The following is a 144,179-nucleotide window of genomic DNA, read 5'->3' as shown; positions in this document are numbered from 1 at the left end:
ATATTCGCAACTACTTGCTATGCAAAAATCTTATGACTTGTCAAAGCAATTTGTGACAAAATTCTGGGATAACTGTTTTCATGAATCAGGGCCCATATTTAAAAAAAATACTGGTTTTGGCCAATCCTTTTGTCCTCAGGAAATACTGTATATAAACGGCTAGTAATGGTGTGTACCTTGTATACGGGCACCTTGTATAAACAGAGTTTTCATAAATGAAATTTTCCCTATAAGAACTGCTATAACTACTGTTTGTATTTAATGCATTTATTGTTTCACTGCATTAATATTAATTCTTACAACTTTCTAGGCCAGTAACAATGCAGTCATGTTCCAAACTTTCCTGCAGGAAGTGAATGTCCTTCTGGTATGATTTATGACCATTTACTCTTTTTGTTTAATCTATTATCAAGTGTTAATAGTCAAAATGAGATGACTTGACAACATTCATTAAAATACTTCATAAAGAGCTAGTAAGGTTTTAGTTTAATGATTGGACATCAAGTGAAAGTGTAAAAATGGTTATATACTAGAAAATCACAAAATATTAGAGCTTACTGAGACAATCAGGAATTCAGCCATATTCATTAAACCTTTTGAAGCTTCTCAGATGATTCTATCAGCATTCTCAATCTATAATTATGCCAAAATTTACAGAGAAGGTTACTTATAGGTTACATCTAATATGGTTGATCTCTCTGTTGTCACTTTTGCAGTGATTAGATGAGAACAATAGAAGTTTGCATGGGAGAATCTACTCTTTTGTGTTAACTATAACTTTTCACATCTACTAACCACTCATTCTCACCATAACTATTTAGTAATTTTTCCCCTAGTATATTATTGGACAAGTCAGTACACAATGTGCTTTTCCTTACTTGTCAAACATATCCCCAGATGTGTAGCGCAAAATGTTAAAACAACGTAAAAAAAAGTACATGTATCCAAATGATGCTTCAACAGATGCCTCCATCATAAATCTATTGGCCTTTCATTTCCAGTAGATTCCAAAGTTAAAAACTTAACTGTTTAATGCTCTTCTTTTTACTAGATGATTCTGATGGATGCTTCCAACTGATAACATCCATTGGCCATCTGACACTGATGGGCTCCAAAATTTAAAATACCTGTCTATTTCACATATACATTTTTTTTTACTGAGATTTTACTTAATTTGTATAATGGCAAGACTTGTATTACTTACACAATTTAAGAAGGGTTAATTGTGAACATGTCTGTAGTTCCCACAAGACTATTATTCCCCTTTTGTAAGTGGAAGACTTATATAATGCAAAAGTTAACTAGTCTAAAATTAAAATAGAAAATATAATGTGAGCAGAACATCAAAACGTATTTCGACATGAATTGAATACTAATAAATCTTCTTTCTTTTCAGGGCAAAGTTGGATGCACCATTGATAACATTCTTGGCACAAAAGTGGTAATGACTATTCATAAATATATTAATAGTAGCACAAGGAATAGAAACATACTAATATCAATCTTATATATAATGGTTTTAATCTGTAAATTATATTTTGCTTACTTTCTACAAACCGTATAAGGACAACTACAGCCTTCTGTTAACAAAAAGCATAGGAAAGCTATTCACCATATCAGCTTATCACAGCAAAGAGAGTGTTTACCTTCTATCCACCTGTTCTATCCTTTTAGGAGAGTTTGCAAGCATGACAACTAGATCTCCCCTCCCAGTTATAGGTTAATAGAAATGTCACAGGCCAGCCCCATGTAGGTGTAACATGGCATGGGGTGGTGCCTGCAGGCGAGACACTTGTCTTCAGCGCCCCGGCATGTTTCATGAAAGTGTGCATCTTGGCTGGCTATGTGGACTTGTGCTTTGTGGGTCTTAAGCCCGTGCACGTCGCTTATAGCCGGTGGTATAGGCTGGCCAGGACCAGATGTTCCACAGTTCAATGAGGAAGACAACCATTCAAAACTAAAGTCTTTACTGAACAGCAACTTAGTATAGGTTATGTACAAGAGATAGCGGGTACAAAGTCTTATGGACATTTCCTTTATACTATGAAGCATTTTCCACACCGTATCCTTCCTCTGTAATATACTCCAGGCCTTGTGAACCCCACTGTTTCTCTCTACTTCACTACAACCCAGCTTTAATGCTACAGTCCTGTTCAGCAAGTCTCCTTACTTGCTCAGAGGTTCCGCATCCTTTTGCTACACTACTGGCGCCCTGGAACTATCGCTCAGGAGGGGTCAGTGAAGCTAAAGGGGGTTACTGCAACGGGCTATTTGTTTGTGAAAATTTAGTATTTATTTTCATGATTAAAATAATATTAATAAAAATACTACAAGTAGCTAGTTCTTATGATATTGGTCATTCGTTATACTTTTCTATGGTTACAGACACCCACACTTCAAAATGCTGAACAGATTGGAGATCAAGTTGCCCAAACTCTGTTTTCCTTTGTGGTAAGACAATCTGCTATGCTATAACTATTTAATTGTATCTTTATCCACAGAACCGTAATCTTTAAGTAAAAAAATAAACAAACTAACCTATGACATATTTAGAAAACGATAATTATGCAGAAAGGCAGGTGAGATGGATCCTCAGACATGCCTACATTGGGTATTAAACTTGATGTATATATAATTTAGCTGCAATTATTTTGAATATTATTTATATTACTATTTTTGGCCCACTAATCCTTACTTTCCTTCGCTTTCATCTTTCATCTCTCCTTTCCTCTTACCTCCCCACCTGACCTCATCTACAGACCTGCTCCTCAACCTCAGATCGATACTAACAAAACATAAAACAATCCGGACACTCTCCTTCTCCCACCTGCGCTCCCTCTCTATGCTTCTCCTCACTGCTGGTGACATATCTCCCAATCCTGGACCCCCACAACGTGCACCTTCCACTAATTCCCCCACCTATCACATTAAACCAACTGCAAACTACCACAACCTCTCTTACGCAAAATCGGTCCCCCTAACGCCCACCCCCCTGTTCCCTCTATCTGGAGCACTCTGGAATGCCCACTCTGTCTGCAACAAGCTCCATTTTGTCCACAACCTGTTTACCTCTCATCATCTCTCCTTCCTGGGCATCACAGAGACATGGCTGACACCCTCCGACACTGCCTCCCCTGCTGCGCTGTGTTACGGTGGCTTGCACTTCACCCACACTCCTCGCCCTGGTAACAGACATGGTGGAGGGGTGGGTCTTCTCCTAACAACTGCACCTTTAGCCCTACTCCTCCTCTTCCCTCCCTTATTCTCCCTTCTTTTGAAGTCCACTCTGTCCGCATCTACTCTCCCTCCAACCTCCAAGTGGCTGTCATATACCGACCTGCAGGATGGGTTACTGCCGTTATTGACCAATTCTCCACCTGGCTTCTTTACTTTTTCTCTGCTGACATTCCTACAATCATCATGGGTGATTTTAACATCCCCACTGACACCTGCCAGTCAGCACACCACCGCAGAAACCTTGCACATCTAGACGCCCACACACTCTCTGACTCTGTTCAACCACTGACATCCATATCTTAACTTCATGACACAGACAGTGCCACTGCTTTATACAATGCCACTCTCGCACCAGCTATTGACTTGGTCGCCCCTCTTATGCATGGCAGAGCGTGACGAGTCAACAGGCAACCCTGGCACAAAAACCTCACTAAACAGCTTCCAAAAGCATCCAGGGTTGCGGAGAGGCATTGGAAGAAAACACATTCTCAAGATGACTTCACTGCATTCAAGCAAGCAAGACTCACATTCAAATCAGCACTCACCTCTGCTAAACAGGCCTACTTCACAGCCCTCATATCTTCCCTATCCTACAAAATCAAACAGCTATTCAATACTTTCAACTCTCCTCCACCCTCCACTGCCCCCTTCGACCTCCGTCATCTTTGCTGAGGAGTTTGCCACACACTTCAAAAACAAGATTGACCAAACACGGCAAGTCTTTACTGTCCGACCACCGCAACCCCTGTGTTTTCCACACCATTGCCCTACCCCTTTAACCTTCCTTCTCAAAATCACGGAAAGAGACCTTACTTGTTTCCTCTCCAAATTACACCTCACCACATGTGCACTTGACCCCATCACATCCCACCTCCTCCCCAACCTCACCTCCACACTCATCCCAACCCTAACCCATCATTATCTTCTGGTACCTTCCCTGCTGCCTTCAAAACATGCCACAATCATGCCCATCCTCAAAAAGCCATCCCTTGACCCAAAAGCCTTGTCTAGCTATAGCCCCATATCGCTGCTCCATTTGCCTCCAAACTCCTTGAGCAACACGTTCACGTTGAACTTTCCTCCCACTTTTCATCTAACTCTCTCTTCTACAACTGACAATCCGGCTTCTGCCCCCACCATTCCACAGAAACTGCCCTTACCAAAATCACCAATGACTTACAAATCCCTTCACTGGCTCCCATTTCCCCAGCGTATCCAGTTCAAACTACTAACACTGACATACAAAGCCATCCATAACCTCTCTCCTCCATACATCTCTGAACTCATCTCCCGATATATTCCCTCACGTAATCTCCGGTCCTCCCAAGACCTCCTTCTCGCCTCCACACTTATTCGTTCCTCACGCAATCACCTCCAAGATTTGTCCCGAATATCCCCCGTCCTATGGAATTCTGTGCTTAAACACGTCCGATTATCTGCCACACTTGGATCCTTAAGACGGAACCTGAAAACCCATCTCTTCAAACAAGCTTACAGCCTGCCATGACCTGCCATGACCTTGCTTGCTGCCAACTCCTCAACCTACTGTCTTCGTTCCCATTTCTGTAGAATGTAAACACGCAAGGGCAGGGTCCTCTTCCCTCCGTACCGTTCTATCATTGTTAGTTTGTTTACTGTAAGTGATATCTGTATTTGGTATGTAACCCCTTCTTATGTACAGCGCCATGGAATCAATGGCGCTATATAAATGAATAATAATAATAATTGTATTTGTAGTATTTCTTTAGTTCTAATATGGGTATATTATAACTAAAGATTAAAGTATTAGAAACAGATACAGAGGTGTAAGAATAAGTGATAAGTGGCATAAGTCGCATTCCCCTCTTTTATGCAATTGTGGCTTTTATAATATAACCATCTGAACTAGCCCTGTATAGAATTGATATATAGTTTGAGCGGTTCCAACAGTTTAATAGCTAAATACTTTGTTATTTGTAGGTCATTATACTATCCCCAATATTTGTTTTAATTAACTAAAATTTCATACATTTCCATTCTTATGCATTATTTCTTTATTCAAACTTAGGATGGACTAATCGCAAAAGTGACAAAAGTCCTGGTGAGTAGAACAGAACCACATCTGCTTCTTTGCTTACTTTTTCCATTTATATTGTATGTGCAGTATTATCCCAAGGTTACAAGTTTTTTAAAGGATTCGTTTGTTATTTAAACTAGTTAGCATGAACTGCAAAGCAAGAACCAAGCACCCATCCACATTGGATAGCTGTCGGCTGTTTGCCTGAAAGCTATCTTTTCTGATTACCCATTAATGGTAAATTCGACCAAACACTCATGTGTTCTCTATTAGAGAGCCACTGTCAGACACCTTTTAGCAAAGTAGAAGAAAAAAAAAGAGAGAACAAAAGGATTGACTGCTGAAATTCAGCAAACCAGACCCATCACTTCCCCGTACATCATCTGTCACATGAGTATAAAAGGCCTCCCTTTGGTCAACTTTAGTCTAACCTGTATGTGAGCCTTTAACCTAGCCATACACATGAGATGTATATCAGCCAAGCCTGGCAATTTAGGAGCGACCAGCTTTCCATCTTATGTTTATGGGGAAGACATCAGGGGAGACAATTTAAATTGCCCAATATGTTTATTCTAGGGGAGAAAATCCATGGCTTAAAGTACCTGTCAATGACATATTCACCTGTTCTTACTGAAGACCAATACATGAATGATGAACATGAATGTGGTTGGGGGTAGAGAGTCAAGAAACATAGCTGTTTTTCCAAAGGAGAACTAACTCACAGCTATCTAATGTCTGTAACCATCATTAAAGTTATTGGCTATGGATTCCTACAGGATGACTTCATAATATAAGCTATTCCACCCATCATTGCACATTTCATGTAATAGTCTTGTAGAAATGAAAAACACTCTTAAGGCCCAAAAAATATTACATGAAAGATGGCTAAAAATGCCATTTTGGTATCGACGAGTCAAACAATGTAATGTAATGAAAATAATAATCGGACAGTTGAAATTCAGCTGTTTGAGTTTTTGTTTTCTGGGGACATAAATTGCTGCCATTATATGTCTGGCAGAGGCTTTCTCCCTTATACATTTTAAAAACACATGAGCAAATGAGTAAAGCCCCCGTCTCACATAGCGAGATTGCTAGCGAGATCGCTGCTGTGTCACGGTTTTGGTGACGCAACAGCGACCTCACCAGCGATGTCGCTATGTGTGACACTTTGCAACGATCAGGCCCCTGCTGTGAGGTCGCTGATCGCTGCAAAGTGTCCTGTACCATTTTTTGGTCGTTGCTCTCCCGCTGGTCAGCACACATCACTGTGTGTGACCAGCGGGAGCAGCGATCAGGCTGGTAACTATGGTAAACATTGGGTTACTAGGGGCACACGCGCACTTAGTAACCCGCTGTTTATCATGGTTATGAGCCTGCTAAAGTGAGCGGTAACCTCCCGCTCACTGTAGCAGAGTGGTAACCATGATAAACATCGGGTTACTAGGAGCGCGTGTGCCCCTAGTAACCCGATGTTTACCATAGTTACCAGCCTGCTCCTACTTCAGCAGGCTCGCAACCAGGAGCAGGACATCGTGGAAAGATTCTTTCCACGATGTCGCTGCTCCCCTGATCGTTGGTGAGCCTGCCTGTTTGACAGCTCACCAGCGACCACATAACGACGCAGCAACGATCCCTGACAGGTCGCATCGTTGTCGGGATCGTTGCAGCGGCGCTAAGTGTGACGGGGCCTTTAGACAAACATTCGGTGTATGGGGGAGCTGGGAGAGAAAGCTGTATGGCCAACAGCTATCTTATGTGTTTGACCAGCTGGAAAAAAGACCTGCTCCTGTCCATAGGCTGTCAGGTACTGTAGCTGATCTCCATTAAAGTGAATGAATTTCAATACCAGACCAAGTCATTGAACAAAAAATACATTTATTTCATAATAAAAATATTAATAACTAACATTTTTGTACAAATCTCATTCTGTAAATCATAAAGTCATTAATTATGACAATTGTTATACTTTCTTTAGGATGATGTTCCTTTCTTGGGTGAGATTTTGGTAAGTTTCAACATCTTTTGTGTATAATGCCTGTGACAATCTACTGACAGGACCAGATTTGAGACAATGTCTAATAACCGTCCGATAGTTAAAGTGTTACTGTGTAGAATACAATATTTGACATTTAAAGGGATTATCCTATGAAAAACATTCATCGGTATGTATCATCTATTCCATAGTACTATTTATATACATATATGGTAATAATTAAGACAATCTGTGAATATATTCAATAGCTCTGTACATACTATGATATGAATGTCGCAGCACACATGACGTGGAAGTTCATTGGACAGTATCCTTGGTTTTATATAGACAAACAGGACACCTATTAACATTTTATTATTTTTTTATACTCTTAGCAAGACAAAAACCTTATTGGTGACATCCAAGATGTCTCATGTGGAGTCATGGTAAGTCTATTGTTAAATCAAGAAATATTATCTAAAGTCCTGTTGTGCAGAACCTAATGTGATTTTATTAAAAGAAACGTAGCTTATCCGGGTAAATTTTTTTCAGTATTTGTCACTGATTATAAATAATGATATATGACGTGTTTCTTACCCACCATCAGAGTCGAGTATTTAGATTAATGGAAGGTCAACAAATACAGAAGCACTTAGAGCTGCGAAAGTTTGATTATACTATATAAAGATCAAGACCGTAAAGCATATTGAATAACAAAGTACACCCCGTCTAGATAAAACTGTATTAAAGTACTCGGATTACTCATATATTACTAAACCCTTTTGATAGCTATATTTATTCCTTTAAAACGTTTAGGTTTTCCAAAAAGGTCATCCTAAATATTGGCATTGCCGAATTTATAAAAAAAAAGGTCACGTACGTGCTTAAAAAAAAGGATTTGCATTTTTCTAGAAATGGATCAATTCAGAACGTACAGTATATGGTGATGGTTCTGTTTCTTCAGATAAATTGAACCTTGTGCCTCATAGTCTAGAAAATCCTCAAAGTAATTTGGTTGATAATTGCAAGATACTAATTCAATGTTATTTCTTGTTGTCTGCATTAATAGGAAGTAGTGATGGCTGAATTGGACAAAGTACTGGTAAGACATTATATAACTTTTTTTTTTATACCTTTTCTCTGTCGCAAAAAGTACTAGAGCCATATCATGCAAGAGCTGTATCATATTGTGATACAATGACAGTTTAAGGCAATGGTGAAAAATGTATAGAGCACAACGTATCACAATAAATCCAGCATCTAGGAAAGCAAGGTTTTTATTTGTCACGGATAGCCAATTTAATTATACTAGCATTACTTAGGAGCTGACATCAAAGCATTCATTTTTCTATAATTCTGAGAATGACATTCCCTTACTGGACCTCTAGTCATTTTCACTTAAAGTGTTGCTTTGTGAACCCTTCATCATTTTTCATATTTCTGCATAAAAGTCTAAAACTAAATCAGATTTTCACACAGTCCTAAAAGTAGAGAAAGCTAACCAAATAAAATAAATGAGACAAAAATGTTAGACTTTGAAGATGAAAATGATTTAATATCTCATGTCTTTAAAAGGCAAACGTATGTGAACCTATTCTTTCAGTATCTGATATAGTTGATTCATATTATACATTAGCCTGTAGGAATATTAGACCATTTCTACCTACAAAAAAGATTAAATTCTAAGTTGGTGGGTTTTTTCCTCTTGATTTGCTCACTTCTAGTCCTTCCACAAAATTTCCATAAGATTAAGGTTAGAACTTTTGAAAAACAATTGAGTGGCACTCATAGTAAATTGGAGAATATTTTGAATATATTTATTTAAAGTGCAGGCAGTTCAAACAGTGAAGATGCTTCCTGCCATTGCAGTGAACACTACTCACCCACAACGTTAGCATACACGTTCTGTCTTGTGCAATCTGCAATACTGATGAAGGTCACATGACCAAAACGTCTTCACTTTTTGTATTCCCTGCACTTTAAATAAATATATTCAAAATATTCTCCAATTTACTACAAGTGTCAAGTTTTTTTCAATAGTTTACAAGGGATAGGATCCTACTTTTGCATCTCATATAGGAGTGTCGTGGTACTACTTTACTAAGATTAGAATTTTGACTTGGCTATTGCAAAACTTCTTTTTTCTTTAACCATTATTTTATAGAACAACTTGTGTGGTTTGGGTCATTGTCTTCTTGCATGGCCCACATTCTCTTTGAGATTCAGCTCATGGACAGATGTCCTGACATTTTACTTTATAATTTGCTGTAATTCAGAATTCTTTGCTCCATCAATTATGACAAGTTGTTCTAGCACAAATGCAGCAAAACAGGTCCAAATCTTTGTAGTACCGACACCATGCATCCCAGAGATTATAAGGTTTTTATGCTGTAAGGCAATGTCTTTCTTTCTTCAAATATTACATTTTTCATTTAAACAAAAAAAGCTCTATTTTGGTCTCATCCATCCATAAAACATTGATTCAACAGCCTTCTGCCTTGTCCAGATGCTCTTTAACATAATGCAGATGAGCAGCAATGTTCTTTTTAGAAAGCCATGGCTTTCCTCTTGCAATCCTTACATGTACAACATTGTTCTTCAGTGTCTTCCTGATCATGGACTCATGAAGATTAACATTAGATAATATGAAAGAGACCTTTGGTTGCTGCAAAAAAAACCTTGCTCTTTGAGTGCTGTTTGTTGGTCAACCACTTTTGGAGAGGGAAATAATGGTCTTGAATTTGCTCCATTTATACACAATCTGTCTGACTGTGGATTGATGGAGTCCAAACTCTTCTGAGATGGTTTTTGAACCCTTTCCAGCCTGATGAGCATTAACTACTCTTTTTCCGAGTCCTGGAAATATCCTTTATTTATGCCATGATACACTTCCACAAACATGTTGTGAAGATCAGACTTTAATAGATCCCTAATCTTTAAATAAAACAGGAAGCCCACTCACATCTGATTGTTATTAATTGATTGAGAACACCAGATTCTAATTTCACCTTGAAATTATCTGCTAATCCTAAAGGATCACTTTTCAGTCACAGACATGTGATATTGGATCATTTTCTTCATTTAAAAAATGACAAAGTAAAATATTTTTTAACTTATTTATTTTATTTGGTTCTCTTTATCTAATTTTAGGACTTTTGTGAAAATGTGAAGTAGTTTTAGATCAAATTTAGGCAGAAATATGTAAATTCTGAAGGGTTTCACAAACTTTCAAGCACCACTGTATGTTATACGTCATAATTCAGTTGATTTCCATTCACGCATTTTTTAGCAACTACAATAAATTGCAGGTACATGTCCTATCTATCTGCTGGTTCATTGTGTCTTAGTCTGATATTCATGTTAACCATTGAAATTGCTACTGTCTACTGAAGAATAAAAAGATATACAGTATAAACGTAACATGCTGGTGTTGTCCGACAAGCATATACCTTTACTATTCTAATAATCTATTTGTAAAATTATTATTTTTTACAGAAAGTCATTTCAAACATTGTAGCAAATCTACAGCAAAAACAATAAGTCCAACGTTTTGTCTTGGCTGCATCAAATCCAGTCATTTGTAAGTATTTTTTCCTTAGCAAAATTTATGTTTAGAAATACATTCCAGAGGCTGTTTCAAAAAGACTACCCCTTTCCATATAATCAATTAGATGACCCCCATCTATGTGTCAAAAGTAGGAAAAATATGCTCTGGAAGCTCCAGTTTGACCATGTATTACATTATCGTCATTTATTTGAATGTCTGCTTAACTACATTTCTCCTATAGCAGCGACTGCTAGAAAAAAATTGTATCAGGTAAAAACCTCTGGGAACAGAGAATAAGGGTGCCTTCACACATCAATGTGAATGTTGGTGTACTGCCCGATTTTCTTTTTTTTTTCTTTGGGACAGCACACGGACAGACTGAGTACGCCCTATTCTGATCTACAACATTGGATCAATTTAAGACATGTTCTGAGTGTTTTCTTAGATCCATGATTTTTATGGATGTGTAAATGGACAAGTGACACTTTATGGGTTTGAGTGCTGTTCAATAAAAATCGGACGGCACTCAGACATATACAGTATACAGTGAATGCACCCTAAAGGTGGCTCACAGTAATATACATATATTGCAAGTCAACTTTGAAAACAAACAAACCAAAAAAGACAATTCTAGACTCGGAAGTATAGCATCATTAGAGAAATAGCTCCTCTAGCTAATTGCAATAAAATAGTTTATAAAAGCTACACTCCCTCCCTGTATCAAGAAGATTATATTTCTATAGATAAAATTCTGATTGTATAAGAGAAGTAGAGCTGAATGCAATAGTCTTCACTAACAGGTGGATTACAAACAGTCCTTGTAGGTAGGTACTTGCCAGAATGTTCCACTGAAATTCAGTGCAAAACAGGACAGGGAGACAAACAAAGAATCTGTTCACATCTGTAACTCGGCTCCCATTTATTGCAGAAATCATGGCTTTTTACCAGAGTCACAGTATGATTATGTCTGATGGACTTACAATGAAGTCCTTCAATATTCCATCATTTTGTAGCAAAATAAGTCTAAAATTAGTGCCCACATTGTTCTAATAGGCAAGGGTCCCACTTAAGATCCCACACCTGTAGATATCCCAAAAAATATCAAATATATCATTATTATTGTTTACTAAGGATGAGCAAATCAGTTCAGGGTGAATCAAATTTGCTTTGAATTCCACAAAACAAATTAGGATTCACCAGGACTTGACTCTTTTGTGATTTGATTCACTTGAAGCAATGAAATGGCGGTCTTTTGGCCACCATTTTGCCTGATCATTTTTAGGGCTGGGAATCAAAAAATCTGAAAAAAAATAATTAACTCAATTAGCCATTCACCTGCCCTGGCAGCTATCTGCCCTGTCATCCATTGGCTTGCTTCCTCCTTCCAGCTTCAGTCAACTTTTCCATCTCCACTTTTTGGTACCTCCAATGCTGACTAGGACTTATGTGACATCATAACGTTGTGGGGCAATGCATGTCCTGATGTTGTGTGAAGCCTAATGAATGACAGAGATGATGAAGAGTGGAGAAGACTGGACAGAAGACTGGAACCAGATGGAGGAGGTAAGCCAATGGAGGCTAAATGATATAGTCCCATTAGCCCATGAGGATACAAAGTAGATTACGCATGTGCCGCAACCCTCGCGCCCAGTCTCTTAGTCATAAACAGATGGTAGGCACTATAAATATCGGCACATAGACGGGATTTAGATTACGCCCTCTTGGAAGAAGCACATAGGCGAAACGGTGTCATTGGGGACAAACAACCAACACCTATTTGCACAGCATGCCATTATAATTCTTGCAAGTATGCTTCAAAACCTTTCTGACATATAGGAAATGACAACAGCAGATATTTTACATCCATTACTATGGACAGACACTAGCTCTGATATACTCATATACCTGCACATAACAGCCTCTTTGGCCAACATATGATTGCACTTGCACCTTCTAATTATATATAGAATTGCACATTGATTGGTTGTTATTTATGCAGGATTTTGCACAATATCTTTATATATATAACCATTGTTTGCACTTTAATTGGTTTGTCATTGATGTATTATGCTGCACAGAAATCATAGGCATATATGATTGCTTATTAATATGTATGGCAGATGCACCTCATATATTAAGAATACGTGAAATATTATTCTGGTGCAAAGGGTAGTTGGTTGGTTTTGAAAAGTGTTAGCAATTTTATTATGCTTTTAATAATGATGAAATAAAATTATTATATTTTAAACTATTTTTTGATATCTTCCTATGAAAATCAGCCTGATAGTTGCTGGCTTTCTGTTTTGGTTATATAGTAGTTGGGAAGTAGTGATTGTAGTTTGACGTTTGAGTATACTAAATAAGTACAGACAACTCTGCTGTAACAACAATATGATAAGATTACAAGTGATTACTGTTCAAGGTTGTTCGTAAAATATTTGTGAAATTTACTTTTGTATTAATAAGAATCCATAATGGGAACTTTTCTTAATTTTTGCAGAAAAAGTCAAAACGAAATGCTGAGGAAATCATTTCACTTTCTCTACATGCTTTTAAATCAAAGACTCAACAACATTACGGCCCACTGAAATCCCCCATATACTTTCATTGATGTATTCTTCTACAATAAAGCTATTGTTTAGCAAAAAACCTTGTGTGATTTTCCTTTATTAACCTCTACAGTGACAGATTATGTTAAGAAAATATTATTTTATATATAAAATATGGTGAAAAGTTGTTCCATATAAAATCCCCTCAGAAGACAAAGGGGCACTACCTCCATCTGGAGAAAAACATTTAGGCAGGACTTCTTTATTATAAGAACTATAAATTTATAAAATAACCTACCTACTGAGATCGGACCACAATACACGGACTGGCCGCAGGTCTCCCGACCAGAGTGTGACAGCTTCATAGAAATATATGAAGATGTCATGCTTGGATCGTGAGACCCACGGCCAGTCCGTGCATTGCAGTTAGATCTCATAACAATATTTACAGATATCTGAATGCGCCCTTAATAGAAGGTCAAATGTGGAACAGTCAACAGCTTAAAAAAATGTTTAAATATTTTTTTTAGAACAAAATAACAGACACTTATGTAAAATTATAAGATTTTTGTTCTAAATATTTAGCCAGTATAATTGACACTCGAGGTCAAGAGCAGAGCCAGACTGGCTATTCTGGCAAAAGCAAGATTGGCCTGTCCCTGTAGTGGGCTACTCAATCTTCTGTCCCCTCCACTTTGCCGGCGGTCGTTGCATTGCTGTCTGCATTAGCTTGTGTGAATGATCACTCTGCCGTGCTGAAATCAGCAGGCTGAGGCAGCACAGTATGGCATAGCATGCTGCCCCCGTCCCTGCCTCCATATTACGTGACGGCAGTCAACCCACCTACCTCCTGTGTAGTGTGGTGGCAGGGTACGAAACCAAAGGCATTAGCAAGCAGTGATTAATGTAAGCACTTGGAGCATTTTCAGAAGGAAGCATCAGAGTTGTAATTTAAAATAAAGCATGTATCAGATGCAAGCATTACTAAGTTATAATTAAATAAGGCAATGTGTTCACTCCACTGTCATGCCACTAAATCAAAGGAAAAACACTCTCTATTCATGTGGTGAACTATAAATCCCAGCATGCCCTATGAGCTGCCAAAATTCAAGACACGCTGAGAGTTATAGTTCTCTCCAATTCAAAAGGATTACATAAATGGCACCTAAGGCATCTTAAAGAGGTTTTCCCCTCACCCATGACAGCACACCTTGAGAGAGGGATCCGCCCCACCAAGGACAGGAAACCGTCTGAAATAAAAGGGCGGTACCTCTCCCTCGCTTCAGTTGGTTTCCTGTCCTTGATGGGAACCTGTCTGGAAGATGCTTCATACTTACCTGGGCCTTTTCCAGTGTGAAAGAGTGGGCGCCGGCCTGTGCACCGGGTTTCAGGCTCCAGAAGCGCCATCCACTGTTCCCTGGAGCTGTGTCCGAGCATGCGCAGGTGGTGAGGAGGGCTCCGGCTCCCCGCAGACCACTGCGCTGTCCTCTCTCTGCTGCAGGCTCCTGGCTGGCCGCATGCCGGGAGTGGCGTCTTCCGGGTGTGACGCGCCTGACTTCACGACGCGGTGCACGCTGGGAGAGGAATGTCCGATGATGCCGGGGGGCGGCACACGGATCCATGATGGCAGCGCCCTGTAAGCGCTTGCCGACTGGCTTTTGGAACCTCGACCGGCGGGCGTCAGGAGGTGGGGGGGGACCTGAACCAGAGGAGGTTTCGGATGTGCCCTATTTTAGGTGGGGGGTTGTCCTGGTAAATGCTGCCTATACTAGTGCTTGTGGTATAGCAGCTATGGCAGACCAGGACAGCCAGGAGCAGCAGCAGCTGACCCCTCCACCTCAGCAACACCAGCGAAAGAAGCAGTCGGATGCCTCTCACATGGACAGCCGCTCCAGTAACCGTAGCGGCAGCAGGAGAAGTAAGGTGTCGGACGCTTCAGGGCCATCCAGAAGGGATTCATCTTATGTCCCGCCACAGCCTCCACATCCGGTACCCTTTTGTGACTTCAGAGGTGAGTGATCTTCGTGAATGTCACTTGATAGTAATGGAAAGTTATTATGTGCTTCATTCCTTAGGAACCTAAGAAGAGTAGCGCCAAACAGAAGCACAGGGTTTGCGCCTTATGCCAAGTCCCCCTTTCCATAGATTGGCAGAAACAGCTTTGTGCTAGCTGTATTAACCAAACCATAGTGGACGGCACCCCGGATTTTTATTCTAATTTGAGATCCATAATGCATACAGAGTTTCAAGATTCCCTAAAAGGCTTACTTAAGGGGAAAAAGAGATCCCATAAGGATATCTACTCCGATTATGATTCATCCTCCCAGTCGGAGGATCCATGCCTCAGTGAATCATCATCCTCCTCTTCATCAGACAGTGGTAGGCCCTGTTTCCCTATTGAGGGTATGGATATGGTGTGGCTTCAACAATTTGAAGACCAGCTCAAGGATTAAAAGATATCCAGAGATAAAATCCTCTCCAATCTACCTTTCCGCTTTCCTTGCTGACTCCTCAGCGGATTCGGTTAAACTCTCTGCCAGGTCTGCAAACTTATCTAACGCTGCCAGACGAGCCCTGTCGCTCAAGGGTTGCACAGGAGACCTGAAGTCTAAACATAAACTATGTTCCCTTTGTTGTGATGGTAAACTCTTGTTCGGCCAAAAACTGGATGAGCTTTTGGAGAAGGCTGGCGACAGGAAGAGAGGTTTCCCAGGGTTCACGGGGGACACAAAAAGGTCCTACTTTCAGAAGAAAAGGTTTAACCGGGGTCGCCCTACTGGAGAAAGGAAAAGATGAGAGCCCAGATCTAAAAAAAGACTCTGGTTACATGTTTGGGGGACCATCCTCCAGTACCAAAAAATATTCCCAATGACGCCAGGATAGAGGTCGGAGGAAGGCTTTCCCATTTTATCCCAGCTTGGGAAGCCATTACTTCAAATTCCTGGGTGTTGAGTATCATAAAGAATGGCCTAAAGATACGCTTCAGTCAAATCCTTCACCGAACCTTCATCATCACCCCCAGGAGGAAGTCCAGGGAGGAGCAGATAGCCCTAGATTCGGAGGTGCTAGATTTAGTCAACAAGCAGGTCCTTCACGAAGTTCTGTATTCACAAATGGGAAGGGGATTTTATTCCCCCCTTTTTGTGCTAAAAAAAAACCAAATGGGTCCTTAAGGACCATTATCAACCTCAAAAGTCTAAATCAGCTGATAGAGAACCAGACTTTCAAGATGGAATCAGTGAACTCGGCAGTAAAACTCCTACACCACAATTGTTTCATGGCAGTTATCGACCTAAAAGATGCCTATTATCACCTCCCAATCCATCCAGACTACCAGAAGTACTTAAGGGTAGCCCTATTCATCCAAGGGGAATTGAGGCATTTCCAATTTACTGCCCTACCTTTTGGACTCTCGATAGCATCGAGAGTGTTTACAAAAGTTATAGCGGAGGTGACAGCTTTTCTCCAAATCAAAAACGTGGTGATTGTTCCTATTTAGACGACTTAGTGGAAATAGGGAAATCGGAAGACCACTGTTTCTCTCAACATTTAGAGGTCAGGACAGCCTTACATCAGCTAGGATAGTTGACAAATGTTCAAAAATCAAAACTATCCCCCTCAAGGACTCAGATCTTTCTGGGCTTGACCCTAAATTCCCAACTTCAAGCCTGCTTCCCCCCGGAGGACAAGGTTTGCAAAATAATCAGCATGATCTCAAGGGCCGTAGAGTCTCCAGTGATGTCCCTGAGAGGAGCAATATCCCTACTGGGCTCCATGACGTCCTGTCTCCCAGCAGTCAAATGGGCCCAAGGTCATATGAGGATTCTTCAGTGGGAGGTCCTGTCAGCACAAAGATCCTTCAACGGACATTTAGAAACAAGACTATCTCTTTCCCTAGAGACGGTAGACTCCCTCTCATGGTGGACAAACAGGGAGAATCTGACCTCAGGCTTGCAGTGGTCCAGACCAGTCGACCATACAATTACAACAGATGCAAGTGGCTCCGGCTGGGGGGGTCATCTAGCAGATCTCTCAGTTCAGAGGCTCTGGTTACGTCACGAAATAGGGACATCATCAAACCTAAAAGAGCTTTTGGCAGTGGCGAAATCCATGATATGCTTCCTTCCCCACATACAGGGTCACCATGTCAAGATCAGGTCCGACAATCGGACGACAGTGGCTTATATAAATCACCAGGGAGGAACAAGATCACGCTCCCTGATGTTAGTGGCAAACAGAATCCTGCAACTAGCAGAACAGCATCTCCCATCCCTCAGTGCTCTTTACATCCGGGGGTAGAAAATTCAAAGGCAGATTTTCTCAGTCGCCACACTTTAACACAGAGAGATTATCCAACTATGGGGGTCACCGGACATAGATTTGTTCACCACCAGGGCAAACAGGAAGGTGGAGAGATTCTGTTCACTAGATCCGACAGAGAATCCCTATGCTGTAGATGCTCTCCAGATACTCTGGAAGTTCAGGAGGGCCTATGCTTTTCCACTGATAGTAATGATCCCGGCAGTAGTGAGGAAAATTCAGGAGGAGGGAGCAAGGATAATTCTGATAGCCCCCTTTTGGCCAAAAAGACCCTGGCTCTCCCTGCTTCGTCTAATGTCGGTCTCGGATCCCTGGGTTCTGCGGGACAGGTCGGACCTTCTCATCCAGGGTTCGATGTTCCATGCACAAGTCAAAGGTTTCCATCTGGCGGCTTGGAATTTGAGAGGATGTTACTGAGTAATAGGGGGTTTTCACCGGGCCTAGTTTCCACCCTATTGGGTAGTAGGAAGCCCATAACACTAAGATTTATAGCAGAATCTGGGGAAAATTCCTGGATTTCATAGACTCCCCATTGTTGAATAAACCTCCAATTAAAGATGTCCTAGAGTTTTTGCAGAAGGGACGTGACTTGGGGTTAGCTACGGGAACACTTAAAGTTCAGATGTCCGCCCTAGGGGCGCTCTATAATTGCAACCTGGCGGGGAACAGGTGGGTCTGTAGATTCATTAAATCCTGTTCCAGCGCTAAGACAGTTTGGGCTCTCAGAGTTCCTCCCTGGGACCTGAATTTGGTTTTAAACGCACTCTCTGGCAACCCATTTGAACCCCTGCAGGTTATCTCTCCAAAGTTCCTCACCCTCAAAACCATTCTCCTAGTGGCCCTAACATCGGCCCGTAGGGTGAGTGACCTGCAGGCCCTTTCTGTTGATCCCCCATTCACCCAAATTCATGATGACCGGGTAGTCCTACTTACAGATCCAGCATACCTTCCGAAAGTAGTTTACAGATTCCACTGTAATCAAGAGTAGAGATGAGCGTTGTTCTACTCGAACTGTTCGCCAATCTCAAATTCGAGCTGTTTTGGGCGGTGTTCGAGCCGGTCGGCGAACACGAACAATTTGAGAAAAATTCGGCTGTTCGAGGTTATGTTCGATAACTGTTCGTGCACCAAAATCATAACTGGATTTTTTCTCAGTAATGATGAAAATTAATGTTAATACGCAGTTTGAGTGTACAGCGGGGCGGGGGGAGGGGCAGGGGATGGATCTCTGCAGGAACAATGAAGATCTCCATTTTTTTTTCTCTTTCCCGCATTTGCAGTGGGGAGGTGCAATCTGTCAGCCTATCAGCAGCGCACACACGGAGCGAAGTGCTTTTTTTCACACAAGCAAGGGCATGTGTGATTGGCAGTGTATGTCACATGTCCTTGCCCTATAAGACCAAGCCATTTTCCCCGTCGCCACCATTTTCTCACTGCTGCAGCTGCGTGTTAGACGGCACCGCTGTTGCTGTGTGCGCTATACCTTGTTAATTTCAAGCCAATTTTCGCACAAATATACAGATAGCTTGGGAGTAGGGAATAGTTGTGATTGCAGTCCTTTTAAGGACTAGGTTACAGCATTTCCTACGACTTTTATCAGGCAGGTCTGTGCTCTTAAATAGATAGATTGTGGGAGTAAAGACTAATTGTAATTGGAGTCCTTTTCAGGACTAGGTTACATCAGTTCCTATCAGTTTTTGCCAGGCAGGTCTGTGCCAGTGCTGTGCAAGTTTTTTTCACAGCATTTGGCTGAATCTAGCAAAGCTAATCCTTTTTGGCCTATTGCAGAGTGTGTTAGTCAGTGGAGTAGCCTATCTGTGTTGCAAGATATACCACCTGTGTATAGAATACCAATTTTTTTACTGCACCTAGTGAAGTAAAATCTTTTGGGCATAGCATCATTCTATTAGTCCATCTATACTGACCTCCATCAGGTTGCAAACTGAATATAATTTTTTTCTGCATCTAGCTCTGAAAAAATATTTGGGCTTCTAGCAGTGTGTGGGACTTGGTCTATTAGTCCATCTATACTGACCTCCATCAGGTTGCAAATTAAAAATAATTTTTTTCTTCATTTAGCTCTGAAAAAATATTTGGGCTTCTAGCAGTGTGTGGGACTTGTTCTATTAGTCCTTCTATACTGACCTCCAGCAGGTTGCAAATTGAATATAATTTTTTTCTGCATCTAGCTCTGAAAAAATATTTGGGCTTCTAGCGGTGTGTGGGACTTGGTCTATTAGTCCATCTATACTGACCTCCATCAGGTTGCAAATTAAAAATAATTTTTTTCTGCATCTAACCCAGCCAATAGTTTTGGCCTAATACCACAGTTTGGCCACTCAGCTCTGCTCGGTTACCATCCATTGTTTTTTTGTGCAAAAGAGTTGTGAATTAGTTAACCACCAAAATGAGTGGAAAAAGGCCTGCTGCTGGTGGAAAGGGGAATAGGCGTGTTGGGAAGGGGAAAAAAGGTTGTGTCCGTGGGGTAGGTGCAGAAGAAAGACCATCTTCCAGCCAAACTAAAATGTCTACTTCTTTTAGCGGACAATGTGATAAGATCCCTTTCTTACGGCCACGCCAATCGCTACAAATTCCAGATGAGGCACAAAAACAGCAGGTGCTTCAACGGATATCAAGTGCTCCTTTAAGTGGGCTCTCCTCCACATCAACTTCAACATCACAAATACTCCAGTCCTCAAAGGTGTCACCCAAATCGCACTTGCTTCCTCACAGCTCCCAAATCTCCAGCTGCCCGTCTGAGTATGAGGTAGAACAGATGGTTGAGTCTGCAGAGCTGTTTACTCATACTATAGCCTGGGAATCAGAGGTCGACTCCAGCGCTTCTGTGAATTCAGACGAGGAAATGATCTGCACTGATGCCCAGAATCTTTATGAGTCGGATCCAGGACCAGACGCAGAAGGTTCTGACCATAATGTAGACCCTCATTCCCAAACTGTAACTCCTGTTGGTGGAGACAATGAGGAAGACGATGATAAGACTCAAATACCTGATTGGAGCGCCTTCCTGGACAGAGACGTAGTACTGGAAGCACGTCAACAACTGCATCCTCAAACACAACTCTGCCTCTCACCACAAGTCGTGGTGGCTCTTCAGGTCGCATGGGTGCTAAGCCTTGCATAGCCTGGGCATTTTTTCAGATCGATAAAGATGACCCAACTCGTGTTATCTGTAACATTTGTCAGCAAAAGCTAAGTAGAGGCCAAAAAATACATAGTTTGAGTACTTCATGCATGAACCGGCACATGGACATGAAGCATAAGTTGCAGTGGGAAGCTCAGTGTGCTACAATGCGGTCTAGCCGGCCGGGCCAACCACCGTCTGCCATATCTTGTGCATCCGCGGCCTCTTCATCCTCTGTGACTGGGGGGACAGCAGTCACACCTGTTTTGGGGCGCAGACCTGCCACCTCTTTACCCGCAACAGCCAGCGTGATTGGCAGGTCATCATTTTCTTTGGAGGTGGTAACACCAGCTGGTCTTGAGCGCTGTCCGACATCGATAGCACCACCTTTGGATCAAGGCAACCTAACATGTCTGCCTGCATCTTCCTCACAGACCGGCAGTTTGCCGGGGACACCCTTATCAACCCCGTCTAAGCACAATAGCCAGCCCTCGGTCCCTCAGATGTGGACAAGTAAAAGACCATTTCCTCCTAGCCATGAGAAAGCTAAGAGGTTGAATTTCACCATCTGCAAGCTCTTGGCTACAGAAATGCTGCCTTTCCGCCTGGTGGACACAGAGGATTTTCGAGACCTTATGTCCGTCGCAGTGCCCCAGTACCAGATGCCCAGTCGGCACTACTTCTCAAAGAAAGGTGTGCCTGCGCTCCACCAGCATGTCGCACACAACATCACAGCTTCTTTGAGAAACTCTGTGTGTGACAGGGTGCATTTCACCACAGACACTTGGACGAGTAGGCATGGACAGGGGCGTTACATGTCGCTGACTGGGCACTGGGTAACTATGGTGACAGCAGGACAAGGGGCTGCTGTCCAAGTCTTGCCGTCCCCACGAGTTGTGCGTCAATCCTCTTTATGTCATTTTTCCTCCACTGCTTCTGCCTCCTCAACCTCCTCTCGGTCTTCCACCTGCACCCAAAGCCTGTCTGGTCATGCCACAAGCTTTCTAACTGCGCAGAAGGGATCCTGCACACCTCCTTACTATGCTGGCAGTAGGGCTCAACGTCATCAGGCGGTTTTTACATTGAAATGTCTGGGAAATGTGAGTCACACAGCTGAGGAGTTGTGGTCAGCTCTGGAGAACCAATTTCATGAATGGTTGTCTCCACTGGACCTGAAACCAGGGAAGGCCGTGTGCGACAATGCTGCAAACCTGGGTGCGGCCCTTCGCCGGGGCAATGTCACACACGTGCCTTGTATGGCTCACGTGTTGAACCTGGTTGTCCAGCAATTTTTAGCCCACTATCCCAGACTAGATGGCCTTCTGCAGAGGGCACGGTCGCTGTGTGCTCACTTCCGCCGTTCGCATCCCGCAGCTCAGCGACTTACATCTCTACAGAAGTCGTTGGGCCTGCCACTTCACCGGCTAAAATGCGATGTGCCTACCCGGTGGAATTCAACTCTGCACATGTTGCAGCGACTGTGGCAGCACCGACAAGCCCTGGTGCAATACGTTCTGACGTATAGCCTGGGCCAACGAGATTCAGAGGTGGGGCAAATCACGCTGGAGGAGTGGTCTCAGATCAGGGACCTATGCACCCTTCTGCACAGTTTTGAAATGGCGACGAAGATGTTTAGTGCTGACGATGCCATTATCAGCATGACTATTCCGGTGATTTACATGCTGGAGCACATGTTAAACAGAATTCGGAGTCAGGTGGTGGCACAAGAGGAGGTGGAGGAAGTAGAGGAGGAGGAGTTGTATGCGGAAGGGCTAACATCTGCAAGGTCCAGACGGTCGGCAGCACCAAGGCGGCAGGCATGTGAGGGTGGGGGAGATGATTTTACCAGGGCGCATGGTAGCAGCCAAACTAGTGAGGAAGGTGCAGGAGCCCAGGAAGAAGTGGAGGACGAACTGATGGAAGACTCATCAGATGAGGGAGACCTTGATCACATTTCTGTTGTGCGAGGTTGGGGGGAGAGGACAGAGGAAGGAAGCATGATTGCTACCTCGCCACCAACACAACAGGGACTTGGTGCTCCTGGATGCGCAACACACATGAGTGCCTTCTTGCTGCACTACCTGCAACATGACCCTCGAATTGTGAGAATTAGAAATAATCCTGACTACTGGGTTGCCACACTGTTAGATCCCCGGTACAAAAGTAAATTTGCAGAAATTATTCCTGCCATAGAAAGGGATGCACGCATGCAGGAGTATCAGCAGAGACTGTTGCAGAATCTTACATGTGTTTTTCCACAAAATACCAGTGGTGCACGTAGTGAATCTCACAGTTCCAACTTGCCAACCGTGGGACCGTCAAGTGTTCAGCACTCAAACCGTAACAGAACCACAGTATCTGCTGGTAACATCAATTTTGCGGAATCATTTCACCACTTTTTTAGCCCATCCTTTGCAAGGCCACAGGAGACAAGAAGTCTGACACATAGTCAACGCCTAGAGACGATGGTACAGGAGTATCTCCAAGTAAACATTGAAGCCACGACTGTGTCACTGGACCCTTGCTCTTTTTGGGCTTCCAATCTGGATAAATGGCCGGAGCTAGCCACTTACGCCTTGGAGATCTTGTCATGCCCCGCAGCCAGCGTTCTGTCTGAACGTGTGTTCAGCGCTGCTGGTGGTGTGCTGACAGATAAGCGCACGCGGCTCTCCACTGATAATGTAGACAGACTCACGTTCATAAAGATGAACAAATCATGGATCCGAAACGACTTTTCTACCCCTGTGTCATCCTGGGGAGAGTAAAAGCTTGATGATTGGTTAAAATCACCCTACCAACCGTTTTAAGCTTTCAAATTACTAATCATGTTTATCTGTATCTTGACTGGAAAATAATTTGGGCTTTGTAGCAGTGTGCAGCACTGATCCTATTAGGCCATCTATAATAAGCTTCACCAGATTTAAAATTAAAAATAATTTTTAGCTGCATCTAGCCCAGAAAATAATTTTGGGGCTCCGAGATGCGCAAGACACATAAGTGCCTTCTTGCTGCACTACCTGCAGCATGACCCTCATATTGTCAGAATTCGAAGTAATCATGACTACTGGGTTGCCACACTCTTAGATCCCCCAAACTTTTCGATCAACCTTTTCATTTTAATAAAGACCAAAAAAATGGTCATTTTTGAAATTATAAGCATTAGCAGGTTGTTAGAAACTGAAATCAAACAGTTTTCAACTCAAAACTTTATTCTAGGTGATGTTACATTTTCACATAGGACCCCTTGTTCGAAAGGAGCTTCTGAACTCTCTCGTCCATTGAATTTGTCAGGTTTTGGATGGTTTCTGCTTCAATTGTTTTGCATGAGGACAGAATACCCTCCCAGAGCTGTTGCTTAGATGTGAACTGCCTCCCGCCATCATAGACACTCCTTTTAATGATGCTCCAAAGGTTCTGAATGGGGTAGAGGTCAGGGGAGCATGGGGGTCACACCATAAGTTTGTCCCCTTTTATGCCCATATCAGCCAGAGATGCAGATGTTTTATGTGCAGCATGAGATGGTGCATTATCATGCAGAAAAATGATCTTGCTGTGAAATACACGGTTCTTCTTCTTGAACCATGGCAGGAAGTGCTGTTTGAGAAAATCCACATACATTATGGAGTTCATCTTTAGCGCCTTCAGGGATCCTAAAGGGGCCGACAATCTCTCTCCCCATGATTCCAGCCCAAAACATTACTCCACCTCCTCCTTGTTGGCGCTGTAGCCGTGTTTGCGTGGGGTGTCCATCAACCAGCCATCCTCCACTCCATTCATCTGGACCATCGAGCGCTGCACGGCACTCATCCGTGAACAAAACAGTTTTGAAATCAGTCTTCATGTAATGTTTGGCCCACTGGAGCCGTTTCTGCTTGTGTGAAGTGGATAGAGGAGGTCGACAGGATGGCATATGCACAGCTGCAAACCTCTGAAGGACCCTGCATCTTGTTGTTCGGGGGACGTTGGAGGCACAAGCAGCTTCAAAAACTTGTCTGCTGCTATGACAAGGCTTTTTTGCCGCTGCTGTTTCAACCTGACGTAATTGCCTGTAGGAAAGAGTCCTCAATTTGCCCTTATCAGCACGCACACGTGTGTACTGTGAATCAGCTACATACTTCTTGATTGCCAAGACACTTCATCCTGATCATCGCACAATGTTGATTGTAGTCATGCCTTGACCTAAACACTCCACAATTTGTTGCTTCTCAGCAGCCGACACATCCTTTTTCTTTCCCATTTTGGCAGAAAATGTAGGCTGCTTAATAATGTGAGAGAGCCTTCTTAAGTAGTCTTGCCTTTCATTGGACACACCTGCCAAACTAATTAGCACAGGTGTCTGCAATTGCTTACAGTGATATAAAGAGCCCTGACACACATCACCATCAATGAGTTTAACTGACAAACAAACAAATTCTTCCCTTATCACTCCTAAACACTTTTTGCATAATAATTTGGAACGCGGTGTACATGTGCTTTTCCACAAAACACCAGTGGTTCACGTAGTGAATCTTACAGTTCTAACTTGCCAACCGTGGTCTGTATGGAATTGTTCAATAAAGGGCCCAAAATTAAGATAACATAGATGGGAGAGGTCTCTATGAATAGGAATTCCTAAGTATTTGATACCCTGTGAGGGCCAGGCAAAGGGAAAGTTGGACTGGATGGAATCCTATATGGATTTAGGGAGGGAGACATCGAGGGCCTCAGACTTCGCTGCATTGATTTTAAAATTTTACCATGTAACAAAGTGATCTATTTCAGCCATAACAGCAGGGATGGATATATGTGATTGAGTGATATATACTAGGACATCATCAGCAAATAGAGAGCACTTGTACTCGGTGCCTCCCACCTCAATCCACCTAATATTGGGGTTATGGCGAATTGATGAGAGCAGGTGCTCCGTCACTAGGATGTATAAGAGAGGGGACAGAGGACATCCCTGCCTTGTCCCATTGGTGATTGTGAAAGGTGATGAAAATGTTCTGACGCACCCCCTGGGCCTTGGGACACCCGGAGCCGGACCCTTTTTGGTGGATGCTGGTGGTTGTAGTCTTCGTGGCGGCGATCCGGTTCCGTGGCTCAGGGCGGTCAAACCAGTGGCGGAACTATTTATGTGGTTTTGATGTTTAAATGTCCGACTACGCCACCCGTGGATTGCGGTCAGAGTGAACCGCCGCTACAGGGCAGACCGCTAAGGCTGGTGTTGTGGGTGCAGCAGAGCGTAGCATAACTCCCCACGGGAGGAGTATAGCCTCAGGGCAGTGTATGCGGAGGATGGGGGTGATGGTGCAGGGCAGCAGCAGTAACGACACGGAGTCAGTGATGCAGTTCAGGGCCTTTACTCACAGTTCTTATTATCCAGACCACGTCTGCAGGTAACGGCTGCCCACGTCGTACTGTGCTCACCAGGTGAGGGGCTCAGACAACTCCCAGATAACTTTGGAGCGCTTCACAGGACCCCCTTTGTGTGTCCTTTGTCTGGCCTTTCTTACCAACACTTCTGTCCGGCTGCCTCGGGCCTCCTCTTGGTAAACTTGGCGCCAGTTTCCCTGACCCTATGTGGTGCCTTCCTAGCGGGTGGAGCAAGGGGCTGCGCCACATAAAATGTCAGAGCCTCCGGTTTCTAGCTGAGGGTCGTTTCCTGCCTCCACTAGTTCGGGGACCGGTCTCCCCCTTTGGCCTGACCCCTCCACGCAGGTGGATTCGGGCGTGCGGTGGCGACTCGCCCGTCCGCACCCCTGGGATCCCTTCATTCCTCGTTCCTGGAGCCTTCTCCGCTCCTCTTCCTTCCTTCTCCCTCTTCCAGGCCTGGGCCTCTGTTACTAGGCCCGCCTCCGGAGCAGAGCTCATGCAGAGCCCCTGCTCCCTGCCACTTCTGCTCAGACTTCTCTGCACTGAACTAAGATGGTGCCCACCTTTTATACTCCCTTCTCAATGCACCCAGGAACTGCTTCCTCCCTGCTCCTGCACTGCAGGGTTCCCCTTCCTCAGTGTTCCCTCCCCCCACTCCAGCCAGGGACAGGGACTGTCGTGCCCATCTCAGGGGCATATTGGTCGCCCTGCCCCACGGCAATGTGGTGTAATGCATGCAGGTGTCGGGTCCTGATCCACACTCCATCCTTATCTGAGAGTGAGATATCACACCTCTGGGTGAGGTGCAATACGTCTGTCTCGGTTGCTACAGTTCCATTTATCTTCAGCCTAGGTGACGTATTGTGATACAGGGCCGTGATTTTGGCTATAAAAGGGTCCCCTAGACCCCTACCCCAAGCTTTTTAAGAGAATCATATATGGCGTGCCAGGAGACTCTATGGAATGCTTTCTCAGCATCCAACTAGAGTATCTACTTACAAATTTTTAACTGCATCTAGCCCAGGAAATACTTTGTGCCTAGTAGCAGTGTCTGCTAGTCAGCGGATTATCCCGGCTGTTAAGCAAGCTACACCACCTGTAGTTTGGACACTTAATTTTTTCAAAGGAAATGCTTCGGGACCACGGGATACTTAGTGAAGAGCATCAGGAGGCACCCCAAGGCATAGGGGCTGGGACTGGCACTAGGATGCCTTGCGGTGGACAGCCGAGCTCGATCCTTATAAAAGCTTTTTAACTGCAGCAGCTTTAGTGGACGCTACTGGAGCTGGAATTACGCGGCTGCTGGCATGAGACTTGCCCTCCAATAGATCCTTGTAAATGGATTTAAAGTGTATTCATTCAAATTAGAGGGACAATTTAAATTAAAAAGCTTAGAGCTGCCTCCACCACAGGGGGGCTCTCTCGACCCACCAGCGGACAGGCACCAGTATTGGGAGAGGGGGGCTGGCTGTCAGGGTTCACCGCGGCTCTGGCACAAACCCGGCGACACGGAGGTGGCACGGGCAGGAGCGGACTGGCCGTCTCGGCTTCTCACTTTTTGGATTTTAGAAGGGCATGACATGCCTATATCTGTGTCTCCCCCTCCTTTTACTCCTCCACCTCTTTTCTTTTCGCATGACTATATGTACTTGTCACTTTTCCATGTGTTAGTTGTGTCTTCTGAGCAGTTTGTCAGCTTTTGGACACCTTTGAAGGTGTTTTCTATGTGTTTCTATGTGTTTTTGTTTGCCTGCCATTGGTTTTAACGGTGTTCGAAGGTGTTCGACGAACAGTTCGACGAACAGTTCGGCGAACACACGGGTGTTCGACGAACCGAACCGAACTCGAACACTACGGGGGTGGCTCAACACTAATCAAGAGATTGTGCTTCCCTCATTCTGCAGTAATTCAAAAAACCCCGGGGAGGTTACATTCTACAATCTGGATGTTAGAAGGGCTTTACTACAGTACATAGACATGACTAGTCAGTGGAGGAAGGACCACTCTTTGTTTCTGGCCTTTCAGGGGAGTAGGAAAGGTCACGGGGTGTCAAAGGGAACGATTTCTCGGTGGCTTAGGGAGGCTATTTGTCTAGCTTACATATCTACAGGAGTTCCGGCACCGGACGGTATTAAAGCTCATTCCACCAGAGCTGTAGCAACCTCCTGGGCAGAGAGAGCAGACATCTCAATTGACCAGATATGTAAAGCTGCTACTTGGTCTGCACCATCCACCTTCTACAAACACTATAGGTTGGATCTGTCCTCTTCTGACCTCAACTTTGGGAGAAGGGTACTTCTGGTGGTGGTCCCTCCCTAGGGTGCTCATAAATTCTCCAAAATTCTATCAAGGTGTGCTGCCATGGGTGAGGGGAAAACACCAAGCTTACTTACCGGTAGCCAGTTTTTCCTGAACCCATGACAGCACCCGTAGATTTGGGGTGATTATATATATTGTAGGTGTTGGTTATGTGTCTAATCTTTTCTGGAGGTCCTCTAAATGCACTGTAATCAACCAACTGAAGCGAGGGTGAGGTACCACCCTTTTATTTCAGACGGTTTCCGATCCTTGGTGGGGTGGATCCCTCTCTCAAGGTGTGTTGTCATGGGTTCAGGAAAAACCGGCTACTGGTAAGTAACCTTCGTGTTTTTCAGCGTAGCTTAGTTCCACATTGGGAGTTGAACAGTGTTGATAATATCAGGTCTAAAGATTCCTGAAGGGACAGATGACAAATTGGCAGCTACCATGCATGTGTCTTGGTATGTATGCTTGGTATGTATGTGTCTTGGTATGTATGTTTAGAAAGGAGGTCATCAGCACCACTTACTTCCAAATGTATAAGCAAATGGATAAGAGAAACCTTTTAACCTAAGATTCCACCAATCTTAGTTTTTTTACCACCAAGGTAAAAAAGTAAAAATAAAGTTTAAAAATAATGTAAAAATGTTAAAAAAAATCACAAAATAAAGAACAAAAAAATGAAAAAAATATACCAATAAATACATATTAATGTAAAAATAAAAATAAAAAAGTACACATATTTGGTGTCGCTGCATAACAACCCAATCTATAAAACTGTCTCACTAGTTAACCCCTTCAGTGAACACCTAAAGAAATTAAAAAAACTGTAAAAAAACGCTTTTTCACTATAAATCCAAACAAAAAGTGAAATAAAACGCGATCAAATAGTCAAATGTAAATAAAAATTGTATCTCTGAAAATGACATCTTGTCCCACAAAAAAACAAGCCACCATACAGCTCCATTGGCAGAGAAATAAAAGAAACTATAGCACTGAGAATATAGTGATGCAAAAACAATTCTTTCCTCTAAAAAACTGATGATGATTTACTGAGTAAAAGCGGTAAAACATAAAAAAGTACACATATTTGGTATTGCCACATCCAGAACAACCCAATCTATAAAACTGTCACACTAGTTAATCCGTTCAGAGAACCAGGTTAAAAAAATGCTTTTTTGTCATACTACCGAAAAGTATAATAAAACACAATCAAAAAGTTGAATGTAAATAAAAATGGGATTGATAAAAAAGTCATCTTGTCCCGCAAAAAAACAAGCGACCATACAGCTCTGAAAGCAGACAAATAAAAAAGTTATAGTTCTCGGAATATAGTGATGTAAAAACAATTATTGTTTTATAAAATTATTTTTATTGTGTAAAAGTGGCAAAACATAAAATGAAGACATAAATGAGGTATCGCTGTAATCGTACTGACCCAAAGAATAAAGCGGTCTTATCACTTTTACTTTGATCAAACGGTGAACAACATTTAAAAAAAAACCTTTATTGTTGGTTTTTCTTCTTTCTGTCTCCTAATAATTGAATTATAAAGTAATCAAAAAATGTTATTTACCCCGAAAATGATACGAATAAAAATTCTGACTCATCCTGAAATAAGCAACAAGATCTCACATGACTCTGTCAGCAGAAATATAGAAAAATTATAGCTCTCAAAATATGGTGATTCAAAGGTTTTTGAAAAAAAAATCTTTTAATGTGTGATAGTAGCCAAACATAAAGTCTGGTATCGTTGTAATCGCACCGACCCGAAGATTAAAGCCAACTAATCACATAAACCACACGAGAAAAAATAAATAAATAAATAAAACTAATTCTTGACCTGTTGTTGATTTGTTCATTCTTCTTCCCAAAGTAGCAGTAACGCTCAGCTCAAATTTATACTGCGCTGAGCGCTTGACCCAGGGTTTCTATGTAAATCTCTCTAAATACTTTTATGCCCAAAAATGACAAACAAATTCTATTAGTGATACCTTTATTGGCTAACCAGAAAAATTAAGTTTGCAAGCTTTTAGAGTACAGAGGCTCCATGTCTGAAAAAGGTTCTTCTGTGCAGTGAAAGCTTTCAAACATAACTTTATTGGCTAACCAGAAAAACTATCACTACTAAAATACTTTTGAAATTTTTGGGCATAAAAGTATTACATTGATTTTTCTGGCTAACATGGTATCACAATATAATTTTTTATTGCACATTGTGTAAATCTGTAAATGAAGTGATTCAGATGGAACTACTGGTGAAAGATTTCCTATAATGAGGCAGATGGAGACAACTGTGAACCACTGTCTGGCCTATGATCCGGCAGTGTCTGTCTTTTTAACCCTCCGTCACATACAATATCGGTTCTAACGAGTTCACATACAATGTGACTGTCAGGCGCAGGCTAGAAAAAATACCTATAATATCTAATGTTTGCAATTTCAGTGCTCTAAAAGTGATCAGTGACCTTCATAGGGATGTAATAAAAGAGACTACACATAATCAGGTGCAAAAAAAAACCATTTACTTAACATAAAACTAATAATTCTGAAATACAAACATTTCAAAACTCCCACCAAATAGTCCTCAGTTCGACTCTGTCAAAAAACTCTACAAAGAAAATTTATGGAAACAAATTTAATTTTAAGGTACCTTAAGTACTATTAAACACATATTCAATCAGAATTAGATCCTGAAGTTTCCCCAGAAAAATTACACTTGCAGAGCAAAGAGCAAGAATTACACATCATTTTTGCATGTGTCAGGCAGATTGCATTATGACATTTGTGACATTCATAATTAGAAAGCCTTCTGATTCCACTTTCCGTGGTGCAGGTGGTGCATCTCCTTCTTTTGGGAGGTGGTGCAGGTGGTGAATTTTCACTATCATCTTCTGGGCGGAATCTTTTGAGCTGAACTTGAAGGCGAGAGGGGATACCGATTGTTTTCATATTTCTCCTGCGTAGCTCCCCAAGCACTAGTTCATGGGCCAATTTTTTCAGATATAATCGTCTATGGAGTGGTTAAAGCTTGTTTTCAAGGTAAATGACTTGTGAATTTATACCACCCAAATTCAACATAGCAAAAAATATGACCATTGGCCAGCGTTTGGTGTTTCTGCTGACGTTGAAAGTTGAGCACATCTGATCAGCTGTATCAACACCCCCTTTGGTTGCATTATAAAATGTAATTATCTCCGGGTTTTTTTGTGCCTCAGTCCCAGGATCGATGGCATCATCATCATGAAGTGTTGATAGAAGATGTACAATTTTTTTTGCTTGTGGTACATAGGAAACCAAAACCTTTCCATTATGGAATGCAAACATACTGCTGTACTGTTGTCTCCCTTTCACACTTACAAACTGTGTAGGCAACTCTTTTTTATTTTTTCTTACAGTTCCGACAGATAATCAATCAGATCACAATTTGAAAACCAATTGTCAGCTGTTATATTGCGACCCGATCCAAATAAGGGCTCAGCCAGTCTTTTTACAACATCACTGGGTTCGTTGCTGACACAGTAAGGACCTTCTGGTTGTTTTCCTGCATAAACTTCCAGGTTGTAAATGTAGGTCTTACTGGCATCAACAAGGGCATACATTTTTATTCCATATTTGTTAGGCTTTGATGGAATATATTGACGAAAGGCACATCTACCACGAAAACCAGGGAGCATTTCGTCAATAGTGAGATTCTACCCAGGGCAATAGCTTTTTTTACAGTTTTCAACAAATTTTTGGAATATATCACAAATTGGAGCAAGTCGGTCATGTGTTTTACGTTCAGTTCGGGTAGTTCTGTTGTCAAACCGAAGGCAACGAATTAGAAGCTTGAATCTGTTTATGGACATAACAAGGCCAAATTTTTCAACTCCATCCCCATCTTTACTCCAAAGTTCCTCCAAACTTTGCTATTTGCCCTATAAGCTCCTGCAAGGTATAATAATCAAAAATAAGCACGCAGTTCTATTTCATCTGTGGCCTTGATGGTTCTGTTACAGATGAACTTGTCCTTTATAATGTCTATATATTGGTTGGTATATGTGACAATAGAGTCCAGAATGTCATCTGTGAATAAACTATTCCAGCATTCAACTGCAGTTTTTGTATTACTTGCAGTTCCTATAACTGCAGGAAGGTGAGTAATAATGTTTTGAGGTTCCCTACGTTTTTTCTGGAATGGCTTCTTGTTCCATTGGGTTTTTTTATCTTTTCCCATATAATAAGATTCTACATCTTCATCCTCATCACTGTCACCATCTTGCTCTGTTTCAGAATCCACTTCACATACGTCCACCTCATCATGAGAATCAATCTCACTTTCCTCTCCTAAATCCTCATTCAGTGTGGGGTCTGCATCATCTAACAGCATGTTTGTTACTTCCTCAACATCAAGGTTTTTTGATAAATTGTACATTTTCCTCTCCATTTCAGCAGATAATCTGAAGCAAGAGAAGGAATATGTGTTAGGGAACTACTGTATATGCCTGAGCAGCACACTTTCTTTTTTAATCTTCCTTATTTCTATGAAATATCCTCACACTTTGTGCTATACATTCATAAAACAAGCTAAATAAACAATTGTGATGAATAAAAACATAAAATACCAACCTTATTGAGTGTGACGTGTTCACATACAATGAGCCTGAGAGATTAGCGCAGTTATATCTGTCCTCCTGAAGCTCTGCAATCCAACTGTGGTATGAGGTTTCACAGAGCTGCTAGAGACAGGAGACTACCTGGAGGGAGGGGATTTCCTCACAATCTGGTGAGGAAGGAGAAATGAAAGTAAAAGAGATGTGCCTGTCAGGCCTATTGTATGTGACGGAGGGTTAAGTGGGCATGAAAATGCGGTCAGCCACAGTTTTTTGCACTTCTGCAGGGTAACTCTGCTGCCTCATTATAGTCATTGGATCTGTCGGGAGTCTCAAAGTCAGAGACTTAGATGGAAACCCCATGGTAAGTACTCAGCGAAGAGCGCAGGATAAATGTGATCACAAACATTATGTAAAATGTTCCCAATAAAAGCTTCAACTCAATCCACAAAAATAGCCTGCATTCAGGTCTGTCATCTGTATTGGAAATATAGGGGATTTCCACATTACTGGTAACACAAATGCTCTGGAAAGCACATTTAGCGTTCACATGTTTGTCAGTACTGTAGCGATGAAAGCCCGATTAATATATGGGGTGGGTGTCTCCAGAAGCATGAGCTGAGTGCAATATATGGGCACTGGAATGTACGTGCACTACAATGTAATGGGCACTACAATGGTAGATTTGCAATTTTCACTCAACAACATCTATTGCTGTTTGTTTCTGGAAAACACACATGAAATCAAAATCATCACTACACCTGTAGATAAATTCCCATAGGGGCCTAATTTCCAAAATGAGGGTACTTGAGGGGGATTCTGCTGTTCTGGTACTTAGGGGATCTGTATATGGAGTCCGCAAACTTTTATAGGAAATCTGTACTCCAAGAGTCAAATAGCACTCCTTCCCTCCCGAGTGTCGCAGTGTGGCTAAGCAATACTGTACAGACACATATAGGGTAGTGCTACGTTCAGCAGAAATTGGGTGACAAATTTTGGAGCCATTTTTACCAATTTCCCAGTGTGAAAATATAAAATCTGAGGCTAAAACTAAATTTTTGTGATAATAATGTAATTATATTTTCTTCACCGCCTAAAGGTATAAGGTTCTGTGACAAACCTGTGGTGTCAATATGATCACTGCACCCTTAGATGAATTAATTGAGGGGTGTAGCTTGTAAAATGGGGTCACATTTGTGATGGTTGTGCTGTTCTGGCACCTTAGGTGCTCTGCCAATGTGGTGTGGCACCCGCAAACCATAACAGCAAAATATGCACCATAATATGGTTCTCCTTCCCTTCTAAGCTTTGGACTGTGCCTCAAAAGTAGTTTTTGACCACATATGGGATATTGGCTTACACATAAGAAATTGGGCAACAAATTGTACCAATTGTTTTCTCCTGATTACCCTTATGAAATGAAAAATTTGGGGCTAAAGCAACATTTTTGGGGGAAAAAAATATATTTTTTTATTTTCACAGCTGAAAGTTATGAAATCCTTTAAGGCTTCTATAGGTTCAAGGTGCTCATCACACATCTACATTAGTTCCTTGAGAAGTGTATTTTCCAAAATGGGGTCCCTTGTGGGGGGATTTATATTGTTTAGGCTCATCAGAGGCTCTTCAATTGTAACATGACTCCCACAGAACATTCCATCAAAGTCTGCCTTTAAAAACGTTGCTCCTTCCTTTCAAAGCAAAACTAAAGAAACTTTTTTTTGTGGAAGAGATTTACCCTTGTGAAAATTAAAAATTTGGGACTAAACCAACATATTTTTGGGAAAAATGTTAATTTCAAATTCTGCGAAGCACCTGTGGGTTCAAGGTGCTCACCACACCTCTAGATAAATTCATTGAAGGTTGTAGTTTCCAAAATTCAGTCACTTGTGGGGGCGTTCTACTGTTTAGGCACATCAGGGGCTCTACAAACGCAACATGGTGTCCACTATCTATTCTAGCCAATTTTGCATGGCAAAAGTCAAATGGCGCCCCTTCCCTACCAAGCCCTGCCGTGTACTCAAACATTGGTTTTCCACCAAATATGGGGTACTAGGGTATACAACAAATTGCGTGGTCCAGTTTCTTCTTTAACCCTTGTGAAAATGAAAATTTTGAGGCTAAAGTAACATTTTGTGGGAAAAATGTGATTTATTTATTTTCACGGCTCAACATTATCAAATTCTGTGAAGCGCCTGTGAGTTCCTTGAAGATAATTTTTTTGTAGATAAATAAACTTTGTTGGAAAAAAATGAGAAATTGCTGATAAACTTTTAACCCTTCTAACTTCCTAACAAAAAAATGATGTTTCAAAAATTATACTGATGTAAAGTAGATATGTGGTAAATGTTATTTATTATCTATTTTGTGATACAACTCTCTAGTTTAAGAGCATAAAAATTAAAAGTTTGAAAATTGCGAAATTTTCAACATTTTCACTAAATTTCCGATATTTTCACAAATAAACGCAAAAAATATTGACCTAAGTTTACCACTAAAATAAAGTACAATGTGTCACAAAATAAAAATCTCAGAATCATTGGGATGCATTGAAGCATTCCAGATTTATTGCCACATAAAATGACACTGGTCAAAATTAGAAAACTTGGCCTGGTCATGAAGGTGAAAACAGGTTTTGGGCTGAAGGGGTTAACTTCGCAGAATCTTGTTTGTTTTTTCTGGGGAAAAGAGCATGGGCAGATGTGATGGTTGTGAAGCATTTTGGTTAAAGATTACCCTAAAAAATTATTTTTTTCTTTAAAGGGTGGAAGACATATTTATTTGTACTCTGCTGGAAAAAAAACATGGAGAACAAACATAAGCTAAAAACGGTTGCAGATAAAATCAGGGAGAAATAAAAGAAAGGTTTTATTGTCTGATGCTGGAAAATGTGCAAAAATATCCAATTTGTTCAGTCTTTATCAACCAGTCCAAATATTCCTGAGCCTAGTAACCTTAATACATTTACAGAGGAAACTGTCTCTGATACACACAGAGATAGCAAACTAGGGAAACTGATTCTGCAACAGTAACTCATCCATCAGAATAAGAAATCTCTTTGTAAGCGTTAGATTGGGGCATTGCCGGGTGAGTGTTGATATGACGGAATGTGATAAACCACATAAAAGTAGCAGTTCTTCATTTAGACCAGTGGTCTCCAACCTTTCTTACCTTAAGAACCACATTCAAGGCTGATAAATGGTCATGCGCCACATTCAGTGGGAACCTTAATACTTACACCAGTGATACCAAGAAACCCACAGTTCTGATATCATAGCCAAAGCTTTGTCGCAGAAAAGCACACTGAAACCTTTTGCCCCCTCTGTTATAGGCAGAATATTTACATCCAGGGGGTCCCACTTTACCCTCTTATGGCATTCACTACACTACTATACCAGTTTCAAGCACGTCTCTAACTGGCAGTATCATCCCATCTCCACTTTACTATACTTATCCTTTCCCCATCAGTATACACACATCAAGATCTACTCTTATGTGCAGGCCTTCTCAATAAGTCACCATCTGAAGACCTACTCTTCTTTTGTTTGCTAGACCTGGTGCTAATGCATTAAGCCATCAGACAGCTTCGAGCCACACAACATGTCCCCGCGAGCCACATGTGATTCCCAAGCCACTGGTTGGGGACCCCTATTGTAAACCAACTTTATAATCTCAGCCTACGTTCAGTTACTTTGTTTGGCCTAATACAAGTCAACTCGTCTTGTTTTTAGTTTTCACCCACATCAAAACATTAATGATCCAGAAATAAAGAAAAATGGATCAAACCATAACTAACTGACCAACTGTGGAGAATAAAAAGCTGTATTTTTCTCAGCATGCCTCACATTTTCAAAGGGTTTTTCAACAAATCTATATACTGAAGCAATGACAGACATGATACATAATCACCAAAGAATCGAAAAACATGAAACAAGTGTAATGCACAGAACCTTATTTTTTGAAGGTCAGCAGTTATTTACTGGTTTGCAATCAAATATCTGTACGCAGAGAACAAGTCAGGAAAATACATCAGATATTGAACATGTAATAGACATCGTAAAAGTAATAGGTAAACATACACTCAAATTTGAAGCTGCCTACACCTTACAAGACATTTCTATTGATCATGGCTATTTTTTGGAATTTGTTCTACTTCTCAGCAAGTATGATGTCTGTTTACAAGAGTATGTCACTGATTGCATAGAAAAAAGCAAATGTTGCATTAAAGAGGAAAGGGTAGAGGACCTTTGTTCTTCAAAGATATTGTCAACAGTAACTGAAAATCAAAGACAATCCACAATTTGTAAAAGTCGCTGGTGGTCTAAAGATTCTGCACTAAGAAACATATTTGCATCATTTGCAAAACCTGATTTCTGCTTTATACATTGATCAGTATTGTCAAATTAACAAAGATTAAAGAGAACCCAAGATTTCAACCAGAAGTGCACGAAATAGCTCAAGCATTTGTAGAATGTCTGCTTAAGTTTGGGACAGTGATTACAGCTCAAATATTTATGTGCATTTTTGAATTGACATCTTCATTGTCAAAATGTCTACAAACATGTGGATTGGATATCTGGACCGCTTATCCCGTGGTATCTGGAGCACAGAAGAATCTCAAAAATCTTTCAAAAAATTTGGATGTAGTGAAGAAAACTGCAGATGATTATATTAGGTGGGCAAATAAACTGCAAAACTTGAGGATTGTGAATCTTGAAGTACAGGTCAGTTTTCCTCAAAAATGGTTATTAAAGAGAAAAAAAAAGCATGACCGGTGAGTCTACTCAAGATGAAGTGATAAAAGATGCTGTTAATATCTATGAGATATAAGTAAAAAACATTACCTTTGATGTAATAATTGAAAGCATAATTCAATGTCTTCTCACCAGCGGAGCATTCTATGCTCACTATGCATGTCTGGACCCTAGAAATTTCCCTGACATCAGAGATAAAGGGTTTTAGGCACCAGAAGTGGAAAAATTGAGCAAACATTTGCTCAGTTTTGATGAAAGAGCCATAACTGAATTTGCAGTGTGAATTAAGCAATCTAGCATTACTCTAGGACAAGTTAAAAAGACCTGCACTCGAAGTATACACTGCCAGGGTGGCAAGAGAAACACAAGGTGAAGTCCATAGCACAAAATGTGGTTACGCAGTATTACATCTAATGCTAAGACAGCTGTCAGTCAGTGCGGTTAGGGCCACCGGTCACTGTACACTGAGCGGTGATTGAATCCGCACTGGCCCACCCCTATCAATGAAAGCACAAGGTGCAGGGAGGAATAAAGTTAATTTTCTCCTGGCAACGGTGCTCCTAGTGCGGAAACCAGGCAGCTTCAGAATGCTATTAAACTGCAGATTAACCCAATATCAAATAAGTAAATAGCATCCTCTAACAAATTAAAATGCAGCAGCTGCCAGCTGTACACTATAGCTGCCATTCTGCTGCATCAGCCACGATTGATGTTGGCATGGACCATGGACATTTAACTAATTAGATGCTGCTGTAAATAGTGACAAAGGCATCTAGATGGTTAATAGTGTGGGGACTCCCTTTAACTCCATCAGCACTCTGAGATTGTGATTGTGTTGCCCTTATGGTTGACATCAGAATTCAATACCATGTAATTTCCCTAGGGTCTGCCAGCTATATGGGCCTGTTCAGATGTTAGCAACATTTTAGTGGTAAAAATAAAATTTTTCATTCCTGTCATTCCACTTTGCTTAAATTCCGGAAAAGCACCTGAAGGGTTAATAATCTACCCGACAGTAGTTTTGAAAATGTTGAGGGGTACTGTTTTTAAAATGGTATCACTTTTGGTGGCTTTTCCAATATATGAGTCTCCCAAAGTCACTTCAAAACTGAATAGGTCCCTAAAAAAATAAGTTTTGTAAATTTCATTTACAAAAAAATGAAAAATTGCTGCTAAATTTTCAAACCTTCTAACATCCAAATAAAATAAAAGGACATTTTACAAATGGCACTGATGTAAAGGCAGACCTAAGGGAAATGGCATTAACTACCTGGAGATCACAATTCCAACCCGTTGCTCTTCATTACCGGAGGAGTAAGGACGAAGCTTGAAATACAATTTGCATGCCTCCTTAAATAGAAAAAACTTGTCCCTACCTCCTGAAAACCTGTCCAAGGCAACCTGTAACCGATGATGTTGCTGGTGTACCTCAACGCAGAGGTTATTCACCTCCAGAGACCACCTGTGCAGCCGCTCTGCAAGCTCTGCAAACTGAACCCATACCAAGTGAGAAAGGAAAAAAAAGGTGCACACCCAAAAACACGCAGAAAAAAAATGTCAGTTGTTTTTTTCTTTTTCAAATCGTGCTCGGCCAGCTATAATGTCATGCCAAGTATAGGAAAGAGTTAGTGCAATTCAAAGGGAAAGGGAGCCCAGGCACAAGGGAAAGGGGGAAGTGGAGACCTCCTAGTCTGGTCTAGTGTCACCCTGTCTCAACTATCGTCTCTATATTGCCTCTTCAGTAATCTCTGCACGCGTGCCTCACCCTGTCTTTCCCTGGCGTATGACTAAGGCTAGGGATGGGAGGAGATGAGCACTCCACTAAACTCTATAGACAACAAGTTTAGACAAACAGGGAGAGAAAGCTTAGCTTTAGATGATTCTAGACAAAAGCGAACTCCGTCTCAAGCTCCAGAGAGGATGAAGTACTGCTCTTGCTAAGCCTTCACAAGTAGAAATGAATATAGACGGCACCTCCCTCTCAGACACACCAGGTATATATACACCCAGGCCAGGTAGCTAAATACCAGAGGGAGGTAGCCGCTAGGTCCTAGAGAGAGCCTCTCATCTAAGAAGATGTCTGTAATGCCAAACGTAGAGATCTCCTACAACCAACTGCAGGGCGACTGTCTGTCACCTCTGATACACTCATGACAGGCGCTTTACATGTGAAAAAGGGGGTATACATAACAAAAACAATTACAACAATCTTAAACAAAAACGCGAAGGTGACTGGTACAGGAAGAATGATGACCCAGTCCGTGAGGGCTCACAATCTACAGGGGCTGGGTGAGGATACAGTAGGTCAAGGTAGAGCTGTTTGTGCTGCGGTATGGTGGAGCAGTGGTTACTGCAGGTTGTAGGCTTGTCGGAATAGGTAGTTCTTCAGGTTCCTTTTGAAGATTTCGACGGTAGGCGAGAGTCTGATATGTTGGGGTAGAGAGTTCCAGAGATGGGGGGATGCACGGGAGGAATCTAGTATGCGATTGTGGGAAGAGGAGATAAGAGGGAAGTAGAGAAGGAGATCTTGTGAGGATCGGAGGTTGCATGCAGGTAAGTACCAGGAGACTAGGTCACAGATGTAAAGAGGAGACAGGTTGTGGATGGCTTTGTATGCCAAGGTTAGGGTTTTGAACTGGAGTCTCTGGGCAATGGGGAGCCAGTGAAGGGATTGACAGAGAGGAGAGTCCAGGGAATAGCGGGGAGATAGGTGGATTAGTCGGGCAGCAGAATTTAGGATAGATTGGAGGGGTGCGAGAGTGTTAGAGGGGAGGCCACAGAGAAGGAGGTTACAGTAGTCGAGGCGGGAGATGATGAGGGCATGCACTTGTGTTTTTGCAGATTTCATGGTTGAAGAATGTGTGGATCCAGGAGATATTTTTGAGTTGGAGTCGGCAGGAAGTGAAAAGGGTTTGGCTATGTGGTTTGAAGGAGAGATTAGAGTCCAGGGTTATCCCGAGGCAGCAAACTTGCGGGACTGGGGAGAATGGACAGCTATTGACTTTGATAGATAGATCGGATGGGGAGGTTGAGTGACATAGTGGAGAAATGATGAATAGTGATGGGCGAGCACTAAAATGCTCGGGTGCTCGATGCTTGGGTCGAGCAAATTGGAATGCTCGGATGTTCGACCTGAGCAACGAGTCCAATGTAAGTCTATGGGAAACTCAAGCATTTTTCAGGTGGCTCCCCCCGGCAGTCTGCAGAGGGCCTAAAAATTGCCTAAATCAATGGGAACAGTGCTCAAATGACATGGGAACAGCATGGGGAAGACCCCTGGAAGCATTTCTGACTCCCAGGTCACTGATGTCAACAAAGTTGTCAGAGATATTACGCCAATTTTACAGACTCACAATAAAACATACAAAAACGAAACCAAAATGGACTTTCCTGGGAAATATGTTAAGGAACATCCTTTCCAGAGAAATGACTTGATTATAAGGCAAAATAAATAACCAAACACAAAAATGCTCCTTCACACCTTGGGCTATGTTCACACATAGCTTTTTTGATGTGTTTTTGCACTTTTGCATTGCTTTCAACTGTGACAAATGCATTCACTGTGAAATGTCATTTTAACATTCTACAACCTTATGGGGCCATGTGGTGTGTGAGACCTGATCAGACACATCCTATTTCATTTATGAAGGAGGGACTCTGAAAGTCACAAAGCCTATTTTTAAAGGGCCATCAGGCGGCCTTTACAATTCTTAAAGGGCCAGAAGTCGGCCCTGGCTATTCTTAGAGAGCCCTCTATGCTTTGTTGTTCCCATTACTAAAGAGTGGGTCTCCTATACTGTTATTGCGTATGCAGTGAGTGGCAGGTCTGCCCAAAATTTGGATGCACCCCAATACCCCTTTGAAAATTTGGACGCACCACAATACCCCTTTGAAGAGACTTAGAGGAGGGCCTGCTGAAAACAATTTTCCCATTATTAGGAAGTGGGTCTCCCATACTGTTTGCCTATGCAGTGAATGCAAGGGCTGCCAAAAATTTGGACCTACTCCAATGCCCCTTGGAAAAGACGTAGAGGAGTGCCTCCTGAAAAAAAAAGTTCCCATTATTAGGAAGTGGGTCTCCCATTGTATTTGCCTATGCAGTGAATGTAAGGGTTGCCAAAAATTTGGAGGCACTCCAATGCTCCTTGGAAGATACATGGAGGTCAGAGGGCCGCTGAAAACAATGGTACCACTATTTGAAAGTGGGTCTCCCATTGTGTTTGCCTATGCAGTGAATGCAAGGGTTGCCAAAAATTTGGAGGCACTCCAATGCCCCTTGGAAGAGACATAGAGGGCCTCATGAAAAAATGTTCCCATTATTAGGAAGTGGGTCTCCTATAGTGTAGGCCTATGCAGTGAATGCAAGGGCTGCCAAAAATTTGGAGGCACTCCAATGCCCCTTGGAAGAGACGTAGAGGGCCTCATGCAAAAATGTAACAATTATTAGGAAGTGGGTCTCCCATAGTGTTGGCTTATGCAGTGAATGCAAGGGCTGAAAAAAAATTGGGAGGCACGCCAATGCCCCTTGGAAGAGACGTAGAGGGCCTCATGAAAAAATGTTCCCATTATTAGGAAGTGGGTCTCCCATAGTGTTGGCCTTTGCAGTGAATGCAAGGGCTGCCAAAAATTGGGAGGCACTCCAATACACCTTGAAAGAGACATAGAGGGCTTCATGAAAAAATGTTCCCATTATTAACAAGTGGGTCTCCCATAGTGTTGGACTATGCAGTGAATGCAAGGGCTGCCAAAAATTGGGAAGAACTCCAATGCACCTTGGAAAAGACGTGCAGGAGGGCCTCATAAAAAAATGTTCCCATTAAAAAGGAGTGGTTTTCCTATACTTGCAATGCCCATGCATGAAGTGTATGGGCTGACAAACATTTACCCCTGGGGGGTATACATGACGATACTGTATAAAAAATTTTTACGGGCATCATAAACACCCTTTAAAAATTATGTGGGTGTTGCATCACGGACCATGGTCACCCTGATGATATGGTGGTGGAGGATGATGATGAGGAGAAGGAGGAGGACAAGAGCAAATAGCCAAAATCAGGAAGCGTATACCAATGTGTGGATGTGAAAAGGTGCATGGGAATACACCTTCCAAAAAAAAACACTGGATTTGAGTTTATGTTACGCTGTTATCTTTCGGTGGTATTGAGAAGTCTGGCCCAATCCAGCCCTTGTTCATTTTTATAAGAGTCAGCCTGTCAGCATTTTCAGTTGACAGGCAGATGCGCTTATTAGTTATAATTGCATCAGCGGCAGTAAAAACCGGCTCTGATAAAACGTTAGCGGCAGGGCAGACCAGGACCTCCAAGGCGTAGAGAGCCAGTTCATTCCACGTATCCAGCTTGGATACCAAATAATTAAAAGGCACAGAGGAATCACGGAGGATGTTGGTATGGTCGGCAAGGTACTCCCTCAGCATCTTCCCAAACTTTGCAATCCTTGTGAGAGTACCCCGCACCTCAGGGCCTGTGCGATGGGAGGGACTGAGAAAACTCTCCCAGAACTGGATTGGAGTTGTGTCTCTCTCGTCTGTACTTCTTGGTTATCCAAGGATCTGTGAACTCTTCGGCCAGCATTTTCAGATAGGAATTGTTTTAATAGTTCCTCAACAAGGGCCTTCTGGTACTGCCTCATTTTTGTAGACCTGTCCGCCTCAGGTATAAGAGATATAAAGTTCTCCTTGCAGAATGGGTCTAGAAGTGTCACCAACCAGTAATGACTGTCACCCAAAATTTTGAGAACGCGAGGGTCAGGGGAAAGGCAGGGTAACATAAACTCAGCCATGCGTGCCAGACTGCTGCGTTTCAGAAGACAGAGAAGTGGGATGGTGATGCTAATTATAGCGTCATCACCGCTCACCATCTTGATGGAATCCTCAAAGTTTTGGAGGATGGTATAGATGTCTGACATCCATGTCCACTCCTGAGGTCTTATGTGTGGAGTCTGAACTGAATACCGATGGCCTTGTTGATGCTGGCAGTCAACAATTGCCCTCTTCTGCTCACAAATCCTTCCCAACATCTGCAGTGTAGAGTTCCAATGCGTGGGGACATCAAACACCAGTCTGTGAGTCGGAAGCTGCAAACGCTGCTGAAGCTCGGCAAGGGCGGCGGAAGCTGTAGCTGACTTTCTAAAATGGGCACACAGGAGGTGTACTTTGACAAGCAGATTCGGTAGCTCAGGTAGATTTTGAGAAACAACTGAACCATAAGGTTAAGCACATAGGCCAGGCATGGTATATGTGTGAGCTTGCATCGCCTCAGAGACGCCACCAGGTTCGGATGTGTTCGGTCACAAGGTCTGACTGGGTCCTGGCTTCCACTATGTTAACCCAGTGTACTGTCAGCGATACCAAAAGCACTTATCCACGTGTCTGTGGTTAGGTGGACTTTCCCAGTAACTGCATTGTTGAGGGCATGGCTAATGTTGTGGGACACGTGCTTGTGTAATATGGGGACGGCACACCGGGAGAAATAGTGGCGGCTGGGGACCGAGTACCAAGAGATGGCCGCCATCAGGTTGCAGAAAGCTTCCGTCTCCACGAGCCTAAAAGGCAACATTTAGAGCGCAATCAGTCTCAAAATGTGGGAATTTAGTAGTGTGGCCTGTGGACCGTTGGCTGCGTATTTGCGCTTGCGTTCCAAGGACTGGGGTATGGACAACTGAGCGCTGTGCTGGGACAAGGTTGTGCTTGCTGAAGGTGCTAGTTGAGAGTGCAATGACAGGTGCAGGGCAGGAGGCATCTTTGCATGCACTATGGACAGGGGATTGGCTTGCACACACAACAGGGGAAGAAGCAGTGGTGTCACCCACAGACACTGTTCCTGGACCCTGGGGTTCGGTTCACAAAGTCGGGTGCTTTGTTGCCATGTGCCTGATCATGCTGGTGGTGGTCAGGCTGGTAGTTTTGCTACCCCTGCTAATGCTGGCCTGGCAGGTGGTGCAAATGACCTTTTTGGGGTTATCGGCAGAGTCTTTAAAAAACAACCAGACTTGGGAAGAGCTAACAGTTGTACTGGCAACTTCCATCGTGTTGGTGTTACGGGGAACGGCTACAAGCCTTCTGTCTGCGGCCACCACACTGATTCTTCCTGCCTGTTGGGGTGCTCTGTCTCCCTCCCCCTGTGTGCTGTTGTCCTCGCTCTGCATGTTCTCCTGCCAGGTTGGGTCAGTTACTATATCATCCACCACCTCGTCTTCCACTTCCGCACCCTGGTCCACCTCCTGACTTTCTGGCAATTCTGTCTCATCATCGTCCACCTCTTGTGACACTTTCCCACCGTCGCCTTCGTATGACTGTGGCTGCTCAAATATTTTGGCATCGCTGCATGCGATCTCCTCTTGCCCCGCTTCAAGTGGACCAGGCAAGAGGCCCGAATCTAGAAATGGAAAAGTGAACAGCTCTTCGGAGTGTCCAAGTGTGTTATCAGTTGTCTCTGGGCACTCGGCATGGTGGGAGGAAGGAGGATCAGGGTGAGGAATATGCGGTCCAGACTCACGGCTACTGAGACTTGACCGTATGTAAGACAGGGTGGTGGTGGTGGTTAAGTGACTGGAAGCATTATCTGCTATCCAACAAATAACCTTTTCACACTTCTCTGTGTTCAATAGTGGTGTTTTGCGGTCCCCTATTAATTGGGAAAGGAAGGTCAAGCGAGAAGATATTGGTGTTTGTTGGCACAATTTCATCTTGCCCTCGGCCTCTGCATGCACCATCACCGTTATGTCCAGTTCCCCGTCCCTTGCCACGTGACTTGCCCATTTTAAATGGAGGACAATATCTTTCTCACTCACTACAAATGGCTGAATTTGGAAAGAACTTATATGTGATCAGTGTGACGGACAAACCACAGTTTGAAATAGCTGGCCTGTAGGTAAATATTTTTAACAGCAACCTCGTGTCAATAAGTTCGCTAACACACTGAAACAAAATTTTAATAGAGGCCAGAAATGGCAGAATTTAGAGAGAATTTATATGTGATCTGTGTGACGGACAAACCACAGTTTTAAATAGCTGGCCTGTAGGTTACTATTTTTAACAGCGATCTTGTGTCAATAAGTTCGCTGACACACTGCAACAAAATTTCAATGGAAGCCAGAAATGGCAAAATTTTCAGCGCAATTATATGTGAACCGTGTGATAGACAAACCACAGTTTTAAATAGATGGATTTTTAGGCTGTAATATGGAAAGGACATGGCTGTATTCTGCAGTGCCAACAAGCAAATGGAGCAGAAAAACGGTGTTCTCTGGATTGCTTTTTAAGCAAATAATCAGGATTAAGATAAAAAAATATATATTCCTGGCGCCTGATACCTGGGGCTATTTCTACAAATGTAATATCTGTAAAATCACCAGCAGACAGAACTGATAGACCCTCTTGCTATTTGCACTGCAGTCTGCTTTATACTCTGCAAGCCTGCCTAGCACTGATATCTCTGCAGCTTGATTAGTACTCAAAAGGACTGTTAGTTGACATGGATATGTGTAGAGAATTTTGTGGAATACCTACACTAACTAATAAGCAACCAAATCTCTCACTAGCTCAGCAGCACCTCTCCCTACAATGCCTGATTGCAGAGTAGACTGACGAGCATGGTGGCATCAGGTCTGATATAGACCTGATGACGCTGTGCAGCCAGCCAATCACTCTAATGCCATAACCAACATGGCTGTGGCATTACAATGTGTGGCAGACAATCCCAAACATGCAGGGAGGGGACCCAAGCATCCGCCCGAGCATCTCGGAAGTACTCGGTGAGCTCTGAGCATCTTGAGTACTGAGATGCTCAGGCGAGTACCGAGTACTTGCGATTATGCTCGCACATCACTATTGGACACACATTGTGGGAGTCTGGTTAGTAGAGAGGTGATTTCAGGTCCAGAGAGGTAGACCTGTGTGTCATCAGCATAGAGGTGATACAGGAAGCCGTGAGACTCTATGAGCTGTCCCAGACCGAAGGTGTAAATGGAGAAGAGCAGGTACCCTAGGACTGAACCTTGGGAGACACTGAGAGATAGGGGGCGTGATACGGAGGTTGTGTGTAAGTGGGAGACACTGAATGTCCTGTCTGTTAGGTATGAGGAGATCCAAGATAGGGCCAAGTCTGTGATGCCGAGAGATGAGAGAGTCTGTAGTAAGAGGAAATGGTCTACTGTGTCGAAGGTAGCTGACAGGTCCAGGACGAGGACATCATAGTGCCGTTTGGATTTGGCGGTTAGTAGGTCAGTGGTGACTTTAGTCAGGGAAGTTGCAGTAGAATGGTGCAGTCGGAAGCCAGATTGTAAGCAGTCCAAGAGGGAGCAGGAGGAGAGGTGGGAGGACAGTTCAAAATGGACATGTTGTTCCATTAGTTTTGAGGTATAGGGGAGAAGTGATATGGGGCGATAGCTAAATACAGAGGATGCATCAACGGAGGGCTTTTTGAGGATGGGTATGATCATGGCATGTTTAAAGCATGAGGAGAAGACACCAGTTGTTAGTGACAGGTTGAGAAGGTGGGTTAGGGTTGGGAAGAAGACTGTGGTAAGGTTGGGGATGAGGTGGGACGGAATTGAGTCAAGTTCACAGGTGGTGAGGTGTGACTTGGAGAGTAAAAAGAAAAGTTAATCTTCCGTAATGGTGGAGAATCTGGTTTTGGAGGAGGATTGAGTAGATGAGAAGGGGCTGTGGGGACTTTAGGCAAAAGGTTTGTCTGATAGTGTCAATCTTCTGTTTGAAGAATGAGGCAAAGTTTTTGGCTGAGATGAGAGGAGAGGGAGAAGGTGCTGGGGGACAGAAGAGAGAAATGAAAGTGTTGAATAGCTGTTTAGGGTTGTGAGACAGGGAGGATATGGGAGATAATAAGTATGTTTGTTTTGCTGCAGTGAGTGTGAACTTGAAGGTAGTGAGGGACTGTTTGAATGCGATGAAATGCTCATTGGAGTTGGACCTTTTCCATCTCCGCTCAGCAACTCTGGATGCACGCCTCAGTTATTTAGTCAGGCTGGTGTGCCAGGGGTTCGTTGATTCTGCAAGCTTTGGCATGTGTGATGGAGCAACCGAATTGAGAGCTGCAGCTGTTGTGGTGTTATATAAAGCGGCAGTAACATTTGCATCATGTAAGGAACTAATGTCCGTAAGAGGGATAAGGGATTCAGAGAGTGAGTGTAGGTCAAGGTGTTTAGGATTTCTGCGAGGTTGTGCAAGTTTGTGGAGTGGGGATTGTGGACCTGGAGAGGAGAGGGAAGAGAATTTAAGAAGGTTGTGGTCAGAAAGAGGGAGAGGGAGTTATAGAGGTTAGATAGGGAACAGAGGCGGGTGAAGATGAGGTCCAGAATGTGGCCATCTTTGTGAGTGGCTGCAGAAGACCATTGAGCAAGGCCGAAGGAGAAAGTGAGGGATAGAAGCTTAGCGACTGCTGAGAGGGAAGTCTCAATGGGGATGTTGAAGTCGCCGATGATGATAGTGGGGATGTCAGCAGAAAGGAAGTGAAATAGCCAGGTGGTGAAGTGGTCGAAGAAGGTGGTGGCTGGCCTGGGGGGTGGTAGATGACAGCCAGTTTTAGGTTGGAGGTGGAGTAGATGAGCACACAGTGCACCTCAAAAAATGGGAGTGTAACGGAGGGTGGCAGTGGGATTTGGGAGAAGGAGCAGTTATCGGACAGGAAAAAACCTAGTCCTCCACCATGCTTGCCGCTGGGGCGGATGTGGGAAAGGTCGATCCACCGTTTGAAAGTACAGCTAAAGCGGTTGTGTCAGAAAGGGTGAGCCAGGTTTCGGTGATGCCGAGGAAGGAAATTTTGTTAGTAATGAAAATATCATAGATATTGGAAAGTTTGTTGTAGATGGAGCGAGCGTTCCATAGAGCTCCTGTTAGTGGGACTGGGAAAGCGGGGGCTGGGTGGATGGGTATAAGGTTAGAAGGGTTGCGTGAGTTTGAGAAGGTTAGATTGTGGATTGGAGGTGGAAGTGACTTAAGGGATGTGGTGAGGATCTATACCCATCCAATCACATGCATCATGTTGCAGAATGGATATGTATGTCCTGGGTTTAATGACCTCCATTGCACTTATATCAACTTTTTCATCATTCTTCTATATTATTAATCCAATTAAAACTACTTAGAATATATTGGTGTAAACATGTGTGCAATATGATTCAATATTGAAGAATAAGATTGTAGATTAAAAATAATTTTATTTTTGTACATGATTTTGATTAATTTGTATATATCCTTATTCTTTCATTCTAATATATACAAATGTATGCTATTTTGATCAATAGGATCCCTAAAATGATAAAAGTGAATATTGAAATAAATCCTATAGAGCAGTGATATCAAACTCAAATACATAGATGGCCAAAATTAAACACTTGGACAAAGTCATGGGCCAACCTTCATATTTATTAAAAAAAATGTCTACAATTGAGGAAGTTTTTACTTATCAGATGTAATGATGAACTTTTCCATATGAAAACAAGCTTGAAGGGGTTGTCCCACAAACAAAGTACGTTTTAATTAAAAGATCTTAAGAGTCAGATCACAGGACCGAACCATTCGGTATTTCCTCGTGAGCAGGGGAGTACATATAAATCATGTCGCCCCATAGCAGAAGTTGTAATTGTGACCCACCCCTTCCAAAAATAAGAAAAAACCTAATTTTCAGTGGGGTCACAGAAGGGCATATCTCACATCTTTGCAGCTCTTACAAATGCAAATTGCCTCTTCAGAGAAAAAGAAGACTTGAACTCTATAGCGCCACCTATTGGAAGCAGCTATCCTACAAGTCACAATCAATTTAATGAGTCGTGCAATATGACTTAGGATAATAGCTAGTGATGAGCGAGCACTAAAATGCTCGGGTACTCGTTGCTCGGGTCAAGCAAATTGGAAAACTCGGGTGCTCGACCCGAGTAACAAGCCCAATGTAAGTCTATGGGAAACTCGAGCATTTTTCAGGCGGCTCCCCCTGACGGTCTGCAGAGGGCCTAAAAATTGCCAAAATCGACGGGAACAGTGCTCAAATGACATGGGAAGATCATGGGGAAGACCCCTGGAAGCATCTCTGACTCCCAGATCACTGCTGTCAGCAAAGTGGTCAGAGTATTACACCACTTTTACGGACTCACAATAAAACATACAAAAACGAAACCAAAATGGATTTTTCTGGGAAATATGTTAAGGAACATCCTTTCCAGGATAATGACTTGTATATAAGGCAAAATAAATGACCAAAAACAAAAATACTCCTCCACACCTTGGGCTATGTTCACACGTAGTGTTTTTGATGCGTTTTTGCACTTTTGAATTGCTTTCAACCAAGGCAAATGCATTCACCAGGAAATGTCATTTTAACATTTTACTGGCTATTTGCTGTGCGACACATGCATACAGTGCTGAAAGACATGGGAACAGCATGGGGAAGACCTATGGAAGCATCTCTGACTCCCAGGTCACTGCCTAAAAGTGTGCCCATCATAAGTGATCCTTGGCGAATGCGAAGATGCCTCCCGCTATGCACCTGTCGTTGCAGACTTGAGACAATCACAGTCCACGTCCTTGTCCCAATGCAGCGTTCAGTTGTCCTTACCCTATTCCTTGGAATGCAAGTGCAAGTATGCAGGCAGCCACCCACCCACAGGCTGCAATACTATACTGCCAAATTTTTGACAGCTGCTTGCACTTAAAATGTGGCCTTTTAGGCTCGTGGATGTGGAAGCTTTTCACAACCTCATGCCAGTGGTGGCCGGGTGTAAATACTCGGTCCCCAGCCGCCACTATATTTCCCGGTATCACCTCCGCCTTCCACAAGCACGGGACCTACAACATTACCTGTGCCCTCCCCAGTGCACTTACTGGGAAGGACCGCCTAACCACAAACACGTGGACAGGTGAATGTGGCCTAGGGACGGTACGGAGCCAGTCCACAACTTTTTTTGCTAAGAGTTGCATTTAGCTCGGTGAAAGGACTGGCATAGAGAGAAACCGTATGTACCCTGCGCGTCATTTCTCCCAGGAAGTCCTGCAATTGAGCTTGTTGCAGAAGCAATGGCAGCCCGTCCAACATCAACTCGCACTTGTCGGTGGTGCTTTGACACACACACATTTCTTTGCGCATTTAATTTCTTGAATACAGAGTTGGACAATGGCCTGATCTGTAAGGTGTTTTGAGAAATAACATGCATAAGCATGGCCGATCCACATTAAAAAAGCAGCCATAGAGTGTCCGGGAACGTTCCCCCACACTTTTATTAGCCAGGGCTGCTTTTGGGCAGGGTTGGACGGGCCCACGAGAGAAAGGGAGACTCCTCCGGTGGGCCCTGGCTTCTCCTTCAGGAGAGTTCATAGTGCCGAGGTGAGGCCATGATGGTGATAGAGGCCACCATCTGCTTAGTTTTCTGTTACTTGGAATGCAAGTGCAAGTATGCAGCCAGCCAGTATTCAGCTCGGTGAAAGGACTGGCATAGAGGGAAACCTTATCTACCCTGCGTGTCAATTCTCCCAGGAAGTCCTCTAAAGCTGCTTGCACTTGAGATGTGGCCTGAACATTACTGCTGGTACTTTTCTGTGGGAATTTGCTTGCCTCCTACCAGTCTGGAATATTTCCAGCAAACTATGGTACGACGCCATGGTATTAGCACTGCCCCCAGTACCAGTAGCGAAGCCATCCTCAATTTCTTTCTCAGGAATTTTTTTTGGTAGACTGAGTGGCTGCCCAAATACATTAGTTTCTAACAAGGGAGCTGAAGATAGAGTGGCAGTAGGTGCAAGTTTCTCTAGCCTCTTAGATATTAGAGGGTGAACGGCAGTACATTGGATCAGTGGTTAGCACTGAGTCCTTGCAGCGCTGGTATCCTGGGTTCAAATCCCAGCAAGGACAACATCTGCAAGGACTTTGTATGTTCTCCCCGTGTTTGCGTGTGTTTCCTCCTCAGTAAAAAAAGCAGCTATAGAGTGTCCGGGAACTTTCCCACACATTCTTCTTAACCAGGCCTGCTTCTCGGCAGGGTTGGACAGTCCCAGCAGAGAATCCTCTGGTGTGCCTTGGCTTCTACCTCTGGAGAGTTCATGATAGCGCTAACTTTGCAGCAACTATGGGGCTCTTGAGCGGGTGAGAAAGGATAGCCCTCAGAATCAAATCCTCTGGTGGGCACAATGTTTTTCAATCTGAAACAGCTTCTCAGTGGGAGTTGTATTTCACCACAGCCATATTCTTTAGCTCGGTGAAAGGACTGGCATAGAGGGAAACCGTATCTACCCTGGCTGTCATTTCTCCGTCACAGGTTCCGCCCATTGTCACACACGACCATGCCTGGCAGTATGTTCAGCAGTGTGAGACATAGATCAGGCTGCTGTGTTACAGCTTTCAACAACTCTGCAGTGCTAGGCGGTTTGTCAATTAAGCATTAAGCATGTTATCTTCAGCACAGCCTGTTGCCGCTTGGCCAAGGCAGTACTGCAGGGCTGTCAGCTTGTGACTGATGTGGTCATTTCAGAGATGGAGGAGGAGGTGCATGAGCTGAACAATGTGATTACATTGAGGTTAAATTGGTGACGCTGTTTTTTATACTAAAGAAAGATCCTATTGTTTTGTTTTTTTTACATTATTTTTTAAAAAGACAAATGCATTTGTAGCGCCCCGAGGGCTCGGTCGCTACAGAGGTATTGCACCTCTGCCAGAGGTGTGATATCTCACTCCCGGGTAAGGATGGAGTATGGACCAGGGCTCAGGTAGCTGCATACATCACACACACCCCATTTCTGGGGGACAGTTCAACGGTGCTCCCATTAGACACCAATGCAGGCACGACAGACCATGTCCCTGGCTGGAGTGGGGAGGGGGGAGGAAAACCCGGTGATGTAGGAGCAGGAGGGGACGGTTCCTGAGCGTAGGTAGGAGCTTATTGGTTGCTGGTCACCTGAGCTCACACACTAGGGGAAAGTATAAAAGGTGGGCACCATCTTAGATCTGGGTCGAGTCGAGTACAGTCAGTGGGAGGAGAAGACAGGGAGCGGAGGCTCACCATCACCCCCACCATCCACTACATTGCCCTGAGGCTACACTCCTCCCGTGGGAAGTTATACTAACTCAGCTGCACACACCATCAGCCTCAGGGGACTGCCTTGCAGTGGCGGTTCATAATAGCCGCAATCCACGGGTGGCGTAGTCGGACATTATCTACAGCACATAGCAGACTACCACTGGTCTGACCACCCTGAGCCATGGGACCAGGTTGCCACTACTACCCCCATCGTCTCCCTGTTGCCCGGCTCCGAGTGCCCCACGGCCCAGGGGGTGAGTCACCGGGAAATGTAATTTTAACATTTTACAACCATATCTGGCAATGTGGTGTGTGACAAATCATCAGACACATCCTTTTTTATTTATGATGGAGGGACTCTGAAAGTCATAAAGCCTATTTTTATAGGGACATCAGATGGCCCTTACTATTCTTAAAAGGCCAGCAGTCGGCCCTAGCTATTGTTAGAGAGCCATCAGCTTTGTGGTTCCCATTATTAACAAGTGGGTCTCCTATACTGTTATTGCATATCCAGTGACTGCAAGAGCTGCCAAATATTTGGATGCAACTCAATACCCCTTTGAAGAGACATAGAGGAGGGTCTCAGTAAAAAAAATGTTCCCATTATAAAGGAGCGGGTCTCCTATAGTAGTAATGCCCATGCTGTGACTGCAAGGGCTGCCAAAATTTGGGAAAAACCCCACTAAGAATTTAAAGACACATAGAGCAGGGCCACAGTAACAAGGTATGACATGTTCCCATTAGAAAGGAGAGGGTCTGCTATACAGTTACAGGGTATGCAGTGAGTCCAACGGCTGACTAATTTTAGGAAAAACCCCACTAAGAATATATATAGACACATGGAGCAGGGCCACAGTAACAAGGTACGACATGTTCCCATTAGAAAGGAGAGGGTCTGCTATACAGTTATAGGGTATGCAGTGAGTCCATCGGCTGACCAATTTTAGGAAAAACCCCACTAAGAATTTAAAGACACATGGAGAAGGGCCACAGTAACAAGGTACGACATGTTCCCATTAGAAAGGAGAGGGTCTGCTATACAGTTGTAGGGTATGCAGTGAGTCCAACGGCTGACCAATCTTAGGAAAAACCCCACTAAGAGTTTAAAGACACAAGGAGAAGGGCCAAAGTAACAAGGTACGACATGTTCCCATTAGAAAGGAGAGGGTCTGCTATACAGTTGTAGGGTATGCAGTGAGTCCAATGGCTGACCAATCTTAGGAAAAACCCCACTAAGAATTTAAAAACACACGGAGCAGGGCCACAGTAACGACAAATTCCCATTAGAAAGGAGAGAGTCTCCCATAGTGTTGGCCTATGCAGTGAATGCAAGGGCTGCCAAAGATTTGGAGGCACTTCAGTGCCCCTTGGAAGAGACGTGGAGGAAGGCCTCATAAAAAAATGTTCCCATTAGAAAGGAGTGGGCCTCCTATACTTGTAATGCCCATGCTCTAAGTGTATGGGCTAACAAACGTTTACCCCTGGGGGGTATACATGAACATACTGTATAAAAAAAAAAATTTACGGGCATCATAAACACCCTTTAAAAAAATTATGTGGGTGTTGCATCACGGACCACGGTCACCCTGGTGATATGGTGGTGGAGGATGAGGAGAAGGAGGAGGACAAGAGCAAACTGACAAAATCAGGAAGCGAATACCCGTGTGGGTGTTAAAAGGTGAATGGAAAGACACCTCCCAAAAAAAGACACTGGATTTGAGTTTATGTTACACTGCTATCATTCGGTGGTGTTGAGAAGTCTGGCCCAATCCAGCCCTTGTTCATTTTTATAAGAGTCAGCCTGTCAGCATTTTCAGTTGACAGGCGGATGTGCTTATCAGTTATAATTCCACCAGCGGCACTAAAAACTCGCTCTGATAAAACGCTGGCAGCAGGGCAGGCAAAGACCTCCAAGGCATAAAGAGCCAGTTCATTCCACGAATCAAGCTTGGATACCCAATAATTCTAAGGCATAGAGGAATCACGGAGGACGTTGGTATGGTCGGCAAGGTACTCCCACATAATCTTCCCAAACTTTGCACTCCTTGAGAGAGTACCACATGCCTCAGGGCCTGTGCGATGGGAGGGGCTTTGAAAACTCTCCCAGAACTTTGACAGTGTTCCCCTGCCTCTGCTGGATTGGTGTTGTGTCTCTCTCGCCTGTACTCCTTGGTTGTCCAACGAAGTGTGCCCTCTGCCGCCAGCGTTTTCAGATGAGAATTTTTTTAATAGTTCCACAACAAGGGCCTTCTGGTACTGCCCCATTTTTGTAGACCTGTCCGCCTCAGGAATAAGAGATATAAAGTTCTCCTTGTAGTGTGGGTCTAGAAGTGTCACCAACCAGTAATGACTGTCACCCAAAATTTTGAGAACGCGAGGGTCATGGGAAAGGCAGCGTAACACAAACTCAGCCATGCATGCCAGACTACTAACAGGCAAGACTTCCGTGTCCTCACCAAGAGGATGACTGACCATGTTCTCCTCCTCCTCCTGTCATCACCGCTCACCATCTTGGTGGAGTCCTCAAAGTTTTGGAGGATGGTACATATGTCTGACATCCATGTCCACTCCTGAGGTCTTATGTGTGGAGTCTGAACTTAATACCGATGGCTGTGTTGATGCTGGTACTCAACAACTGCCCTCTTCTGCTCACGAATCTTTCCCAACATCTGCAGTGTAGAGTTCCAATGTGTGGGGACATCACACACCAGTCTGTGAGCTGAAAGCGGCAAACGCTGCTGAAACACTGCAAGGGCGGCGGAAACTGTAGCTGACTTTCTAAAATGAGCATACAGGCTGCGTACTTTAACAAGCAGATCCGGCAGCTCTGGGTAGGATTTGAGAAACCGCTGAACCACAAGGTTAAGCACATGGGCCAGGCATGGTACGTGTGTGAGCTCGCCTCGCCTCAGAGCCGCCACCAGGTTCTGGCCATTGTCACACACGACCATGCATGACTGTAGGTTCAGTGGTGTGAGCCACAGATCTGCCTGCTGTCCACAACTCTTCAGCATTGTGTGGTTTTTCACGTAAGCATATTAGCTTCAGTACAGCCTGTTGCCGCTTGGCCGAGGCAGTGCAGCAATGCTTCCAGCTTGTGACTGATGTGGTCATTTCGGAGATGGAGGCTGAAGAGGAGGAGGAGGCTGAGGAGGATGAGGTGCAGGAGCTGTAGACCATGGGGGCAACCCTGATTGACCTAGGGCCCGCAGTGCTTGGCGTTGGGAGGACATGTTCCGTCCCATGGTCCGACTAGGTCCCGGCTTCCACTATGTTAACCCAGTGTGCCATCAGCGAGATGTACCGTCCCTGCCCACAAGCACTTTTACACGTCTCCGTGGTTAGGTGGACTTTACCGGTAACTGCGTTGTGGAGAGCACAGCTAATGTTTTGGGACAAGTGCTTGTGTAATGCGGGAACGGCACACCGGGAGGAATAGTGGCGGCTGGGGACCGAGTACCGAGGGACGGCCGCCGCCATCAGGTTGCGGAATGCTTCCGTCTCCACGAGCTTAAAAGGCAACATTTCGAGCCCAAGCAGTCGAGAATTTAGTAGTGTGGCCTGTGGGGTGTTGGCTGCATATTTGCGCTTGCGTTCCAAGGACTGGGGTATGGACAACTGAACGCTGCGCTGGGACAAGGACGTGCTTCCTGATGCTGCTACTTAAGAGTGTGCAGGGCAGGAGGCGTCTTCGCATGCACCATGGACAGGGGATTGGCTTGCATGCACAACAGCGGAAGAAGCAATGGTGCCACCTGCAGACACTGTTCCTGGACCCTGGGGTTCAGCCCACAAAGTCGGGTGGTTTGCTGTCATGTGCCTGATCATGCTGGTGGTGGTCAGGCTGGTCGTCTTGCCACCCCTGCTGATGCTGGCCTGGCAGGTGGTGCAAATGGCCTTTTTGGGGTTATCAGCAGAGTCTTTAAAAAACAACCAGACTCGGGAAGACCTAACAGTTGTACTGGCAACTTCCATCGTGTTGGTGTTACGGGGAACGGTTGCCTACCTTCTGTCTGCGGCGACCAAACTGCTTCTTCCTGCCTGTTGGGGTGCTCTGCCTCGCTCCCCCTGTGTGCTGATGTCCTTGCTCTGCATGTCCTCCTGCCAGGTTGGGTCAGTTACTATATCATCCACCACCTCGTCTTCCACTTCCGCACCCTGGTCTTCCTCCTGACTTTCTGGCAATTGTGTCCCATCATCGTCCACCTCTTGTGACACTTTCCCACCGTCGCCTTCGTGTGACCGTGGCTGCTCAAATATTTGGGCATCGCTACATGCGATCTGCTCTTGCCCCACTTCAAGTGGACCGGGCGAGAGGCCTGAATCTAAAAATGGAAAAAGTGAACAGCTCTTCAGAGTGTCCAAGTGTGGGATCAGTTGTCTCTGGGCACTCGGCATGGTGGGAGGAAGGAGGATCAGTGTAAGGAATATGCAGTCCAGACTCACGGCTACTGAGACTTGACCGTGTGGAAGACAGGGTGGTGGTGGTGGTGGCTGAGTGACTGGAAGCATTATCCGCTATCCAACCAACAACCTTTTGACAATGCTCTGGGTTCAATAGTGGTGTGCTGTGGTCCCGTAAAAATTGGGACAGGAAGGTTAGGTGAGAAGATGTGGGTGTTTGTTGTGGCACAATTTCGGCTTGTCCTCGGCCTCTGCATGCACCATTACCATCACGTCCAGTTCCCCGTCCCTTGCCACGTGCCTTGCCCATTTTAAATGGAGGACAGTATCTTCCATGCTCACTACAAATGACTGAGTTTGGAGCGAACTTATATGTGATCCGTGTGATAGAGAAAACAGAGTTTTAAATACCTGGCCTGTAGGTAAGTAGTTTGAACAGCAAACTGCGGTGAATTGCTTCAATAACACACTAAAGGAAATTTTTAATGGAGGCCAGAAATGGCAGTATTTTCTGACAATTTATATGTGATCCGTTTGACGGAGAAAACACAGTTTTACATACCTGGCCTGTAGGTAAGTATACTGTGTTCCAAATTATTATGCAAATAATATTTTCTCAGATTTTCCCAAATTACCTATATGAATTGCAGTCATTGTAATTTTCCAGTCAAATAACTATTAGAGTACAATTGAAAGGTTTTTGTACAAACTGCCTATGATAACAGTATATTTTTAAAAAAATAAAACATTCAAACTGCACTCAAAATGCATGTTCCAAATTATTATGCACAGCAGAGTTTTCAACCTTTTCATTTTAATAAAGAACAAAAAAATGGTCATTTTTGAAATTATAAGCATTAGCAGGTTATTACAAACTGAAATCAAACAGTTTTCAACTCAAAACTTTATTCTAGGTGATGTTACATTTTCACATACGACCCCTTGTTCGAAAGGAGCTTCTGAACTCTCTCGTCCATTGAATTTGTCAGGTTTTGGATGGTTTCTGCTTCAATTGTTTTGCATGAGGACAGAATACCCTCCCAGAGCTGTTGCTTAGATGTGAACTGCCTCCCGCCATCATAGACACTCCTTTTGATGACTCTCCAGAGGTTCTCAATGGGTTTGAGGTCAGGGGATCATGGAGGCCACACCATAAGTTTGTCCCCTTTTATGCCCATAGCAGCCAGAGATGCAGATGTGTTATGTGCAGCATGAGACGGTGCATTATCATGCATGAAAATGATCTTGCTGCGGAATGCACGGTTCTTCTTCTTGAACCATGGCAGGAAGTGCTGTTTGAGAAACTCAACATACATTATGGAGTTCATATTTACCCCTTCAGGGATCCTAAAGGGGCCGACAATCTCTCTCCCCATGATTCCAGCCCAAAACATTACTCCACCTCCTCCTTGTTGGCACCGTAGCCGTGTTTGCATGGGGTGTCCATCAACCAGCCATCCTCCACTCCATCCATCTGCACCATCGAGCGTTGCATTGCACTCATCGGTGAACAAAACAGTTTTGAAGCCAGCCTTCATGTATTGTTTGCCCCACTGGAGCCGTTTCTGCTTGTGTGCAGTGGATAGAGGAGGTCGACAGGATGGCTTACGCACAGCTGCAACCCACTGAAGGACCCTGCATCTTGTTGTTCGGGGGACGTTGGAGGCACCAGCAGCTTCAAAAACTTGTCTGCTGCTATGACAAGGCTTTTTTGCTGCTGCTCTTTTAACCTGACGTAATTGCCTGTAGGAAAGAGTCCTCAATTTTCTCTTATCAGCACGCACACGTGTGTACTGTGAATCAGCTACATACTTCTTGATTGTGCAATGATCAGGATGAAGTATCTTGGTAATGTTGATTGTAGTCATGCCTTGACCTAAACACTGCACAATTTGTTGCTTCTCAGCAGCCGACACATCCTTTTTTCTTTCCCATTTTGGCAGAAAATGTAGGCTGCTTAATAATGTGGGACAGCCTTCTTAAGTAGTCTTGCCTTTCATTGGACACACCTGCCAAACTGTCTAGCACAGGTGTCTGCAATTGCTTACAGTGATATAAAGAGCCCTGACACACATCACCATTAATAAGTTTAACTGACAAACAAAAAAATTCTTACCTTATCACTCCTAAACACTTTTTGCATAATAATTTGGAATACAGTGTAGTTTGAACAGCAAACTGTGGTGAATTGCTTCAATGACACACTAAAGGAAATTTTTAATGGAGGCCAGAAATGGCAGTATATTCTGACAACATATATGTGATCCGTTTGATGGAGAAAACATAGTTTTAAATAGCTGGATTTCTAGCGCTCTAATATGGAAAGGACCTGGCTGTATTCTGCAGTGCCAACAAGCAAATGGCGCAGAAAAAATGGTGTTCTCTGGATTTCTTTTTAAGCAAATAATGAGGATTAAGATCCAAAGAAAAGTATTCCTGGCACCTGAGACCTGGGCCTTTGTATAGAAATATCTAACAGCAGCAGAAGGCAGAATTGGAATGGAGCCTCTTGCTCTATATGCACTGCAGTCTGCTATATACACTGCCTGCCTATACACCCTGCCTGCCTGATATCTCTGCAGATAGATTAGTCCTCAGAAGGACTGTTTGTTGAGATGGATATGTGTAATGTATGGTTTTTCTCCCTACACTACCTAATACACAAGCAAATCTGTCCCTGACGCAGCAGCACCTCTCCGAAAACAAGCAAATGGCGCAGAAAAACGGTGTTCTCTGGATTGCTTTTTAAGCAAATAATGAGGATTAAGATCCAAAGAAAAGTATTCGTGACCCCTGAGACCTGGGCCTTTGTATAGAAATATCTAACAGCAGCAGAAGGCAGAATTGGAATGGATCCTCTTGTGCTATATGCACTGCAGTCTGCTATATACACTGCCTGCCTATAAACCCTGCCTGCCTGATATCTCTGCAGATGTATTAGTCCTCAGAAGGACTGTTTGTTAAGATGGATATGTGTAATGTACGGTTTTTCTCCCTACACTACCAAATACACAATCAAATCTCTCCCTGACACAGCAGCAGCTCTCCTTACACTGTCTGATCCGGAGTGACTGTGACGAGCATGGTGGCGCCAGGTCTGATATAGACCTGATGATGCTGTGCGGCCAGCCAATCACTGTAATCCCACAACTGACATGGCTACGACATTACAGTGCATGGCAGGCAATCCCTGCATGTTTATTGGCTCTCTAAAGAGCGCCAAACATGCAGGGAGGGGACCCGAGTTCCTGCCCGAGCAACCCAGAAATACTCGATGAGCGCCGAGCATCTCGAGCAGTGAGATGCTTGGGCGAGCACCAAGCAGTGGCAAGCATGCTCGCTCATCACTAATAATAGCCAATTCAGAATCTCAATTTGCAGACACGGTGTTTCGGGCTGTTGGCCCTCGTCAGTGCAAAGTGTGGGAACTGACTTAGCTATGTGAGAGGCTCTGGACTGAGGTCTAAGGGGTAACATTTTTCCTTGTGGAGAGTGACACACCGACTCTGGCATGCCAAGGTAAGGAGGCTTATTCGCTGTGCAATGCTCCTATGGAAAACTAAATATGCAAATTGCCTCTTCAGAGAAAAAGGACTTTACTGACTCTATAGCGCCACCTATTGGAAGCAGCTCCACCTCAGCACACCTTGAGCAACGCTGAAGAAAATGTGTTTGCTTTATGTCCCAGGATCTGCCGTTGTCTGTGTCAGGTCTTTCTGCGTGTAGAAGGTGCTGCTTGTAGCGTTTGCGTCCCTGCCTCCTGCTAGGCAGGGACGCTGTTCCCCTCACCTCTCTGCTCCGTGCCCGGCGGCTTCCTCCCGCTCTACTTGCAGCGCCCGCTCTCCCCCGGTCACTGTGCTTAGGGCGCGCGCGCGCTCCCCCTCTCTTGAAGGGGCTGCGCGCGCCGCCCTAAGGAGTCCCCGGCTAATGGCCGGAGGATCCCTCCATATATAAGGCACCTCCTCCAAAATGGAGGTGCCCAAGCAATGTTGTTGCACTGTTCACTACTCTGCTTCAGCCCTCAGGTCCCGTTTCCAGTTACCTGCCAGATTCCTGCCAGTTTGCTGTCTGATTCCTGCCTGTTATCCGCTTACCTGCTTGCTAGCCTGAGGTCCGACGGTCTGCCTTCCGACACCTGTCAGTCTGTCTATGGACCAGCTTGCCCGCTCACCTGGGAGCGCTCACCTGCTACCTGCCTGTTTAGGCTACCTGGAGGCTCCGCCGTCACGTGCTGTGACCACCTGCCTGTCCAGAGACTCTTGCCCGCTCACCTGGGAGCGCTCATCTGCTACCTGCCTGTTTAGCCTACCTGGAGGCTCCGCCGTCACGTGCTGTGACCACCTGCCAGTCTAGAGACTCTTGCCCGCTCACCTGGGAGCGCTCATCTGCTACCTGCCTGTTAGCCTACCTGGAGGCTCCGCCGTCACGTGCTGTGACCACCTGCCAGTCCAGAGACTCTTGCCCGCTCACCTGGGAGCGCTCATCTGCTACCTGCCTGTTAGCCTACCTGGAAGCTCCGCCGTCACATGCTGTGACTAGTGTTGAGCCACCCCCGTAGTGTTCGAGTTCGGTTCGGTTCGTCGAACACCCGTGTGTTCGCCGAACTGTTCGTCGAACACCTTCGAACACCGTTAAAACCAATGGCAGGCAAACAAAAACACATAGAAACACATAGAAAACACCTTCAAAGGTGTCCAAAAGCTGACAAACTGCTCAGAAGACACAACTAACACATGGAAAAGTGACAAGTACATATAGTCATGCGAAAAGAAAAGAGGTGGAGGAGTAAAAGGAGGGGGAGACACAGATATAGGCATGTCATGCCCTTCTAAAATCCAAAAAGTGAGAAGCCGAGACGGCCAGTCCGCTCCTGCCTGTGCCACCTCCGTGTCGCCGGGTTTGTGCCAGAGCCGCGGTGAACCCTGACGGCCAGCCCCCCTCTCCCAATACTGGTGCCTGTCCGCTGGTGGGTCGAGAGAGCCCCCCTGTGGTGGAGGCAGCTCTAAGCTTTTTAATTTAAATTGTCCCTCTAATTTGAATGAATACACTTTAAATCCATTTACAAGGATCTATTGGAGGGCAAGTCTCATGCCAGCAGCCGCGTAATTCCAGCTCCAGTAGCGTCCACTAAAGCTGCTGCAGTTAAAAAGCTTTTATAAGGATCGAGCTCGGCTGTCCACCGCAAGGCATCCTAGTGCCAGTCCCAGCCCCTATGCCTTGGGGTGCCTCCTGATGCTCTTCACTAAGTATCCCGTGGTCCCGAAGCATTTCCTTTGAAAAAATTAAGTGTCCAAACTACAGGTGGTGTAGCTTGCTTAACAGCCGGGATAATCCGCTGACTAGCAGACACTGCTACTAGGCACAAAGTATTTCCTGGGCTAGATGCAGTTAAAAATTTGTAAGTAGATACTCTAGTTGGATGCTGAGAAAGCATTCCATAGAGTCTCCTGGCACGCCATATATGATGCTCTTAAAAAGCTTGGGGTAGGGGTCTAGGGGACCCTTTTATAGCCAAAATCACGGCCCTGTATCACAATACGTCACCTAGGCTGAAGATAAATGGAACTGTAGCACCGAGGGCTCGGTTGCTACAGACGTATTGCACCTCACCCAGAGGTGTGATATCTCACTCTCAGATAAGGATGGAGTGTGGATCAGGACCCGACACCTGCATGCATTACACCACATTGCCGTGGGGCAGGGCGACCAATATGCCCCTGAGATGGGCACGACAGTCCCTGTCCCTGGCTGGAGTGGGGGGAGGGAACACTGAGGAAGGGGAACCCTGCAGTGCAGGAGCAGGGAGGAAGCAGTTCCTGGGTGCATTGAGAAGGGAGTATAAAAGGTGGGCACCATCTTAGTTCAGTGCAGAGAAGTCTGAGCAGAAGTGGCAGGGAGCAGGGGCTCTGCATGAGCTCTGCTCCGGAGGCGGGCCTAGTAACAGAGGCCCAGGCCTGGAAGAGGGAGAAGGAAGGAAGAGGAGCGGAGAAGGCTCCAGGAACGAGGAATGAAGGGATCCCAGGGGTGCGGACGGGCGAGTCGCCACCGCACGCCCGAATCCACCTGCGTGGAGGGGTCAGGCCAAAGGGGGAGACCGGTCCCCGAACTAGTGGAGGCAGGAAACGACCCTCAGCTAGAAACCGGAGGCTCTGACATTTTATGTGGCGCAGCCCCTTGCTCCACCCGCTAGGAAGGCACCACATAGGGTCAGGGAAACTGGCGCCAAGTTTACCAAGAGGAGGCCCGAGGCAGCCGGACAGAAGTGTTGGTAAGAAAGGCCAGACAAAGGACACACAAAGGGGGTCCTGTGAAGCGCTCCAAAGTTATCTGGGAGTTGTCTGAGCCCCTCACCTGGTGAGCACAGTACGACGTGGGCAGCCGTTACCTGCAGACGTGGTCTGGATAATAAGAACTGTGAGTAAAGGCCCTGAACTGCATCACTGACTCCGTGTCGTTACTGCTGCTGCCCTGCACCATCACCCCCATCCTCCGCATACACTGCCCTGAGGCTATACTCCTCCCGTGGGGAGTTATGCTACGCTCTGCTGCACCCACAACACCAGCCTTAGCGGTCTGCCCTGTAGCGGCGGTTCACTCTGACCGCAATCCACGGGTGGCGTAGTCGGACATTTAAACATCAAAACCACATAAATAGTTCCGCCACTGGTTTGACCGCCCTGAGCCACGGAACCGGATCGCCGCCACGAAGACTACAACCACCAGCATCCACCAAAAAGGGTCCGGCTCCGGGTGTCCCAAGGCCCAGGGGGTGCGTCAGAACATTTTCATCACCTTTCACAATCACCAATGGGACAAGGCAGGGATGTCCTCTGTCCCCTCTCTTATACATCCTAGTGACGGAGCACCTGCTCTCATCAATTCGCCATAACCCCAATATTAGGTGGATTGAGGTGGGAGGCACCGAGTACAAGTGCTCTCTATTTGCTGATGATGTCCTAGTATATATCACTCAATCACATATATCCATCCCTGCTGTTATGGCTGAAATAGATCACTTTGTTACATGGTAAAATTTTAAAATCAATGCAGCGAAGTCTGAGGCCCTCGATGTCTCCCTCCCTAAATCCATATAGGATTCCATCCAGTCCAACTTTCCCTTTGCCTGGCCCTCACAGGGTATCAAATACTTAGGAATTCCTATTCATAGAGACCTCTCCCATCTATGTTATCTTAATTTTGGGCCCTTTATTGAACAATTCCATACAGACCACGGTTGGCAAGTTAGAACTGTAAGATTCACTACGTGAACCACTGGTGTTTTGTGGAAAAGCACATGTACACCGCGTTCCAAATTATTATGCAAAAAGTGTTTAGGAGTGATAAGGGAAGAATTTGTTTGTTTGTCAGTTAAACTCATTGATGGTGATGTGTGTCAGGGCTCTTTATATCACTGTAAGCAATTGCAGACACCTGTGCTAATTAGTTTGGCAGGTGTGTCCAATGAAAGGCAAGACTACTTAAGAAGGCTCTCTCACATTATTAAGCAGCCTACATTTTCTGCCAAAATGGGAAAGAAAAAGGATGTGTCGGCTGCTGAGAAGCAACAAATTGTGGAGTGTTTAGGTCAAGGCATGACTACAATCAACATTGTGCGATGATCAGGATGAAGTGTCTTGGCAATCAAGAAGTATGTAGCTGATTCACAGTACACACGTGTGCGTGCTGATAAGGGCAAATTGAGGACTCTTTCCTACAGGCAATTACGTCAGGTTGAAACAGCAGCGGCAAAAAAGCCTTGTCATAGCAGCAGACAAGTTTTTGAAGCTGCTTGTGCCTCCAACGTCCCCCGAACAACAAGATGCAGGGTCCTTCAGAGGTTTGCAGCTGTGCATATGCCATCCTGTCGACCTCCTCTATCCACTTCACACAAGCAGAAACGGCTCCAGTGGGCCAAACATTACATGAAGACTGATTTCAAAACTGTTTTGTTCACGGATGAGTGCCGTGCAGCGCTCGATGGTCCAGATGAATGGAGTGGAGGATGGCTGGTTGATGGACACCCCACGCAAACACGGCTACAGCGCCAACAAGGAGGAGGTGGAGTAATGTTTTGGGCTGGAATCATGGGGAGAGAGATTGTCGGCCCCTTTAGGATCCCTGAAGGCGCTAAAGATGAACTCCATAATGTATGTGGATTTTCTCAAACAGCACTTCCTGCCATGGTTCAAGAAGAAGAACCGTGTATTTCACAGCAAGATCATTTTTCTGCATGATAATGCACCATCTCATGCTGCACATAAAACATCTGCATCTCTGGCTGATATGGGCATAAAAGGGGACAAACTTATGGTGTGACCCCCATGCTCCCCTGACCTCTACCCCATTCAGAACCTTTGGAGCATCATTAAAAGGAGTGTCTATGATGGCGGGAGGCAGTTCACATCTAAGCAACAGCTCTGGGAGGGTATTCTGTCCTCATGCAAAACAATTGAAGCAGAAACCATCCAAAACCTGACAAATTCAATGGACGAGAGAGTTCAGAAGCTCCTTTCGAACAAGGGGTCGTATGTGAAAATGTAACATCACCTAGAATAAAGTTTTGAGTTGAAAACTGTTTGATTTCAGTTTCTAACAACCTGCTAATGCTTATAATTTCAAAAATGACCATTTTTTTGGTCTTTATTAAAATGAAAAGGTTGATCGAAAAGTTTGGGGGATCTAAGAGTGTGGCAACCCAGTAGTCATGATTACTTCGAATTCTGACAATATGAGGGTCATGCTGCAGGTAGTGCAGCAAGAAGGCACTTATGTGTCTTGCGCATCTCGGAGCCCCAAAATTATTTTCCGGGCTAGATGCAGCTAAAAATTATTTTTAATTTTAAATCTGGTGAAGCTTATTATAGATGGCCTAATAGGATCAGTGCTGCACACTGCTACAAAGCCCAAATTATTTTCCAGTCAAGATACAGATAAACATGATTAGTAATTTGAAAGCTTAAAACGGTTGGTAGGGTGACTTTAACCAATCATCAAGCTTTTACTCTCCCCAGGATGACACAGGGGTAGAAAAGTCGTTTCGGATCCATGATTTGTTCATCTTTATGAACGTGAGTCTGTCTACATTATCAGTGGAGAGCCGCGTGCGCTTATCTGTCAGCACACCACCAGCAGCGCTGAACACACGTTCAGACAGAACGCTGGCTGCGGGGCATGACAAGATCTCCAAGGCGTAAGTGGCTAGCTCCGGCCATTTATCCAGATTGGAAGCCCAAAAAGAGCAAGGGTCCAGTGACACAGTCGTGGCTTCAATGTTTACTTGGAGATACTCCTGTACCATCGTCTCTAGGCGTTGACTATGTGTCAGACTTCTTGTCTCCTGTGGCCTTGCAAAGGATGGGCTAAAAAAGTGGTGAAATGATTCCGCAAAATTGATGTTACCAGCAGATACTGTGGTTCTGTTACGGTTTGAGTGCTGAACACTTGACGGTCCCACGGTTGGCAAGTTGGAACTGTGAGATTCACTACGTGCACCACTGGTATTTTGTGGAAAAGCACATGTAAGATTCTGCAACAGTCTCTGCTGATACTCCTGCATGCGTGCATCCCTTTCTATGGCAGGAATAATTTCTGCAAATTTACTTTTGTACCGGGGATCTAACAGTGTGGCAACCCAGTAGTCAGGATTATTTCTAATTCTCACAATTCGAGGGTCATGTTGCAGGTAGTGCAGCAAGAAGGCACTCATGTGTGTTGCGCATCCAGGAGCACCAAGTCCCTGTTGTGTTGGTGGCGAGGTAGCAATCATGCTTCCTTCCTCTGTCCTCTCCCCCCAACCTCGCACAACAGAAATGTGATCAAGGTCTCCCTCATCTGATGAGTCTTCCATCAGTTCGTCCTCCACTTCTTCCTGGGCTCCTGCACCTTCCTCACTAGTTTGGCTGCTACCATGCGCCCTGGTAAAATCATCTCCCCCACCCTCACATGCCTGCCGCCTTGGTGCTGCCGACCGTCTGGACCTTGCAGATGTTAGCCCTTCCGCATACAACTCCTCCTCCTCTACTTCCTCCACCTCCTCTTGTGCCACCACCTGACTCCGAATTCTGTTTAACATGTGCTCCAGCATGTAAATCACCGGAATAGTCATGCTGATAATGGCATCGTCAGCACTAAACATCTTCGTCGCCATTTCAAAACTGTGCAGAAGGGTGCATAGGTCCCTGATCTGAGACCACTCCTCCAGCGTGATTTGCCCCACCTCTGAATCTCGTTGGCCCAGGCTATACGTCAGAACGTATTGCACCAGGGCTTGTCGGTGCTGCCACAGTCGCTGCAACATGTGCAGAGTTGAATTCCACCGGGTAGGCACATCGCATTTTAGCCGGTGAAGTGGCAGGCCCAACGACTTCTGTAGAGATGTAAGTCGCTGAGCTGCGGGATGCGAACGGCGGAAGTGAGCACACAGCGACCGTGCCCTCTGCAGAAGGCCATCTAGTCTGGGATAGTGGGCTAAAAATTGCTTGACAACCAGGTTCAACACGTGAGCCATACAAGGCACGTGTGTGACATTGCCCCGGCGAAGGGCCGCACCCAGGTTTGCAGCATTGTCGCACACGGCCTTCCCTGGTTTCAGGTCCAGTGGAGACAACCATTCATGAAATTGGTTCTCCAGAGCTGACCACAACTCCTCAGCTGTGTGACTCACATTTCCCAGACATTTCAATGTAAAAACCGCCTGATGACGTTGAGCCCTACTGCCAGCATAGTAAGGAGGTGTGCAGGATCCCTTCTGCGCAGTTAGAAAGCTTGTGGCATGACCAGACAGGCTTTGGGTGCAGGTGGAAGACCGAGAGGAGGTTGAGGAGGCAGAAGCAGTGGAGGAAAAATGACATAAAGAGGATTGACGCACAACTCGTGGGGACGGCAAGACTTGGACAGCAGCCCCTTGTCCTGCTGTCACCATAGTTACCCAGTGCCCAGTCAGCGACATGTAACGCCCCTGTCCATGCCTACTCGTCCAAGTGTCTGTGGTGAAATGCACCCTGTCACACACAGAGTTTCTCAAAGAAGCGGTGATGTTGTGTGCGACATGCTGGTGGAGCGCAGGCACACCTTTCTTTGAGAAGTAGTGCCGACTGGGCATCTGGTACTGGGGCACTGCGACGGACATAAGGTCTCGAAAATCCTCTGTGTCCACCAGGCGGAAAGGCAGCATTTCTGTAGCCAAGAGCTTGCAGATGGTGAAATTCAACCTCTTAGCTTTCTCATGGCTAGGAGGAAATGGTCTTTTACTTGTCCACATCTGAGGGACCGAGGGCTGGCTATTGTGCTTAGACGGGGTTGATAAGGGTGTCCCCGGCAAACTGCCGGTCTGTGAGGAAGATGCAGGCGGACATGTTAGGTTGCCTTGATCCAAAGGTGGTGCTATCGATGTCGGACAGCGCTCAAGACCAGCTGGTGTTACCACCTCCAAAGAAAATGATGACCTGCCAATCACGCTGGCTGTTGCGGGTAAAGAGGTGGCAGGTCTGCGCCCCAAAACAGGTGTGACTGCTGTCCCCCCAGTCACAGAGGATGAAGAGGCCGCGGATGCACAAGATATGGCAGACGGTGGTTGGCCCGGCCGGCTAGACCGCATTGTAGCACACTGAGCTTCCCACTGCAACTTATGCTTCATGTCCATGTGCCGGTTCATGCATGAAGTACTCAAACTATGTATTTTTTGGCCTCTACTTAGCTTTTGCTGACAAATGTTACAGATAACACGAGTTGGGTCATCTTTATCAATCTGAAAAAATGCCCAGGCTATGCAAGGCTTAGCACCCATGCGACCTGAAGAGCCACCACGACTTGTGGTGAGAGGCAGAGTTGTGTTTGAGGATGCAGTTGTTGACGTGCTTCCAGTACTACGTCTCTGTCCAGGAAGGCGCAACCTGACCTCGTCGTCACTAGCATCTTCCTCCACCTCCTCTGCTGACCTCATCTCTTGGCTGACTGTGGGTTGACAGTAAGTGGGATCTCCAACCTCATCATCATCACCCTGTGCGTTATCACACCCGTCGTCCTCAGAGCCAACCTGTTCCTGCCCTGACAAAAAACTAAAGTTGTCGCTCCAATCAGGTATTTGAGTCTTATCATCGTCTTCCTCATTGTCTCCACCAACAGGAGTTACAGTTTGGGAATGAGGGTCTACATTATGGTCAGAACCTTCTGCGTCTGGTCCTGGATCCGACTCATAAAGATTCTGGGCATCAGTGCAGATCATTTCCTCGTCTGGATTCACAGAAGCGCTGGAGTCGACCTCTGATTCCCAGGCTATAGTATGAGTAAACAGCTCTGCAGACTCAACCATCTGTTCTACCTCATACTCAGACGGGCAGCTGGAGATTTGGGAGCTGTGAGGAAGCAAGTGCGATTTGGGTGACACCTTTGAGGACTGGAGTATTTGTGATGTTGAAGTTGATGTGGAGGAGAGCCCACTTAAAGGAGCACTTGATATCCGTTGAAGCACCTGCTGTTTTTGTGCCTCATCTGGAATTTGTAGCGATTGGCGTGGCCGTAAGAAAGGGATCTTATCACATTGTCCGCTAAAAGAAGTAGACATTTTAGTTTGGCTGGAAGATGGTCTTTCTTCTGCACCTACCCCACGGACACAACCTTTTTTCCCCTTCCCAACACGCCTATTCCCCTTTCCACCAGCAGCAGGCCTTTTTCCACTCATTTTGGTGGTTAACTAATTCACAACTCTGGAGTTGTTTGCACAAAAAAACAATGGATGGTAACCGAGCAGAGCTGAGTGGCCAAACTGTGGTATTAGGCCAAAACTATTGGCTGGGTTAGATGCAGAAAAAAATTATTTTTAATTTGCAACCTGATGGAGGTCAGTATAGATGGACTAATAGACCAAGTCCCACACACCGCTAGAAGCCCAAATATTTTTTCAGAGCTAGATGCAGAAAATTTTTTTATTCAATTTGCAACCTGATGGAGGTCAGTATAGATGGACTAATAGACCAAGTCCCACACACTGCTAGAAGCCCAAATATTTTTTCAGAGCTAGATGCAGAAAAAAATTATTTTTAATTTGCAACCTGATGGAGGTCAGTATAGATGGACTAATAGACCAAGTCCCACACACTGCTAGAAGCCCAAATATTTTTTCAGAGCTAGATGCAGAAAAAAATTATTTTTAATTTGCAACCTGATGGAGGTCAGTATAGATGGACTAATAGACCAAGTCCCACACACCGCTAGAAGCCCAAATATTTTTTCAGAGCTAGATGCAGAAAAAAATTATATTCAATTTGCAACCTGCTGGAGGTCAGTATAGAAGGACTAATAGAACAAGTCCCACACACTGCTAGAAGCCCAAATATTTTTTCAGAGCTAAATGAAGAAAAAAATTATTTTTAATTTGCAACCTGATGGAGGTCAGTATAGATGGACTAATAGACCAAGTCCCACACACTGCTAGAAGCCCAAATATTTTTTCAGAGCTAGATGCAGAAAAAAATTATATTCAGTTTGCAACCTGATGGAGGTCAGTATAGATGGACTAATAGAATGATGCTATGCCCAAAAGATTTTACTTCACTAGGTGCAGTAAAAAATTGGTATTCTATACACAGGTGGTATATCTTGCAACACAGATAGGCTACTCCACTGACTAACACACTCTGCAATAGGCCAAAAAGGATTAGCTTTGCTAGATTCAGCCAAATGCTGTGAAAAAAACTTGCACAGCACTGGCACAGACCTGCCTGGCAAAAACTGATAGGAACTGATGTAACCTAGTCCTGAAAAGGACTCCAATTACAATTAGTCTTTACTCCCACAATCTATCTATTTAAGAGCACAGACCTGCCTGATAAAAGTCGTAGGAAATGCTGTAACCTAGTCCTTAAAAGGACTGCAATCACAACTATTCCCTACTCCCAAGCTATCTGTATATTTGTGCGAAAATTGGCTTGAAATTAACAAGGTATAGCGCACACAGCAACAGCGGTGCCGTCTAACACGCAGCTGCAGCAGTGAGAAAATGGTGGCGACGGGGAAAATGGCTTGGTCTTATAGGGCAAGGACATGTGACATACACTGCCAATCACACATGCCCTTGCTTGTGTGAAAAAAAGCACTTCGCTCCGTGTGTGCGCTGCTGATAGGCTGACAGATTGCACCTCCCCACTGCAAATGCGGGAAAGAGAAAAAAAAATGGAGATCTTCATTGTTCCTGCAGAGATCCATCCCCTGCCCCTCCCCCCGCCCCGCTGTACACTCAAACTGCGTATTAACATTAATTTTCATCATTACTGAGAAAAAATCCAGTTATGATTTTGGTGCACGAACAGTTATCGAACATAACCTCGAACAGCCGAATTTTTCTCAAATTGTTCGTGTTCGCCGACCAGCTCGAACACCGCCCAAAACAGCTCGAATTTGAGATTGGCGAACAGTTCGAGTAGAACAACGCTCATCTCTAGCTGTGACCACCTGCTTATCCAGAGACTCTCGCCTGCTCACCTGGGAGCACTCATCTGCCATCTGCCTGCTAGCCTACCTGGAGGCTCAGCCGTCACAGGTCGTACCTACCCTTTACCCAGAGACTGTCCCGATCACTTGCCGTGACCTCCTGCCCGTTCACCCAGAGACTGTCCCGGTCACTTGCTGTGACCTCCTGCCCGTTTACCCAGAGACTGTCCCGGTCACTTGCCGTGACCTCCTGCCCGTTTACCCAGAGACTGTCCCGGTCACCTGCTGTGACTACCTGCCTGTCTTCCCTGGTCGCCACCCGCTTCCTTACAAGGACCGCCCCCTTGCATAAGTTGCTCAGAGGTTCCGCCTCCCAGACCCGTTACAGTTTGCTCGGGCCATGGAACCCGGTGGCACCCAAGCTCCCTCGCTCTCGGACCTTTGTCATGAACTGTCCCGACAGAGGTCTCAACAGGAGTCCATCCTGGGTCACCTGAGGAATGTCAATTCTTGCCTGGACACTTAGACTGCTCCGCCAGCAACCACCGCTAGTGTCAGGACTCACAGCCCGGCTGCTCCGCTGTCCACCAATACCATAGTTTCCTGCTCTGGAACCCGGCTTTCTGCACCTCCTCGCTTCGGAGGTGACTCCGCTCAAGCTCGGGGCTTCATTAACCAGTGCACCCTGCACTTTGAACTCCAGTCTCACCAGTTTAACTCCGACCGGGCCAAAGTAGCCTTCATCATGTCCCATCTCACGGGGGAGGCACTGACTTGGCTAAATCCTCTATGGGAGAGAGGAGATCCCCTGGTGTCCGACCTGCCAGCCTTTCTCACGGCTTTCCGGAAGGTCTTCGACGAACCCGGATGGAAGACCTCATCCGCCTCATCTCTGCTACGCCTACGTCAAGGGAGTGTCACCGTGGGCCAATATGCCATACGGTTCCGTACCCTTGCTTCGGAGCTGGCCTGGGATAATGACGCCCTGGTGTCCGTCTTCTGGGAGGGTCTGTCCGGCCGTATTAAAGATGAACTCGCCGGTCGGGACATTCCTACCACTCTCGACGACTTAATAACACTTGCCACCCGGATTGACATCCGGTTCCAGGAGCGCGCTAGGGAGGCCACCCATGAGAGTAGGCTTCCATGTCTAGCTCCTACCTTCCAGAGACCCGTCACTCCCTCTGTTACTCCCCAGGCACCTGAGCCTATGCAGGTCGACCAGACCAAGATGGTCAAGACCCGTCAAGACTTACGTCGTGCCGAGGGGAGCTGTTTCTACTGTGGCAGTAAGGAGCACCGGATCCGTTCCTGCCCAGAGAGGTCGAGAAACGCCTGTGTCTAGGATCGCTCAGAGAGGTCGCCCTAGACAAAAGTAAACCCTCTCCATCCCTGATGCTGTCAGTCTCTATCACCTGCGGAGAGAACTGCTATTTTGAACTGGCTCAACTTGACTCAGGAGCTGCTGGAAATCTCATCTCTCAATCCCTGGTAGAAAAATACCGCATTCCCACCAAACCTCTGGCCATACCTTTATCTGTCGCCGCCGTGGATGGGGGTCTCTTACCACATCCCATCCAACTCATCACCGAATCTCTGACTCTACAGGTGGGAATGCTGCATTCTGAGAGCATCTCCTTTCATGTTCTGCCTGGACTCTCTCACGCACTATTGCTTGGCCTGCCTTGGCTCCAGAAACATGCACCCGTGCTTGACTGGCAGACCGGAGAAGTCCTTCGCTGGGGACAGGACTGCCATAAGACTTGTCTAGTTCCCGTTCGTCCTGCCCGTCCTTCTCCTACCCCAGCCAATCTGCCCGGTCTTCCGGTTCCCTATTGGTCTTATGCGGATGTCTTCAATAAAAAAGAAGCAGAGACTTTGCCTCCTCATAGACCATACGATTGCCCAATCGACCTGATGCCCGGCTCTACTCCTCCCCGTGGGCGAATCTACCCTTTGTCCGCTGCAGAGACCCGGTCCATGTCTGAATATATTGAGGAGAATCTGGCCCGGGGATTTATCCGGAAATCTACCTCCCCGGCGGGAGCAGGCTTCTTCTTTGTCAAAAAGAAGGACGGCTCACTTCGTCCATGTATAGACTATAGAGGATTAAACCAGATTACTGTGAAGAATAAATACCCCCTTCCGCTCATTCCTGAATTATTCGACCGTCTGAGGGGGGCTAGAATCTTCACCAAACTGGATCTCCGTGGGGCGTATAACCTGGTCCGTATCCGTCAGGGGGATGAGTGGAAGACGGCATTCAACACCCGGGACGGCCACTATGAGTACCTTGTGATGCCCTTCGGTCTCTGTAACGCTCCTGCCGTCTTTCAAGAGTTGGTCAATGACATCTTCCGTGATCTTCTCTACTCCTGCGTGGTGGTGTACCTGGACGACATCTTGGTCTTCTACCCGGATCTTCCTACTCACCGGTGGGACGTTCGTCAGGTCCTGCTCAGGCTCAGGCAGAACCACCTCTACGCTAAATATGAGAAGTGCATCTTTGAGCAGACCTCTCTTCCATTTCTGGGCTACATAATCTCTCAGACAGGTCTACAAATGGATCCTGAGAAACTGTCTGCCATCCAGAAGTGGCCCCTACCAGAGGGGTTGAAGGCTATTCAGCGGTTCCTGGGCTTCGCCAACTATTACCGCCTGTTCATACCGCACTTCTCTTCCCGGACCGCCCCTATCTCTGCGCTCACCCGTAAAGGTACGAACCCCAGAGAATGGCTGCCCGAAGCAGAGGAGGCCTTTCTTTCCTTAAAACAGGCCTTCTCCTCCGCCTCGGTGCTGCATCGTCCGGACGGCAACAAACAATTCTTCCTAGAAGTTGACGCCTCCTCCTCCGGAGCTGGGACGGTACTTACCCAAAAGTCATCTTCCGGAAGAAAGGTAACCTGCGGCTTTTTCTCCAAACTTTTCTCCTCTTCTGAGCGCAACTATTCTATAGGAGACCGAGAATTGTTGACCATTAAGATGGCACTGGAGGAGTGGCGTTACCTGCTCGAGGGGGCCCTTCACCCGGTAATAATTTACACTGACCACAAGAACTTGGCATACCTCCAGAAAGCCCAGAGACTTAACCCGCGCCAAGCCCGGTGGTCTTTGTTTTTTGCCCGCTTTGATTTCATTCTTCATTTTCGCCCGGCTGACAAAAATATCAAAGCTGACGCTCTGTCCCGATCCTTTCAGGTGTCTGATCTTGAGGAGGAGCCTAAACACATCATCGATCCCGCCAGAGTAATGCAGGTAGCCCCCGTGGGCCTAAATCGTCTCCCTCCCGGTAAGACGTTCGTAATGGTGTCCGATCGGGAGAAGATTCTACACTGGGGTCACTCGTCTAAACTAGCTGGCCACGCCGGTCAGAAAAAGGCCCTCCAGCTTATTACCCGGCACTACTGATGGCCTACCCTGCACAAGGACGTAATAGACTTTGTTTCTGCCTGTGTGTCCTGCGCCCGCAACAAAGTTCCGAGACACCTGCCTGCCGGCCGCCTTCTTCCTCTGCCAGTACCTGCTGCCCCGTGGCAACATATAGCTATGGACTTCATAACAGATCTCCCCGTCTCTGCCGGTTGTACGGTCATTTGGGTGGGCGCTGACCGCTTTTCCAAAATGGCTCATTTCATTCCCCTGCCAGGCCTCCCGTCTGCACCCGAGCTAGCTAAAGACTTTATCCGCCACATCTTCCGTCTTCATGGTCTGCCTCTCCACATCGTGTCGGATCGTGGGGTTCAGTTCACCTCACGCTTCTGGAGGGCCACATGTAAACTGCTCGACGTCACCCTGGACTTCTCCTCCGCTTACCACCCACAGTCCAATGGTCAAGAGGAGAGGATCAATCAGAATCTGACCAGCTACCTCCGGCACTTCGTTAATGCCCACCATTCAGACTGGGTGGATCTCCTACCATGGGCCGAGTTCTCTTACAACAATCATGAGAGCGAATCTTCCTCTAAATCCTCGTTTTTTGTAGTCTTCGGTCAGCATCCTCGGATCCCTTTTCCTGTCTCCACCTCTGTGGACAACCCGGCCGTGGAATCTCTCGTTAGCAAATTTTCCTCCATTTGGGAGAGTACCCGATCCACACTCCTTCAGTCGTCCGAGCGGATGAAGAGACACGCCGACAAAAAACGCCTGGATTACCCACAATTTCGTCCCGGAGATAAAGTCTGGCTCTCATCCAAATATGTCCGGTTCAAGATTCCTTCCTATAAGTTAGGGCCTCGGTTCATCGGCCCACTGGAGGTTATCAAACAGATCAACCCGGTGGCCTATAAATTGAAACTCCCGGCCATCTTACGGATCCCTAACTCCTTCCATGTATCTCTTCTCAAACCCGTGGTACTTAACTCCTTTTCCAAGTCTACAGGTACACCCCCTGCTCCGGTTTCTGCTGAAGACGAGTTTGAGGTAGAGAACATTCTGGCCACCAAAAGGGTAAGAGGAAAGACCTTTTTTCTAGTGGATTGGAAGGGGTTTGGTCCTGAGGAGAGAACATGGGAGCCCCGGGAGAACATCCATGCCCCTCTCATCCTTGCTAAATTTCTGTCTGGCCTAAAAAAGGGGGGGCCTAAAGGGGGGGGTACTGTAGCGTCTGCGTCCCTGCCTCCTGCTAGGCAGGGACGCTGTTCCCCTCACCTCTCTGCTCCGTGCCCGGCGGCTTCCTCCCGCTCTACTTGCAGCGCCCGCTCTCCACCGGTCGCTGTGCTTAGGGCGCGCGCGCGCGCGCTCCCCCTCTCTTGAAGGGGCCGCGCGCGCCGCCCTAAGGAGTCCCCAGCCAATGGCCGGAGGATCCCTCCATATATAAGGCACCTCCTCCAAAATAGAGGTGCCCGAGCAATGTTGTTGCACTGTTCACTACTCTGCTTCAGCCCTCAGGTCCCGTTTCCAGTTACCTGCCAGTTAGTGTTACCTGCCAGTTTCCTGCCAGTTTGCTGTCTGATTCCTGCCTGTTATCCGCTTACCTGCTTGCTAGCCTGAGGTCCGACGGTCTGCCTTCCGACACCTGTCAGTCTGTCTATGGACCAGCTTGCCCGCTCACCTGGGAGCGCTCACCTGCAACCTGTCTGTTAGCCTACCTGGAGGCTCCGCTGTCACGTGCTGTGACCACCTGCCTGTCTAGAGACTCTTGCCCGCTCACCTGGGAGCACTCATCTGCTACCTGCCTGTTTAGCCTACCTGGAGGCTCCGCCGTCACGTGCTGTGACCACCTGCCAGTCTAGAGACTCTTGCCCGCTCACCTGGGAGCGCTCATCTGCTACCTGCCTGTTAGCCTACCTGGAGGCTCCGCCGTCACGTGCTGTGACCACCTGCCAGTCCAGAGACTCTTGCCCGCTCACCTGGGAGCGCTCATCTGCTACCTGCCTGTTAGCCTACCTGGAGGCTCCGCCGTCACATGCTGTGACCACCTGCTTATCCAAAGACTCTCGCCTGCTCACCTGGGAGCACTCATCTGCCATCTGCCTGCTAGCCTACCTGGAGGCTCAGCCGTCACAGATCGTACCTACCCTTTACCCAGAGACTGTCCCGGTCACTTGCCGTGACCTCCTGCCCGTTCACCCAGAGACTGTCCCGGTCACTTGCTGTGACCTCCTGCCCGTTTACCCAGAGACTGTCCCGGTCACTTGCCGTGACCTCCTGCCCGTTTACCCAGAGACTGTCCCGGTCACCTGCTGTGACTACCTGCCTGTCTTCCCTGGTCGCCACCCACTTCCTTACAAGGACCGCCCCCTTGTATAAGTTGCTCAGAGGTTCCGCCTCCCAGACCCGTTACACTGCTTCATCTAGGGCACTCTTCAGTGCATTATTGTAGTGTGCCAATGCTAAGTCTGTACAAGAGAGGGAGGAGATGGGGGCTAAAGATGTGTGTAGATTGTCCATAAGCTGTTGGGTATTAATGGTACATGTATTCCTATAAGTGTGGTAAGTGGGGGTGTCCCGGGTGAGGAGACAATTCTTGACAGAGAAGGAAAGAAGGCTGTGGTCCAAGAGCGGGAGAGGGAAGTTAGTAAAGTCATGCAGCGAGCAGAGACGGGAGAAGACCAGATCCAGAGTATTCCCGTCTTCATGCGTTGGAGAATTAGTAAACTGTGAGAGGCCGAATGAGGAGGTTAGAGAAAGTAGATGAGAGGCAGATTGGGAGAGGGGATCGTTGATGGGGATGTTAAAGTCTCCCTTGATGAGGGTAGGGATGTCACAGGATAGAAAGTGAGGAAGCCAGGTGGAAAAGTGATCCAAGAACTGGCGGGAGGAGCCTGGAGGGCGATACACAGCTGCAACTTGTAGGGAGAAGGGTTTAAAAAGTCTGATGGTGTGGACTTCAAAGGAAGGAAACATAAGTGAGGGAACCGGGGAGATGACCGGGAAAGCACATTGTGATGAAAGTAGAAAACCAACACCTCCACCCTGTCTATTCTCAGGTCTGGCGGTATGTAAAAATTTCAGTCCACCAAACGAGAGAGCAGCAGCAGTGGTGGTGTCTGAATGCTGGATCCAGGTTTCTGTAATAGCCAGAAGGTAAAGGGAAGTAGAGAGGAAAAAATTGTGAATGTAAGCTAGTTTGTTACACACAGACCGTGCGTTCCAGAGAGCACAGTGGAAAGCAATAGATGAGGGCATGCACTCAATGTTAATAAGATTAGCTGTCTATATGATCTCAGCCATGTACAGTATAGACCAAAAGTTTGGACACACCTTCTCATTTAAAGATTTTTCTGTATTTTCCTGAGTAATAAAATTGTACATTCACTCTGAAGGCATTAAAACTATGAATTAACACATGTGGAATTACATACTTAACAAAAAAGTGTGAAACAACTGAAAATATGTCTTATATTCTAGGTTCTTCAAAGTAGCCACCTTTTGCTTTGATGACTGCTTTGTACACTCTTGGCATTCTCTTGATGAGCTTCAAGAGGTAGTCACCGGAAATGGTTTTCACTTCACAGGTGTGCCCTGTCAGGTTTAATAAGTGGGATTTCTTGCCTTATAAATGAGGTTGGGACCATCAGTTGTGTTGTGCAGAGGTCTGGTGGATACACAGCTCATAGTCCTACTGAATAGACTGTTAGAATTTGTATTATAGCAAGAAAAAAGCAGCTAAGTAAAGAAAAACGAGTGGCCATCATTACTTTAAGAAATGAAGGTCAATCAGTCCGAAAAATTGGGAAACTTTGAAAGTGTCCCCAAGTGCAGTTGCAAAAACCATCAAGTAACTGGCTCACATGAGGACCGCCTCAGGAAAGGAAGACCATGAGTCACCTCTGCTTCTGAGGATAAGTTTATCCGAGTCACCAGCCTCAGAAATCGCAGGTTAACTGCAGCTCAGATTAGAGACCAGGTCAATGCCACACAGAGTTCTAGCAGCAGATACATCTCTACAACAACTGTTAAGAGGAGACTTTGTGCAGCAGGCCTTCATGGTAAAATAGCTGCTATGAAACCACTGCTAAGGACAGGCAACAAGCAGAAGAGAATTGTTTGGGATAAAGAACACAAGGAATGGAAATTAGACCAGTGGAAATCTGTGCTTTGGTCTGATGACTCCAAATTTTAGATCTTTGGTTCCAACCACCGTGTCTTTGTGCGACGCAGATAAGGTGAACGGATGGACTCTACATGCCTGGTTCCCACTGTGAAACATGGAGGAGGAGGTGTGATGGTGTGGGGGTGCTTTGCTGGTGACACTGTTGGGGATTTATTCAAAATTGAAGGCATACTGAACCAGCATGGCTACCACATCATCTTGCAGTGGCATGCTATTCCATTCGGTTTGCGTTTAGTTGGACCATCATTTATTTTTCAACAGGACAACGACCCCAAACACACCTCCAGGCTGTGTAAGGGCTATTTGACTAAGAAGGAGAGTGATGGGGTGCTACGCCAGATGACCTGACCTCCACAGTCACCAGACCTGAACCCAATCGAGATGGTTTGGGGAGAGCTGGACCGCAGAGTGAAGGCAAAAGGGCCAACAAGTGCTAACCATCTCTGGGAACTCCTTCAAGATTGCTGGAAGACCATTTCCGGTGACTACCTCTTGAAGCTCATCAAGAGAATGCCAAGAGTGTGCAAAGCAGTCATCAAAGCAAAAGGTGGCTACTTTGAAGAACCTAGAATGTAAGACATATTTTCAGCTGTTTCACACTTTTTTGTTAAGTATATAATTCCACATGTGTTAATTCATAGTTTTGATGCCTTCAGTGTGAATGTACAATTTTCATAGTCATGAAAATACAGAAAAATCTTTAAATGAAAAGGTGTGTTCAAACTTTTGGTCTGTACTGTATGTATGACTCTGACTGGCAGTGCCGTTTCAGAGAAAAACCTAGTTTAGTAGTCACTGGGGACCGAGCCACGCTGAAGACTAGAGTTAAGCCACCCCCGTAGTGTTCGAGTTCGGTTCGGTTCGTCGAACACCTGTATGTTCGTCGAACACCTGTATGTTCGTCGAACTGTTCGTCGAACTGTTCGTCGAACACCTTCGAACACGGTTAAAACAAATGGCAGGCAAACAAGAACACATAGAAAACACCTTCAAAGGTGTCCAAACGCTGACAAACTGCTCAGAAGACACAACTAACACATGGAAAAGTGACAAGTACATATAGTCATGCGAAAAGAAAAGAGGTGGAGGAGTAAAAGGAGGGGGAGACACAGATATAGGCATGTCATGCCCTTCTAAAACCAAAAAAGTGCGAAGCTGACACGGCCAGTCCGTTCCTGCCGGTGCAAACTCCGTGTCGCCGGGTTTGTGCCAGAGCTGCGGTGGACCCTGAGGGCCAGCCCCCCTCTCCCAATACTGGTGCCTGTCCGCTGGTTGGTCGAGCGAGCCCCCCTGCGGTGGAGGCAGGTCTAAGCTTTTTAATTTAAATTGTCTCTGTAATTTAAATGAGTACACTTTAAATCCTTTTACAAGGATCTATTGGAGGGCAAGTCTGATGCCAGCAGCCGCGGGAATTCCAGCTCCAGTAGAGTCCACTAAAGCTGCTGCAGTTAAAAAGCTTTTATAAGGATCGAGCTTGGTGGTCCACCGCAAGGCGTCCTACCACCAGTCTCAGCCCCTGTGCCTTGGGGTGCCTCCCCGATGCTCTTCACTGAGTGTCCCGGGGGCCCGAAGCATTTCCTTTGAAAAAATTAAGTGTCCAAACTACAGGTGGTGTAGCTTGCTTAACAGGTGGGATAATCCACTGACTAGCAGACACTGCTACTAGGTCCAAATTATTTACTGGGCTAGATGCAGTTAAAAATTTGTAATTAGATCTACAGGCGGTGGCTACTCCGCTGATTAGCAGACACTACTACTAGGCCCAAAGTATTGGCTGGGCTACATGCAGTTAAAAAAATGTAATTAGATACTCTCGTTGGATGCTGAGAAAGCATTCCATAGAGTCTCCTGGCACGCCATATATTATTCTCTTAAAAAGCTTGGGGTAGGGGTCTCGGGGACCCTTTTATAGCCAAAATAATGGCCCTGTCAGCTAGGCTGAAGATAAATTGAACATTTTCATCACCTTTCATAATCACCAATGGGACAAGGCAGGGATGTCCTCTATCCCCTCTCTTATACATCCTAGTGATGGAGCACCTGCTCTCATCAATTCGCGATAACCCCAATATTAGGTGGATTGAGGTGGGAGGCACCGAGTACAAGTGCTCTGCATTTGCTGATGATGTCCTAGTATATATCACTCAACCACATATATCCATCACTGCTGTTATGGCTGAAATAGATCACTTTGGTACATGGTCAAATTTTAAAATCAATGCAGCGAAGTCTGAGGCCCTCGATGTCTCCCTCCCCAAATCCATACAGGATTCCATCCAGTCCAACTTTCCCTTTGCCTGGCCCTCACAGGGTATCAAATACTTAGGAATTTGTATTCATAGAGACCTCTCCCGTCTATTTTATCTTAATTTTCGGCCCTTTATTAAACAACTCCATAAAGATCTTGCTTCTTGGACCGGGAAGGATTTTTCCTGGTTCGGCAGAATAAGTATACTAAAAATGAACGTCCTACCTAAACTCTTATACCTCTTCCAAACCATTCCCGTGGTAATTCCCTCAAAATTTTGGAAAAGACTATGCAGTAGCTTTTAGTCTCCCCAGGATGACACAGGTGGGGCAGATGGTGGTTGTCCCGGCCCGCTAGGCCGCATTGTAGCACAGTGAGCTTCGCACTGCAACTTATGCTTCATATCCATGTGACAGTTCATGCATGAAGTGCTTAAACTATGGAGTTTTTGGCCTCTACTTAGCTTTTGGTGACAAATGTTACAGATAACACGAGTTGGGTCACCCTTAGCGATCTGAAAAAATGCACAGGCTATGCAAGGTTTAGAGCCCATGCGACTCTGCTACTAGCAATACTATCAAATGATTGGCTGGGTTACATGCAGAGCGTCTGGGTTTGGTTGGGGGTCCCGACAGTCTGCCTAGGCTAGATGCAGTTAAAAATTCTCATTAGATACACAGGCGGTGCAGCTTGCTTCGCAGCTGGGCTAATACGCCCAATGTATTGGTAGACTCTATACCAAATAAGGAAGGATTCACTGACTGTGGTGGCCCCTCCGTGGGCCGTGGCGATTGGTGGAGATTTGGTGGATGATTATAGGAGATAGCTCCTTAATAGAGAAAGTTGGTGGATTTATACTTTAAATACACTTGTACCAGCGGGTTTAAACATCAGACATGATTTGATGTATCATTATGAGTGATCATTTTTAGATAATTATTATATATGTTCCTTTTTTCTTCTTTTCTTTTTCTTTTTGATTATTTACATTAATATGCATTGTTTCTATGCTATACGATTTTAACATGGTATGTGTGTTTAAATTTCTGATTAACGCAGCCTTGAACAGTTGCATAGCAGGACATGACATATTAATACCACTTCCTTGCAGTTTTTTTGCTATGCAATAATTAAGAACTCGTATATATATTGTGCAGAAAGAAGGGTGAAAGTCCACCCAGGCTGGAGGAAATTGGAGTTTCATAACACATATTTGAACTGGAGAGGTATTAGAGGCCTGCAATAGCCACAGGTACTAATGGAGGTAATCAAGGTAGGGAGAGAGGCAAGAGGTCCGGTCATCTTAGTTATACAGGCCGGGGGAAACAACATAGCTTATCTAATGGCAATAATGAAACTAGACACTGAGCGCTTCAGAGAATTTTTCACAAAACTAACTATAGTATGGTCAGAGATTGTGCCGAGAACGGTATGGCAAGGTGCGTGAGACATCATGGCCATCGAACGGACAAGGCAGGTAATAAATATTCGGATGGCAAAATTTATAAGAGACAGAGGCTGTGTAGTGATACAACACCGAGAACTGGAAGGTGATAAAGCAGGCCTCATACGGCCCGACGGTGTTCACTTAATGGATATTGGACTGGACATATTCCTGTCCGGACTCCAGGACGGAGTGGAACAAGCGTTAAGAGTGATGGATGGGGGTCGGAGTCCTGCATACGAGTAAGCAGGATCCTCCGTGGCCTGGAAATAGAAAGGACATGTTGGAGAGTTACACTTGTTGGCCAACTTGCCGTTGTGGAGACTGGAGACACAGGGCATGCTGCAATAAGCTGAATTATTTTAGAAATAAAATGCATTTCTAATGGAATGAGTATAAACAGTTAATAAAGCTGTGACCGATCCTCACCCATCCAGTTGTAAGAGTTACATGATTGTATTTTTAATAAAAGGGGGGCGTTAGGGGGCTGAGCGTCTGGGTTTGGCTAGGGGTCCCCACAGTCTGCCTAGGCTAGATGCATTTAAAAATCATTATTAGATACACAGGCGGTGCAGCTTGCTTCACAGCTGGGTTACTACGCTGACTAGCAGACACTGAAGCTTTGGAGCAGACCTCTGAGTAAACAGCTCTTCAGACTCAACCATCTGTGTTACCCCAAGCCATAGTGTATGTATTTTCTTACGGTTAAAAGGGGGGGACCCAACCCACGTCTAATTGACGATGGCAACGTTACGTAAAACAAAGCAAGGGGACTCCAAAAAGAGTCTCCATTTTTTCCAAAAATTTGTGGCACAGACACCACTTAAGTGGCATCAATTGCCCCAGAGTTGCTTAACACGGTTGGTTAGAATGAGTACCACACACTGCTACTATGCCTAAAATTATTTTCCAGACAAGATGCAGCTAAAAATTATTAGTAATTTGCAAGCTGGTGGAGCTTAGTATAGATGGCATAATAGAATGAGTACCGCACATTGCTACAGGCCCAAAATTATTTTCCAGACAAGATGCAGCTAAAAATTATTAGTAATTTGAAAGCTTAAAATGGTTGGTGAGGTGATTTTATGAAATCCTCAAGATTTTACTCTCCCCAGGATGACACAGAGGTAGAAAAGTCCTTGCGAATCCATGATTTGTTCATCTTTATGAACGTGAGTCTGTCTACATTATCTGTCAGCACACCACCAGCAGCGCTGAACACACGTTCAGAGAGAACACTGGCTGCGGGGCATGACAAGATCTCCAAGGCATAAGTGGCGAGCTCCGGCCATTTTTCCAGATTGGAAGCCCAAAAAGAGCAAGGGTCCAGTGACACAGTCATGGCTTCGATGTTTACTTGGAGATAGTCCTGTACCATCGTCTCTAGGCGTTGACTATGTGTCAGACTTCTTGTCTCCTGTGGCCTTGCAAAGGATGGGCTAAAAAAGCTGTGAAATGATTCCGCAAAATTGCTGTTACCAGCAGATACTGTGTTTCTGTTACGGTTTGAGTGCTGAACACTCGACAGTCCCACGGTTGGCAAGTTAGAACTGTGAGATTCACTACATGCACCACTGGTGTTTTGTGGAAAAGCACATGTAAGATTCTGCAACAGTCTCTGCTGATACTCCTGCATGCGTGAATCCCTTTCTATGGCAGGAATTATTTTGGCAAATTTACTTTTGCACCGGGGATCTAAGAGTGTGGCAACCCAGTAGTCAGGATTATTTCGAATCCTGACAATTCAAGGGTCATGTTGCAGGTAGTGCAGCAAGAAGGCACTCATGTGTCTTGCGCATCCAGGAGCACTAAGTCCCTGTTGTGTTGGTGGCGAGGTAACAATCATGCTTCCTTCCTCTGCCCTCTCCCCCCAACCTCGCACAACAGAAATGTGATCAAGGTCTCCCTCATCTGATGAGTCTTACATCAGTTCATCCTCCACTTCTTCCTGGGCTCCTGCACCTTCCTCACTAGTTTGGCTGCTACCATGCGCCCTGGTAAATCCATCTCCCCCACCCTCATATGCCTGCCGCCTTGGTGCTGCCAACCGTCTGGACCTTGCAGATGTTAGCCCTTCCGCATACAACTCCTCTTCCTCTACTTCCTCCACCTCGTCTTGTCGCACCACCTGACTCCGAATTCTGTTTAACATGTGCTTCAGCATGTAAATCACCGGAATAGTCATGCTGATAATGGCATCGTCAGCACTAAACATCTTCGTCGCCATTTCAAAACTTTGCAGAAGGGTGCATAGGTCCCTGATCTGAGACCACTCCTCCAGCGTGATTTGCCCCACCTCTGGATCCCGTTGGCCCAGGCTATACGTCAGAACGTATTGCACCAGGGCTTGTCGGTGCTGCCACAGTCACTGCGACATGTGCAGAGGTGAATTCCACCGGGTAGGCACATCGCATTTTAGCCGGTGAAGTGGCAGGCCCAACGACTTCTGTAGACATGTAAGTCGCTGAGCTGTGGGATGCGAACGGCGGAAGTGAGCACACAGCGACCGTGCCCTCTGCAGAAAGCCATCTAGTCCGGGTGTCACACTGACTCTGCGTACAGGAGGTCAGGGGCCTAAGCTGACCCTAAGCTGGGGCTCTGACTAATCCCTCTACCTGGAGGTACTGTTAAAGGTACAGAGGTCCAGGCCGCCAGCGTAACCCCTACCTCCTGAGGATCCCTGCACCTCAGTAATCTAGTCCTGAGAAGGACCCCGATCACAACAATAGGGGACAGGAAATAATTTGCCAACACTCAGTACTTAGACGAACGAGACAGTACAAGGGTCAAACCAAAAACCACCTTGCATACAAAAACTACACCACAACTACAGAGGGAACACCAATGGGAAAGGAGATAAATGATAAAGCGAGGAAGGGAAAAACCACACCATATACACTTAGCTTAGAACTCCAAAATACCACGATCCGCTCTGTTAGTCTGTATGAAATGCTTTCACCGACACTTCCCTAACAGACCGGCAGGCATATGAAGGAGTCCTACTACTGCAGCATTGATTGCAGCTGGGCGAGGCTGAACCTCATCTAGCACAGAGAGAGAGAGTTAACTCCCTCACTGCCGAAAAACACGAAACACCAAAAACTCAGCTGCGAGAAGTCAGGCTGTGTAATCGTGACGATCTTCGTGGCGACACACCCGTGACACCGGGATAGTGGCCTAAAAATTGCTGGACAACCAGGTTCAACACGTGAGCCATACAAGGCACGTGTGTGACATTGCCCCAGCGAAGGGCCGCACCGAGGTTTGCAGCATTGTCGCACACGGCCTTCCCTGGTTTCAGGTCCAGTGGAGACAACCATTCATGAAACTGATTCTCCAGAGCTGACCACAACTCCTCAGCTGTGTGACTCACATTTCCCAGACATTTCAAAGTAAAAACCGCCTGATGACGTTGAGCCCTGCTGCCAGCATAGTAAGGAGGTGTGCAGGATCCCTTCTGCACAGTTAGAAAGCATGTGGCATGACCAGACAGGCTTTGGGTGCAGGTGGAGGACCGAGAGTAGGTTGAGGAGGCAGAAGCAGTGGAGGAACTTCGAGATAAAGAGGATTGATGCACAACTCGTGGGGACGGCAAGACTTGGACAGCAGCCCCTTGTCCTGCTGTCACTATAGTTACCCAGTGCCCAGTCAGCGACATGTAACGCCCCTGTCCATGCCTACTCGTTCAAGTGTCTGTGGTGAAATGCACCCTGTCACACACAGAGTTTCTCAAAGAAGCGGTGATGTTGTGTGCGACATGCTGGTGGGACGCAGGCACACCTTTCTTTGAGAAGTAGTGCCGACTTGGCATCTGGTACTGGGGCACTGCGAAGGACATAAAGTCTCAAAAATCCTCTGTGACCACCAGGTGGAAAGGCAGCATTTCTGTAGCCACGAGCTTGCAGATGGTGAAATTAAACCTCTTAGATTTCTCATGGCTAGGAGGAAATGGTCTTTTACTTGTCCACATCTGAGGGACCGAGGGCTGGCTGCTGTGCTTAGATGGGGTTGAGAAGGGTGTCCCCGGCAAACTGCCGGTCTGTGAGGAAGATGCAGGCAGACATGTTAGGTTGCCTTGATCCAAAGGTGGTGCTCTCGATGTCGGAGAGCGCTCAACATCAGCTGGTGTTTCCACCTCCAAAGAAAATGATGACCTTCCAATCACACTGGCTGTTGCGGGTAAAGAGGTGGCAGGTCTGCGTCCCAAAACAGGTGTGATTGCTGTCCCCCCAGTCACAGAGGATGAAGAGGCCGCGGATGCACAAGATGGAGCAGACGGTGGTTGGCCCGGCCCGCTAGGCCGCATTGCAGCACAGTGAGCTTCCCACTGCAACTTATGCTTCATATCCATGTGACGGTTCATGCATGAAGTACTCAATCTATGGATTTTTTGGCCTCTACTTAGCTTTTTGTGACAAATGTTACAGATAACATGAGTTCGGTCATCCTTATGGATCTGAAAAAATGCCCAGGCTATGCAAGTCTTAGCACCCATGCGACCTGAAGAGCCACCACGACTTGTGGTCAGAGGCAGAGTTGTGTTTGAGGATGCAGTTGTTGACTTGCTTCCAGTACTACGTCTCTGTCCAGGAAGGCGCAACCTGACCTCATCGTCACTAGCATCCTCCTCCACCTCCTCTGCTGACCACATCGACTGGCTGACTGTGGGTTGACAGTAAGTGGGATCTGCAACCTCGTCATCATCACCCTGTGTGTTCTCACACCCGTCGTCCTCAGAGCCAACCTCTTCCTGCCCTGGCAAAAAACTCAAGTTATCGCTCCAATCAGGTATTTGAGTCTCATCATCATCTTCCTCATTGTCTCCGCCAACAGGAGTTACAGTTTGGGAACGAGGTTCTACATTATGGTCAGAACCTTCGGCGTCTGGTCCTGGATCCGACTCATAAAGATTCTGGGCATCAATGCAGATCATTTCCTTGTCTGGATTCACAGAAACTCTGGAGCCGACCTCTGATTCCCAGGCTATAGTATGAGTAAACAGCTCTGCAGACTCAACCATCTGTTCTACCCCATACTCAGATGGGCAGCTGGAAACTTGGGAGCTGTGAGGAAGCAAATGCGATTGGGGTGACACCTCTGAGGACTGGAGTATTTGTGATGTTGAAGTTGAGGTGGAGGAGAACTCACTTAAAGGAGCACTTGATATCCGTTGAAGCACCTGCTGTTTTTGTGCCTCATCTGGAATTTGTAGCGATTGGCGTGGCCGTAAGAAAGCGATCGTATCACATTGTCCGCCAAACGAAGTAGCCATCTTAGTTTGGCTGGAAGATGGTCTTTCTTCTGCAGATGTTACTGTTGCTTTAACACCTACATCACGGACACAACCTTTTTTTCCCTTCCCAACACGCCTATTCCCCTTTCCACCAGCAGCAGGCCTTTTTCCACTCATTTTGGTGGTTAACTAATTGACAACTCTGGAGTTGTTTGCCCAAAAAACGATGGATGGAAACCGAGCTGAGCTGAGTGGCCAAACTGTGGTATTAGCCCAAAAGGATTGGCTGGGTTAGATGCAGTAAAACAATTTTATTACATACACAGGTGGTGGAGCTTAGTATAGATCGACTAATAGAAGGAGTCCCACACAGTGCTACAAGCCCAAAATTATTTTCCGTGCTAGATGCAGATAAAAATTATTTGTAATTTGCAAGCTGGAGGAGTTTAGTATAGATGGACTAAGAATAAGTCCCACACACTGCTACAAGCCCAAAATTATTTTCTGAGCTAGATGCAGATAAAAGTTATTTGTAATTTGCAAGCTGGAGGAGCTTAGTATAGATGGACTAAGAATAAGTCCCACACACTGCTACAAGCCCAAAATTATTTTCCGAGCTAGATGCAGATAAAAATTATTTGTAATTTGCAAGCTGGAGGAGCTTAGTATAGATGAACTAAGAATAAGTCCCACACACTGCTACAAGCCCAAAATTATTTTCCGAGCTAGATGCAGATAAAAATTATTTGTAATTTGCAAGCTGGAGGAGCTTAGTATAGATGGACTAAGAATAAGTCCCACACACTGCTACAAGCCCAAAATTATTTTCCGAGCTAGATGCAGATAAAAATTATTTGTAATTTGCAAGCTGGAGGAGCTTAATATAGATGGACTAAGAATAAGTCGAACACACTGCTACAAGCCCAAAATTATTTTCCGAGCTAGATGCAGATAAAAATTATTTGTAATTTGCAAGCTGGAGGAGCTTAGTATATATGGACTAAGAATAAGTCCCACACACTGCTACAAGCCCAAAATTATTTTCCGAGCTAGATGCAGATAAAAATTATTTGTAATTTGCAAGCTGGTGGAGCTTAGTATAGATGGCCTAATAGAATGAGTACCACACACTGCTAATATGCCCAAAATTATTTTTCAGGCAAGATGCAGCTAAAAATTATTATTAATTTCAAAGCTGGTGGAGCTTGATATAGATGGCCTAATACAATGAGTACCACACACTGCTACTATGCCCAAAATTATTTTCCAGGCAAGATGCAGCTAAAAATTATTTGTCATTTGAAAGCTGGTGGAGCTTAGTATAGATGGCCTAATAGAATGAGTACCACACACTGCTAATATGCCCAAAATTATTTTCCAGGCAAGATGCAGCTAAAAATTATTAGTAATTTGAAAGCTGATGGAGCTTGGTATAGATGGCCTAATAGAATGAGTACCACACACTGCTAATATGCAAAAAATTATTTTACAGGCAAGATGCAGCTTAAAATTATTATTAATTTCAAAGCTGGTGGAGCTTGGTATAGATGGCCTAATACAATGAGTACCACACACTGCTACTATGCCCAAAATTATTTTCCAGGCAAGATGCAGCTAAAAATTATTAGTAATTTGAAAGCTGGTGGAGCTTAGTATAGATGGCCTAATAGAATGAGTACCACACACTGCTAATATGTCCAAAATTATTTCACAGGCAAGATGCAGCTAAAAATTATTATTCATTTCAAAGCTGGTGGAGCTTGGTATAGATGGCCTAATACAATGAGTACCACACACTGCTACTATGCCCAAAATTATTTTCCAGGCAAGATGCAGCTAAAAATTATTAGTAATTTGAAAGCTGGTGGAGCTTAGCATAGATGACCTAATAGAATGAGTACCACACACTGCTAATATGCCCAAAATTATTTTACAGTCAACATGCAGCTAAAAAATATTATTAATTTCAAAGCTGGTGGAGCTTGGTATAGATGGCCTAATACAATGAGTACCACACACTGCTACTATGCCCAAAATTATTTTCCAGGCAAGATGCAGCTAAAAGTTATTAGTAATTTGAAAGCTGGTGGAGCTTAGTATAGATGGCCTAATAGAATGAGTACCACACACTGCTAGCATGCCCAAAATTATTTTACAGGCAAGATGCAGCTAAAAATTATTATTAATTTCAAAGCTGTTGGAGCTTGGTATAGATGGCCTAATACAATGAGTACCACACACTGCTACTATGCCCAAAATTATTTTCCGATCTAGATGCAGATAAAAATTATTTGTAATTTGCAAGCTGGAGGAGCTTAGTATAAATGGACTAAGAATAAGTCCCATACACTGCTACAAGCCCAAAATTATTTTCCGAGCTAGATGCAGATAAAAGTTATTACTAATTTGCAAGCTGGTGGAGCTTAGTATAGATGGCCTAATAGAATGATGCTATGCCCAAAAGGTTTTACTTGGCTAGGTGCAGTAAAAAAAATGTATTCTACACACAGGTGGTGTAGCTTGCAACACAGATACGCTACTCCACTGACTAACACACACTGCAAGAGGCCAAAAAGCATTTGCTTAGCTAGATTTAGCCAAATGCTGTGAAAAACACTTGCACAGCACTGGCACAGACCTGCCTGGCAAAAAGTCCTAGAAAATGCTGTAAAATAGTCCTCAAAAGGACTGCAATTACAATTAGTCCCTACTCCCAACCTATCTATTTAAGAGCACAGACCTGCCTGCTAAAAGTAGTAGGAAATGCTGTAACCTAGTCCTCAAAAGGACTGCAATCACAACTCTTCCCTACTCCCAAGCTATCTGTATATTTCAGAGAAATTTGGTTTGAAATTAACACTGAAAGTATAGCGCACACAGCAACAGCGGTGCCATCTAACACGCAGCTGCAGCAGTGAGAAGATGGTGGCGACGGGGAAAATGGCTGGGTCTTATAGGGCAAGGACATGTGACATACACAGCCAATGACACATGCCCTTGCTTGTGTGAAAAAAAGCACTTCGCTCCGTGTGTGCGCTGCTGATAGGCTGACAGATTGCACCTCCCCACTGTAAATGCGGGAAAGAGAAAAAAAAATGGAGATCTTCATTATTCCTGCAGAGATCCATCCCCTGCCCCTCCCCCCGCCCCGCTGTACACTCAAACTGCGTAATAACATTGATTATCAGCATTACTGTGAAAAAATCCAGTTATAATTTTGGTGCACGAACAGTTATCGAACATAAACTCGAACAGCCGGATTTTTTTCAAATCGTTCGTATTTGCCGAACGGCTCGAACACCGCCCAAATCAGCTCGAATTTGAGATTGGCGAACAGTTCGAGTCGAACAAAGCTCATCTCTACTGAAGACGAGCTCAACAGGTAGGTTCCCGATGGCTTTTCCCTCCCCGCTGCCTTTGATTGACAAGTCTCTTCATAAACACACATGTAGGCAGAGTCCTGTCATTCCAGGGCAGCAATCAGGGAGTAGCCTCCGGGGACCTGCCTGTCCCACTAGTCTCCAGCGGAGCTCAGTCCCCCCAGTAAGTTTTTCTCTATGTTTCAAGTCAAACAAAAACTGGCTGATGTCATACAGCCAGTGCCTGATACATGCTGCCTGTGGATCGTAAATCAGCTGCCAGGTTCACTTTAAGGCTTTGTCTCATTATCTATCAACAGATCACAAGGACTATTATATGTTCTTTCTTGTGTTTGTATGTTTTATAGTAAAGATTAGTTTATCAAAGTATTAAAACATTTGAATGGAAACATGTTGTCCAGATCAGATAAAAAAAATGTTGAATTAGTGTTATGATAAAGATAAGATAAGACAAACACTACAAACTTGCAGTGCCACCTTTAATGAGAGTCAATTATACAAAATCTACTATATCGTGTGACATTAAGGTCCTTTTTGCAAAGACCGATGATTGATTAAACAGGCGTACATAGAAAGATTCACTCCTAATCATGGCCTTTTGTATATATGAGCAAATGCTTTACATTTATGTATATTTTTGAACTATTCAAGGTTCATACAAATATATGAAAACTTCTCTGCTACTCTAGAACTGTTTTACACTTGGATTAAACATCCTTTCTAGCGTTGTCATTCAAATATAGTTCCATGTTATGCTAATGGAAGCAGGTAAAAAACAATAATGTTTATATACAGCACCAACATATTCCTCTGCACGCTAGAATTCAGACTATGTGTAAAAACTAAATCAGTTTACTAAGTAATTAATAATTCACTAACAATTAACTAATTAACACTAACTAATTGACAATACAATAACCCTTCTCGCAGGACAATACAATCAAGGAGGAAATATGGGTAACTCAAAAAGTAAAATTGCTTGTTTTAAAAAATGGAACAACAATCTTTAAAAAAAAAAAAATCTGTCACCAGGTTGTCGCTGCCCCATCTGAGAACAACTTCAAGTAGAGATAGAGAGAATGATTCCAGCAATGTATCACTTCCACAGCTGTCGTTTTGATAAAACATTGATTTATCCAGCTGCAACTCTACTACTCCTTTCAATGATAAGTTTTTGTTATAAACTACTTGATATTCTTGAGCTCTCGCTATCCACTCTCCCATCATCGATTGTCAACTTTCTGGCACAGTGCAGGCAGAAAGCTGACAATTGACAGCAGAGATAGGGGAAGACAGCTCATCAGTGAAAGAACCAGCAGAATTGCAACTGCTAAAACAGTGATAAAGCTAAATGAGCCAATTATCTAAGCTGTAAGATAAGATATGAAGTGCAAGAAGTGTGGGTAAAAGCCTCTCTAAACATTAAACTAAGGCTGTGTGCCCACGATGCGTTTTTTAAGCGTTTCCGCAGCGGCAAAAATGCTGCAGAAACACTTAAAAAACGCATGGTAGAAGGCCTGCCATGTTCCCCAATGATAATCTGCATGTGCTGTGCACATGCTGCGTAAATTTCCGCTGCGGATTATCATTGCGGAAAAAGAGAAGAGGAGACTCTCCTCCGGACCTGGGTACCATAGAAAACTGTAAAAAAAAAGAATAAAATAAAAAATAAATATATACTTACCTTCTGGCGACTCCCGCTGTGCTCCTCCTCGCATGCCGGCATTTCGCGATGGACTGAAGGACCTGCCCTGACATCATAGTCATGTACCGCTGCCGGCAAGGGAGGACGGAGGGAAAGCAGGACACCGGGGGCCATCAGAGGGTAAGTATAATATTTATTTTTTTATTTTTTGACATTCTCTCGGGTCACACTATATAAATCCATGCCGGTTGCATGGATTTATATAGTGTGACCAAGTTGGTAAGCACTTTCCAAGTGATGCTAAAATCGCTTGGAAAGCGCTTGTCAACCCGTATGCAGAAATGCAAGTGAAGAACGCTTCACATCCGCATGTCCCTGGCAGGAAAACCCATGTACAATCCGCATGTACAATCCGCATGTACAATCCCCATGTACAATCCGCATGCTTTTTTTTCTGCCAGGGAGATGCAGAAACGCTCAGGAAAAATCCGGAGCATTTCTGCATCGTGGACACATAGCCTAAAGCCAAACTCACCCACAGTCTAATATGTATGGGGGCCTCTCTGTTGTCCCTTGAGAGATGATGTCAGGGGAAGGGAAGGATCCAGCCTGTTGGATTTCAAAAGGCCAATACTTTTGCTCTTCGCTGTATAAATTGATACCAGGGAGTCTGTCAGAAACTCTCTGATAGAAAACAGCTAACCTATAGTTTCATAGTCTTTAGGGTTGAATGTAGATGTAAGTCCATAGAGTTCAACCTATAACCAAACATGTTGATCCAGGGGAAGGCAAAAACCACATGCGGCAGATGCTAATTGCTCCATATTATGGGAAAAATTCCTTCCCGACTCCATATACGACTAATTCCCTGGGTGGATCAAAGTCCTATCACAGACTTTAGTACCCAAATCCTGTAATATTATATTTATTAAGAAAGGTATCCAGGCCCTCCTTGAATCAACCATTTAAACATCATGTGGCAGAGAGTTAAATAGTCTCATTGTTCTAACAGTAAAGAATCACCTTCTGTGATTATGAGCATAGCTTTTGTTCTAGACGTAGAGGATGCCACCTTGTCATTGTTATACTTACACTTAGGTGTAAAAATATCATTAGATCTTTTTGTGTATGGGGGTCCTTATTCTGTTGAAAGAAAAGGACCAGGATCTGAGATATAATGTAAGGGTACAGAAAGGAGTCAAATTAAGGAATGTGATAGGATTGCCTAGAATGATATGCTTTAAGGCATGCTTGGAACTGTGGATGTTGGGAATTAAATTTATTGGCCAGGGTAGCATATTAGAGAGAACGAGTGTAGCACAATTAAAGTTTTAAAAGGGGTTGTCCACTGTTCAGACAACCCCTTCTCAATTCCCATATTCCTCCATGTAAAGTAATAACAGCCTGTACTCATTTCCGGTGCTGGTGCCGGCACCATTGCAGTGACATTGGGGCTCACATGACTTTGTTATGTCACGCTAGCCCTGCGGCCAAATAGAGGCCACTAAAGTGTCTCTTCACTTCTTTTGCAATTGATATCCAGAGGAAGTCAGAAAACCAGGAAACCAGGCATGGAAATCACTGAAACATCTATAGCATTGGAGATGAGTATAGGATGTTATTATTTTATGGGGGAATACTGTATGGTGATTAGACCCATAGAAACGCTTGTAAGACGCGAAACTGCCATCCTCTCGTCTCCCTGCATGTCTCCCCTGCACCTCAGATAGACAGCTGTACCTGATTATCCAGAATACTATGAAATAAAGGACTTTTTAGCCAAAGGACTTGGTAAGTGCTGCTATTCATTTTTCTGCTTGTTGCATAGAATATGGTGATTAGTAGACAACCACTTTAAAAATGGAAGAGATTCTGTTTATGTAGGATATTAGTCTTATAACAGTGGCCAAAAGGTAGAACATGGCTGGAGTGGTAGACAATCTTTATGGGAGGTGATATATAATTGGGGAAGACTGTGGAAAGCTTTGTGAGTCTGAAAATTTAAATTGTGTTTTAACCTTAAGAGACAACCAATACAGTGACTGGTACATATCAGTGCAGTTGTTTGGCCAAATGATAAACCAGGCTCCTGCATTCAGGACAGATTGGAGACTGGAGATTTGGGAGAAGGCCATTAAGGCTATGTGCCCACGTAGCAGATTTGATGCAGAGCGTTTTTGCCTCTCTCTGGCAGAAAAAAACGCATGCAGATTTACATGCGTTTTTTCTGCCAGAGAGAAGCGTTTTTACATGCGTTTTCGCATGTGTTTTTTCAAGCACTTTTCCAAGCGATTTTGAGCATCACTTGGAAAAGTGCTTGACAAGTTGGTCACACAATATAAATCCATGCAACTGGCATGGATTTATATTGTGTGTAGAGATGAGCGGTGTTCGACTAGAACTGTTCGCCAATCTCAAATTTGAGCTGTTTTGGGTGGTGTTCGAGTTGTTCGACAAACCCGAACGATCTGCAAAAAATTCGGCTGTTCGAGGTTATGTTCGATAACTGTTCGTGCACCAAAAGCGTGTCCTGCATGTCTGGCACTATTTAGAGCACCAATCATGCAGGGATTGTCTGCCACTCACTGTAATGCCACAGCCATGGTGGTTGTGGCATTACAGTGATTGCCCAAATCGATGGGAACAGTGCTCACAGTGAAACATGAAAAGCCGGCAATTCAGCAGCGGCATACACCGGTACCCGACAATTTAGAACCGAAAGAATAGAGAATCACACATAGATTAGATAGATAGAAACATGTCAGTCACACATATAAGAAGTACAGGGACAGTGTTGCTTACTGTACTTGTCATTTAGTGTAAAGGATTTATCAAAAAAAATAATAGTGTTTTCATGCACCGTCTCTTTAAAAAAGCCGGCTGACAATTCAGCATCTGTACCCGACAATTTAGAATAGAAGGAATAGAGAATCACACATAGATTAGATAGATAGAAACATGTCAGCCACATATATACGAAGTACAGTGACAGTGTTGCTTACTGTACTTGTCATTTAGTGTAAAGGATTTATTAAAAAATATAATAGTGTTTTCGTGCACCGTCTCTTTAAAAAAGCCGGCCGGCAATTCAGCAGCGGTACCCGACAATTTATAACAGACAGAATAGAGCTTCACACATAGATTAGATAGATAGAAACATGTCAGTCACATATATATGAAGTACTGTGACAGTGTTGCTTACTGTACTTGTCATTTACTGCAAAGGATTTATTAAAAAAAATAATAGTGTTTTCATGCACCGTCTCTTTAAAAAAGCCGGCCGGCAATTCAGCATCTGTACCCGACAATTTATAACAGAAAGAATAGAGAATCACACATAGATTAGGTAGATAGAAACATGTCAGTCACATATATATGAAGTACTGTGACAGTGTTGCTTACTGTACTTGTCATTTACTGCAAAGGATTTATTAAAAAAAATAATAGTGTTTTCATGCACTGTCTCTTTAAAAAAGCCGGCCGGCAATTCAGCATCTGTACCCGACAATTTATAACAGACAGAATAGAGCTTCACACATAGATTAGATAGATAGAAACATGTCAGTCACATATATAATAAGTACAGTGACAGTGTTGGTTACTGTACTTGTCATTTAGTATTAAAATAAAGGATTTATTATTAAAAAAAATTGGCGTGGGGTTCCCCGTAATTTTAGTCTCTAGCGGAGGTTAAGCAGACAGCTGGGGCAGATGTTTGAAGCATGGGAAGGGGGTAATACCCACGGAGCTACCCAGGCTACTAATATCAGCCCCCAGCTGAATACCTAGCCTTTACTAGCTATTAAAATGGAGGACCCCCCCCAAAAAAATGACGTGGGGTCCCCCCTAATTTAATAGCTAGCAAAGGCTAGGCAGACAGCTGGGGGCTGATATTAATAGCCCAGGAAGGGAGCCATGAATATTGGCCCCCTCCCAGGCTAGAAACACCAGCCGTCAGCCGCCCCAGAAATGGCGCATCCATAGGATGCGCCAAGTCTGGCACTTAGCCTCGCTCTTCCACGCTGCCCTGGTGCGGTGGCAGGGGGTAATAGGGTTGGGGTTGATGTCAGCTTATAATGCCAGCTGACATCAAGCCCAGGTTAGTAATGGAGAGGCGTCTATAAGACACCCCCATTACTAACCCCATAGTCAAAGTTAAAAGAAAACAAACACCCAGAATAAAGTCCTTTAATTGAAATAAAGACACATTCCTTTTATTGTTCTAAATTAAACCATACTTACCGTCACGCCCATTCCAGCTGAAGCCAACGATCTCCTGCAATAAAAGAAAAATAATAAAGCAACCTCATCCTTACCTTTCCATGGTTCCCACGATGGCTCCAGCTCTGCTACATCGAGATGACAGGCTGGACCGCAGCAGAACGCTGCCATCCAGCCTGTCATCCCGCAGACACTGAGAAGCGCAGGCATGCTTGCGCTCTGCAGTGTCTGGCTGTGACGGTATAAAGATGAGACGAGTTCATGTCCAATGAACTCGGCGCACCTCATGCACGTCACTGACAGCGTGGGAGAATTCTCCTGCACTCAGCACTTCAGCGTGAGAATTCTCCCACGCTGTCAGTGACGTGCATGAGGTCAGCTGAGTTCATTGGACATGAATGAGCTCACCTCATGCACGTCACTGACAGCGTGGGAGAATTCTCACGCTGTAGCGCTGAGTGCAGGAGAATTTTCCCACGCTGTCAGTGACGTGCATGAGGTGAGCTGAGATCATTGGACATGAATGAGCTCACCTCATGCACGTCACTGACAGCGTGGGAAAATTCTCCTGCACTCAGCGCTTCAGCGTGAGAATTTTCCCACGCTGTCAGTGACGTGCATGAGGTGAGCTCATTCATGTCCAATGAACTCAGCTGACCTCATGTACGTCACTGACAGCGTGGGAGAATTTTCACGCTGAAGTGCTGAGTGCAGGAGAATTCTCCCACGCTGTCAGTGACGTGCATGAGGTGCGCCGAGTTCATTGGACATGAGCTTGTCTCATCTTTATGCCGTCACAGCGAGACACTGAGGAGCGCAAGCATGCCTGCGCTTCTGAGTGTCCGCGGGATGACAGGCTGGATGGCAGCGTTCTGCTGCGGTCCAGCCTGTCATCTCGATGTAGCAGAGCTGAAGCTGTCGTGGGAACCATGGAAAGGTAAGGATGAGGTTGCTTAATTATTTTACTTTTATTGCAGAAGACATTGGCTTCAGCTGGAATGGGCGTGACGGTAAGTATGGTTTAATTTAGAACAATAAAGAATTGTGTGTTTATTTCAATTAAAGGACTTTATTCTGGGTGTTGTGTTTTTTTAAATACTTTACTAGAAATTCATGGTGGTCATGTTTAATATTGGCGTGACCCCATGAATTTCGGGCTTAGGGCCAGCTGATAATGCCAAGCTGGCCTTAACCCCTTTATTACCCAGTGAGCCACCGCACCAGGGCCCTGGATGAGTTGGGTACATCGCCAGAAGATGGCGCTTCTATGAACGCGCCATTTTCTGGGGCGGCTGCGGACTGCAATTTGCAGCGGGTGGGGCCCAGAAAGCTTGGGCCTCCCTGCGCTGCGGATTCCAGCTCCCAGCTGCCTAGTTGTACCTGGCTGGGCACAAAAATAGGGCGAAGCCCCACGCATTTTTTTTTTAAATTATTTCATGAAATTCATGGAATAATTAAGAAAAAAAGGGCTTCCCTATATTGTTGTGTCTGGCCAGGTACAAATAGGCAGCTGGTGGTTGGGGGCAGCCCGTTCCTGCCTGCTGTACCTGACTGGACACAAATATAGGGCGAAGCCCCACGTCAATTTTTTTTTAATTATTTCAGGAAATTCATGAAATAATAAAAAAAAAATTGATGTGGGGCTTCGCCCTATATTTGTGTCCAGTCAGGTACAGCAGGCAGGAACGGGCTGCTCCCAACCACCAGCTGCCTATTTGTACCTAGCCGGACACAACAATATAGGGAAGCCCTTTTTTTCTTAATTATTCCATGAATTTCATGAATTTAAAAAAAAAATACGTGGAGCTTTGCCCTATTTTTGTGTCCAGCCAGGTACAACTAGGCAGCTGGGGGCTGGAATCTGCAGCGCAGGGAGGCCCAAGCTTTCTGGGCCCCACCCGCTGCAAATTGCAGTCCGCAGCCGCCCCGGAAAATGGCGCGTTCATAGAAGCGCCATCTTCTGGCGCTGTACCCAACTCATCCAGGGCCCTGGTGCGGTGGCTCACTGGGTAATAAAGGGGTTAAGGCCAGCTTGGCATTATCAGCTGGCCCTAAGCCCGAAATTCATGGGGTCACGCCAATATTAGACATGACCACCATGAATTTCTAGTAAAGTATTTAAAAAAACACAAACACCCAGAAAAAAGTCCTTTAATTGAAATAAACACACAATTCTTTATTGTTCTAAATTAAACCATACTTACCGCCACGCCCATTCCAGCTGAAGCCAATGATCTCCTGCAATAAAAGTAAAATAATAAAGCAACATCATCCTTACCTTTCCATGGCTCCCACGACAGCTTCAGCTCTGCTACATCGAGATGACAGGCTGGACCGCAGCAGAACGCTGCCATCCAGCCTGTCATCCCGCAGACACTGAGAAGCGCAGGCTTGCTTGCGCTACTCAGTGTCTGGCTGTGACGGCATCCAGATGAGCCGAGGTCATGTCCAATGAACTCAGCTCACCTCATGCACGTCACTGACAGCGTGGGAAAATTCTCACGCTGAAGCGCTGAGTGCAGGAGAATTTTCCCACGCTGTCAGTGACGCACATGAGGTGAGCCGAGTTCATTGTCGGCTCATCTGGATGCCGTCACAGTCAGACACTGAGGAGCGCAAGCATGCCTGCGCTTCTCAGTGTCTGCGGGATGACAGGCTGGATGGCAGCGTTCTGCTGCGGTCCAGCCTGTCATCTCGATGTAGCAGAGCTGAAGCTGTCCTGGGAACCATGGAAAGGTAAGGATGAGGTTGCTTTATTATTTTTCTTTTATTGCAGGAGATCGTTGGCTTCAGCTGGAATGGGCGTGATGGTAAGTATGGTTTAATTTAGAACAATAAAGAATTGTGTCTTTATTTCAATTAAAGGACTTTATTCTGGGTGTTTGTGTTTTTTTTTTAACTTTGACTATGGGGTTAGTAATGGGCGTGTCTTATAGACGCCTCTCCATTACTAACCTGGGCTTGATGTCAGCTGGCATTATAAGCTGACATCAACCCCAACCCTATTACCCCCTGCCACCGCACCAGGGCAGCGTGGAAGAGTGAGGCTAAGTGCCAGAATTGGCGCATCCTATGGATGCGCCATTTCTGGGGCGGCTGACGGCTGGTGTTTCTAGCCTGGGAGGGGGCCAATATTCATGGCTCCCTTCCTGGGCTATTAATATCAGCCCCCAGCTGTCTGCCTAGCCTTTGCTAGCTATTAAATTAGGGGGGACCCCACGTCAATTTTTTGGGGGGGGTCCTCCATTTTAATAGCTAGTAAAGGCTAGGTATTCAGCTGGGGGTTGATATTAGTAGCCTGGGAAGCTCCGTGGGTATTACCCCCTTCCCAGGCTTCAAACATCTGCCCCAGCTGTCTGCTTAACCTCCGCTAGAGACTAAAATTACGGGGAACCCCACGCCAATTTTTTTTAATAATAAATCCTTTATTTTAATACTAAATGACAAGTACAGTAACCAACACTGTCACTGTACTTATTATATATGTGACTGACATGTTTCTATCTATCTAATCTATGTGTGAAGCTCTATTCTGTCTGTTATAAATTGTCGGGTACAGATGCTGAATTGCCGGCCGGCTTTTTTAAAGAGACGGTGCATGAAAACACTATTATTTTTTTTAATAAATCCTTTGCAGTAAATGACAAGTACAGTAAGCAACACTGTCACAGTACTTCATATATATGTGACTGACATGTTTCTATCTATCTAATCTATGTGTGAAGCTCTATTCTGTCTGTTATAAATTGTCGGGTACCGCTGCTGAATTGCCGGCCGGCTTTTTTAAAGAGACGGTGCACGAAAACACTATTATATTTTTTAATAAATCCTTTACACTAAATGACAAGTACAGTAAGCAACACTGTCACTGTACTTCATATATATGTGACTGACATGTTTCTATCTATCTAATCTATGTGTGATGCTCTATTCCTTCATGTCTAAATTGTCGGGTACCGGTGTATGCCGCTGCTGAATTGCCGGCCGGCTTTTTTAAAGAAAGCGTCTTCTGAGCAGTTTGTCAGCTTTTGGACACCTTTGAAGGTGTTTTCTATGTGTTCCTATGTGTTTTTGTTTGCCTGCCATTGGTTTTAACGGTGTTCGACGGTGTTCTAAGGTGTTCGACGAACAGTTCGACGAACAGTTCCTCGAACATCCCGGTGTTCGACGAACCGAACCCGAACACTACGGGGGTGGCTCAACACTAATTGTGTGACCAACTTAGATGCTTTAAATGCAGCATCTATAGTAAAAAAAGAATTAAAAAGTAAAAAAAAACCTGTATATTCACCTCTCCGGCGGCCCCTGGTCTGCTCCCGGTGGCATCCTCTCTCCTTGGCGTCCCGCGGTGTACTAGCAGGACCTGCGGTGACTTCATTTAGTCAGCTAATGGTCACGCGACCATCACCTGACCGCTGACACCAAGGAGAGAGGATGCCGTCGGGAGCAGATCGGGGGCTGCCGGAGAGGTGAATATACAGTTTTTTTTACATTTTTTACTTTTTTCTTTTTTCACCGCATGGTAGCCGGGATGAAGAGGAGTTGTAGTCTCCTCTTCATCCTGTGTACCACACGCACCGCGATTATGCTGCAAATTCGCGGCCATTGAATTTAATTGAAACGCAGCAAATCCACATACACCTGCTGGTTTGCTGCGTTTCAATGATACTTAATGGCCGCAAATTTTCAGCGTACTCGTGGTAGAAATGGTCATGCTGCGTTTGGCAATGCAATGCGAATTCGGCGCGCTAATTGGTGCATCATGTGCACAGCACATCCGAATTCACATTGCTTTGCATGGCAGACTGTTTTACAAGCGTTTCTGCGGCCGTAAAAACGCCGCCAAAACGCTACAAAAACGCTACGTGGGCACATGGCTTAAGCGGAACCACGGACAGCAAGAATGAGAGCCTGATTGAGCAATTGTAACCATGTATGTCATTCTCTGAAAGGCTACTGCATTTAAGAAAAAGTATAGTTTGAAAAGCCGGTTTGGGACCATAAGGAGATATGTGACTAGTTTGAGTTGGCCCCCAGCTAACTTCTCCTGTTCTGCTCCAGGTGATTGACAGGTCTCTCCCTATGTACACACACAGCAGAGGCTTGTCTATCACCTAGAGCAAACTGGGGAGAAGCCGTCTGGGAATCATGGGAAGAGATATGACAAGTTTGGCTTAGGACTTGGTCAGCATCTCCTGCTTTTCTACTGTATTACTGAAATGTTGCGGTATTTCAAAGAATGATTTACTAGGCTTCAATTGCAGCCAGGCTGGATAGCCATCCATTTTTCTTCCATTAGAAATGGATCCATTCTTTGCTTACTGGATCAGTACAAATGGAGGATTACTTGACTGCTCACATTTCCAGTAGTCATCTGTATAAAACTGAACCAGTAAGCAAAAATTGGATCCATTTCGAATGGATGGCTATTTAACCAATCAGTTTTCCATAGACTTCAATGTTAGAAAAACATCCAGCTGAAATTAGTTTTTTTAGCCAATCTTAAAAGTTGTGTCTGCAACTGATTGCTGCTAGATCCGTTTCAAATGCATAGCCTTAGGCTATGTTGACATGTCTAGTAATCATCAGTCAGAATGGATCCAGCAGCAATCTATCAACAAAATGTTGTGCAGACAACTTTTTTGCCCAGCTAAAAAAACTTATTTCAACTGGATCCATTTTTTTAACATTGAAGTTAGCAAAAACTGGATGTTTTTCAAATGAGAGAAAAAGTGATGGCTATTTAACTGATCAGTTGTCCATAGACTTCAATATTAAAAAAAGGATCCTTTTGAAATCAATTTTTTTAGCTGGAAGAAAATGTGTCTTCGCAACTTTTTTGTTAACAGATTGTTAACAGATTGTTGCTGTATCTGTTCTAACTGATGATTACTGGACATGTTAACACAGCCTAAGGCTGTGTGCCCACTATGCGTTTTTTAAGCGTTTCTGCAGCGGCATTTCCGCGGCAGAAACACTTGGTAGAAGGTCTGCCATATCCCCCAATGATAATCCGCATGTGCTGTGCACATGCTGTGGATATTTCCGCTGCGGATTATCATTGCGGGAAAAAAACGCAGCACTACCAATTATCTTGCGGAATCGCGGCGTTTTCGGCGCCATTGACTTGCATTGGACCGCATGACATCTGCATCACTGCATCTGCAGATGCGGATACCATGCGTTTCAATGTGCGGATGGTACCCGCGTTTGGAGAAGAGGAGACTCTCCTCCGGACCTGGGTACCATAGTACCTATAAAAAAAAAGAATGAAATAAAAAATAAATATTATACTTACCTTCTGATGGCCCCCGGTGTCCTTAGCGATGTGTCCTGGCTTGCCGGCAGCTCGCGATGGTCTAAAAAGGACCAGCCATGACGTCATTTAGTCATGTGACGGGTCACGCGACTGCTGATGTCGGCGATCGCGTGACCCGTCACGTGACTAAATGACGTCATGGCAGGTCCTTTTAGTCCACCGCGAGCTGCCGGCAAGCCAAGATGCATCGGATAAGGACACCGGGGGCCATCAGAAGGTAAGTATAAAATTTATTTTTTATTTTTTACCATTCTTTTACGGTTACACTATATAAATCCATGCCGGTTGCTTGGATTTGTATAGTGTGACCAAGTTGTCAAGTACTTTTCCAAGTGATGCTAAAATCGCTTGGAAAGCGCTTGTCAACCCGCATGCGGAAATGCATGTGAAGAACGCTTCATATCCGCTTGTCCCTGGCAGGAAAAATGCATGTACAACCCGCATGTACAATCCGCATGTACAATCCGCATGCATTTTTTCTGCCAAGGAGATGCAGAAACGCTCAGGAAAAATCCATTGCATTTCTGCATCATAGGCACATAGCCTTAGAGTAATGAAGACAAGAGTAAACCAGAGAAACAATATACTGATCCCCCCAAAATTAGCAGTATGGTTGCACAGTGATTCATAACCATTTACAAAGAAATACCAGTTTTATGGTAAAGTAACAACATATGTACTGTAGATAACAGAAAATAAATCAAGATCAGTTTCCAAGATAATTAATGGAAAGTTAACAGTAAACAAAATGTGTTTTTCTTGGTCACTAAAAGATGTAGATAACAAATGCCCTTGTGAGATAAAAAACAGACGACGTATAAATATCACATCGGTGTCCATAGCGTTTTGCACAGATCTTGAATAGTTTTGTTCAAAGCTCCTAACCTAAAGCATCACCATGAAGATTGCCTCTGCCTTCCTTCTTGTGGCTCTCGGCTGCTTTTTGGGTATTGTCTATATTTTATGTGTTTCTCCTACAATAATATAATACAAGTGACATTTCAATATACTTTTAATCTTTAAGGTTTGGGACTATCAGTATTGGTCTGCATCCTTTAGTATTGGCTACAACCTCGTTTTGTAAATGTGATAATTGCGGGACAAGGTACTGCAACTTGTTTTAGCTCAGTCCCATCAAAGTTATCACCAAATGTGCCTGATTAATAATGAAAAGGAAGGAGCACTAAATAAATCACTAAAGCATCTACATTCAGGCATTCAGCTTAATTGCAGGGGCAGCTGACCCCTATCTTGAAGACAAGCAAAAAAATGGTTATTAATAGAAAAAATAAATAAAATAAAACAAAAAGTTAAAGCTTAAGTCCATATGAGTGTGAATGATGTTTACTCAATATTCTAGACCGCTTCGTTTCACAAACCCATGTTTGGAATGAGTGCAATAAACTGAGTAAAATGGAGTTGTTTAGTGGGATCCTTACATTTTAGATCTTTTATTTGCTGTCCGGTGCTGCCCTGCGACATAGCAAAAATGGGTAAGGGAAAAATAACAAAGGTATTTTCTTCCATATCCTAAACCGGAACAGGCAAGAGGACATGTGGGATGAGGGATATTTCAAATGACTACAGACACAGACAAGTTTTCTTTGAATGACAGTTTAAGCAAGTTAACGTGATCTGATTTTGTTAAAATGTTTGTATTTCAGATACATCTTCTGCCACTGTTCCAGTAAACTGCATCACAAGTCTCGTGGAAGTACGTGATCCCATAAATATTATTGAATTTAATGATTAAACAATATTACGGGGATTTTCCACTGCTTCATTGCTTTGATATTGCTGACATATGGTAGGTCAACAATAACAAATCAGTGGGGTCCGACACCCACCACCCTACCGATCAGTTATTATTAGTGACTGTTAACAAGATCTGTAACTGAACCCCTATTCTATGTAATGGGAGCTGAGTTGCAGTTCTCAGCAACATGTAATGGAGATACTGTATGTCCATATTAGGAGTATTGATTGGTAGAGGTCCCAGTGCTGAGATCAGTCACTCACTGACTATTTTCTCTCTGTATTTTGTCTCTTTAAGAATGGGGCTCCTACACTTGTTGTGAAGCTTGGGGATCTTCTCTGCCAATACCAGCAGGCTAAGGTAACACTTTATTATGTAGAAGCTCAGGTCAAGCAGAGTGGTGGCCTGGACCCACCAGTAGAAAAGAAAATATATATTCATCCCATTGTTCAGTCACATATGTAACCTTGTTGTTATTACTGCACAAATATAATATTAATCAGTTTGTCATTCCTCTCTTAAAACATTTACAACACAGGCTCTAAAGTCAGCGCCTCTTCTGAACCCATTATTGTGTTAAAGCCTGTGCCCACCTAATGATTCACTAGTATCCTGGTGGGCCATTTAACGCAGGTTGAGACCTTGATTTAACAACACACTTATGATAACATTACCTCTAAATAAGCTCATAATGTTTGACATGGCATGATGCTACTAAAACACATAAAGATTTAAACCTTTATTACTTGAAATATAAAATGTTAGCGTAGTGTACCCATGTAGACCATGTAGTAATATTAGTGAGTACTTTTTTTTTTAGTAATTAAAACCCAACCATGTCATACTGTTTCACCGATCATAATTTGGTCAATGATTCGAAATACTAAAAGAACTAGAATGAAAGCATTGGGACTAAGGCTATAGCATTTTAAATACACAATACACTAGAGATATTGCATATACATGAAAAATGAAATATTCTTAATAGAAGTCTTGCATTGTTTTACGAGAATGTAGCAACATAAAATGACTTATACAAATGAGAAGAAAATGTCCATCAGTCATTCTGTCAATCGAAATATTTAAGATGCGCACAAATACAAAATGTTTTTTTACAACTTCAGGTAGAGGTTCTGGAACAATGAGCTTGAACAATGAACAATGAGCATCAGTCACATCAGTCACTTGAGTGATGTTTCCAAATCTCTTTCTACTAATGACAGAAGTTAACACAATAAAGTCAGATACTGTTCATCTACATGTAATGATGTTTATATCTGTTTTTTTTAGCTGACCCAAAACCAGCAGTTGTACTCTGCTTTCCTTGATGAGTTGAAAGTAGTTCTGGTAAGCATCTTTGATACTAAAGATCTATTTATATTGAAATCTTAAGGATTTGTCTAAGTTAGAAAACTGATTTTCATATACCATATTAAAACATTCTGTGATAATTGAAGGGAACACATGCTTACTATCCTCAACCTTAGACCAAAGTAGAGAGTAGTTTCAAAAGTTTCTCTAACTCTGGTGGACCTTTCATGTCCTGCATTACCTAAACAGCTTATTGATTTGATTGAGAACTGTGTAGTACCTAATTTTCCCTCTGGAGGTGCTACAGGGAAATGGAACACTTATTTCATCTCTTCTCTGACTAAAGTGACAGCTGATTTTAGGACAGCATGCCTCAGGAAACACATCTGTAGAGTAAATACACCTCTAATTTGTACCATGAGTAAAATAATTGGAGTTGTCAGATAATCCCTTAGATTATAAGAGTGTACAAAATACTGAAAAGGAGTATAATAATTATTTTAATAACTTTATAACTTTCTATTGTAGTCTAGTACAAATTAGCATTTGTAGCAATGCAATGTTCATATTGGCCCAAATTTGAGAAGTCCTACAAGATAATATATTGTAATATATTTTAATTTAAATTAAATGTAAATAAGATACATAAGATATCATAATCAAGTACTAACCACAGGTCTTCTTCTCTCAATTTAGAATGAAGTTGGTTGTACGATGGATGATCTTTTGGGCACACACGTGGTAAATATCGCAAGATTTAATGTCATCTTGTAGTCCATAATTCTGCATGAGATAGTGACAAGTAGTGTAAAATACAAAGAAAATTATTTTTTTTAAATACAAAAGAAAAATCTCTGCATTCCAGAAATTTAAACAGAACTGTCTACCTCTCAAAGTTTGCAAGTTAGAAATATATTTTTCTCAATTTTTTTTTCTATTTCCTTGTTATAATAGTCCAATATTTGACCTCTATACACCAACTGAATAGAACTGATGGTTACCACCGGTTATCATGCATTTTCCTGTAGTCAGTTAGGTTATCACTTGGTTATTAATAAAGACTGTATTTGCTTGAAAGAGCTCAAAATGGGTCCAGTGTGGTAAGCCCAGTGTTACACACGTTGTTTCCAGGTAATTAGGGTTTTTTAGTATTGAGCTATGCAGCAAATATATTCACAATAAATGTATTTTATTGAAAAAATTTGGCAAACTTGGTAAATTTTAATTTTAAAAGGTTCGCATATCTCTAATTATAAGATTTAAAAAAGACACACATCCAATTCAGCCAAGGGATAGGAGAGGATAAAGGTAAGGGGAGTAGGTACACCATAATGTAAAAGAGTATTTTTTCCCTACCAATCTTGAGTGTCAATCGATTGAATCAATATTCAAAACAAGAATTTCATACATTTACATTTAATTTATTTTCATCTAATAAAGGCAATCTGTTCCCTTTTTGAAACTATCCACTGTTCTGTGACCAACTCCTGATGCAGGCAGTTCCCCAGATTACTAGCTCTCATGGTAAAGCTTGTCATCTCTAGAGATGGAAACTTTTTTAACCAGGCGGAGGGAGTGCTTATGATACCTACAAATTATTAGTCCCCGTGTGAATAACTTTACATTTCTCTACATTGAACCTGATCTGCCAAGTGGATGGCCAAACACTTCTTTTATCCAAATTAGCCTGTAACTTATGAGCATCTTCCATGGTTGACACTATACTACATAGGTTGGTGTCCTATGCAAAATTAGAAACGCCACTATTAATCAGGTATTTTATATAATTAATAAATCAGTTTAATAATAGCAGGCCCAACACTAATCCTTAGGGTACACCACTTACAACCGGAGACCATTCAGAGTAGCAGTCATTTACTCCAAATCTCTTGGTGTGGTCTCTGAGTCTCTATTCTATCCAATTACAAACCTTATTTTCCAAACTTGTAGACCTTCATTTACTTATTAGGTGTTCATATCTCCCCTGTCTCACTTATACACATATTCAGATCATAAAAATGCTCTCCTTGAAGTGAAGTTGTTTATGGATAATGGTTAGACTGTTCACATAGAATGGTATAATTACTAAACTATTACTCCCTGAAGCCTCTACACAATAAGAAAATCAAGAAGAGAGGGGATAGATCAGTGTCATAAAACTCATAATGGTGAAAATAGCAGGAATTAAGTGACAAGCAGGATAATGAGGATTGTACAAAAAGATTGAAGGAGATAGGCAACAAGGCCACTAGGTTAGCACTGCCGAATCCAATTCTCTGTATTAATTTATTCTTATTTTGCCATATACACATAACTGATGCACACTTTTTACTTATGTTACAGGTGACTACTATGGATAATGTGGATATTGTTGCTGACAAAGTCGCCCTGGTCATTTTTGATGTGCTGGTAAGAAAATCAGTGTAGAAAATGAGTGCACACTAGAAACAAAAGTCTTCATCAAAGCGCTAACACCAGAAATCTAGTGTAAAATACTTTGAAAAGTCATAGCATTTTAACACAATGTAAGCTTCCACAAAAATTGGACGAATTTGGTTATTTCCAAGCCCGTGTCAGCCAGCTCTGCAAAAATGGGTCAACCTGGACGGGAACGGGGAATGGGGCATGGCAATGCCGACTGGCTAACTCCTTGCCTAGAGTAAGATTTGTGTTAACGCACAAGGAAGCGCACGCCAATTTTAAGACACACCTAATGCAGATCGGATCCGAATAGGACATGCTCTAAATTTCACGGATCTCACTCTAGGATCCGTAATGTTAACGAATTGGTTAACATATCCATTCTACTGAGTGCTGTCTGAGGAAAAATACAGACAGTATTCGGATGAGTCCACTGATGTGGGAATGCAGCCTAAATCATGCTTACTTTTTTCTGCACTTTTCAAAACTGCTGTGTAGGCAAAATTCTCACATTTTTGTGCAAAAATAATGTGTGCCATTATTTGTGACTTTTTTTTAATTTGCTCTAAACTGGCATATACTCATAAATGGATGAATAAGTGAGTCATGCTACAGTTAGGTCCATATATATTTGGACAGAGACAACATTTTTCTAATTTTGGTTCTAGACATTACCACAATGAATTTTAAACAAAACAATTCAGATGCAGTTGAAGATCAGACTTTCAGCTTTCATTTGAAGGTATCCACATTAAAATTGGATGAAGGGTTTAGGAGTTTCAGCTCCTTAACATGTGCCACCCTGTTTTTAAAGGGACCAAAAGTAATTGGACAGATTAAATAATTGTAAATAAAATGTTCATTTCTAGTACTTGGTTGAAAACCCTTTGTTGGCAATGACTGCCTGAAGTCTTGAACTCATGGACATCACCAGACGCTGTGTTTCCTCCTTTTTGATGCTCTGCCAGGCCTTCACTGCGGTGGTTTTCAGTTGCTGTTTGTTTGTGGGCCTTTCTGTCTGAAGTTTAGTCTTTAACAAGTGAAATGCATGCTCAATTGGGTTGAGATCAGGTGACTGACTTGGCCATTCAAGAATATTCCACTTCTTTCCTTTAATAAACTCCTGGGTTGCTTTGGATTTATGTTTTGGGTCATTGTCCATCTGTAGTATGAAATGATGACCAATCAGTTTGGCTTCATTTGGCTGGATCTGAGCACACAGTATGGCTCTGAATACATCAGAATTCATTCGGCTGCTTCTGTCCTGTGTCACATCATCAATAAACACCAGTGACCCAGTACCACTGGCAGCCATGCATGCCCAAGCCATCACACTGCCTCCGCTGTGTTTTACAGATGATGTGGTATGCTTTGGATCATGAGCTGTACCACGCCTTCACCATACTTTTCTCTTTCCATCATTCTGATTGAGGTTGATCTTGGTTTCATCTGTCCAAAGAATGATCTTCCAGAACTGTGCTGGCTTTTTTAGATGTTTTTTAGCAAAGTCCAGTCTAGCCTTTTTATTCTAGATGCTTATGAGTGGCTTGCACCGTGCAGTGAACCCTCTGTATTTACTTTAATGCAGTCTTCTCTTTATGGTAGATTTGGATATTGATACGCCTACCTCCTGGAGATTGTTGTTCACTTGGTTGACTGTTGTGAAGGGGTTTCTCTTCACCATGGAGATTATTCTGCGATCATCCACCACTGTTGTCTTCCGTGGGCGCCCAGGTCTTTTTGCATTGATGAGTTCACCAGTGCTTTCTTTCTTTCTCAGGATGTACCAAACTGTAGATTTTGCCACTCCTAATATTGTAGAATTTTCTCGGATGGGTTTTTTCTGTTTTTGCAGCTTAAGGATGGCTTGTTTCACCTGCATGGAGAGCTCCTTTGACCACATGTTTACTTCACACCAAAACCTTCCAAATACAAGCACCATGCCTCAAATCAACTCCAGACCTTTTATCTGCTTAATTGAGAATGAAATAATGAAGGGATTGCCCACACCTGTCCATGAAATAGCCTTGGAGTCAATTGTCCAATTACTTTTGGTCCCTTTAGAAACAGGGTGGCACATGTTAACGAGCTGAAACTCCTAAACCCTTCATCCAATTTTAATGTAGATACCCTCAAATGAAAGCTGAAAGTCTGATCTTCAACTGCATCTGAATTGTTTTGTTTAAAATTCATTGTGGTAATGTCTAGAACCAAAATTAGAAAAATGTTGTCTCTGTCCAAATATACTGTATATGGACCTAACTGTATGTCAAGAGAAATATTGAGTTCAATTGCATGGACAATTTTCTTTAGATAAATATTACGTTTCTCATTTTGGTTGTAGAATGGACTTCCAGCTACCACCAGGTTTATGGAAGTTGCTTGTGGCACACTGGTAAGTAAAGCAGAAATATTATGTTATTATACTTACATGCATGAAAATGTAACTAATATTATTGTTACAAACAATCAGTAAAGATAAGATGGAAACTAATATATAAGGGTAGTACTCATTAAAGGAGTTGTCTAATGAAAAAAATGTATCTCCTATCTACGGTATATGTAATAATTTTTTGATCGGTGGAGATTCGGCCGCTAGGACCTGCACTAATCTAGCAGCCCCATAGAGAATGAATGGAGCAGTGGTCAGCCATCTGACCTGCCATAATGTAACAGCGATAAAAGTTTCCCATTCTGTGGATTGATGCGGGTCCCATCAGTGGGACACACACTGTTCAGCAAGTGAGTCACCATCATGTAATAGGGGGTAATTTGCTTTCACTGTATAACCCCTATAATATTTTTTTATTACTGAATGTAAAAATAAATGTATGTTGACTTCTTGTTTGTTTTTAGGAACACCTTTTAGCTAAACTTAAAAGCATTCTGGTGAGTAGATTTTACAGTCAAATTAACGTTTAGTTTATTACAATTTATTTCCAGTATTGCTTCTCTAATGTTTACATTTTTCAATTATAATTATAGGAATCAGTCCGTGAGACCATCGACCATGTTGTGGTATATATTAATCTACAAAATAAAAAATTAAAAGAAAAAAAACTATGGAAAAGTTCCTAATTCTGTATAATTCTTTTCTTTAATTGTAGAATAAGTTGGGAGCTCAACAAGTACGTCCTTAAGGAGACATTGGACAAATATGTCCTTAAGAAGACAATGATAGTAAGTTACACTACACTACATACTAGGAGAATACTTTGATGATCTATTATTTTTAGAAACTTGTAGAAAAAAAATTTGCTCATGCTAAAACTAGAACTATATTTTTACCATGATAATATATGGGCACAATAAAAAATATCTAACACAAAATAAATATAATACAGTAGGAGCCCAGAAAAGAATAAAATCTGGTCAATACCAATGAAAACTTCAAATAATCTCATGTCTATGATGCCATCCTGATAACTCTCTGACATGTGTAGTTTTTTTAATGCACATTATTTTTTATTGTCTGTCCTAAATGAGTAATTTGACAGCTCCACGGTTGCATAAGGAGACAGTATACCAAGAGCCCGATTCATTAAGACTGGAATTCTGCATGCCAGTCTTAATGAAGGCACCGCTACAAAAAGGTGAGCCTAATTCATTAAGAGGCCAACACAACTTAAAGGGTTTAGCCAAAACTATTTTTTTACTATGGGCCTAAAAACTAACTGGCAGGTAGGTGCTACTTATCGGCCTGTTGTGCCTGGCGCCAATCTCTGCCGGCACAGATCAGTCACAGACCGCTCCTGACGGTGATTCAGCGACTTACACTGATGACACATTGACAAAGCATGCTGATTGACAGGCGGCACTCTGCTGTCTAACTGCCTGCAGACAATCAGCATGACGTCGGCACTAACACCCTGTCGATAAAGCAGCCAGGAAGAGTAAGATCTGCTCTGCTGACATTTAGAAGCTGAATGACAAGCAGGATCGGTCAATGATTGCTCTGTTCCGGCACCGCGTGGAACAGGCAGTAATTCGTAACTACTTGCCTGTTCATTTTAAGCCCATAGTAAAAAAAACGTCCTGGATAAACCTTTTAATAAATAAGGCACATCTTATAACTGGCCACCGTATAACTGGCGTGGGCCTCCGCCTGGAATGTTACTCCATTCAGGGTTTGGTATATTTCTGCCAAAATTTACACCACCAAAGTGACATAAATATTGATGTATTAGATGGACATGCTCAACCACACCCATTTCCATCTATGCTCTGCTCATTTTGGCAAATCTATCTAGGACTGACATAAAAACACCAAAACATTTTTTCACTACTTCAAACTGCTCAAAAATTTTGTAACAATTGAATTTTTTTACCAAACATCTTAATGTATTGGGCCCTCTATGCTATACTTTGTCAGACTTATTTAAAAATCACACGTGTAGCTATATTGCTTACTAAATCATCACAGATCTATTTAGCAATTTGTTATATTTAGGGTGGTGTTTATGTACTTGCTGACTATATGGCAATTTTCTTTATTTTAGACAACCCGCTGACATATTCCATCTACTTTGCAAGCTTCAAGATGTTTGTCCATTACAATATAATAAAGCTGAAATTTATAAGTAATAAAACTTGCATTCTTTGTGTCTACCATTTACAAGTTATTAAAATGTTTGTTTTACTATGGGAAACTCAGATGGGTCAAATGTAGGCTTAGGCTGACCCACAAGGAAACAAGTGAATCATCTGGTGGGCCCCTGTGCCAGAAATTGACTCAAACTCAATCCACCCACCCACCTGCCTATACACCGATGCACTATATACAGACAGAGGCAATGTTCAGCATCTGCAGCCTATATATAATAAACTTAGTAGTTTATTAACTAAACTTCAAAGTTATAGGCTGAGATAACATCTAGAAGCAGCATAAGACCACCTTATTATCCTCCTTCCCAGGTCCCACCTTTTCCATGACATTGCAAGGCCCCTCCACCATTCGTCTTGCATTGTCTAGCTGCAGCCTGCCAGTGTATCAGAATGTATCCAAAGACCACAGAGCCAAGGTGGCACCTAGTCCAAAGAAAGAGCTGTGGAGCTACTAAGAGGGCTCAGAGGACTTGAACAGTCCAAGGCAAGAGCTGGCCAGCATGCTATACTCATCTTACCACTCACCTTTCCAGGGTGAGTGGAGAGGTGAGCGGTAAGATGAGAATAAGGATTTTTAAATTTTTTCTAAATACCTTGTTTATTATGCTCAGGGGTCTGGATATACATTAAACTCACAGAGAATAAATTCTCCATGAATCAAATTTCAAGGGCAAGAAAAGCATGAACGGGCAAATTCAAATTTTGCCTGATCTGCTCATCTCTACATCACATGTGCAAAACCCTTCCAGGCCTCATGAAAGCACTGGCAGAGCGTGAGACACCTGGGAATTCCAGAAAGAGCAGCGTGGAATCAGAAGATGCAGCAAGTTCACAAATCACTACCACCCATTTGGTGCTTTCTGCATCTCCTGATCCCCCACTGCTCTTTCTGGAATTCCCAAGTGTCCCACGCTCAACCAGCACTTTCATGAGGCCCAGGAGGGTTTTGCATAAGTGCATGGAAGGTCATGGTGTCATGAATGATGTCACAACATGCGCCATGACCCCCTGAGCGCATGCTCAGAACCCTCCTGGGCTTCATGAAAGCCAGAAGTGCTGGCTGAGTGTGAGAGTTCCATGGATTTCACCGTTATCGGCGAGGAATCAGAAGAAGCAGTTAGGACCAGACAGGTAGTGGCGAGTAGCTGTTAAGGGGAGCGGTTGCAGACAACTTTATTTAATGGAACGCAACCGACCCCGGGGTCCGCGATGCAGCCTAGAGGACAGCTGCCGAACACTTTCCGGGTGGAAAGGCAAACGACAACTAAATGATAAACCCTTCCGTGTTAACTTCACACCGGACAGGGTATAGCGGTACGCTCTATCTCCGTTTACAGCATGGAGGAGAGAGTGACCGGCGACGCACCTAACAATTATCTTAGCCCTTTGTGTTAACGCACACGGAAGGGTAAGAAGGTTCGCACAATCTCCAAGAACCGCAGGGAGACGTGCGACCGTGGGAACAGCAGTAGCCCTGTCTTTGATACAGGCGCTATGCTATGGGGATTGGCGCTAAAGCGGTTCACACAATCTCCAAGAACCGCAGGGAGACGTGTGACCGGACTATGAGCAGTAGCCCTCTCTACGGTACAGGCGCTACGCTATAGGAGACGGCGCTAGCGTGCGGGTGTGATTCCCGCCGGGTATTCAAGCACTCAGCCGGCGTGCTATCGGACTGAGCAAACCCGCTCTAATTAGCTCACAGGCGGCTCGGGGTGTAAGGCGAACCCCCTAATTAGAGCCAGTCAGTGAGGCGAAGCTACCTGCCTACTTTTTCTACCTGCCTAGCTAAAGCTATGGCTCTTCGAGGAGCCCAGAGTAAGCGTGCACACCACAAACAGCTAGCTCAAATGATCTGAGCGCGCCGCCATGTTTGTGGGTGGGCCTTTTAAAGATTAAGCCCTGCCCCACTGTCGCACCATTGGTGACGACACCCGTGACCAATCAGTCGGTGCCAGGTCACCGGGTCAGGTGTGTGCCAACCCACCAATCATGATCCGCCAGGTCACGGACATGCTCAGTGCGGCAAATCCTGGACTTAGATTCCGCAAGCCCTGTCTCCCTCTGCAACCCAGGCTTAACATTGCTAGGCACAGCTACCTGGGAGACAAACAGTGCTTGCAGACCAGCTAGGTGTTGGGGCTGATGGTGATGCTAAGCAGTATCAGCCCTGGCTGGACTAAAATGGCAGACCACAGAAGTTACTAGACCCATTTCGAATCCAGCACCAGACCGACACCTAACAGTAGCCCAGGGCTTGGAGAGGTGAGCGGTAAGGTGAATACAAGTATTTTTAACCTTTTGATGGCCCTTTATAGTTCAGAAAAAGTATGGTAAGAAGCTGTCATTTTTTCTGAATCCACACGGAAACAAATTACAAAACATCTGCATTTTGGCGAATGTAGATTTTTAATTACTCCTTAAGCCCCGGAGCATTTTACGTTTTTGCATTTTCGTTTTTGCTCCCCTTGTTCCCAGAGCCATAGCTTTTTTATTTTTTGGCCAACATGGCCATGTCAGGGCTTATTTTTTGCGGGACGAGTTGTACTTTTCAACGCCATTACTAGTTTTACCATATCCTGTACGGGAAAACGGGAAAAAAATTCCAAGTGCGGTAAAATTGCAAAAAAAGTGCAATACCACAGTTGTTTTTTATTTATTTTTTACCACGTTCACTGAATGCTAAAACTGACCTGCCCTTCTTATTCTACAGGTCATTACGAGTTCATAGACACCAAACATGTATAGGTTCTTTTATATTTAAGTGGTGAAAAAAAAATCCAAAATTTGGTAAAAAAAAAAATAAAAAAATAGCGCCATTTTCTAAGACCCGTAGCGTCTCCATTTTTCGTGATCTGGGGCTGGTTGATGCCTTATTTTTTGCGCACCGGGCTGACATTTTTATTGATAACATTTGGGGTAGATCCAATGTTTTGATCGCCCGTTATAGCATTTTATTGCAATTTTGCGGCGACCAAAAAACGTAATTCTGGCGTTTAGAATTTTTTTCTCGTTACGCCGTTTACCGATCGGATTAATTATTTTTTTATATTGATAGATCGGGTGATTCTGAATGCGGCGATACCAAATATATGTATGTGGGGTTTATTTTTTATTATTTTATTTTGAATGGGGCAAAAGGGGGGTGATTTAAACTTTTATATTTTTTTATTTTTTTTTATATTTTTAAAAACTTTTTTTTTTTACTTTTTGCATGCTTCTATAGTCTCCATAGGAGACTAGAAGCAGCAACTATCCGATCGCCTCTGCTACATACAGGGGACGAGCAGGTCCCCTGCATGCAGCAGAAATGGTCCTGTGCTATGAGCGCCGACCACTAGGTGGCGCTCATAGCGACAAGATCATGACAACCACAGACGTCTGCTGCAGACCCTGGGTTGTCATGCCCACCCATCTGCGACCCGCAATCACGTGACGGGGTCACCGGTGGGTGGGGCTTATGACGCGCTAACCGGAAGCGCGCGTTAAATGCTGCTGTCAGAGATTGACAGCGGCATTTAACATGTTAACAGCCGCGGGTGGATCGCGATTCCACCCGCGGCTGTTGCGGGCACATGTCAGCTGTAAGAATCAGCTGACGTGCTCCGTTCAGTGAGGGCTCAGCGCAGCAGCCCTCACTGAACGGGCAGTACGCAAATATGCGTACTAATACGTCCCCGGTATTTAAGGGGTTAAAACATTCAAAAAGAATTCAATTTCACTCAAATATGTCCACTCATCACTATTATTGTGTTCAATGTATCAGTATGCAGTAAGTTCCTGCCTCCACCTATTGGTGGCTGCTTTAGGATCAAAGGTATGGCTATGTGACAAATCAAGCTATATTAAGAAATTAAAACTTTTTCTAAATAGGTCTCCCTTTGTGTGTATCTCAGCTCCTTAAAATGCACTATTAAGGAGAAAATAATTAATTATCCATCATTAAGTACCAAAGGCCATATTGTAAGGAATGTCTACAGTGGGACTACCCAAATCCTTTTTTAAACTATGCAAATAGATCTTAATGTTAACATCCTACTTTATTACTTTTATAATTTTTGCATTTATACAATGTTGACATTGAACAGTTGTTGGGCAAATATAGATGAAGCATGAGTTTGTTTACCAATAGGTCCTTTATGATGTTAGAAAAACACAATATTACTTTTTTTCTATTTTATTCTAATTAAATCAGAACTAAGCTCTAGGTTAACATATGTATAAAAACAACATTCAGAGAAAAAAAGTCTTAAAATTTATAATGATTAGTATAAAAAGAAATGAAAGACTACGATCAACCAAAAGATGCAGGATTCAAGTGACTGAGGATCTCAAGATATGCCCTACAGTACCTGAAACATTGTGAAAGACACAAGTCAAGCATGAAATTTCACAGTTCAAGGAGAGATGTAATGTATCTCAATGGAAACAGATATAGTTTTGAGGATTGGTAAAGGTATTTCCTGGTCTTTCTTAATATATGAAATCGGACAGCTTTATTCCATGTCACAGCAAGAACATCATTCAACAGAAGATTAACTATTGTTTCTTAACTACATTTTTGTGCACTGATACAGGATAGAAGTTTCAGTGAACTGTATTATAAGAGTTTGTGCAAAGAGATCTTTAAGAGAGGATTACAAAAGTTTACCTTTAACACTTTGGTTTCAGAGTATTTGTCAAGATCTATCATCTACATATAAGCATGACACTTGTAATTTATAATCGCTTAAGCCTCTATGTAACATTCACACTCAGTTCCTTTTCATAATGTTGTACCTTGGTACAATGATACTAATAGTCCTACTATAATAGAGGATTCTAACAAAGAGCCTTGCATCACGAGGCCAGATAAAAGCCTTATTACGGTATATCAATTATTGATTTCAGTGATACCTGTTCACATTAAAGGGATTGCCCAGGACTTTTATATTGATGGCCTATCCTTACAATTCTTCATCAATATTTTGTTGGTAGAGGTGGGACACCCGAAACCCCCATGGATCAGCTTTTCTCAGTGATGGCCGGAAGTGCTCAGTTGCGAAACTTCACAGCACATCTCCATCAACTGCATAGTAGCTGTAAGAGAGTGGAAGAATGAACTTCACTGTCTGAAGATCACATGATAATTGTACTGTGTTATGTTGATAAATTTCTCAACTGTTGCATTGGTTTTAAGTGTACTGTGGAAACCATTGCTAGCTGCTGGAGTTTTGGTAAGGAGAGAATCAGCAATTAGTGAGCAACTTCAGTTATATAAGTGGCTATTGAGGCCTAGTACATCAGAGTGTCTATAGTTACAGCACAGTGAGCATAGCTCCCAACCGATTCAGCAAGCCTGTCCTGCTTTGAGGGCTCAGTCCCGCCACGTCAGAGTTTTGTACCAGCTTCTAAATGCTCACCTATCTCTGAATTCTTCATCGCTCCTTAACTCCTCTTCCTCGGGGCGGGGCTGCTTATCTCTGCATAAACTAAACTATAATTTTCTCTGATTCATCTCCTGTGATCAGGTCAGGACTTGAACTCACATCTCAATGTTAATAGGCAGCAGCATTATCTATGAGCCACAGCTCATAATAAAGAACATAGGAAAATTTGACAATCTTGATCTGTATCGTAGGCAGTGAACCCAGAGGCAAATTATGTATGTACATAAAGATATATTGTATATTTGAAAGTATTTTTATGTTCTCTGTGCTCTGAGGTGAAGAAAAATAAAACTGCTAAAAATAATAAAAATCAAGTGCAAAAAAAGTATTTTTTTGTGATTCTCCCCTGTAATTGAACCAACAACCCTCAACATTACAGGCAGGAGCTAAAGCAATTGAGTCCCCAAGTTCTGGTGATGTAATGGGGAGAATTTTGTGTACTTGATCTATATTGCAGGCAGATCGTACTGATACATTGTACACAGCAGTGTATATCTATGTTTGTGTATACTAGAGGGAGAATAAAAGATTTTTTTATCCTATAAAATTACTAAAAAATAATGAAAAAACTTACAATATTGTCATTTTTAATGCATTTTTTTTAAATAATGAACATCATAAGTCAGCAAACAACATATTTAGTGCCCCTGTAATTGCAACGACCCACACAACACAGTGATTAAATTATTTAGTTGATAAATGGTGTAAAAAAATGGCGTGATTGATATTTTTCTCTACTGCACCCATAAAAATGTAGTAAAAATGTAACACTGAGGCCGAGTTCACATGTAGTGTTAATGCTGCATCTTTTCTACTGCTTTTTTTTCTGCAGATGTCTTCACCGCACAACGCAATACTTCTCTGATTGTTGCATGTTTGCTGCATTTCTTTTATGTGTTTTCTGCCATATTTGATTCATTCTTGGCACAGATGTGAATCCACATTTTTAATGCTTTTTTAATACTACAGCTTTGATTCTGCACTTAAAAATGCAACTACGTTTTTTTTCTTCATGCGTTTTTTTTCAGAAGAATCCTATAGAGAAAAAAATGTACCAAAACTGTAGAGATCAGCAGAGTCTTTACACGAATCGAGGGTGGAGATTTCACAAAAGCACATCCACTTTGCTTAGACATTAAGACCGTGTTCACATGCTGCGTTTCACATGCTGTACATGCTGCATTTTTTTGCTGCTTTTTTTTAACAGAAATTCTGCTGTGTTTAACTGTCCAAGCAAAGTGGATGTGATTTCATGAAAACTGCGCCCCCTGTGCATCTAAACACACTGCTGAACTGTGCGGATTTGTTGTTGTTTTTTTTTCTCTCGTCTTCTATGTGCTGCCTTAAAAAAAAAGCAGATAAAAGACTGCAGTCATTATTTTAAGTGAAGAATCAAAACTTTTCAGTATTATAAAAAATACTTAAAAACGCTGCTTCACATCTGCACCAAAAACGCATCAAATAAGGGGGAAAAGGCCTAAAAATGCAACAATGATCAGAGAAGATTGTTATTGTGTAGTTTGGTGTGGACACCTGCAGAAAACAAAAAACACAGTATCGGATTTACAGACACCAAAAAGCCAGATGTCGTACAGTGAAGCTACATAAAGAGGATACATTTTTGGCTGCACCGACTGTGAATGAAGGAACAAAAAATAAATCCACAGGTCCCAACTAGAAATGAATAGGATGCACAGATGGTGTTGCACCAGCTCTGGCCAATCAAAACCATGCGGGGGACGCCGGAAGGTAAGAGATTCGCGGCCTCCCAGGTACCACTGACCTGGATGTGGCGCCCCTGTGGGTCCAGTTGCCATGGAGGTACTGCAGCTCACCCAGAGGTGTGGTACCCCACTCTCAGGTAAGGACGGAGTACTACCCAGGACCCACACACCCATATCCAATACACTCCACTTCAGTAGGGAAGGGCGAGATTGCTCCTAAGGGAGAGCACAGTCCCTGGTCCCTAGCTGGATGGTGGAACAAGGTAGAAGAGGTGGGTGGAGGAAGTAGATCAGGGGAGCACAGACAGGAAGAGTATAAGAAGAAGGGGAACCATCTAGAAGTAGTCAGTTGAGAGGTTCAGTCCAGAGGAGAGACAGTTGGGAGTGGGAGCTCAGGAAGGGCTCCGCTCAGGAGAGAGAAGAGCCGGGCCTAGTGCGAGAGGCCCAGGAGGAGAGCCAGAGAGGACGGGAGCAGAGGGAAAGGCTCCAGAGACAGAGGAGATCCCAGGGGCACAGTGAGTGCAGGAAGCCACCCATGCACCCGAATTCACACTGACATGGAGGGATCAGGCCGCAGAAGGGGACCGGCCCCAGACTAGTGGAGAATAACCAGGCTCAGCTAGCAAACCGGAGGCAGCAGCATTTTCAAGGTGTTGCAGCCAAAACCCACAATTATATCGCTGAAAAGGGTCCAGGGGATTGCAAGTCGCCCGACAAGACCCGAGGCCACTGGCTTGGGACATTGATTGTGAGGCGCAGGGCAGGAGGGTGAGAGCCAGCGCAGTGAGACGACCGGGAAAGGTACATAAAACGGGGTCCCATTTAAGTGCTCCTGAGATACCTGAGAGATTGCTGGATCCCTACCCCAGAGGACACAGGACGACGTGGGCGGTCATTCCCGGCTGCAGCGGTGACTGCACCCCACTGTGTCCTTGACTCATTACTGTGCCACCAGCCCTGCACTACACTGCACCAACAACATCTACCTCATAGCATCACTATATCCTGCCCTGGAGCTTAGCTCTACTTGTGGAGAGCTGAACCAACTCTGCTGCGTCACCATCAGCTCCAGAGGATCTACACCGCAGCGGCTGCCCCATATAGCCGCATACCACAGGTGGCGTCATGAACATTATCTCTAAAAACTTTATTCCCCTTTTACTTTCCCCTTTAATTGACCGCCCTGGGTCACGGACCGGGTCATTGCCACCATGACATCCCCCAACATCGACCGGCCCGGCTACCGAGTACCCCACGGCCCAGGGGGCGCGTCATGGATGTAGGACCATAGTCCCATTAATCTATCCACTCATCTCTAGGCCCAACTGTAATGGATACAGAGGACAGTCCCGAATTTGGGTCTACGCCCTGCAGTCTTAGACATCTGCTAAATGTCCCTCACTGCCACCATCCTTCTGACATCTCCTCCTGCCAGGGTAGAAAGAAATGATAAATGGGCGTGCATTGGGGTGTGGCCAAAAACTCTATTATTAAATCTATTATGTTCTTTAAAATTCCTCTAAATAAGAAAAAAAACATTTTGTTGTTAACTATAATGGCCTCTTCTGCTTCCTTGTTCATCACATCCACTACACTACATCCCAGGCCATTGCCAGCAGCCCCAAGGGAGCAGTATTGTTAGTGTGAGGGAAGATATTATCCACATATCACATGTTTCACTGGTGTTTCCAAGTTACACTTGGCCAAACGAAACCTTACATAGCCACGGACAGGTACTGCAAATCCACCCACTATTCAAATTAATAGGGGGCAGATGTGCAGTACCCAGCCAAGGCCACTATGCAGTTGATGGAGCCGTGCTGGGTAGGTCTGCAACTGAACACATTCGGCTACCGCCGGCAACGGAAACAGCTGATCGGTGGGGTTGCTGGGTGGTGCACCCCAACCGATCAGATATTAATGAACTATACTTAAGGATATGCCATCCATATAAAAGTCCTATTGTGGCGCCCCTGAGGGTTCAGTCGCCACTGGGGTACTGCTCCTCAGTAAGAGGTGTGGTATCTTCTCTTCCAGGTAAGGATGAAGCATCACTCAGGATCCCACTTTACCACTCAACACTACATCACTCCTGTCCTGTAGGGGGCCTAAATGCACCAGGGTGCTGCCCCGTCCCGGGATAGAGGAGATGGGGGGAACCAAAGATAGGGGGGACCATGTAGTGGGTGAGGGTGGAGGACACACTTTTAGGATGCACTTATAGATTCATATTTAATCTACGGCCATCTTTAGTTCAAGGTCTTTGATTGAGGGTCTTCTGTCAGGGTCCAGCAAGAAGCTGTAGCTGGCGGAAGGTTCGTGGTCCTCGTACACTGGCCTTGAGACGAGGAGCGGGTCAGAGTTAACCACTGTCTCTACCCGGTCAAGGTCCTGACCTAAGAAGGCCTTGGAGGGGAGCAGAGGAGATAGGCTCCACAGGCAAATGGATCCCAGGGGGGTACGGACGGAGCGGAGTCGCCACCTGTATTCTTTATTTTGGCCTAGCCAGAGGGATTCCTGCTGCAAGAGGGGTGACCGGCCCCCGATATCTGACTTTGTTACTTCACGTCTCAGTCAGAAAAGCCCGGAGGCTTAGTGGATCCCAGGGGGATACGGACAGAGCGGAGTCGCCACCTGTATCTCTCACACTGCGTTTTTCCAGTGGGACCCGGCCTTACACCACGTTCGAACCACACACAGTCAGGAGAAGACTTAGTGGGAGAACTTACCAAGGAGAGGAACACAAACCAGAGGTGTCTCGACAGGTGCTCCTGATCTACCTGGGAAGTGCTGAACCCCCTTCCTGGTGGCCGTAGTACACCGTGTGTAGCAGAGAGAAGCTTTGCGGCTGAAAGTTCATCTAACGTGAGTAAAGACCCTGGATGACTTCACATACCGCCTCAGCCTGTTATTTCCTGCGCGGCACTGCACCCACCATCCCTTCTCACACTGCCCTGAGGCCTGCTCCGCCTGTGGGGAGCCGTCCCATCTTAGCTGCCCATAACACCAGCCTCAGTGGACTGTTGCAGCGCTGGTGGCCTTCACCAGAAACCACAGGTGGCGTAGTCGAGCAAACCACTCATCCTAAAAGAAGCCCATTATTTTTATGTGACAGCCCTGGGCACGGAACGGGTCTAGGCCACAACTGCATCCCCTCAACATCAGCAGGGCCCGGCTCCGAGTAACCCCATTTCCCAGGGAGGGCGAGGCGTCACACTATGCAACCACTTTAACATCATGATTTACATTCCTCCTAGAGCCAAAGCAGCAGCACTGAATCTCAACAAATAAAACATACAGTACATTAACAGCAGTGTGAACAGTGCCTAAAGATGGTATTTCTCATTTGCATTTTTTCTACTAAGTTTTTTAAAACTGATCATGACTGTGCAGTAAGCAAATACGCTATAGAACTAAAACTAATTCCGAAGTCTTTGTTGTACAATACTCTAAGTTTCTGTTCACTGGGGTTTATTGGGATTTCTCATGAGCTTTCTAGAAACACAAACAACCTCAACAAATGCAATGTCATCTAACAGGATTCACTGATTTCAATTAGAAAAGAAATTAAGACTACACGGCACTCCTATAATGGGTGCTCAAATAGGGTACCACTCCAAATCAAATATAAAGATGTATTCGGCACTCCAAGATAGATGCAAATTAGTTTCTTTTTGGAAAAATATCCAAATTTGTTCTTTACACTGTGCATTTAACCTCATATATATTGCATAATGAATACAGTCCATGTTTTTTATTTTCTTGTATGGTATATACTGATTCTGTGTATTATTTTGTAGTTCTGAAGAAGGCCAGAATAGGACAAAACGTTAACTTATTGCAAGCAGAGGAAATTCTGTATAATAAAAACTTTAATTTTTGCATCTATCTTGGAGTGCCAAATTTATCCTTATATTCAATTAGAAAAGGGCCGAGAAAGAAAAGCGAAACTCAGTCAACTAGTTAGCGATTACAGTACATCAAGATTTAGATTGATTTAGTACTTCAAACAGAAAGAATTTCTGAACCCATGACATTTTTTAGGTGCATTGAGCTTTTCCCAAACATGCCTCGCTATAGATGAAACTGCAGAAGTAAAGTCCTAATTGTGTCTATGGCAATGTTTCTGGGTTGACATTCTGATGATCTGTGGGGATACAAGGATCTGGACCACCTCAGATCAAATTTGATAGCCTATCCTAAAGATGGGTCATCAATATTTTAGTCCAAAAAATTCCCAATTAAATAGTCCTGCAAGCTCGCTGCCTCAGGGTAACCCTTGACTCTGATCTCTCCTTTAAACCTCATATCCAAGTCCTTTCCACTTCATGCCGACTCCAACTCAGAAATATTTCCCGGATCCGCACATTCCTCAACCATGAATTTGCAAAAACACTAGTGCATGCCCTCATCATCTCTCGCCTTGATTACTGCAATCTCCTGCTCTGTGGCCTCCCTTCTAACACTCTTGCACCCCTCCAATCTATCCTAAACTCTGCTGCCTGACTAATACACCTGTCCCCCCACTACTCCCCGGCCTCTTCCATCTGTGAATCCCTGCACTGGCTCCCCATTGCCCAGAGACTCCAGTTCCATACCCTAATCTTGGCATACAAAGCCATCCACCACCTGTCTCCTCCATACATCTGTGACCTAGTCTCCCAGTACTTACCTGCAGGCAGCCTCCGATCCTCACAAGATCTCCTTCTCTACTCCCCTCTTATCTCCTCTTCCCACAATCGAATAAAAGATTTCTCCAATGCATCCCCCCTACTCTGGAACACTATACATCAGACTCTCGCCTACCGTGGAAACCTTCAAAAGGAACCTGAAGACCCACCTCTTCTGACAAGCCTACAGCCTGCAGTAACTCTCGCTCCACCATACCGCTGCACAACCAGCTGTACCCTCACCTACTGTATCCTCACCCATCCCTTGTAGATTGTGAGCCCTCGTGGGCATGGTCCTCTCTCCTCTTGTACCAGTCGGTGACTCATTTTTGTTGAAATTATTATATTTGTTTTTTGCTATAATAAAACAATACAAGGATACCCGTGAAAATAATTTCCTCAAGGTTATAAAGGTATAGAGGTTTTCATATATTTATAGTATATATTGATGGTATACAATATTCACCAAACAGGATTTCAGACCAACGTAAACTAAGGGGACAGTCGGAAAAACCAGAGAAGAGAAAAAAAGGGGGGAAGAAACCGACCATAAAGTCCCAAACGTCAAGTGCAGTGGAAAACTATATATTTTATTGATTTCAGGTGACAAAAAAATGGATAGCAGACAATGTCAATAGTAAAACATTAAAAACATCTAAAAACAGGGGTGCATATCCGGGTTGTGTGTAGAAAAATTAATATTGGGAACAGCCAATTAATAAATAGAAAATCTAATCAATAAACAGCAATTTATATATATATACAAAGACACACATATGACCGTCACATAAGAAACACATGGAAGATAAATGAAATATAAAGTATATAAAGTGTTAGTGCGTATATATATCACTCTTTCTCCCAAAATGTGCAAAGTTGCAATAGTTACCTCTCTCTCTCCCATAATGTGCAAAGTTGCAAAATATATATCTCACATTCTCAAAATGTGCAAAGTTGCAATAGATACAGAGAGGGGAGGGGAGGCTAAGTGACGGCCAAGTATAATAAAAGGAGTAGTCAAGAAACCATTATAGTTAGGTAAACTCTGAGGCAGAATGTGCACAGGGATTGCTCTTTAACCACTAGACCACATGGTTGGCATGTATCATAATTATAGGATACTTACAATGGATCTGCAAAGTTCGCAATCCAGGGCTGTGACCACCCTGATGCGCGTTTCAGCCAGCGCCTTTGTCACTTAGCCTCCTCTCCCCTCTCTATATCTATTGCAACTTTGCACATTTTGGGAATGTGAGATATATATTTTGCAACTTTGCACATTCTGGGAGAGAGAGAGGTATATATTGCAACTTTGCACATTGTGGGAGAAAGAGTGATATATATATGCTCACTAGCACTTTATATACTTTATCTTTCGTTTATCTTCCATGTGTTTCTTATGTGTGTATATGTACAGTACAGACCAAAAGTTTGGACACACCTTCTCATTTAAAGATCTTTCTGTATTTTCATCACTATGAAAATTGTACATTCACACTGAAGGCATCAAAACTATGAATTAACACATGTGGAATTATATACTTAACAAAAAAGTGTGAAACAACTGAAAATATGTCATATATTCTAGGTTCTTCAAAGTAGCCACCTTTTGCTTTGATGACTGCTTTGCAAACTCTTGGCATTCTCTTGATGAGCTTCAAGAGGTAGTCACCGGAAATGGTTTTCACTTCACAGGTGAACCCTGTCAGGTTTAATAAGTGGGATTTCTTGCCTTATAAATGGGGTTGGGACCATCCGTTGTGTTGTGCAGAAGTCTGGTGGATACACAGCTGATAGTCCTACTGAATAGACTGTTAGAATTTGTATTATGGCAAGAAAAAAGCAGCTAAGTAAAGAAAAAGGAGTGGCCATCATTACTTTAAGAAATGGAGGTCAGTCAGTCCGAAAAATTGGGCAAACTTTGAAAGCGTCCCCAAGTGCAGTTGCAAAAACCATCAAGAGCTACAAAGAAACTGGCTCACATGAGGACCGCCCCAGGAAAGGAAGACCAAGACAAGAGTCACCTCTGCTTCTGAGGATAAGTTTATCCGAGTCACCAGCCTCAGAAATCGCAGGTTAACTGCAGCTCAGATTAGAGACCAGGTCAATGCCACAGAGTCCTAGCAGCAGACACATCTCTTCAACAACTGTTAAGAGGAGACTTTGTGCAGCAGGCCTTCATGGTAAAATAGCTGCTAAGAAACCACTGCTAAGGACAGGCAACAAGCAGAAGAGACTTGTTTGGGCTAAAGAACACAAGGAATGGACATTAGACCAATGGAAATGTGTGCTTTGGTCTGATGAGTCCAAATTGGAGATCTTTGGTTCCAACCACCGTGTCTTTGTGCGACGCAGAAAAGGTTTACGGATGAACTCTACATGCCTGGTTCCCACCGTGAAGCATGGAGGAGGAGGTGTGATGGTGTGGGGGTGCTTTGCTGGTGACACTGTTGGGAATTTATTCAAAATTGAAGGCATACTGAACAAGCATGGCTACACAGCATCTTGCAGCGGCATGCTATTCCATCCGGTTTGCGTTTAGTTGGACCATCATTTATTTTTCAACAGGACAATGACCCCAAACACACCTCCAGGCTGTGTAAGGGCTATTTGACAAAGAAGGAGAGTGATGGGGTGCTATGCCAGATGACCTGGCGTCCACAGACACCAGACCTGAACCCAATCGAGATGGTTTGGGGTGAGCTGGACCGCAGCGTGAAGGCAAAAGGGCCAACAAGTGCTAAGCATCTCTGGGAACTCCTTCAAGATTGTTGGATGACCATTTCCGGTGACTACCTCTTGAAGCTCATCAAGAGAATGCCAAGAGTGTGCAAAGCAGTCATCAAAGCAAAAGGTGGCTACTTTGAAGAACCTAGAATATAAGACATATTTTCAGTTGTTTCACACTTTTTTGTTAAGTATATAATTCCACATGTGTTAATTCATAGTTTTGATGCCTTCAGTGTGAATGAACAATTTTTATAGTGATGAAAATACAGAAAAATCTTTAAATGAGAAGGTGTGTCCAAACTTTTGGTCTGTACTGTATACATATATATATATATATATATACATATATACATACATATAAATTGCTGTTTATTGATTAGATTTTCTATTTATTAATTGGCTGGTTCCAACATGAATTTTCTACGCAAAACCCCAAAACCCGGATATGCGCCCCTGTTATTAGATGTTTTTAATGTTTTACTATTGACATTGTCTGCTATCCATTTTTTTGTCACCTGTAATCAATGAAATATATGGTTTTCCACTGCACTTGACGTTTGGGACTTTATGGTCGGTTTCTTCCCCCCTTTTTTTCTCTTGTTGTTTGCTATGTATACCCCTTTTAAACATGTAAAGTGCCATGGAATAAAAGGCGCTATAATAATAAATAATAATAATAAATAATAGTTGTACCTGCTATAGTTTCATGTTCAATTTGATATATATCATAGCCTAGCTAATAATTATGTCAAGGTTTGGATCCTATTTAGGAAGAAGGATAGCAAGATTTTTCATTGTTAAATTGATTCTTTTGATCGCACTCTAGTTCCAAGGGTAAACAGTCCTGATAATGTGACAGTTGCCACAATAAAAACTGTGTTTAATTGGAAGTCTAGTAGTCACTAAACAGCTATCCTGGCATTTATTATTCTGATCTAGCAGGTGCTGCTATTTCTCCCTTTGTACAAACACATGTAATTCACCAAAAAGAATGCATCAACCTTCTATGTCCTCTATTTTGCCTTAGATACATATACCTGATTTACTTTGGCTGATGTACATTATTTTCTTTGGAAGGGCATATAATATCCTATCTGCATAACATATGTCTAAATAGCAGGAGAACTGCATGGGAATGTCAAATAAATATTTACAGACGATTTTTTTCATTCTCATTCTTTTATGGTGACTATCGCTACCAGGGACATGATGCCAAATACAACTACTTAAGATAAAATCTATTCATAATGTTTTCATGAGAAGTTAAGTTTCACATCCTGTGTGTATAAGAGTTCCTATTAAACATATTGGTTTTGAGAAACAGGTTTATAGTAACACAATTGCATTAAAAATAACATTTTTGGAAGACCAATATTAAATAAACAATTCATAAATCTATTGTATTAGGGAACAAGCACTAAAAGTAAATGTTAGATAATAATATATAAAATTATATTGGTCCGTAGTCTAAGGCAACCAACTCCCATTTTCCATCTTTTAGCTTCCAAGTATCCCAAATTTGCAACTTTTTTATCCACTCTTGTAATACATCTCTCCAGCATTGTATTTCAGGCCCTCCAACCTACAAACTCAGTAGTGCTGATAGAAATGGAAGTTTCTGCATGCAGAAAGCACATATGCGCCCAGCCAACACACCGGCCTTAGTGTCACTTACAGGTGACTAATCCCTACTAGGCTTATAATGGTGCACAGTCTTTGGAAGGCTGGCAGCTCTTAATAGCTTTTACAAACAGGCTTTGCACAAGCCATTACACCTGTGGAGTAGCTGCTGGCGAATGGAGCAGGCAGACAATACTTCTGATGCCTGGAGGTCAAGGTCAGGCACAGAATCATGGAACAGTGGGGTAATCAGAATAACAAGCCAAAGTCAGATTGATTGCGTTGAGTAACACAGACGCACTTGTCTTTCAGACAGTTTTGAAAAATCTGTTCCAATGTCATTTTCACAGTCATTCTGATCTGAATACTTTTACTATATATCTTTACAGTGGTTGGAACTCTAAATCTCAGCGTAGTCAAAAACAAAGCTGCATTCACACTTGTACAATGCTCTGCACTGAGCTCTCCACCGCGGGAGAGGTTATGGGATTTTAACATTCCCCAATGAAGTGGTGGTGTTGCTTAAGCTGTGCTAGCGGCTCCCACGTTTTTTACCCATGGTATGTTTTCTTTTTTTCTTTTACACTACCTTGCCCATTGCTATTGTCACTTTTCCTTTTACCATACTTCCACATCTGTCAGAGGCCAAAGCCCCAAAAAGGCTACCAAGGATAGATTTGGCACAAGTCACTCCATCTGACAAATACCAGAGGAACCCTTCAACCTTTAGCCTTTACCCTTTAACCCCTGTACAGGAATCTGGTCTAACAACAGAGTCCACTGGATTAGACTCCAGTACTCCAGTGGACCATGCTTGGTATTATCCGAGTATCTTCGGCGTGCTCGGCTAATATGTTTGCCACCCAGCGGCTGCATGTTTTCCGGCGGTAGACAGACGCAACACATGCGGGGATTGGCTAAACATGCAGCTTCAGGGAGGCAAACATATTAGCTGAGCACGCCAAAAACACGTTATCCGAGCACGTTCGCTCAACACTACTGCTGACACCTCTCTTATCTCTCTCCTTCTATCAATTGAATCTGTATTTTTCACAGACTACTGTTCTCCAGGGCTGCAGATATAAAACACATTACTGTCTGGAGTATAAGGCCACGTGAACATGTTGAGTATTTGGTGAGTTTTTTACCTCAGTATATGTAAAACAAAACCAGGAGTGGGTGATAAATACAGAAGTGGTGACGTGTTTCTATTATACTTTTCCTCTGATTGTTCCTCTCCTGGTTTTGACTTACAAATACTGAGGTAAAAAACTCACCAGATGCTCAATCTGTTCACGTTGCCTTAGTCCAATGAGTTGGGGCTTTCTCTTCCTATTACAGTTGCTGAGCTGTGAGTTCTAAAGTTCTCTCACTATCCTAAATCATAAAGCTTATATAAAGGCCATACAGGGCCGGTGTTAGGGGACACAGACTGGGCACTTGACCAGGGCCCCTTTCCACAGAGGGGCCCCCTTCTGTTAGCACACTCATGTATTGTTTTCTGGGGTCAGACATATACTTGTCGCTCTGCCTCTGGTCCTGCTGAGTGCCACGCTGTCCAGTGTTATCTGTAGCTCCACGGCAGCGGCAGAGGTCACCTAAGCAGATCCCGAGACTGCACAGTGAGATATGCGCTCCTGACATCTGCTTGCGATGGAGCAACAGATAACACCGGACAGCGCAACACTCAGCAGGACAAGAGGCAGAGGGATAGAAAATCCTGTTATTTGATACCCTATTCCTCTGGCAGAGGTCAGGAGAGCAGCCCTGCTCACCTCTGCTCTGCCTCTCTGCTGTCTAGGAGCCAGCAATACATAGTGACTTATACTCTGTCCTGACAGCTGCTGTTCAGTGTCAAGACATAAGGCCACGGCCCCACTATCAGAATTTGTTCAGTATTCAGTCAGTAATTTATCTCAGGAGTAGGAGATAAAACCAGGAGTGGGTGATAAATGCAGAATTGGTGACTTGTTTCTATTATACCTTTTCTCTGATTGTTCCTCACTTGGTTTTGACTCCCATTCCTGAGGAAAAATACTGATCGAATACTGACCAAATACTGATAGTGGGGCCGTGGCCTTATTCTGCACCTCAACAACAATCACACACAGTAAAACAACACACTAGGTAGCTTGCTAACCACTAATGTAATAAAAGTAAAATAAAACGTCAATCATATACACTGGCACCAGAAGTGATGACGTCACCATGCTCACCAACCACAGGACCATTTGGGTTGTGATAGGCAGCAGCAGCTAGGTTATTTCCACTGTGCATAATGGTGTAATTTTCTGATGACATGCTGTTCCAGTCGCCTGGCCACTAGCAGCCTGTTACAGGATCACTTTTGAAACCATACCCCATAAAATGCTGAATTGCTGTTTTTGTTTCCATTCCTCTCCTTAAAAAAATACTACAAGTTTTTCAATTCGTATGTAAACCAAAATGCTACCATTAACTTACAACTCATCCTGGGAAAACATCTCTCATATGGCTATGTCGACTGGTTGAAACACAGTAATAGATACATGAAAACAATTACTGCCTTCTTAAGGCCCAAAATACCTGTATCTTTAAGGGGCTAAGGCCCAAAACCCATGAGGTATTAGGAGGCTAAAAAAGTAGTTCAGTGAAAATCACAGGATATGTAATAAGTTACTGATCGGTGTGTGTCTGAGTTCTGAAACCTGCACCACTCATCAAAACAGGGAACGCCTGACCGCTGATCCGTTCATCCTTTTTAAGGCTGCCAGAAAAAGCTGAATGTAGAGAGCAGCATAGGACATTAATGGAGCGCAGGTCCCATATGTGCACTGCATATTTTAATGGGGATAAAAGTTTTCTGTTCTGCCGATCAGTGTGGGTACCAGTGGTCGGACCCCCACTGATCAGTAACTTATCAACTCCTTTAACTGAATCTTTTGACTTAAACTTCAAGTAGTTGTCCTGCATCATTCATTGTTGCATTGGGAGGTGACATGAGCTGATGACGTCCCATCTAGACATACCTGCAGGGACGCATGATTGCCAGGTATCAGTCATGTGCCTTATTAAACAGGTATGAGTTAGTAGACGTACTGGTAATATCATTATTTGACTTTACAATTTGAGGCCCCAGTTTTATTTTTTACCTTTGGCCCCACTTTATCTAAAACCAGCCCTGAGGCCATAATAGTCTAGCCTGACTGGCTGCACTATGCCATGCCATGTGATAGCTGCATTATGTGGCTTATGGAGCGGTATTATGGAGAAATCCATGCATTCATGTCTGCCTTAGGTAGCTGATGAAATCTTCTGCAATGTGTAAAATGTAAGCGTGAATCGCAAATTGTTCAAAATTGCTGGGACCTGTGAATTTCATACATTTGTTAAAAGGTAGCTATTGACTTTTAGGATTGCTACTTCATGTTTGTGGCACTAGAGTTCTGGTCCTCTTCCTCTCTGAAGAGACAATTTGCATATTTCCCAGAGGAGCATTGGGGCTTTAAAAGTCTCCTCACTGTGACATGCTTAACATGTCGCTCTCCACGAGGAGAAATGTTACCCCTTGGATACTGGTCTGACGCCTCTCACCCAGCCAAACCAGACCTCACACTTTGCACTGACGAGGGGCAGTACCCAAAAACATAGTGTCTGCAAATTGAGTTTCTGGTTCTGGCTTATATCCTAAGTCATGTGATAAGGGTCGTTAAAGGGTCACTATTAGCTTTTAGGATTGCTACTTCCTGTAGGTGGCATTAGAGTTCTGGTCCTCTTCCTCTCTGAAGAGACAATTTGCATACTTCCCAGAGGAGCATTGCGGCTTTAAAAGTCTCCTCATCGTGACATCCTTAACATGTTACTCTCCGAATGGAGAAATGTAACCCTTTGGATACCATTCAACACAAATTCGATTTGCATTAAATCAATTCATTCATCTCTATTATTTATTTATTCATGTACCCCAAAGTTGTTCAATTAAAAATATGGCTCACACTGTAAAAAACAAAACCTCACATGTATAACCCAGGAGAGGGTGAAAAATACGGAAGTGGTGATGTGTTTCTATTATACTTATCCTCTGACTGTTCCACTCCCCGTTTTGGCTTACAAATACTGAAGTAAAATACTGACCAAAGAGTGAACGTGTGAAAGTGGCAAGAACATTGCTGCCTGTGTGCAGTTTGCTAAAGGTCACCAGGACAAGCTAGAAGACTACTGGAACAATTCTTTGTGAATGGATGAGTCCAACCTAGAGATTTTTGGTTTAAATGAGAAGCATTGTTTTTGAAGAAACCACTGCATCACAGCATAAAGAGCTTCTACTAGTGATGGGAGAGCACTTAAATGCTCGGGTGCTCGATGCTCGGGTCAAGCAAATTGGAATGCGGGTGCTCGACCCGAGCAACGAGTCCATTGTAAGTCTATTGGAAACTCGAGCATTTTTCAGGCGGCTCCCCCCGGCGGTCAGCAGAGGGCTTAAAAATTGCCAAAATCAATGGGAACAGTGCTCAAATAACATGGGAACAGAATGGGGGAGACCCCTGGAAGCATTTATGACTCCCAGGTCACTGCTGTCAACAACGTTGACAGAGATATTACGCCACTTTTACGGACTCACAATAAAACATACCAAAACGAAACCAAAATGGATTTTCCTGGGAAATATGTTAAGGAACATCCTTTCCAGGATAATGACTTGTATATAAGGCAAAATAAATAACCAAAAGCAAAAATGCTCCTCCACACCTTGGGCTATGTTCACACGTAGCGTTTTTGATGCATTTTTGCACTTTTGCATTGCTTTGAACCATAACAAATGCATTCATTGGGAAATGTCATTTTAACATTTTACAACCTTATCTGGCCATGTAGTGTGTGACACATCATCAGACACATCCTGTTTCATTTACGATGGAGGGACTCTGAAAGTCACAAAGCCTATTTTTATAGGGCCATCAGGCGGCCCTTGCTATTCTTAAAGCCGGCTATGCTTTATTGTTACCATTATTAGAGAGTGGGTCTCTTATATTGTTATTGCGTATGCAGTGACTGCAAGGGCTTCCAAAAATTTGGAGGCACTCCAATGCCCCTTGGAAGAGACGAAGAGGTCTGAGAGCCTCCTAAAAACAATGTTCCCATTGTTAGGAAGTGGGTCTCCCATAGTGTTTGCCTATGCAGTGAATGCAAAAGCTGACAAAAATTTGGAGGCACTCCAATGCCCCTTGGAAGAGACATAGAGAGGCTCCTAAAATCCATGTCCACTCCTGAGGTCTTATGTTTGGAGTCTGAACTGAATTCCGACGGCCTTGTTGATGCTGGTAGTCAACAACTGCCCTCTTCTGCTCACAAATCCTTCCCAACATCAGCAATGTAGAGTTCCAATGCGTGGGGACATCACACACCAGTCAGTGAGCCGGAAGCTGCAAACGCTGCTGAAACATGGTGTTACGGATCCAGGTGGTGGAACCTCTGTGCTGTGATACAAGGAGGGACCAGAGGGGCGTAACTAAATGCCTACCCAGACCTACCCTGGCCACATGGCGGCTTAGTCAACTCCGTGAACCAAGGAGGGACCGGGAAGGTGAACCAGGTGCCTCTCTGGGACCGACCTTGTGTGAGAGCAGGCGACTCCCACGGGACTGATGGCTGAAGCCGACAGGCACAGCAGATGAGTACGGCTGGTAGACAGGTAAGTGGGCATGGCAGATAGACAGGTTGGCAGGCACGGCTGATAGACAGGCAGGTGGACACGGCTGATAGACAGGCAGGCGGGTACAGCTGATAGACAGGCTGGCGGGCACTGGAACCTGAGGGCTGAGGAGAGTGTTAGCACACAAGGGCCAGAAGTCGGCACTCGACAGGCACAGCAGATGAGTACGGCTGGTAGACAGGCAGGCGGGCACGGCAGATAGACAGGCTGGCGGGCACGGCTGATAGACAGACAGGTGGACACGGCTCATAGACAGGCAGGTGGGCACGGCTGATAAACAGGCTGGCGGGCACGGCTGATAGACAAGCAGGTGGACACAGCTGATTGACAGGCTGGCGGGCACAGCTGATAGACAGGCTGGCGGGCACTGGAACCTGAGGGTTGAGGAGAGTGTTAGCACACAAACAACAACCTTGCACACCTCCACATTTTGGAGGCGATGACTTATATAAGGGCAGTCCTCCGGCCATTGGCCAGGTACTCTTTAGGACGACACACGTGGCCCCTTTAAAAGGGAGGGAGCGCACGCGCACACCCTAAGTACAGTGTCCAGGGAACTGCACATGGAGCGCGCAACCCGGGAAGATGCAGCAGGAGAGCAAGAGGATGCCGGACCGGGGAGGCAGAGGTGAGGGTATCGGCATCTCTGCCCGGAAGGAGGCAGAGATGCCGATGCTACTGTACCCCCCTTTTATGCCCCCTCTTCTTCAGGCCTGCAAGAAATTTTTCTAGAAGACGAGGAGCATGAATGTTCTCCCTGGGCTCCCAAGACCTCTCCTCAGGACCAAACCCCTTCCAATCCACAAGAAAAAAAGTCTTTCCTCTTACCCTCTTGATGGCCAAAATATTCTCTACCTCAAAGACGTCCTCAGCGGAGACTGGAGCTGGAGTGGTACCTGGATCGTCAGCGAAAGGATTAAGGACAACAGACTTGAGGAGAGACACTTGAAAGGAATTGCGAATCCGTAAGGAGGCAGGGAGTTTCAGCTTGTACGCCACTGGATTTATTTGGTTCAGAATTTCGAAAGGACAGATGAAAAGCGGGCCCAATTTGTATGATGGTATCTTGAGATGGACATATTTGGAGGAAAGCCAGACCTTGTCTCCTGGACGAAATAGAGGCGGATCCAGACGTCTCTTATTAGCATGCTTCTTCATCCGCTCGGAGGACTGAAGAAGCATAGATCTATTGTCTTCACAAATCACCAAAAAGTCACTGACGAGAGACTCCACGGCAGGATTGTCCACTGAAGAAGAGATGGGAAACGGAATTCAGGGGTGTCGACCGTAATCCACAAAATACGGAGACTTAGCAGAGGACTCACTCACATGGTTGTTATAAGAAAACTTGGCCCAAGGCAGAAGTTCTACCCTATGGTGAGCATTGACAAAGTGCCGAAGAAAACTGGTAAGGATCTGATTAATACGTTCCACCTGACCATTGGACTGAGGATGATAGGCCAAAGAAAAGTCCAAAATGACATCCAGCAGCTTGCACGTGGCTCTCCAGAAGCGAGAAATGAACTGGACTCCTCTGTCCGAGACAATGTGGAGGGGTAAGCCGTGGAGATTGTACTGAGGATGATAGGCCGAAGAAAAGTCCAAAGTGACATCCAGCAGCTTGCATGTGGCTCTCCAGAAGCAAGAAGTGAACTGAACTCCTATGTCTGAGACAATGTGGAGGGGTAGGCCGTGGAGACGAAAGATGTGAGGGATGAAGTCCTTAGCCAGCACAGGTGCGGATGGAAGACCAGGCAAAGGAATGAAGTGAGCCATCTTGGAGAAGCGGTCAGCGACCACTAATATGACGGTAGAACCGGCAGATACCGGAAGATCAGTGATGAAATCCATAGCAATGTGTTGCCAAGGAGCAGAAGGCACGGGGAGAGGAAGAAGACAACCAGCTGGGAGCTGCCTAGGTATTTTGTTACAGGCACAGGAGGAACAAGCCGCAACAAAATCCACAACATCCCTGTGCAGGGTGGGCCACCAATAATGTCGAGCAATGAGAAGAAGCATCTTCCTCTGGCCGGCATGACCAGCCAGTTTGGATGAATGACCCCAGAGTAAGACCCTCTTCCAATCCTGAGCCGCTACAAAGGTCTTACCAGGAGGTAGATGAGACAGGTCAAGCGGAGCAACAGTCATTATTCTGGAGGGATCAATGATGTATAGAGGCTCCTCCTCTTGGTTGGTAGACAGGAAAGAGTGGGATAGAGCGTCAGCTTTAATATTCTTGTCTGCCAGGGCGGTAATGGAGAGTGAAGCTGAAACGAGCAAAGAATAAAGACCATCTGGCCTGACGTGGATTTAGTCTTTGGGCGGTCTGCAAGTAAGCGAGGTTTTTATGGTCAGTGTAGATGACCACCGAGTGCAGAGCCCCCTGAAGCAAGTAGCACCACTCCTCCGGTGCTACTTTGATGGCCAGCAGTTCTCGATCTCCTATGGAATAATTGCGCTCGGACGGAGAAAAGAGTTTGGAGAAGAAGCCGCAGGTCACCATTCGCCCGGAAGAGGATTTCTGGGTGAGCACGGCTCCGGCCCTGGAGGAAGAGGCATCAACCTCCAGGAAGAACTGTTTATTACAATCTGGATGATGTAGCACTGGAGCGAAGGAGAAGGCTTGTTTAAGAGAGACAAAGGCACTTTCCGCCTCGGAAGTCCATTCCCTGGGATTCGCTCCTTCACGGGTGGGAGCAGAGATGGGAGCAGTCTGAGAGGAGAAATTAGGAATGAAGAGGCAGTAGTGGTTAGCGAATGCCAGAAACCGCTGAATAGCCTTCAACCCCTCAGGTCGGGGCCACTTTAAGACGGCAGACACCTTCTTGGGATCCATCCGCAGTCCGGTCTCAGAGATGATATACCCCAAAAATGGTAGGGAGGTCAGCTCAAAGAGGCATTTCTCGTACTTTGCATGCAGGCGGTTCTTCTGGAGCCTCAGCAGTACCTGACGAACATACCTCCGGTTAGAGGGCAGATCAGGGAAGGACACCAACATATCGTCCAGGTACACCACCACGCAGGAATACAGGAGATCTCGGAAGATGTCGTTCACTAACTCCTGGAAGACTGCTGGAGCATTACAGAGACCGAAGGGCATCACACGGTACTCGTAGTGACCATCCCGAGTGTTGAATGCCATCTTCCACTCGTCTCCCTGGCGAATCCAGACCAGACTATATGCCCCACAAAGATCGAGCTTAGTGAAGGCGGTCAAATAGCTCCGAGATGAGAGGCAGGGGGTACTTATTTTTGATGGTAATCTGGTTTAGGCCCCTATAGTCGATACATGGACGACGAAAGCAGTCTTTCTTTTTGATGAAGAAGAATCCTGCTCCAGCCGGAGAGGTGGATTTCTGGATAAATCCCCTGGCAAGATTCTCTTCTATGTACTCAGACATAGCACGGGTCTCGGCCATCGACAAGGAGTAGATTCGCCCGTGAGGAGGTGAAGCAACAGGTGTTAAGTCGATGGAGCAATCATACTCCCTATGAGGTGGTAGTGTCTCTGCCTCCTTTTTATCAAAGACGTCCGCATATGACCAGCAGTGAGCCGGCAGGCCAGGTAGGTTAGCTGGAGTAGACGGAGGTCGAGCAGGACAAACCTGAACAAGACAGGACTTATGACATTCCTGACCCCAACGGAGCACCTCACCCGAGCTCAAATTCAGGACGGGCTCATGTCTCTGTAACCAAGGCAGGCCAAGCAAGAGGGGATGAGAGAGACCAGACAGCACGTAAAAGGAGATCCTCTCCGAATGCAGCATTCCCACCTGAAGAGTTACAGGCTCAGTGACAAACAAGATGTTCCCAGAGAGAAGCTTTCCATCTACAGAGGAAACCGCTAAAGGATCAGCCAGATGTATGGTAGGAATCTGATATCGCTCCACAACGGCCTGTTGAATGAGGTTCCCAGGGGCTCCAGTATCCAAAGAAGCGGGTCTCATTACTGGTAACCGAAACGGACAGAGTCAAGAGAGGAGAGGAAGAACTTTTGCCTAGGACGACCTCTCCAAGCGGTCCTAGACACTGGAGTTTCCCGGTCTCACCGGACAGGAGCGGATTAGATGCTCTATACTGCTACAGTAGAAGCAACTCCCCTCGGCGCAGTGGACCTCCTGGCGAGACTTGACCATCTTAACAGGCCAGTCTCGCAACACCGGAGGGGATGCTGGTTGCGAGACTGGCCTTTGGAAGGTTGGTGCGAGGCGCATTGTTCTTCTCTCATGGGTCGCCTTAGAGCACTCCTGAAAATGGATGTCGATCCGTGTAGCTAATGACACCAAGTCGTGCAGGGAGGGAGGTATGTCACGACCGGCTAGCTCATCCTTGATCCATCCAGAAAGGCCCTCCCAAAAGGTGGACACCAGAGCCTCATCGTTCCAGGCAAGTTCAGATGCAAGGGTGCGGAAGCGCGCGGCATACTGTCCCACAGAGAGACTCCCTTGGTGGAGTCGGAGAAGAGAGGAGGCAGTTGAAGATTTTTGTCCAGGCTCATCGAACACCTTCCGGAAAGCCACGAGGAAGGCCTGGAGGTCAGACACCAGAGGATCCCCTCTGTCCCACAGAGGGTTATGCCTCTCCGGTGAGGTGAGACATGATGAATGCCACTTTGGCCCAGTCAGAGGCGAACTGGTGTGCCAGGAGCTCAAAGTGCAGCGTGCACTGATTTATGAAGCCCCGACATAGGGCAGGGTCACCACCAAAATGTGAAGAAGCAGATAGCTGGGGTCCTAAGCCGGGTGCCACAGCGCCACTGGGTTGAGGTGCCGCTGGAGAGGGTGCCGCTTGGTTGGAGGCGGACACAAACGGGGTGGACAGTGCGTCCAAGCGGGAGTTGACTGTCCGCAGATAGGACAGGATAGTATCCTGTTGGGATCCGGGTGGTGGAGCCTCTGTGCTGTGATACAAGGAGGGACCAGAGGGGTGTAACTAAGTGCCTACCCAGTCCGACCCTGGCCACACGGCGGCTTAGTCGACTCCGTGAACCAAGGAGGGACCGGAAAGGTGAACCAGGTGCCACTCTGGGACCGACCTTGTGTGAGAGCAGGCGACTCCCACGGGACTGATGGCTGAAGCCGACAGGCACAGCATATGAGTACAGCTGGTAGACAGGCAGGTGGGCACGGCAGATAGACAGGCTGGTGGGCACGGCTGATAGACAGGCAGGTGGAAATGGCTGATAGACAGGCAGACGATACGTCTGATACACAGGCAGACGGGCACGGCTGATAGGCTAGCTGGCACGGCTGATAGACAGGCTGGCGGGCACTGGAACCTGAGGGCTGAGGAGAGTGTTAGCACACAAACAACCTTGCACAAGCACCTCCATTTTGGAAGAGGTGCCTTATATAAGGGCAGTCCTCCAGCCATTGTCCGGAGACTCTTTAGGACGATACGCATGGCCCCTTTAAGAAGAGGGAGCGCACGTCCCCACTAAGTACAGTGACCAGAGAACTGCGAGTGGTGCGCACACCCCGGACAGATGCAGCAGGAGAGCCAGAGGATGCCGGACCGGGGCAGCAGCGGTGAGGGGATCGGCGTCTCTGCCCGGCAGGAGGCAGAGACGCCAACCCTACACACGGCAAGGGCAGCGGAAGGTGTAGGTGACTTTCTAAAATGGGCACACAGGCGACGTACTTTGACAAGCAGATCCGGCAGCTCCGGGTAGGTTTTGAGAAACCACTGAACCACAAGGTTAAGCACATGGGCCAGGCATGGTATGTGTGTGAGCTCGCCTCAGTGCCGCCACCAGGTTCCGGCCATTGTCACACACGACCATGCCTGGCTGTAGGTTCAGCAGATCTGCCTGCTCTTTCAGAGCTGTCCACAACTCTTCAGCATTGTGTGGTTTGTCATCTAAGCATATTAGCTTCAGCACAGCCTGTTTCCGCTTGGCCGAGGCAGTGCTGCAGTGCTTCCAGCTTGTGACTGATGTGGTAATTTTGGAGATGGATTCTGAAGAGGAGAAGGAGGTGCAGGAGCTGTAGAATGGTGGGGCAACCCAAACTGACCCAGGGCCTGCAATCCTCGGCGAAGGGAGGACGTGTTCCGTCCCAAGGTCCGACTGGGTCCCAGCTTCCACTATGTTAACCCAATGTTCCGTCAGCGAGATGTACTGTCCCTGCCCACAAGCTCTTGTCCAAGTGTCCGTGGTTAGGTGGACCTTCCCAGTAACTGCATTGTTGAGGGCACGGCTAATGTTGTGGGACACGTGCTCGTGTAATGCGGGGATGGCACACCGCAAGAAATAGCTGGGGACCGAGAACCGAGGGACGGTCGATCCATCAGGTTGTGGATATCTTCCATCTCCACGAGCCTAAAAGGCAACATTTCGACAGCAAGCAGTCGCGAAATGTGTGAATTTAATAGTGTGGCCTGTGGGCGTTGACTGCGTATTTGCAATTACCCTCCAAGGACTGGGGTAGGGAGAACTGAACGCTGTGCTGGGACAAGGACGTGGAAGTGCTCGCTGGTGTTGCTAGTTGAGAGCATGCAACGACAGGTGCAAGGCAGGAGGCATCTTCGCATGCGCCATGGACAGAGGATTGGCTTGCACTCACAACAGCAGAAGAAGCAGTGGTGCCACCCGCAGACACTGTTCCTGGACACTGGGGTTCAGCCCACTTAGTCGGATGCTTTGCTGCCATGTGCCTGATCATGCTGGTGGTGGTCAGGCTGGTAGCTTTGCTACCCCTGCTGATGTTGGTCTGGCAGCTGGTGCAAATGTCCTTCAGGGGTTATCAGCAGAGTCTTTAAAAAAACAACCAGACTCGGGAAGACCTAACAGTTGTACTTGCAACTTCTGTCATGTTGATGTTCCGGGGAACGGTTGTCCACCTTCTGTCTGCGGCCACCACACTGCTTCTTCCTGCCTGTTGTGGTGCTACACCTCCCTCCCCCTGTGCGCTGCTGTGCTCGCTCTGTATGTCCCTCTGCCAGTTTGGGTCAGTTACTATATTATCCACCACCTCGTCTTCCACTTCCACACCCTGGTCCTCCTCCTGACTTTCTGGCAATTGTGTCTCATCATCTTCCACCTCTTGTGACACTTTCCCACCGTCACCTCCGTGTGACTGTGGCTGCTCAAATATTTGGGCATCGCTACATGCGATCTCCTCTTGTCCCACTTCAAGTGGACTGGGTGAGAGGCCCAAATCTATTAATGGAAAAGTGAAATGCTCTTCAGAGTGTCCAAGTGTGGGATCCCCCTTCCTCCGACATGGTGGGAGGAAGGAGGACCAGGGTGAGGAATATGCAGTCCAGACTCATGGCTACTGAGACTTGACCGTGTGGAAGACAGGGTGGTGGTGGCTAAGTGACTGGAAGCATTATCTGCTATCCAATCAATAACCTTTTCACACTGCTCTGTATTCAATAGTGATGTTCTGCGGTCCCTTATTATTTGGGACTGGAAGGTCGAACGAGAAGATGTGGGTGTTTGTTGTGGCACAATTTCAGCTAGCCCACGGCCTCGGCCTCGTCCTCTGCATGAACCATCATCACCATCACGTCCACTCCCCCGTCCCTTGCCACGCGCCTTGAACATTTTAAATGGAGGATAATATTTTCCACGTTCACTACAAATGGCTGGATTTGAACAGCAGTGATATGTGATATGTGTGACGGAAAACAACAGTTTTAAATAGCTGGCCTGTAGGTTACTATTTTCACAGCAACCTCGTGTCAATAACTTCACTGACATTGCAACAAAATTTGAATGGAAGCCAGAAATGGCTGAATTTGGAGCACACTTATGTGTGATATGTGTGACGGAAAACCACAGTTTTAAATAGCTGGCCTGTAGGTTACTATTTTTCACAGCGACCTCGTGTCAATAATTTCACTGACACACTGCAACAAAATTTAAATGGGGACCAGAAATGGCTGATTTTGGAGCGCACTTATATGTGATACATGTGACGGAAAACCACAGTTTCAAATTGTTGGCCTGTAGGTGACTATTTTTCACAGCAACCTCGTGTCAATAACTTCACTGACACACTGCAACAAATTTCAATGGAGGCCAGAAATGGTAGAATTTTCAGCGCACTTATATGTGATCTGTGTGACGGACAAACCACAAATTTAAATATCTGGCCTGTAGGTAACTATTTTTAACAGCGAACTGGTATCAATAACTTCGCTAACACACTGCAACAAAATTTCAGTGGAGACCAGAAATGGCAGAATTTTCAGCGCACTTACTGTACAGACCAAAAGGTTGGACACACCTTCTCATTTAAAGATTTTTCTGTATTTTCATGACTATGAAAATTGTACATTCACACTGAAGGCATCAAAACTATGAATTAACACATGTGGAATTATATACTTAACAAAAAAGTGTGAAACAACTGAAAATATGTCTTATATTCTAGGTTCTTCAAAGTAGCCACCTTTTGCTTTGATGACTGCCTTGCTCACTCTTGGCATTCTCTTGATGAGCTTCAAGAGGTTGTCACCGGAAATGGTTTTCACTTC

The 144,179-nt window shown here is 44.5% G+C and overlaps 1 long non-coding RNA gene across 1 annotated transcript; it reads right to left on the bottom strand.

Moving 5' to 3' along the window:
* Positions 1-32,408: 32,408 nt before the first annotated feature.
* Positions 32,409-119,298, bottom strand: LOC141165624 (uncharacterized). The gene is made up of 3 exons (XR_012251182.1): positions 119,233-119,298; positions 107,476-107,587; positions 32,409-32,918 (listed from the first exon to the last, which is right to left on the bottom strand). It is a non-coding gene; the product is annotated as an uncharacterized lncRNA (long non-coding RNA).
* Positions 119,299-144,179: the final 24,881 nt, after the last annotated feature.

This window comes from Phyllobates terribilis, unplaced genomic scaffold (assembly GCF_046119375.1).
Source record: "Phyllobates terribilis strain yellow unplaced genomic scaffold, ASM4611937v1 Scaffold_11__3_contigs__length_659146591, whole genome shotgun sequence".
NCBI classification, from domain to species: Eukaryota; Metazoa; Chordata; class Amphibia; order Anura; family Dendrobatidae; genus Phyllobates; species Phyllobates terribilis.
This window is presented reverse-complemented; position numbering and strand designations above follow the sequence as displayed.